At 45.0% G+C, this 131,553-nt stretch overlaps 4 protein-coding genes and 1 non-coding gene across 8 annotated transcripts; 1 reads left to right on the forward strand and 4 right to left on the reverse strand.

The window, feature by feature from the left end:
* Positions 1 to 26,969: 26,969 nt before the first annotated feature.
* LOC120018345 (sodium-dependent serotonin transporter-like) lies at positions 26,970 to 45,991 on the reverse strand. Its single transcript, XM_038961488.1, has 14 exons — positions 45,833 to 45,991; positions 41,459 to 42,090; positions 39,969 to 40,103; positions 36,945 to 37,167; positions 35,189 to 35,327; positions 34,801 to 34,935; positions 33,486 to 33,589; positions 33,160 to 33,287; positions 32,193 to 32,305; positions 31,499 to 31,630; positions 30,808 to 30,907; positions 30,466 to 30,566; positions 30,210 to 30,377; positions 26,970 to 29,208 (listed from the first exon to the last, which is right to left on the reverse strand). The coding sequence occupies exons 2-14, from the start codon at positions 41,841 to 41,843 to the stop codon at positions 29,137 to 29,139; spliced, it is 1,935 nt and encodes a 644-aa protein (XP_038817416.1). The 5' UTR covers positions 41,844 to 42,090; positions 45,833 to 45,991; the 3' UTR covers positions 26,970 to 29,136.
* Positions 45,992 to 54,754: 8,763 nt separating this feature from the next.
* LOC120018346 (bleomycin hydrolase-like) lies at positions 54,755 to 78,120 on the reverse strand. 2 transcript variants are annotated; one of them, XM_038961490.1, is made up of 12 exons: positions 78,011 to 78,120; positions 72,793 to 72,990; positions 71,743 to 71,852; positions 71,337 to 71,478; positions 68,547 to 68,635; positions 68,167 to 68,259; positions 61,017 to 61,172; positions 60,626 to 60,784; positions 60,440 to 60,507; positions 59,955 to 60,072; positions 59,386 to 59,455; positions 54,755 to 56,245 (listed from the first exon to the last, which is right to left on the reverse strand). In XM_038961490.1, the coding sequence occupies exons 1-12, from the start codon at positions 78,018 to 78,020 to the stop codon at positions 56,094 to 56,096; spliced, it is 1,365 nt and encodes a 454-aa protein (XP_038817418.1). In that variant the 5' UTR covers positions 78,021 to 78,120; the 3' UTR covers positions 54,755 to 56,093. The 2 variants fall into 2 exon arrangements, with proteins under 2 accessions (XP_038817418.1, XP_038817417.1); XM_038961489.1 differs by having other exon boundaries at positions 59,386 to 59,458.
* trnap-ugg lies at positions 68,774 to 68,848 on the reverse strand. The gene has a single exon. It is a non-coding gene; the product is annotated as a tRNA-Pro (tRNA).
* Positions 78,121 to 79,511: 1,391 nt separating the features above from the next.
* On the forward strand, positions 79,512 to 83,171 carry LOC120018349. The gene is made up of 5 exons (XM_038961494.1): positions 79,512 to 79,842; positions 80,193 to 80,531; positions 80,711 to 80,908; positions 81,127 to 81,155; positions 81,253 to 83,171. The coding sequence occupies exons 1-5, from the start codon at positions 79,794 to 79,796 to the stop codon at positions 81,355 to 81,357; spliced, it is 720 nt and encodes a 239-aa protein (XP_038817422.1). The 5' UTR covers positions 79,512 to 79,793; the 3' UTR covers positions 81,358 to 83,171.
* A 1,278-nt stretch (positions 83,172 to 84,449) lies between these two features.
* rap1gap2a (RAP1 GTPase activating protein 2a) lies at positions 84,450 to 118,950 on the reverse strand. 3 transcript variants are annotated; one of them, XM_038961491.1, is made up of 21 exons: positions 118,727 to 118,950; positions 112,871 to 112,906; positions 107,171 to 107,203; positions 106,205 to 106,423; positions 105,548 to 105,651; positions 100,760 to 100,838; positions 100,295 to 100,348; positions 98,456 to 98,539; positions 98,179 to 98,279; positions 95,871 to 96,000; positions 95,503 to 95,658; positions 95,056 to 95,127; positions 92,041 to 92,127; positions 91,696 to 91,836; positions 89,508 to 89,654; positions 88,788 to 88,900; positions 88,480 to 88,578; positions 88,166 to 88,286; positions 87,095 to 87,203; positions 86,685 to 86,755; positions 84,450 to 85,126 (listed from the first exon to the last, which is right to left on the reverse strand). In XM_038961491.1, the coding sequence occupies exons 2-21, from the start codon at positions 112,886 to 112,888 to the stop codon at positions 85,118 to 85,120; spliced, it is 1,947 nt and encodes a 648-aa protein (XP_038817419.1). In that variant the 5' UTR covers positions 112,889 to 112,906; positions 118,727 to 118,950; the 3' UTR covers positions 84,450 to 85,117. The 3 variants fall into 3 exon arrangements, with proteins under 3 accessions (XP_038817419.1, XP_038817420.1, XP_038817421.1); XM_038961492.1 differs by lacking the exon at positions 118,727 to 118,950 and adding an exon at positions 115,235 to 115,363; XM_038961493.1 differs by lacking the exons at positions 84,450 to 85,126; positions 86,685 to 86,755; positions 87,095 to 87,203; ... (2 more) ...; positions 88,788 to 88,900; positions 89,508 to 89,654 and adding an exon at positions 90,963 to 91,157.
* Positions 118,951 to 131,553: the final 12,603 nt, after the last annotated feature.

Raw genomic sequence — 131,553 nt, forward strand, 5'->3', positions numbered from 1 at the left:
CTTAGTCAAAACTTTGAAGAAGCACCTTTGGCGGAGATTACAGATTTGAATTGTCTTGGGTATGTCTGTATCAGTGATGAAATAAATAAAAGCTGAAATAAATCATTCTCTCTTCTATTATTCTGACATTTCACATTCTTCAAATAAAGTGGTGATCCTAACTGGCATAAAACAGGGAATTTTTACTAGGATTAAATGCCAGGAATTGTGAAAAACTGAGTTTAAATGTATTTGGCTAAGGTGTATGTAAACTTCCAACTTCAACTGTATATATATATATATGACATTACATTTCTACTACTTGGACATCTCAGCTTCTCCCTTCTGCAAACACTTGAAACATGTCCAAAAGCTTTAACGTGATTGGTCTTGGGATAAATGCTCTGACTCTGTAGTTTATATACCCCAACCGCACTTGAGTAGGGAGACTCCATATCAAAACTAAAGAACAGACTTTTTCTTTATTCACCACACGAGTCATCCGACGTGCATCAATCACTCCAGGAACATTTTTAATCTCTGTAAACATCGAACTTCCCACGAGACGCCAGATATTACCCCCTTGATGGCTGCCTTGTTCCCGAAGACACACACGTCAAACTTTCGGGTGAGACGCAACACACTTTCCTTCTGATCCTCAGAAGTACAACAAGATCTAAACAAACCCGCCTCTCTTAATCCTCACAGCTTTCACTTTACCCAGCACTCTCTCCACCAGTTTGGATATCTAAAATGGATTCTTCAAGATTGGTAATCCGATCAGCTGCTCCTCATGAATAAACCGTAATCCTACAAGAAAAGAAAAGACATTCTCAGTACTGTATGCTACTTTCCTCCGTTTTACAATCTTTTGGACAATATTCCAATTCTCCTTGACTCAACCACCATTAGGTTCCAGATCAGCTTCCATCATCTTTTCCTCCAAAACTCCCACCTCTGACATGCACTGTCAGCTGTGAGACCTTATATAGAGAGGTGTGGTTCATTCAAAATCATGTCCAAATAATTGAATTGGCCACAGGTGGACTCCAATCAAGTTGTAGAGATGTCTCAAGGATGATCAAAGGAAATTGGATGCACCTGAGCTCAATTGTGTCATAGCAAGGGGGTGTGAATACTTGTTTTCACTTTGTTATTATGGGGTATTGTGTGCAGATGGGTGAGAAAACAAAAATCTATCCCATTGAATTCAGGCTGTAACACAACAAAACGTGGATGAATACTTTTCTGAAGGCACTGTAGCTCTTTCAGAAGGATTTTTAAAGAGAGCTTTTCAGGGAGCTTTTATGCAGAGAGAGTTTCAGGTCATTTTAAAGAATGTTGGTTTGAAAAGGAAATGTGACTTCTGTCACGTACCACATACCATGCTCTAGCCTGCACTTCCTCTTGTACGCAACCGAGGGGAAGAAATGGGAAAAGGAAACACAAGAACATAAAGGCGTCAATGTATTTTCCAAGTAGACTCCATTGTAGACTCTATTGTGAAAAGGCCTCCCAATTAACTGTCAAAATAAAAGGGAGGGAACCTATCATATGAAACACACACTGCTCTGCAGTGAAGCTGAGCTGAGCGATGAGGTCATGTTTCAGTGGCCCCTCCCTCCCTTTGCGTCCTCTCATTTACAACAAGATCTGATCTTTCTCCTTCCCTTAGTGACCATCAAACAGAGACCTGTGCCTTGCAACCAGCAGACGCCACCCCTACACACACTGGGGAGGGTGTTGTTGGTTACAGGGGTAGATCGAGATTTGAGGTGCAGAGATTCATTTCCACAGGGCTGTTTATTGACTGCCTGCATTGCTGCCATCCTTTGGGAATTGTACTCAAGGGGATAGAAAGGGGAGGATTGGAATGTTGTCAATCCGTTTCGCACAGAAGTAGAACGGGAAAAGGTAAACAAGGAGTCTGATACAGAAGGCAAAGGAAAAAGATAACTAACAGAAAACATGAATACACTTTAGTCTTGGTCAGGGGGTTATTTGTGTGTTTTCCATATATTAATCATATTTCTTAGGGTAGTTTATTATGCATAATTTAATCTTTTGACATAATTTTCAGTTTTTTTGTTGAATATGAATATTGTATTGCACATACATATCTGTAACAATCTAAAAAAACGTAAATACCTATCTTAAATACCTTGTCTCAGAGAAAATGAATATGAGTGCAAAATTGCCTACAAGGCAAAGATACCCACCAATCAGATCAGTTGCCCTAGTTTTCTCCTCATTTTGACATTTTACAGCAGACTTTATCCTCTCTCTATCTGGGGAGGGAAAGGAGAGATACAAATGAAAGGGTCTCAGGAGGACAGAGAGGGGTGGGAGAGCATTCTGGAGAGACAGATCACCAGCCGAGGGTCAGAGCTGGGACGCAGACTGGACTCCCACAGGGAGTGTGTCCGCAAAGTTCAACTGACCCAAGGGGCGTGGACCTTGACTGACCCTCTTACCCAGTACTGGCTCAGTCAGGATGGAGAACAATCCATGGATTCTAGGTTAGAACATTCACCTCCCCATTCCCCAATCTAATGTAGATCATTTAGCAAGAAAATGAGCTCTACCATGTATTATTCATGAATGTGTGCTCTGCTCTGTCTTTGCAGGATTTACCTGCTGGAGAAGGTCTTACCGTCTCTGGTTCCATGTGTTGGGCAGCTCCTTAGAGAGGCAGAGCGGAGGGGAGAGACTGAGGGAGAGGGAGAAGAAGGGGAAAGGAGGAGGGGTGAGGTTGAAGTGGGTTCATCTCCATTCAGTCCCCTGCTTTATCTGGGCCATTGCTTGAAAAGGTCCTCCTCCTCCTCCCCCTCTCTTCATCCCCCTCTCAATTCCATCCCCCTCCTTTCTGACCGAGAAGAGGCAGAGGCAGCCCAGTACCGCCTGGGGCTGGAGCTCACCCTGCAACTGCTACATGCACCAGGCAGCCGGTGGGATATATTCATCACCCCTGAGAGAGAGAGAGAGGGAGCGAGAGAGAGAGAGTACAGATACCCCCAAAAAACGACTTAAGTAGTATTTAAAAGTATTTTTACTTAAGTACTTTACACCACTGATGAAGGCTGTATCCTACTGTATCCTCCGTCAACAAGAAACCAAAACAAAATATACAGTATGTCATCAGTTCTATCAGGGGCAGAGCAATAGGTCACACTTTATTTGGATAGTCCGGATAGTCCATCTGTAGATGCTCTACAAATGGTCATACTATCAACAAACTATCTGTTGATAAGCAACTGCTTGCTAAGGTTACAGTTAGGGTTAGGTTTAGAATAAAGGTAAGGGTTAAGGTTAGGTTTAGGGTTAGGATAATGGTTAAGGTCAGGACTAGGGTTAGTAGATAGTTAGTTGAAATGTTACTGGTTGTCTGTAGAGCATCTACAGATGGACTATCCAAACAAATTGTTACCGAGCAATATTGTAGGAATTTAATGGATATCTATCTGTTCAATGTCCAGGGAAAAGCACACCATTCTGCAAACGTCCTTATTTAACCCATGGTTAACCATTCCCATTTGTCCTATATTGTCCCAGCTTGTCTGAGCTGAAGAGGCAGGTGGGGCAGTACAGGGTGGAGCTGCAGAGGGGAGAGGAGATCCAGAGGCGTACCGTGGAGAGACGGAGGGAGTGTCTGGCACTACACTTCACTGACTGGAGGCTCCAAGCAGACCACACCCTCTCTCTGTACCTGGTAGGGACAGACCGCACCCTCTTTCTGTACCTGGTAGGGACAGACCGCACCCTCTCTCTGTACCTGGTAGGAACAGGCCACACCCTCTCTCTCTACCTGGTAGGACAGGCCACACCCTCTCTCTGTACCTGGTAGGACAGGCCGCACCCTCTCTCTGTACCTGGTAGGACAGACCGCACCCTCTCTCTGTACCTATTAGGAACAGACCGCACCCTCTCTCTGTACCTGGTAGGGACAGACCGCCCTCTCTCTGTACCTGGTAGGAACAGACCACACCCTCTCTCTGTACCTGGTAGGGACAGGCCACACCCTCTCTCTGTACCTGGTAGGGACAGGCCACACCCTCTCTCTGTACCTGGTAGGGACAGGCCACACCCTCTCTCTGTACCTGGTAGGGACAGACCACACCCTCTCTCTGTACCTGGTAGGGACAGACCACACCCTCTCTCTGTACCTGGTAGGGACAGGCCACACCCTCTCTCTGTACCTGGTAGGGACAGGCCACACCCTCTCTCTGTACCTGGTAGGGACAGGCCACACCCTCTCTCTGTACCTGGTAGGGACAGGCCACACCCTCTCTCTGTACCTGGTAGGGACAGGCCACACCCTCTCTCTGTACCTGGTAGGGACAGGCCACACCCTCTCTCTGTACCTGGTAGGGACAGACCACACCCTCTCTCTGTACCTGGTAGGGACAGACCACACCCTCTCTCTCTACCTGGTAGGGACAGGCCACCCCCTCTCTCTGTACCTGGTAGGACAGGCCACACCCTCTCGCTGTACCTGGTAGGAACAGACCACACCCTCTCTCTGTACCTGGTAGGGACAGACCACACCCTCTCTCTGTACCTGGTAGGGACAGACCACACCCTCTCTCTGTACCTGGTAGGGACAGACCACACCCTCTCTCTGTACCTGGTAGGAACAGACCACACCCTCTCTCTGTACCTGGTAGGAACAGACCACACTTATAAAGCGAGGAGGGGTTGACATATGAGGAATACAAAGAGCCTCAAGGTAGGGTGTTGTATGATGAGGTCCAGGAGTTTTTCCTGACCATATAGGGTCCAGAGTTTAACGTAGTCAGGAAGACCTTCTGGCCCTATTCATTGTGTATATCAGACCAGTACAGTACAGACTTGTACATTACACCTCAGTATGGATTAGTGGATTGGAGAGAGTAAGAGAAAATGGGATTTCGGATTAATGGTGGGGATTAAAGCTTTGAGGGTTTAACATCAAGACAGACAATAAGACTACAGAGAAAACAGCTTTTATTTAAAGCTGTCCTGTGTTTGGATCAGTGACAGGGACTGGGAGCAGGGCGGAACTCAAAAATATACTGTACAAAAGGGAACAGAGGAGACAAACAATATTTCTCTGTGTTTTAATCCAATTCACTCAACTAACATCAAACAGTACGAAAAATAGAAGTAAATCCATGTAATGTATATTTTTGAGGAAAGGTCCCATAGGAGAACCCTTGTTGGTTCCAAGTAGAACCATTTTGGGTTCCATGTAGAACCCTCCGTGTAAAGGGTTCTACATGGAACCCAAAAAGGTTCTACCTGGAACCAACAAGGGTTCTTCAAAGGGTGCTCCTATAGGGACAGCCGAAGAACCCTTTTAGGTTCTAGATCGCACTGTTTTTTCTAAGAGTGTATTTGACGTCTGTAAGCCCACTAACACATGGCTATGTTGCAGGTGCAGAATGCTCTACTCAGCTTCAAGGAACTCCTTCATTTCAAAAGTTCAGGTATGTTCTGGTCATGATGCAGTTTGAAGAAGTTCAGGCATTAGATCCAGTGTACAGGTGTAGGATCTTAACCTTTTACTGCAGTGGGCTAAATCAGGGCAGTCTTAATCAAATCTACTTTGAAACAAAAGTACACACCTCACACACTTGGTTATGGGCTTAGAAAAAAGAAGACACCTTTACCGTGTCAGATATAAAAGTGTTTGAAAAAGACACACAGGATTTCCGTCAACAAAATACAAATGTTATTAATGATAAAATGATAAAAAATATGAATAACATTCCACTCATGAGGCCAAAGAGGGCGCTTTTGGTCATTGACTGCAAGAATGGGCTACTTTGACCACTACTGTTGCAGCGATATACATTCCTGCAGAAACAGGACTTTAACATTTAGTCCATAATGTTGCTTGATCAGTGGTTAGGCTATTAGCTAGCTAAAATTACACTACATGAAAAGTGCAATACTGTTAATCTAACTGTGTGTTTATGAGGGTTTTCAGGGAATTTATGTAAATCACGAAGCTCATCTGCATATTCTCAGCAACAAAAGAGTGATAACATTAAGATCCTGCATCTGTATTTAAGAGGGATTCTTTTTCAGATGATCAGTTGGCCTGGGACCTGAACACCAATGATTCCGGCACACCTGACTCACTACAGCAAGACCAATTTGTCCATGTGAGAAATGCTTTTTTTAAATTTTTATCTTCCCCCTCGTTTGTGATTTGTATAGGCGGAGCAGTGCTCAGTATTTCTCCTCTGTTATTTTAATGTCTGTCTCTGTGTGTCTCTGTGTGTCTCTGTGTGTCTCTGTGTGTGTGTCCCAGTATGTGTGTCAGTATGTCTCAGGGCTCTCCGAGGAGCAGTTCCAGCTGTTTCTGGAACATCTCTCCCTGTGTAGCCGGGAACACGGCTGTGCTGAGAATTTGAGGCTCTGGACAGAGACGCTCTCTCAGGCCTTCTCCCACTGTGACTGTGCTAAGGTGACTGACTGCTCATCTATCACTCCAGTGTTAATTGGATAAATTGTAATTACTTTACTACTATGGCCTATTTATTGCCTTACCTCCTCACGCCATTTGCACACATTGTATATATACTTTCTTTTTTTTCTATTGTGTTATTGACTGTACTTGTTTATTCCATGTGTAACTCTGTGTTGTTGTTTGTGTCGCACTGCTTTGCTTTATCTTGGCCAGGTCACAGTTGTAAATGAGAACTTGTTCTCAACTAGCCTACCTGGTTAAATAAAGATGAAATAAATAAATAAAAAATGTAAAACTGACTGAACCGTGCTTAACCACCGCCATTAACACACTGCGGTAAATACCATTGATTCACTGTTTTTAATAGAACACCATTCCCCATTAGCTCGTCACATCTTTCTACTGCGTAACGGATTGTAGCTTGTGGTGAAATTATGGCAGAGAATCCCATCAGGATTGATGGAAGAAGTCATTTAACATAATAAAAGTGCTTTGAGATGAAAGTATCTATTTGTTGGTTTAGACTGGGTGTCTGGACAGACAGAGAGTGTTGCTCCTTCTGCTGCGTTTCTACCATGATCAGAATGAGAGCACACAGGAGTCCATGCATGATCCTAACCACTGTGAGTAAACACACACACACGTACGCACGCAAGTACACATGCTAGAATGCATTCATACACACACACACACACAATTATGGTCACATAAGGCCCGGAGATAAACAATCACGAGTTAATGGTTCTGAATATCTACAAAACTCACCTGATATACTACAATGTAATGACGTCATCCCAATATGTCCATGTAGCTCTAGTCCGTCTAGTGGACAAGTTGTGGTATTACTGACGTACTGCCTTCACGTTGAACGGCGTATGCTTACTGACAGAGAGGACATAGACATGTCATTGTTACCGTACTTCAGCTTGAATGTTCAAATTTAAGCTAGGGAAACAAGACTCATTGGAGAATCAGTAGTCAACAACAACAATAACAACCACAATTGCTCTACAGGGCCATTACAAGGACACAACCACATGACTTGTGGTCTCCTTGGAAGCCCTGTAGCCATGGACACAGAGAAGACCTGTACGCAATGTGACACTGGACAGGGGGACATGCCGCATCCTTGCCATGAGATAAAGGGGGGAGAAGAGAGGAAGGGAGAGGGGAACAGGGTTACCCCCACAGAGAGCCTGGAGCTGGGGCACCAAACTGCCATAAACAGCCCAGAACCTCCAGAGGACCGAGGGAACATAGAAGAGGTCATGAAGGGGTCAGGGTCAGACACCCCAGCGCTGAACATAGAGGAGCTATGTGTTGTCATGGAGTCTGGTCCCCTACCTGAAGGTGAGTGTGTTGAATTCCTTGGTTGTTTACATTTGCATTTGAACTAACACATAATGTGATAACTTAGAGGAAAGAGAAACCTGCACATTGCTCTTGCTCGTATCACTTTAGTCAGAGCAAGAGGCTTACCCGTAAGCTTGAATAAATAACGTGATACGAGCAAGAGCAGTGTTCGGGCTTCTCTTTGTTTGAGGTGTACATTTGGCAAGACACAGAGCATAAGACTACAATGAAGACTTTTGATACAGTTTGAGAAACAAAAAGCTCTGAAATAATGTCCTAGACGTCATTTGTTCGATCACCATCTACTCTCCACAGAAGCAGAGGATCCTGGGTCACCCTGGACCATGTGTGCCTATGACAGTCAGACGGTGAGCCGAGGGCAGTTCCTGCAGCTTGTGCTCAGTTTCCTGGGCAGAGCATCCAGTGGTGCTATGGTGGACAGCCTGGCTGAACACATCAAAGCTGGCTACAGAGAGAAAGGGAGTGAGAGACTGCGCCAGCTGCAGCAGGTGATAAGAGATTTAAGAGAGACGAGAGGAGACGGTGAAGGAGCTGTCTGTGGCCCATAGAAATGGAATGACTAGTGTACTGTACTGTGCTGTACAAAAGCCGTGGTCTGAAGGTATTTTCCCGGCCTTCTATTTCTATCCCGTAAACTGTGCCCAACTGTGTACTTAGGCCTTATGGGCCGTGTAGAATTATAATAATGAAGGCTACTATGTTGTCTTTAGTGTAACCGGCAGAAAGAAGAAGACAGGAGGTCAAAGGAGGTGTCGTCTCTTTTCTTCTCCTGGGACAGCAAGGGCAGAGGAGCTGTGGACAGAGAGGAGGTGGAGAGAGAGCTAAGTCTGTACAAGGATGGAGCAGAGGAAGGGGCCTTACAGAGAGGTCAGAGGTCACAGGGACTTGGCTGTGGGGGCTAACCAACATAGTAGACCCCCCGCAAGCAAAACTGGCTGAAATGACGTCATTACAACCACATTACAATGAGAACCACCGGTAATCTGGTTGTAATGTAATCTGCTGTCCCCACAACTAGTCTCTCTTAAAGTAGCTGCTGTGCTATGGGTGATGAATAAGTCCACCACCTGTGTGTGCTGTGAAGACATTATCTGTCCATTTCATACAACCTTAACCACACAACCTCTCTTATGCCCCCCCCCCCCCCCCCCCGCCCTGTTCAAGCCTGGCAGCATGGTGAGCCACCTCTCTCCAGCTGCTCTGTCCTCTCTCTGGGACAATTCCAGGCCTTACTGAGGGCTTTCCTGGTGGAGCTGCCTCCAGAGGAGGGCTCAGGGGTCTGGGCCTTCCAGGAGCTCCTGGTCTACCTGCAGGAGCGGGCAACCCTGCGAGGGGGCAAGGACAGGGGCAGAGGGGCTACCAGGCAGGCCTGGCTGCAGGAGATTGGGAGAGCAGCCCAAAGAGGTGCAGCCCAGATGGAGCCTGTTTATGGGTCTGTGTTTAGCGCCGTGCTCAGAGTGAGTCTGACACTTGTAGAATAGTGTACCAACACCTTACATTTCAGACGTGACATTACCGTAGTTTCACTTTAACCAGATGGTTGGTCAGTAGCATACAGAAGCATAAAACAATAGTCAACAGTCTGAAATAGGTGCTATTGAATAATATGTATAACTTTTCAAATAAGTTGCTTAGGTGATCTGTGGTTCTATAGAGATCATTTTTGATCCTTTTGGTCATAAGCGTTCCGTTGAACCCTTTTTGGTTCTATATTGCTTAATTTCTTCTTAGACTCTTATGGTGAATGTGGATTTGTTGAAGACAGTTTGTGTAGTTTGTCCAGCTGATCACAGTATAGCACTTAGTTACTGTAAAGCATTTTGTGACAAGTGCTGACCTAAAAATAGGCTTTATGAAATCAAAGTGATTTGAAGCCACGCGTGTCTGTGTGTGGCAGGATGCGGAGGTGAATGCAGAGGGGAAGCTGTTGAGTGTCTCTGTAGCCCTGCTGGAGGAAGAGGGCTCTAGGCTGCGTTACGTGGCCTGTACTACTGAAGATGCCCGTCTGGTTCTCAACAAGATGCTCCAGCCACACCAGGCCCCTGTCAGGTCAGTGTCAGGAGATAGCTCTGCCCTTGTTAGCGACACGTCAATCAATCAATCACACAATCAGTCGATCAATTTAGTCTTTAGTATAACCATCTTACCCATAGCAACATGTCAGCTTCAGCTTGCGTCTATGTTATTTGTTGATCTAGTCGTTTTGGCCTTTAAACCATCCCCTCTAACCCTGTAGTCCCGCTATGCTCTCACTCACTCCCTCGCTAACACCATTTCAGTTTCAACTATGGGCGGATCTGAAGTGCTACAGTTTCTTATGGTTTTTGGCAGCACGGGAAATTCTTTCAGAGCCTTGTTACCCGTTATTGTAGCTATCTTCTCTCTCTCTCATTATAAGATCTCTGACTGTCTCTTTTACTGTTGCTCCCCGCTGTAGTTTCTCGGCAATAGAGAGCTGTAGTCCAGTGCACGTGCCCAGAGTGGGCGCTCACGGAGGGGTGTACCTTTTCGACGAGTCTCGAGCCTCTTCACAGTGTTATGGCTCGTTTATCGCCATTCCCATATTGGACCCCCGAGAGCAGGGACGAGCTATTGGGGTGCTGGGTCTCGACACACTCCGAGATTCAAACGACACACACCTGTTCTCACGCCATGAGATAGACTTCTACCAGGTGAGAGGAATGGCTGCTCCCAGATCTGTTTGTGCTGTCTTACCAACTTACCAACATTTGGCTGACAATGACCATAGGAGTTAGCAAGATAGCCCAAACAGATCTGGGACCTGGCTAGAATGGCTGTATTGTGCAGTGTAAAACCCAGGGCGATATTTCTATAACGCTCAAGGAGTATTCAAAAAAGTAAATATCCTAAAAACACCATTCATTTGGTGCTTTGACTCAGTAATAATATCCTATTTTTGCCCAGGGCGTGAGCAGTGAATTCAGCAGAGCTCTCCAGCACGTGGTGACTCGCTGCAGCATACTGCACATTGTGGAGAGCGCCTCACTCTGGCTACACAGCAGAGTCTCTGCCATTCACAGTATCACCACCTATCTGATGGAGCCTTCAGATGGACAGGTAACTGAAGAGAAGACAGTGACATCAATCCACTATAGGCCACTTTCTATACACAGCACTCATACACGAAATAAACCATTTAAACAGATATCTCAACCCAGCATTAGCTTAACCACACACTCTAACCATTCCAATTCAGGTGCACAGAAGTTTCCAAATAAGATATCAAACCAACTTTAAGTAGGCTAATAAGCACCATTTGCAGGGCAGTGACTACTCTCTGAGGAAGATGATGGTGATGGAGGGAGGTTCTAGTCGCTCCCATTGGCTCTCCCCTCCTCCTTCCTTACGGCGCTCAGATCACTTCTCCAGGTAAATAATTGGACCTGTTTTAGTCTGTAATGTATGGCTTTGCTAGTACTGCAATACAATGCCAAACCACTCTAATGACACATTGATCTACCAGCCTATGACTGTCTATGGAACTACTGTGATATTTATCATCCAGAGTCCACATGAGGTTCTAGCCTGATACTAGATCTGTTTCTGCTGCATATACCAAACAAGACAATGACCATAGGAGTTGGCAAGACAGCCTAAGCAGATCTGGGACCAGGCTAATGTAGATCCACCCTCTATTCCAGAGACTACCTGTTCCAGTGCTGTGACACCTCCCAGGTTGGGCACTATGTCGTGTTTGGGGCGTACAGACTGGTGCTCCCTGTGAGGGACTCAGCTGGGTGGGCCCTGGGGGTGGTGGACATGGAGTTAGAAACCCTCTCATTGGGCCACCAGAGGGGGCTGCAGCCCCACGAGCGCCGGGACCTGTCTGCTGCAGGGAAGGCACTGCAGGCTGCCTGTGTTCAGCTGCACAGAGAAAGCACTGAGCCGAGCAGGCAACACACACTGCTGGGTGAGAGGCATGGTGTTAGGGAACGGGGAAAGCTAAGAGGCCAAACCAGCGTATAATAGGACCATACTGATTATTATTGGTTATAAGCCATACATACAGTGCATATTACATACAGTCCTGCAGTTTTTCATGTAACCAATAGCCATACACAAAATCCACAAAAGTTTAATTACCAAGACTTGCCAAGAAATTGGCATATTAAGTCAGTGCTAATCTAAGACAATATTTATCTTCTACAGAGGCGAAGGGCCTAGGAGGGGAGCGGCGGGTGTCCATCTTGTTCCTATGTTTCATGCTGGAGCACCTGCGCGTTCGCTGTGTGTCCGGATTGGACCAATCAATTGTAGCGGCGCTCCAGAGCTCCCAGGATTCATCTCACCACTTCCATGTCAGTCAAGTCGTGAAGGCGGTGCTTCTACTGCTGTACCCTGAAAGGGAGGGTACTATCCATACAGACGATTGGGACCAAATGAAGATGGTGAGAATTTCACTAGGTTTGAATGCAAGCTTGTCTCTATTTGCATAATGGAAGACAATGGCCCTATTCCGAGAGCATACATTTTGCTTAATCGCAGATCACCAACTGAGCAGACTGATCGAAAAATAATAATGAGTAGTTATTTATCATGCAAGGGGATTTGGAGATCAGTCAGTTTGCAGTAGCCGACTGCAATGTAATTGAGCTCAAACATGACCAATGTGTTTTTAGTAGGTCTACTTGAAAGATCATGAGGATATATATATAAATATCTCTTTTGACTTCCAATTACCTTTGACCTTTCACATCAGATGGTGAGCACTGATCTGGGCTACAGGCTGGCCAGGTTTGAACCCTTAGCCAGGGCAGTGAGAGTGGACAGGGAGCTGGTCCACAGCTGCATAGCAGGTATGCCTATGGAAATGAATCAACCTCTTACAGACACACTCCGGGGTGAAGTTTCCCATAGATACAAATCTAGGATCAGCTTCCCCTTCCCCGATACTAGCCTTAACCATCACTGGGGGAAATTCAAAACTGACCCCAGATCAGCATCTAGAGGCAACTTCACCGGTTCACCCTACACCTGCAGCCTGGTCTCATAGACCAGACATAACATAGTAAATGAAAATCCGGGACACTCAAATTATTTTGATATGTTACTTTTGGTATGGTTACATAAGAGGGTGATCGGTCAGGGTTGCTTGTTCACATCTCATCACGGACAACTTTAGCAACTTTGCAACTACTCACTACTTTTTAACTACTTTCCATCTACTTAGCATGTTAGCCAACCCTTCCCCTAACTCCTAACCTTAACCCCTAACCCAAAGCCTAGCTAATGTTAGCATTAGCCACTTAGCCAACCTAGCTAACGTTAGCCACAACAATTGCAATTGCAATTGATATCATATGAATTGTAATTTGTAACATATCATACGAAATGGATGACGGACATCTCCAAATGAATATATACCATACGCAACATATCATAATAATTTGAGTATCCCGGATTTTCATTTACCATGTTATGTCTACCCCTGAGTCCAGGTTGACACCTGAAAGACCTGTAACATAAACAAAACCAGCTTCAGATTTGATCATGAATAAGCTAAATGAAGCATTCAGTATCGTTTTGCAAATTCATTCAGATTTATCACAGGGAATGTATCTGTTTTCATCCATTGTATCCACAAAGTGGAGGGCTTTTAAGTGATATTTAAAGCTGGTTCTTCTTCGGTTTCAGGAGTTGAAAGGAGGGAGTTGGGGCAACATGGATCATTACCACTGGAGGACCTGTATGACTGGGTATCCATCTGTTTGTCTATCTGTTCCTACTAGATTCAAGTTTATTCACTACGTACACAGGATACAACAGGCATAAAACAGTACAGTGAAATTCTTACCTTGAGAGGTCTTTCCCAACAATGCAGAGATAATAAAAATAATATAGATAACAATAGAACATGAAAAAATGTAATTTAATTAAAAACCACACAAGAACAGCGATGTGAGTTAGAAACATGAGAATGCAAGTATATACAGGTCAGTGCTAGTACCTTATTCGATTTGCAGGGGTACTGGAGTGGTTGAGTTGGGTTTCTACATAAAAAAAGTGACAGGTTGTAGGATATACAGTTGAAGTCGGAAGTTTACATACAACTTAGCCAAATACATTTAAACTCAGTTTTTCACAATTCCTGACATTTAATCCCAGTAAAAATTCCCTGAGCTGGTGTAACTCAGTCAGGTTTGTAGGCCTCCTTGCTTGCACACACTTTTCAGTTCTGGCCTCACATTTTCTATAGGATTGAGGTCAGGGCTTTGTGATGGCCACTCCAATACCTTGACTTTGTTGTCCTTAAGCCATTTTTACCACAACTTTGGAAGTATGCTTGGGGTCATTATCCATTTGGAAGACCCATTTGCGACCAAGCTTTAACTTCCTGACTGATGTCTTGAGATGTTGCTTCAATATATCCACATAATTTTCCTCCCTCATGATGCCATCTATTTTGTGAAGTGCACCAGTCCCTCCTGCAGCAAAGCACCCCCACAATATGATGCTGCCACCCCCGTGCTTCACGGTTGGGATGGTGTTCTTCGGCTTGCAAGCCTCCCCCTTTTTCCTCCAAACATAACAATGGTCATTATGGCCAAACAGTTCTATTTGTGTTTCATCAGACCAGAGGACATTTCTCCAAAAAGTACGATCTTTGTCCCAATGTGCAGTTGCAAACCGTTGTCTGGCTTTTTTTTTATGGCAGTTTTTGAGCAGTGGCTTTTTCCTTGCTGAGCGGCCTTTCAGGTTATGTCGATATAGGACTCGTTTTACTGTGGATATAGATACTTTTGTACCTGTTTCCTCCAGCATCTTCAGAAGGTCCTTTGCTGTTGTTCTGGGATTGATTTGCACTTTGCACCAAAGTACATTCATCTCTAGGAGACAGAATGCGTTTCCGTCCTGAGCGGTATGACGGCTGTGTGGTTCCATGGTGTTTATACTTGCATACTATTGTTTGTACAGACAAACGTGTTACCTTCAGGCATTTGGAAATTGCTCCCAAGGATGAACCAAACTTGTGGAGGTCTACAATTCTTTTTCTGAAGTCTTGGCAGATTTCTTTTGATTTTCCCATGATGTCAAGCAAAGAGGCACTGAGTTTTAAGGTAGGCCTTGAAATACATCCACGGGTACACCTCCAATTGACTCAAATGATGTCAATTAGCCTATCAGAAGCTTCTAAAGTTATGACATCATTTTCTGGAATTTTCCAAGCTGTTTAAAGGCACAGTCAACTTAGTGTGTGTAAACTTCTGACCCACTGGAATTGTGAAACTGAATTATAAGTGAAATGATCTGTATGTATACAATTGTTGGAAAAATTACTTATGTCATGCACAAAGTAGATGTCCTAACCGACTTGTCAAAACTATAGTGTTAACAAGAAATTTGTGGAGTGGTTAGGTACATACCTAAGTGTATGTAAACTTCCGACTTCAACTGTACATGTAAACAGTGCTGAAAAGTGACTGGAAGCAGGAATATATAAATACTTACGGTAATACACTAATGGTAATATATGCATGCAAACAGGAGTAATAGTGACCAGTTGCAGGATAAATAGATACAGTACTTCCAGAAAGTATTCACACCCCTTGACTTTTTCCACATAAATTCAAAATTGATTAAATTTAGATTTTTTTGTCACTGGCCTAAACACACTAACCCATAATGTCAACGTGTATAGACGCATAATGTCAAAGTCAAAATGTTTACAAATTAATATAAAATGAAATGCTGGAATTAATGTCTTGAGTCAATAAGTATTCAACCCCATTATTATGGCAAGTCTAAATAAGTTCAGGATTAAAAATGTCCTTAAACAAGTCAAATAATATGTTGCAAGGACTCACTGTGTGGAATAATAGTGTTTAACATGCTTTTTTAATGAGTACCTTATCTCGGTACCCCACATATTCAATTAGATGTAAGGTCCCTCAGTCAAGCAGTTAATTTCAAACACAGATTCAACCACAAAGGCCAGAGAGGTTTTTCAATACGTCTCAAATAAGGGAACCTATTGGTAGATGGGTAAAAAAAAAAGAAGCAGACATTGAATATCCCTTTGAGCATGGTGAAGTTATTAATAACACTTTGGATGGTGTATCAATGTACCCAGTCACTATAAAGATACAGGCGTCCTTCCCAACTCAGTTGCCGGAGAGGAAGGAAACCGCTCAGTGATTTCCCAATGAGGCCAATGGTGAACGGGTGTACAGTTACAGTTTAATGGCTGCGATAGGAGAAAACTGAGGATGGATCAACAACATTGTAGTTACTCAACAATACTAACCTAATTGACAGAGTGAAAAGAAGGAAGCCTGTACAGAATAAAAATATTACAAAACATGCATCCTGTTTGCAACAAGGCACTAAAGTAATACTGCAAAAAATGTGGCAAAGCAATTACATTTTTGGCCTGAATACAAAGTGTTATGTTTGGGGCAAATCCAATACAACAAATTCCAGGGTTGGGGAGTAACAGATTACATGTCATCCGTTACATGTAAGGGATTACAAAAAATAGTAACTGTAATCCGTTATATTACTAGCAAAAATAGTGTAATCAGATTAGAGATACTTTTGAAAAACTAGGTGATTACTTAGAGGATTACTTTTAAATTCAGAAAGGATGTTTGCAAAAAAAATCTTTGACACTTGTTTTCTCAATGACATTCAAATCAGCATTGAAAAAAGGCGCAAGTTTAAGTTTGTTCCACCTGAGCGAGTCTGACCACAAGTCAGAGACCACTATGATGACACATCAGATGTGATTGATGGATCGTGGGAAAAGAGCAGGAATTGGCTTTTGTAGGCTACAGTCCAAACTATGTCTTCCAATGGTGCAACTGCTGTCGGCATCCAAAGATTACCCAACTTGAATAAACACTTGGACGTAAGGATGAGAGCAGTGTTCGGGCAAAAAACGGTAACTGTAATCCGTTACGGATATCACTTATTATTGATATCTACATCTGCTCGCTTTCATTTAGCTATTTACGGATTGTGGTTGTTGTGTATGGCTGTTTCCCAAATCTAAATGTGTATTTGAACCCAATAAGGGTTGAATTCAAGAAGTTTAAGCTACCTATCAATCATTATTTTTTAAACCAGTGGACAGCCAGTGAAAAATGTGCTCTTGTAACAGCTGCATAGCGCAGATCCCAGCCTATGGAATAAAAGTGGGGCTTTTATTGCTCAATCTAATTCATGCTGATAAAAAATGGACATGCTCAAACTCGTACACTTTTGATAGACTTAAAAGGGGCAATCTCTAGTTGCTACATCCATTTTTGGACTTATAAATGGTATATATACAGTACCAGACAAAAGTTTGGACACACATACTCATTCCAGGGTTCTTCTTTATTTTGACTATTTTCTACATTGTAGAATAATAGTGAATACATCAAAACTATTAAAATAACACATATGGAATCATGTAGTAACCAAAGAAAGTGTTAAACAAATCAACATATATTTTATATTTGAGATTCTTCAAAGTAGCCATCCTTTGCCTTGATGACAGCTTTGCACACTCTTGGCATTCTCTCAACCAGCTTCGTGAGGTAGTCACCTGGAATGCATTTAAATTAACAGCTGTGCCTTCTTAAAAGTTAATTTGTGGAATTTCTGTCCTTCTTAATGCGTTTGAGCCAATCAGTTGTGTTGTGACAAGGCAGGGGTGGTATACAGAAGATAGCCCTATTTGGTAAAAGACCAAGTCCATAATATGGCAAGAACAGCTCACATAACCAAAGAGAAAGGTCCATCATTACTTTAAGACATGAAAGTCAGTCAATTTGGAAAATTTCAAGAACTTTTAAAGTTTCTTTCAGTGCAGTCACAAAAACCATCAATCGCTATGATGAAACTTGCTCTCATGAGGACCGCCACAGGAAAGGAAGACCCAGAGTTACCTCTGCTGCAGAGGATATGTTCATTAGAGATTGCAGCCCAACTAATAAGTGCTTCACAGAGTTCAAGTAACAGACACATCTAAATATCAACTGTTCAATGGAGACTGTGTGAATCAGGCCTTCATGGTCGAATTGCTGCAAAGAAACCACTACTAAAAGGACACCAATAAGAAGACACTTTTAAATTTTGTATTACTTTTTTTAAGGGGTGGATCAGCTTAATATTGCAGAAAGATTGTTGCTTCCATCAATGTAATTGTCTGCATCATTTCCAATCCCCCATATCTTTTTTAGTAAATATATATATCCATATACATACACGTATGCATACATATGCACATATACATACCCATATAGATATACATACTTTTTAAAGAATATATCTTAATTATTCCCCGCAAACCCTACCACCCTTCCCCCAATGATCCACCTCTACGCAGACGACACCATTCTGTATACTTCTGGACCTTCTTTGGACACTGTGTTAACAACCATCCAGACGAGCTTCAATGCCATACAACTCTCCTTCCGTGGCCTCCAATTGCTCTAAAATACAAGTAAAACTAAATGCATGCTCTTCAACCGATCACTGCCTGCACCTGCCCGCCCGTCCAACATCACTACTCTGGACGGTTCTGACTTAGAATATGTGGACAACTACAAATACCTAGGTGTCTGGTTAGACTGTAAACTCTCCTTCCAGACTCACATCAAACATCTCCAATCCAAAGTTAAAACTAGAATTGGCTTCCTATTTCGCAACAAAGCATCCTTCACTCATGCTGCCAAACATACCCTTGTAAAACTGACCATCCTACCGATCCTCGACTTCGGCGATGTCATTTACAAAATAGCGTCCAATACCCTACTCAATAAATTGGATGCAGTCTATCACAGTGCCATCCGTTTTGTCACCAAAGCCCCATATAATACCCACCACTGCGACCTGTACACTCTCGTTGGCTGGCCCTCACTTCATACTCCTCACCAAACCCACTGGCTCCAGGTCATCTACAAGACCCTGCTAGGTAAAGTCCCCCCTTATCTCAGCTCGCTGGTCACCATAGCAGCACCCACCTGTAGCACGCGCTCCAGCAGGTATATCTCTCTGGTCACCCCCAAAACCAATTCTTCCTTCCTCTCCTTCCAGTTCTCTGCTGCCAATGACTGGAATGAGCTACAAAAATCTCTGAAACTGGAAACACTTATCTCCCTCACTAGCTTTAAACACCAGCTGTCAGAGCAGCTCACAGATTACTGCACCTGTACATAGCCCATCTATAATTTAGCCCAAACAACTACCTCTCCCCCTACTGTATTTATTTATTTTGCTCCTTTGCACCCCATTATTTCTCTACTTTGCACATTCTTCCACTGCAAATCTACCAGTTTTACTTGCTATATTGTATTTACTTCGCCACCATGGCCTTTTTTTTGCCTTTACCTCCCTTATCTCACCTCATTTGCTCACATTGTATATAGACTTATTTTTCTACTGTATTATTGACTGTATGTTTGTTTTACTCCATGTGAAACTCTGTGTTGTTGTGTGTGTCAAACTGCTTAGCTTTTTCTTGGCCAGGACGCAATTGTAAATGAGAACTTGTTCTCAACTTGCCTACTTGGTTAAATAAAGGTGAAATAAATACAAATTAAACACATTTTTTGGAGTAAACTAATAAACACTTAGGCTTCTACCTTCAGTTTATACATCTTATACACATTTTACAGATACAATCTATTTTACAATAATTATATTTTGTTTGTTTTTAGTCCTTCCTCTATTTCTGATGTCCATCCAGTTTGATTTCTATTTGTAACTGTGCCATTTCACAAAATTTCTGAACCTATAAGAAGACACTTGCTTGGGCCAAGAAACACAAGCAATGGACATTAGACCGGTGGAAATATGTCCTTTGGTCTGATGAGTCCAAATTTGAGATTTTTGGTTCCAACCGCCGTGTCTTTGTGAAACGCAGAGTAGGTGAACGGATGATCTCTGCGTGTGTGGTTCCCATTGTGAAGCATGAAGGAGGAGGTGTGATGTTGTGGTGGTGCTTTGCTGGTGACACTGTCGGTAATTTATTTAGAATTCAAGGCACACTTAGCTGCATGGCTACCACAGCATTTTGCAGCGATACGCTTAGTAGGACTATCATTTATTTTTCAACAGGACAATGACCCAACACACCTCCAGGCTGTGTAAGGGCTATTTGACCAAGGAGAGTGATGCATTGTGTCCCGCCTTTTCCACGTGTAAATACTGGAGCACTTTTCAGTAGTTTTTAAAGCATGCCATTCTATGAGCGCAGCATTTATTTTTCAACTGGAATCAATGAGCCCAATCAGTCCTCCATGACAACAAAATCATAAACAACAGAGTAGGGCTGGCTAATAAGTCTGGGGTGTTACACTCAGGTACAACAATTTGGCTAATCTATACTTCCATATTTCCAAGTCCTGTTCTTGAAGATCAAGGGGTATAACATTTATTGGAATGACTGGAATTCTGATAGACTTTGGTTTTTAATGTAAAGATATAATTTAATCGTATTATTATATGTAGTAGAAAGCGATGGGTTGGAAGAAGCCTACATAACCAACCCATAAAGTAAAATGTAACATCCATATATGGCCAGCTATGTAAACTTTAACATTGATTTATCCTGCAAAAGATGTCATTCAATTGGTAACATACATTTTTGTCTTCTTCTAGTGCCTCTTAAATGGAAAGTAATCTAAAAGGAACTGAATGTAATCAGATTACGTTACTGAGTTTGGGTAATCTAAAAGTTACGTTAATGATTACAATTTTGGACAGGTAACTAGTAACTGTAACGGATTACATTTAGAAAGTAACCCACAACCCTGCACATCAATGAGTACCACTCTCCATATTTTCAAGCGTAGTGGTGGCTGCATCATGTTATGGGTATGCTTGTAATCGTTAAGGACTGGGGAGTTTTTCAGGATAAAAAATAAACAGAATGGAGCTAAGCACAGGCAAAGTCCTAGAGGAAATTGTGGTTCAGTCTGCTTTCCAACAGACACTGTGATATGAATTCCCTTTCAGCAGGACAATAACCTAAAATTCAAGGCCAAATCTACACTGGTGTTGCTTAACAAAAAGACAGGGAATGTTCCTGACTGGCCGAGTTACATTTTTGACTTAAATCTACTTAAAAATCTATGGCAAGACTTGAAAATTGTTGTCTAGCAATGATCAACAACCGATTTGACAGAGCTTCAAGAATTCTTAAAAGAATAATTTTGAATTCAGGCTATAACATAACAGAATGTGGAATAAGTCAAGGAGTATGAATACTTTCTGAAAGGCACTGTAAATACTAATGGCAATAAATAATCAGCAGGTAGCCTAGCAGCAGGTAGCCTAGCGGTTAAGTGCATTAGGCCAGTATCGAAAGGTTGCTGGCTCGAATCCCTGAGCCGACTAGGTATAACATCTGTTCATGTGCCCTTGAGCAAGGCACTTAACCCTAGTCGCTCTGGATAAGAGTGCCTGGTAAATGACAAAAATGTACTCAATGGGTAGCAGTTAAATGTATTAATACATCTGATAAATTATCATTTTAGCAGCAACGTAGGTTGTGTCTGAGTGGGTAGAGACCTGTGGATGGGCATAGAGTCAGTGTGGATAGTCTGTGGGAGAGGGAGAGCAGTTGTTAGCCATTTAACAGTCTTATGGCCAGGGGACAGAAGCTGTTTAAGAGTCTGTTGGTCTGAGCACCGGTACCGCCTACCAGACGGGGGCATGGAGAACAGTCCATGTCTCAGGTGGCCTTTCTCAGTCACTGCCTGGCATGTACGTCCTGGATGGCTAGGAGCTCGCCCCCAGTGATGCGCTGGGCCATCCGCACCACCCTCTGTAGGGCCTTCCGTTGACACAACCAGTCAGGATGCTCTCAATGGAGCAGCTGTAAAAGTTCCTGAGGATCTGATGGGCCATGCCAAATCGTTTCATCCTCCTGAGGGAGAAGAGGCGTTGCCGTGCCTTCTTCACGGCTGTCCTTGTGGTACTAAAGAGAGTGGCCATGTTAGTGAAGGTAAAATAGACTAAAGCATTCGACACATACTGTACATGTAGATGATCAACTTTCTCTCTCTCTCCCTCTTCCTTTCTTTGCTTGAGAAACTTCAGAGCTGAGACCTCTTGCAAACGAGCAGCATTGTATTGGCAGAAACAGTGACTTTACCACAGTGCCAGTATTTGAACAAGCTCCCTTGTGATGTTCTCCCAATCAAAAGAAAGAGTTTTGATCAGAGTTTATTGCAGATTGCCAATGTTACATGAAACTTACAATAACAAAAATATACGTACTGTAAGAATGTATGATTTGACATTACACTTTGAGAATATTTTTGGCCTGAACATTTTAATCATGAGACGTTCTGTTTGCTTTTCTGTTATCATTTAATTGATGTGCTTACAACCCCCAGGTTATATGTGTAGGAGTAATAACCTGGTAACAGGTCCGGCTATAATTAACAAACGACAAGGTAGTTAATTGTAGATATAAATACAAATCTCTCCCAAGTAATGAGAAATGATTGGCTTTAATCAAGCTACTGTTTTAGAGACATAGACTGCCTCAAGTCATAAAACCCAATGCCACGTACGGCATCTCACTCCTGCGCTCTCTCTCTCTCTCTCTTTCTCTCTCTCTCTCCCCTTCTCTCTCTCTCTCTCCCTCTACATATCTCTTTCTCTCCCTCCCCCTCTCCCTCCCTCCCTCACTCCCTCCCTCCCTCACTCCCTCCCTCCCTTAATGAAAAAGCAGATAGGGGGAAGTTCTTGGCATTCTGGAAACAGTAATATGACCTGTGTATGGAGGATTGAGGAGGCAGCAGCAGAAGAGGAGAGGAGAGGGGGACGTGTGTGGAGATAAGATGGTATTCTCAGTGTGCTAAAATTAGTTCATTAGGTAAGTGGTGGGTCTGAGAACCAAGCCGTGGCCTGATAAAGGGAACGGCGGTGAGGGAAAAAAGGTTTAATTTCCTGCCTTCACAGCTCCGACATATCAGGGAGGATCTAGAGGAGCCAGGGCTGGGTATAGTCGCACCAGAGGAGAGAAACCAGGAGCCAGAAGAGAGAGGGACGGAGAGAGAAAAATACAGGAAGACAGAGAGAGAGAGAACTAGAGAGAGAGAAAGATACCAGGATTCACAAACCAATCAAATAGAACAAAATGAAAAGAAGATAACTCATTGGAAAGGGAGCGAGGAGAACTCATGTCAAACAAGCCTATCATTCTAGTCTTTTAGTGAGAACGAGGGCTATCGTGTCAAGTACTGCCAAGAGGGGGCTGTCAAATGAACATATGTAAAAACAGCAGGAGAGTCTCTGGCAGCCTTGTTCACAATTCAAGGTAAGAGGTTTTAAAAGAAGACAGTGATATGGTGAAGAAAACATCACATTGAAAAGGTTCAAATACAGAAAAAGAGAATATGAGAGGATATAGATAGAGGGACAGATGCAGAGATGGCAGGTAGGTAGAGTGGTAGGGAGGTGGTATGGTGTTTAATATAGATCCAGTTTGATAACGCCAGACATAGAAACAGGAAGTTTCCATCACTCAGGGGATTGGAGCCCAGAGGAAATTGCCTCAATAAAATACACAGAGAGGAGACCAGGAGTTTCTCTTTCTCTCTCTGGGTGTGTGTGCGTGCGTGCGTGCGTGCGTGTTTGCACACGCTACTGTGTCCTGTCCATCTCATTTTGCAAACAGGTTGGTCTGTATCAACTGAAATGTATAGCAATGGGGTGTAGACAGGACATGACTGTGAGTGTCCCTAAGAGTACATGTACTGTACCTCTGTGGTACAGGGATCAGGAGACACAATCGTGAACTAAAGCCAAACTAGCAATCCGGGTCATATTCATTAGGCACCCAAATTATCCAAAACCTATTGAAACAGGAAGGGACAACCTGAACTTGTCCAATAAGAAACCCTTGTTTAAGTGTTCCATTGCAAAGTGTTTTGCTACGGTGTGCCCTGACTAATAAGAAACCTGCACCTCAGATCATATGCTTGCTCACTAAGTAGGTGCTCATGCAGCTCGAAACTCAACACTGTGTGTATCAGTGTGTTGTTGACTAAGTGTGTGAACATCACGGAGCGTTTGCTGAAGCTAACGGCTGCAGGATTAAGCCTTGATGACAGAGACCCCGCCCGGGCCTGCAGGCTGCAGCCATCACACCTGGCCAGCCCCAGGTCAGGTGGCTCCACAATTAGATGATGTTACCGCAATGGTTCCTCTTTCAACATCATGCTTTGTGACGGACAGACGTTGTATGTGCTGTATGGCCTGTACACTGCAATAGATGATTGACCTTTGCTGCCGAGTAAAGCCACAATCCTTGATTCGTCATTATTCTTCATCAGTCAATGGATATATATCATTTCAAATCAAATCAAAGTTTATTCGTCACATGTGCCGAATACATCAGGTGTAGACCTTACAGTGAAATGCTTACTTACAGGCTCTAACCAATAGTGCAAAAAAGGTATTAGGTGAACAATAGGTAGGTAAAGAAATAAAACAACAGTAAAAAGACAGGCTATATACAGTAGCGAGGCTATAAAAGTAGTGAGGCTACATACAGACACCGGTTAGTCAGGCTGATTGAGGTGAGTTTGTTAAATAGGCAGTAAGTATTGCAGATTGCACCTTTAGATTGTATTCTGTAGCTTTTCTCTTGTTCTCTACACTGTGGTATTGAGCTGGTCCCATTCAGGACAACAGTACAGGGTCTGAGAATAATCAAGCATGATCTTCAAAAGACAAAGCGGAGTATACAAACACTCGGTCATATACAAACAAACCTCAATCATGTAGTGTGAGCCCTGGAATAGAGGGGAGACAACCGTGAACAAAAGGCTACAAAAAGGGTGGTGGTGTTTTTACTTCAGAATTCATCTCAGAAAGCCAGGACTAAAATCTTGCGTAATTGCTTCAGATTCTTAATCTGTTCTTGGGGAGATATGTACTGCATCGTTCATAAGTGGGTATGTGGTAGTTACCAAATACGACTGGGGAAAATCCACTTGGGCTTCGCTTCAACTGGTAATTACTAGTGGGTAACTATCATCCCCGAGCTCCGACTTCTCCCACATGCTGACCTCTGATGTCACACCTACTAAGGAAATGACTTTGATCATTTATAATTTGTTTACACACATGATAGCTGGGGGCGTAGTCATTATGCCGATTTGTTGCAAAACGAAAGCGAACGAAACAAGGAGGGGCCTACCTGAATTTGTCCAATAGAAACTCTTGTTTTCTTTGCAAAATGCAACCGTTTGCAACTATTTGGACTAACTAATACTTTTATGGTTGACGCAGCTTGTTGGCCATAAGCCAATCAATTTGGTCAACAAAAAAATGGTATTGCTCATTTGCTACGTGAAGCTTATTTGATCAAATAGAAGTTTTGTGATGGTTAGGTTGTAACGAATGCACTGAATTAAGTGGACGTGGGGTAACTTGTGTGTGCTTTATATGCGCTATAGTCAATTATGATGGCATGTCTACTTATATTAAATATCTAATTATTAACATACGCCTACTGTATGATAGCTAGCAGATTAATTAGCTAATTAACGTTACCCTGCCTAGCTGGAACTTCTGAAGGGAAATGTCTTATTTCTACAATTTCCAAAAGATAACCAAACAAAAACGTATTACATTTTTACACAGTAGCAACATTTTTTACTTATTTGCATTCGTTTTTACTTACACTTGTATGTTGACCTCTCCATTGATGTTGTTTTTAAGTTTTCGCAGACTTTTCTTAGCGGATGTATACTCGTCGCGAATTGAATTATGGGGAGTTTCAGGCCCGGAGTGAACATAATTGTACACTCGCAAAGCCGACTAAAAACAAGGGCTGAGGGGCTTACGTTGCAAACTTCCCTTGCTTGGCTAATCATTTGGACCACCCGCCAAGATGGCGAAAATGATTCCCTCAAGGGCATAAGGCGAGGGTAAGTGGACGAGGGTGTGTCTTTTAAGTGTTTGCACCGCTGCCTTTATCAGAGTTGTGCCTGTTGTTCACACGCTTATGTGCCCTCTCATTGGCTAGAATTGTACTACCTGATCTCGCTTCCTCCCGCCTGCCTTTCATCTTTGAGGACATGTATTTCCATTGCTAGAGCGGTCCCTCGACTATTCTATTCAATTCAAGGGGCTTTATTGGCATGGGAAACATATGTTAACATTGCCAAAGCAAGTGAAGTAGATAATATACAAAAGTGAAATAAACAATAAAAATTAACATTACACATTAAACATTACACTCACAGAAGTTCCAAAAGAATAAAGACATTATAAATGTAATATTATGTATATATACAGTGTTGTAACGATGTGCAAATTGTTAAAGTACAAAAGGGAAAATAAATAAGCATAAATATGGGTTGTATTTACAATGGTGTTTGTTCATTGGTTACCCTTTTCTTGTGGCAACAGGTCACAAATCTTGCTGCTGTGATGGCACACTGGTATTTCACCCAGAAGATATGGGAGTTTATCAAAATCGGGTTTGTCTTCTCATTCTTTGTGGATCTGTGTAATCTGAGGGAAATATGTGTCTCTAATATGGTCATACATTTAGCAGGAGGTAAGGAAGTGCAGCTCAGTTTCCACCTCATTTTGTGGGCAGTGTGCACATAGCCTGTCTTCTCTTGAGAGCCAGGTCTGCTCTTTATCAATAGCAAGGCTACGCTCACTGAGTCTGTACATAGTCAAAGCTTTCCTTAATAAGTTTGGGTTAGTCACAGTGGTCAGGTGTTCTGCTGGTGTATACTCTCTGTTTAGGGCCAAATAGCATTCTAGTTTGCTCTGGTTTTTTGTAAATTCCTTCCAATGTGTCAAGTGATTATCTTTTTGTTTTCTCATGATTTGGTTGGGTCTAATTGTGTTGCTGTCTATCTTGTCAATATAAGAAAAAATCTTTGACCCACCTCCCAATAACTAATTACCCGCCAATCACCCACACCTTTGAGCAATCACTTATCAAGCCTTGCAGGTGCTTCAAGCACCTGGCCCTAGTTAATGTCCTTAGTGTTGGAATATGTATAGCGGAAAATGGACTGTCTAACTGTGCCCTCAGCACTAAACTACCTCATTCATAAAAGAATCTCAGAAATGAACCCAATTCAAGTGTTACAATGTTACAAAACATACAAAACAGTGTTACAAAAGCATTGTGGGGAAAAAATGCAAGAGGCATAGCTACTCATTTACATCTTAACTTTATTTATCTATTAATTCATATATATGTATATCTTTCTTCTATACAGGTTTATTTCTCAATACAATCTTTTACAGACATACATAGATCATACATTATATAGGCTCGAGAGGTACGAGGGAGTGGTTTTATCATCTTCATTGGATATTTTGGAGAAGAACAAGACAAGAGAAGGTCACTTCACAGATGCAAGCTGAAGCACAGGTTACACACACTGGCATGCACACACAGGTTACACACACTGGCATGCACACACAGGTTACACACACTGGCATACACACACTGACAAAGTTGACAGAGTCTGACACTGCTACTTCAGTTCATAACGTACACACACATGCACGCTGACACACACACGTGTATACACACACACTCATGTATGCACGCTTGCAAGGTATGCACGCTTACACACACATACACCAATCCCCAGTTGAAATACTATTTGAAATCGTTTCAAATACTTCAGATTTGATTGAGCTTGCCTGGTTCAATGGAACCAATAGAACAGTCGCAATCCTGCAAACCCCGCCCATCTGGCACGAGGCAGGCTAAAACAAACCCCGTCCATCAGGCACGAGGCAGGCTAAAACAAACCCCGCCTATCTGGCACGAGGCAGGCTAAAACAAACCCACCTATCTGGCACGAGGCAGGCAAAAGAAAACACAAAGTATTTGAAAGATTCCCTATAGTATTTGCACCCTGGTCTGATGCACACACAAACATAACCCGTTCAAGAGAGTAGACAAGTATTCACAGAACAAAGAGACACACACCAATACCAAGACTCACTTAATACACACGTACATGTCATACTATTACTCCCATTCCAACACACAACAGATTATTTGGTCGAAAGTAAAGACAGATACCTGTTTTTAGACACATCCTTGAAGACTGAGCGATGGAGATGAACGTAGTTGTGTTCAATACTGGATTCCCAATGTAGGCAGTTAGCACGGAAATGGTGTTTTACATATTAAGAAACTAAATCAAACTAAATCAGCATGTCAGTTTATAGTAAATGAGATAAACAAATACATGAAAGTATAGATTTGACAGCAATAATAATTATTTCAAATAAATATACATCTTATATTGCGATAATATAACCCACTCCTTCTGATCTGCACAGGGTAGCTTCTCCCCACGTTCCTTCCATTTCTGTCTAACGCACGCACGCACGCACGCACGCACGCACGCACGCACGCACGCACGCACGCACGCACGCACGCACGCACGCACGCACGCACACCCACACACACACACACACACACACACCAGAGCCTTCCATACTGCCCTGTTTTCTCTTCTGAACTTGTCTCTATGTTCCCCAACAACTTGGATATGCTTACAGAGCAGAATCAGTACTGCAGTGCGTCATACAACAGCAACATACAGCGCTTCACAGTGTGCAGACGCTCTGACACTCTTCAAGGCCCTTTATAGGTTCAGCCATCTCATTCAGAAACACTGACAAGCTCCCACCAAGTCATCCTAAAGCATGACAACAGCTCACATCTGGAAAAAGCTGTAGAAATATCCATGGAACATTTGGTTTCATAGAGAAACTTGAAAAGATACCTGCATTTTGCAATCAATGTCCAGCTAAATATCTGAATGCAGAACTCATGAAACAAGGATATAACGTCAAACGAAGCCGTGAGATGAGATGTTTGCTTGTGATATAAACATTGTTTAGTGGACCTGACAGAGCAGAGACAAGGAAGTGTGTATGTTTATGCCTCATACTGTGTGGATGGATTCCAATTATAATGGACAGGTATAGACTTTAAAGGCAACATTACGCTTCAATAACAGTACACATGCCATTGTGCTGTGGCATCTAAAACCCTCTGTCTGGTGGTTGAAATGCTCTGACCAGCGTGGCCCAGTATGAAACCAGTGACGACATTAGCTGCTAACAGAATGAGCCAGGAGGGAGACGACGGAGGGGTGTGAGATGCTGCAGACAGTGTGTCCCAGCGCCCCCACCTCAGCCCTGGGTTCAGTGGGATAAACAGGGTGCCTCTGTGCTTCTGAAGTCTGCTGTGGGGGTTCTGGAGGAGAAGTGGGGGAGGCGTGAAACCTCCCCGTCCTGCAGTTGTGCTCTATGTCCAGCAGAGGGTGGTGTAGTCCACCCGGCCTGGTCAGACCACTGGGTCAGACAGCGTGGGTGATGATAATGTCACTGTGAGGCCCACTGGGTACAGGGGTGATGCCATTCAGGAGACGCTGAGGGATAAGGAAGGGAGGAAGGGTGGGACAGAAAAGAGAGGGGTAGGAGGGGACACCAGAGTTATTTCATCCAAGCCACTGTCATTGAGTGTTGGGTTCACCTTGTAACAGTCCGGTTATACTAGAAGTTTTCGTGTGGAATCTTCCAAACAACATGCAAATGGGCACGTTGGCTGTTAGCCTATCCAGCACAGTGTCAAAGCTATCTAGCGAGACCCTCCTTTCCTCGGATTGGTTATTGCACAGTCGCTCCACTCATAAGGACTTTCCCACGTCTGCTTCCATTGAAAGTGACAGATTTCTGGTAGTCTGAGCGTAAGAAGTGGTGCCTGGTAAAACTGTGGCGTAACCCGACAGATCGTTGTTATTGTCACACAGACTTTATGTCATCCTGACCTCGCTCTGATCCGTCTGTCTACACTCACTGGCCGCAGCGGCAGGTTAGGCATACAACATTCACACACGTAACACACACACACACACTAACACAGATGTACGACCAGAACACCACACGTAACACACACACACTAACACAGATGTACGACCAGAACACCACACGTAACACACACACCCCTCTGCTGACACTGTCTGTCAGTCCCATTGTGCGGTGAGGCACTGGGGCAAACACTGGGCTTATTGGATGACAGGTTCATCAAAGGCAGGGAGAGGAGGGAGGGAGGCGCTGTGTGTACAAGGCTGTTTGATGTCGGTTTGTCTTCTCAAACAAGGAGCTGTTTTCTGGCTTGGCAACGTGACAGTGTGCAGGTGCCGCGGTGTCTGTCGCTTGTCTATGTTAGCATGTGTGTGTTTGTGTGTGTTTTGTGCTTGCACGCGCGAGTGTCTGAACCGTAAGGTCTGGAACCCGTCGTAGCTTGTATTCCTACTCTCTGCATCTCTCCCTTTGATTGTGTCCTATGTTAGTAACCTGGTGATGGCAGGGGGACGGAAGGGGGACTGGAGGGGGAGAGGCCCTCCCCAAGCCCCCTGGAGGCTCTTACCTGTTTAAAGGTCCCTTTGGCAGTGAGCAGGTGGTACACCATGTAGGCTGGTACACAGATGAAGGAGGACACTCCGATGCAGTAGCCCAGAACAGTGGTCCAGGGTGGGTAGACGTAGTCAAACAACTTGACCTCCGGGGGGAACGCCAGGAAACTGACAATGATGAACTGAGGAGAGATGAGACAGAGGTGGTTGTGTTTTGAACAGGAATATAGTGCCGGTGTGTGTGTGGGGGGGGGGGGGGGGGGGGCTCACCAGTAGGAATATGGGGCAGATGGCTACCCAGCACACCCTCCAGAATAGTCCAGGGGAGAAGCCCAGCATCATATTGACATCAGCACAGAAACGACTGGTGCCTGAAAATGGAAACAGACACACAATGAAACACATGGACTTTAGTCTCAATATGGAATAGAAATCACTCAATCAATCAATCGATGTATCAATCCATCCAGTGTCTTCATTGTCCCAAATTAGAAATGTCTAGTGCAGACAGGTTACAAACCAATCACAAACACACAGCCATTACATCAACAACAAACAAAAAAAGCTGAATCCAAAGAATGTCAGACTATGTGAGCCTTGTCAGCCTTTTACCGTAGAACCAGGAAACAGCGATGACTTCTAGGAAGACCACAGTGATGACAGCAGGTCCTGTGGCGTACTCCTCAAACAGTTTCACCACAAACGCACCTCCCTAAAACAGATTTCCAGAGAAACACATGGGTGTTGGGAAACAAGCCATAGAGACTAAAGCTATAGAGACATGTATACAGTATATACTGCTGATGTTCCACTGGAGCTTATTTTCGACTTGTTTCCTGAGTGGGAGTGGGACCGAGGCTGCGTGGGAGTGGGGCCCGAGGCTGCGTGGGAGTGGGGCCGAGGCTGCGTGGGAGTAGGACCGAGGCTGCGTGGGAGTGGGACCGAGGCTGCGTGGGAGTGGGACCGAGGCTGCGTGGGAGTGGAACCGAGGCTGCGTGGGAGTGGGACCGAGGCTGAGTGGGAGTGGGACCGAGGCTGAGTGGGAGTGGGACCGAGGCTGCGTGGGAGTTGGACCGAGGCTGAGTGTGAGTGGGACCGAGGCTGAGTGGGAGTGGGACCGAGGCTGGGTGGGAGTGGGACTGAGGCTGCGTGGGAGTTGGACCGAGGATAGGTGGGAGTTGGACCGAGGCTGCGTGGGAGTGGGACCGAGGCTGGGTGGGAGTGGGACCGAGGCTGGGTGGGAGTTGGACCGAGGCTAGGTGGGAGTTGGACCGAGGCTAGGTAGAGTGGAGAGGAGACTCACGTAGGTGAGGGTGGAGAGCGCTCCCAGGTAGCAGACACACACCAGGCCCAGGACAAACCACTCCCTCCTCCTAGACAACAACTGGGGGAACTCATCCAGCATGGCTGTGATCACCCCCTCCAGACCGGCAAACTACACAGGAAGACAAGAAGGGAGAGACATTAAATTGAAATTTGAATTGAGAGGGAGAGAGAAGGAGCCAGTAGAGGAGTAACTCAGAGGAGAGAGAGAAAAGGAGAGACAGATGAGAGTGATGAGTGAGAGAGAGATGCGTACGAGAGAGAGAGAAAAAAATCACAGCGCAGCTATAGAAAATCTCTATAAACAGGCAATCCCAGACAGAAAGACACAAACTGTCCCTTCTACATAACAATAAGTTCTGTTGACAGTACACCCCCCCCCCCCCCCCCACACACACACACACACACACACACACACACACACACTCAGAGCCTGTCTGAATACACACTCAACACAACCAATAAATTAGTACACATAATAGAAGTACATTTATGTAAGAAAGAAGAACTGATGAAAACCAGTCTAATAATTCAGTGAATACTGTGTGTGTGTGTGTGTGTGTGTGTGTGTGTGTGTGTGTGTGTGTGTGTGTGTGTGTGTGTGTGTGTGTGTGTGTGTGTGTGTGTGTGTGTGTGTGTGTGTGTGTGTGTGTGCGTGTGTGTGTGCCACTGACCGTGCTGTCCAGCCCCAGCATGATGATCATGAGGAAGAAGATAATGGCGAAGAAGGTGGCAGCGGGCATGTTGGCGATGGCTTCAGCATAGATGATGAACAGTAGACTGGGACCTGGCAGAAGAGAGACAATCAACACGTTAGGAAAGGGAACACACACACGGTGGAAATGTGCCATCTTAACTGTTCTCTTTCATGTTTGAAACCACTGAAGGCATCGTAATTATTTCCATACGGGTCCCTGAGGATTTTATATATGGTGTTGGGCCTTGATCAAAAAGGAATAGTGAGCACTTAGTCCTGTCTTGATGTAGGCGAGCGTAACTAGAACCGTAGCAGAGGATTTGTTATGCTCTTTCTTTGAACTCTCTTTCTTACCTTAAGACTCTCCACGGTCTGGTCTGTACTCACTTGCCAGATGTCTGACCTCAGATAACCTCTCAACTATCTGGGCCTGTATTCCCAAAGCATCTCAGAGTAGGAGTGCTGATCTAGGATCAGGTCACCCACTCCTACTTTCTAGCAAAGAGCAATTTCTCAAGCAAGAATTTAGCAAGGACTGTCTGGGAGTGGTCTGAGTGGGGGGGAAACTGAAAACTAGCTGTTATTGGTAGAGAGGTTTGGTGCTCTTTCTTATTGGTCAATACAAATTTAGCGCCTGGTGATGTCACCATGGAAGGCCGAACCTCCATCCCAGCAGAACAGGCTGACATTTCAGGAGGTCTTTTCAAACAGCTCCTACACTAAAAGGGCATTATCATCCTTTTCACTATTTCACAGTATTATTCCAACCTCATAGTGTGGAACTATATATTAAACACAGCAAAATCTCGTTTTTGACTGCACTGGGCCTTTAAGATCATATTGAATACAATTACAAGCGAAGGGAGAGGAGACCTGATCCTAGATCAGCACTCCTACTCTGAGACTCTTATGAATATGGACCCTGATGTAAAAAATGTATTTACCAGCATCCTTGGCTACGGTCTCCACGCCTATTTTGCGCATCTCAGCCATGTAGCCGAGCACGGTAAAGATGACAAACCCAGAGAGGAAACTGGTCAGGCAGTTCACCGAGCTGGTCACCAACGCATCCCTGAGAGGGACAGAGAGAGAGACAGGGGGATAACGGGATGGTGAGAGGGGGGAGAGAAAAAGAGGGAGGTAGAGAGAGAGGGAGAAAGAGGGTGATAGGAGAAGAGAGAGGATTACAACAAGTCACCGCTAAATAAATACATTTCACATGGCAGGTTCATAAACAGATTGTACTGTATCAAGAGAAATGGAGTCTGACTTGTAGCAGTTGTTGTGAAAGGGGTTGTAGCTGGCAAAGGCCAGGAGTACCCCAAAACCTGGCCCCAGAGAGAAGAAGATCTGAGCTGCTGCATCAATCCATACCTGTACAGAGAGAGAGGGGGGAGGGGGGAGGGAGAGAGAGAGGGGGGGGGGGAGAGGGAGAGAGAAAGAGAGAGAGGGGGGGAGAGGGAGAGAGAAAGAGAGAGGGAGAGACATGGGGGAGAGAAAGAGAGAGGGAGAGACATGGGGGGAGAGAGAGGGGGGGAGAAAGAGAAGGAGAAAGGGGGAGAGAGAGAGGGAGATAGAGAAGGAGAGAGGGGGGAGAAAGAGGGGAGAGAGAGAGATTAGAGAGTGGGAGAGAGAAAGGGAGGGGGAGAGAGAAAGAGAGAGAGGGGGAGAGAGAGGGGGGAGAAAGAGAAGGAGAAAGGGGGAGAGAGAGAGGGAGAGGGAAAGAGAAAGGGGCAGAGAGGGAGAGAAAGAGAGAGAGAGAGGGGGAGAGAAAGAGGGAGAGGGGGAGGGGGGTAGCGAGAGGGAGAGAGAAGGAGAGAGAGAGGGGTAGGGGGACAGAGGGGGTGAGAGAGGGAGAGAGAGAGAGGGGGGAAGAGAGGGAGAGGGGGAGAGAGGGAAAGAGAGAGAGAGAGAGGGACAGAGTGAAGGAGAGAGGGGGGTAGAGAGAGGGAGAGAGGGGGAGCGAGAGGGAGAGAGAGAGGGGGGAGGAGAAGAGGGGAGAGAGAGAAGGAGATGGGGGTAGAGAGAGAGCGAGGGGGAGAGAGAGGGGAATAGAGAGAGAGAGGTGGGGAGAGAGAGAGAGGGGAGAGAGGGAGCGAGAGAGCGAGGGAGAGTTGGAGAGAGAAAAGGAGGGGGAGAGAAGGACAGAGAGGGTGGAGAGAAGAGATGCAGAGAGAGGGAGAGGGAGGGAGAAAGGGGGGAGAGGGAGGGGGGAGAGAGGGGAGAAAGGGGGAGAGAGAGAAGAGAGTGAGAGATAGGGGGAGAGGGAGGGGGGAGAGAGGGGAGAAAGGGGGAGAGAGAGAAGAGAGTGAGAGATAGGGGGAGAGGGAGAGGGAGAGAGGGAGGGAGAAAGAGAGAGAGGGGGAGAGAAGAGAGGGAGAGAGAGAGAAGGGGAGAGAGAGGGGGGATGCAGGAGATAGAGAAGGAGAGAGGGGGAGAGAAGAGAAGGAGAGAGGGGGAGAGAGACAGAGGGTGAGATACAAACTAGGGATTAGGAAGACATCAGGCAGTAAGATTCGGTGTCAGCATGTTGTATGATGACACAAGATTGGCTGGAAACCTACACCAATAGTTGGCTAACTCACTGTGGTGCTGAGCAGTTTCCCCCAATCAGGTTTGAGGTAGAAGACCACGCCCCTCCAGGCCCCGGGCAGAGTGGCCCCACGAACGAGCAGCACCAGCAAGACAAGGTAGGGGAAGGTGGCTGTCACCCACACAACCTGAGAGAGAAGGGTGGGGGAGGGAGAGAGAGAGAGAGAGAGAGAGAGAGGGACAGAGAGAGAGAGAGAGAGAGGTGGGGGAGAGAGAGACAGAGAGACAGAGAGAGAGAGGGGAGAGGGAAAGAGAGAGAGAGAGAGAGAGAGAGAGAGGGAAAGAGAGAGAGAGAGATGGGCAAGTATGAATAAAAGACATCAGTGAGAAACAGATTTCACAGTATTTACCTACTATCATCTACTGTTTCTCTCTGCTCACCTTGCCAGAGGTCTTGACTCCCTTCCAGATGCTGAAGTAGACGATGGTGAAGATGAACAGGAGGCAGAGAGCCAGCTGCCAACTCACACTGCCAAGCTGGTGCAGACCTGGAGACATGTGCACCTGCAGTACCTGACGCCTATACGGAACAGAGAGGGATGAGCAAAATGGATGAGGAGAGGGATGAGCAAAATGGATGAGGAGAGAGGGGGGTGAGGAGAGGAGAGGGATGAGAGGTTACAGAGGGATCAGGAGAGAGGGATGAGGAGAGGGGAGGGATGAGAGGTTACAGAGGGATCAGGAGAGAGGGATGAGGAGAGGGATTGTCAGGAAGAGAGGAATCAGCGAGAAGAGAGAGATGAGCGGGAAAAAGAAGGTTGAGAAGAGGGGGATGAGACAGAAAAACAGAGAAAGGAGCCATTGACATGGAAAAGGCGTGATCAAGAGAGAATAGGAAAAGCAGTCGTACATCTGAGGTTGCCAGGTTGCTTGTAGCAGATACGTACGATATGAGCATCATTTGAATGGTATTTTGAACGTTTATTTAGCTTCGGTACGCTAAATAAACGCACTGTGCACGTTTGTATGTGATTTCCAGGGTCATAAAGGAAGAACGTGAAGGGAGTAGGCAAGAGATAGATAAAATGAAAAGGACAAAGCTAGAAATTGAATAACCATATTGTAGATACGTGATGCTGATACAACTGACGTGCCTAGTTTAAAAAAACGTTCAATTAACAAAATAAAACTGAAGAATAATATAAGTTAACTTGGCTGAAAGAACTCTCTGTCTCGGTCTCTCTCAAAAAGGCTGTGGAACAAGTTACACACACAGTGGTTTTGACATACCATTTTTTCAACTTACATGTTGGACAGAAGCTATAGGAGGACGGGCTCACTGTAATGGCTGGAGTGGAACGGTATCAAACACATGAAACATATGGAAACCACATTTGACTCTGTTCCATTCCAGCCTTTACAATGAGCCCGTCCTCCTATAGCTCCTCCCACCAGCCTCCAGTCTTCCTGCTAGGCCACCATGTCTGTGTCAATGACTGATTTCACCTGTATCGTATCAGCTCTGTTAAAAGTAGTGATTAAGTCAGGAGTCCCATAGGGCGGCGCTCAATTGGCCCAGCGTCGTCCGGGTTGGCGCTCGTCGCGCTCTAGCAACTCCTTGTGGCGGGCCGGGGGCCTGCAGGCTGACCTCAGTCGTCACTTGAACGGTGTTTCTTCCGGCACTTTGGTGCAGCTGGTTTCCGGGTTAAGCGGGCGGGTGTTAAGAAGCGCGGTTTGGCGGGTCATCATTTTATGTTGACCGAATTTTCGCCTAAGTTTTCTCAAGTTGGAGCTAAGTTTGGGTCAACTTAACCTTTCAAGTTCAGGTAACACTTTAACTGAAAAGTGGTGGAACCAGTTAATACTAATTAGTTTAAACAACTAGAATTGTTTTAAAGTGTAGCCTATCTACCGGCTGTATACCCTATAGGAAACATCCCTCCTCAATGTTTTACCCACTGCCTCCTCCATCAATCCCTCTCTTTGTACCTCCAGTCAATCCGCCACATCCTATCTCCCTCCACTTATCCATCTTCCATACCTGCCTTTCATCCACCCATCCAGTCACTCTGCCCTGTCTCTACTCCCTCTTCTCTATCGAGCCCATCATGCCGGCTACCCCTCTCTCCTCCGCTGTCGCTGGGATCTCTGTGCTCGTCCCTCCGTCCTGCCTTGCACTTACATGGTCTTGACTTACGTATAGAACTCCTCGGCGGGCGAGGTGGACGTGTTGGTCCAGGTGACGTTGCTGTCGGTGGACAGGTAGCGGAGACAGTTGACCGTGTTCCAGGGGTTGGAGCACGTGGTCCAGGGCAGGGTGGGCCGGAACGACGCCAGCAGGTAGTACAGGGCCCACGCCATGATGGTGTTGTAGTAGAACGCAATGTACAGCGCTATGATGCAGATGGCGAAGCCCACACCTAGAGAGAGAGAGAGAGAGAGAGAGAGAGAGAGAACGAGGGAGGGAGGGAGGGAGGGAGGGAGAGGAAGGAAGGAAGGGAGGGAGAGGAAGGAAGGGAGGGAGAGGAAGGAAGGGAGGGAGAGAGAGGAAGGGAGGGAGGGAGAGAGAGAGGGAGGGAGGGGGGGAGGGAGGGAGGGATAGAGAGGAAGGAAGGGAGGGAGAGAGAGAGAGAGGGGGGGGGAGAGGGAGGGAGGGAGGGAGAGAGAGAGAGAGAGGGAGGGGGCAAGGGAGGGAGGGAGGGAGAGAGGGAGGGGGGAGAGAGAGCAGGAGGGAGGGTGCGAGGGAGGGAGGGAGAGCGCGAGGGAGGGAGGGATGGAGAGACAGAGCGAGAGAGAGGGAGGGAGAGAGGGAGGAAAGTTTGACATGATGCTGTACAGCACTATGATGCAGATGGCGAAGCCGATAGCAGAAAGAAAAATAACACTTGACTTAACGACTGTATAGGTATAATGCATTACAATGCAGTTATTATAATGCATCGTCAGACTGTCATGAACCTGTACAGCCCCTTTATAATGTCCTATAATCATCTATAGATGGTGAAGATAATAACTGGTGGAACGAGAGAGAAGAGAGTTTGTGATGGAGAGAGGAGAGTTTGTGATGGAGAGAGGAGAGTTTGTGATGGAGAGGAGAGAGTTTGTGATGGAGAGAGGAGAGTTTGTGATGGAGAGATGAGAGTTTGTGATGAGAGGAGAAAGTTTGTGATGGAGAGGAGAGAGTTGGTGATGGAGAGGAGAGAGTTTGTGATGGAGAGGAGAGTTTGTGATGGAGAGGAGAGAGTTTGTGATGGAGAGGAGAGAGTTGGTGATGGAGAGGAGAGAGTTTGTGATGGAGAGGAGAGAGTTTGTGATGGAGAGGAGAGTTTGTGATGGAGAGGAGAGAGTTTGTGATGGAGAGGAGAGAGTTTGTGATGGAGAGGAGAGAGTTTGTGATGGAGAGGAGAGAGTTTGTGATGGAGAGTTTGTTTTTACGTTAGGATAAACACAGGTATGAATGAGAGAGGAGGCAGAGAGTGGGGTAGAGAGAGCGATGAGGCAAGTGGTGGACCCGGGCATTGGACGGATTACACTACCACTATGACCAGACTCCGACCAGATGAGAAGAAAGATTGAGATGAAGGTGTGTTCTGTGTTGTGGCGTTGGTCGGTGCTCACTCGCTCTGTCTATTTTCAAGCTAACTCAAGTTCAACTCAAAACGAAGATGACATTTGGAAACAACGGAGATTTACATAACATCACGTTTCTAAGCATGCTGGCATTTCTGTGGGAAATGTGACAATTTCCATAACAGAGAGCTGGACATCATCACAACAAGGGGATGCAGAGACTTTCATGAGGAACGTGCTGAAGGGGTTGGAGAGTTCATATTATCTGTCTCTCTGGATATGCCACTCCATTCCTCTCCCGACTCCTCTCCTCCCCCGACTTCTCTCTTGACTCCTCTCCTCCCCGACTTCTCTCCTCCCCCGACTTCTCTCTTGACTCCTCTCCTCCCCCGACTTCTCTCCTCCCCCGACTTCTCTCTTGTCTCCTCTCCTCCCCGACTTCTCTCTTGACTCCTCTCCTCCCCCGACTCCACTCCTCTCCTCCCCCACTCCACTCCTCTCCTCCCCCACTCCTCTCTCTAGACTTCTCTTCTCTCTAGACTTCTCTCCCCTCCCGACTCCTCCCCCCTCCCGACGCCTCTCCTCCCCCGACGCCTCTCCTCCCCCGACTCCTTTCCCCTCCCGACGCCTCTCCTCCCCCGACGCCTCTCCTCCCCCGACGCCTCTCCTCCCCCGACTCCTCTCCTCCCCCGACTCCTCTCCTCCCCCGACTCCTTTCCCCTCCCGACTCCTCTTCTCCCCCGACTCCTTTCCCCTCCCGACTCCTCTTCTCCCCCGACTCCTCTTCTCCCCCGACTCCTTTCCCATCCCGACTCCTTTCCCCTCCCGACTCCTCTTCTCCCCGACTCCTCTCCTCCCCCGACTCCTCTCCTCCCCCGACTCCTCTCCTCCCCCGACTCCTTTCCCCTCCCGACTCCTTTCCCCTCCCGACTCCTCTTCTCCCCCGACTCCTCTTCTCCCCCGACTCCTCTCCTCCCCCGACTCCTCTCCTCTCCCCTCCCGACTCCTTTCCCCTCCCGACTCCTCTCCTCCCCCGACTCCTCTTCTCCCCCGACTCCTCTTCTCCCCCGACTCCTCTTCTCCCCTGACTCCTCTTCTCCCCCGACTCCTTTCCTATCCCGACTCCTCTCCTCCCCCGACTCCTCTTCTCCCCCGACTCCTCTTCTCCCCCGACTCCTCTTCTCCCCCGACTCCTTTCCCCTCCCGACTCCTCTTCTCCCCCGACTCCTCTTCTCCCCCGACTCCTCTTCTCCCCCGACTCCTCTCCTCCCCCGACTCCTCTCCTCCCCCGACTCCTCTCCTCCCCCGACTCCTCTTCTCCCCCGACTCCTCTTCTCCCCCGACTCCTCTCCTCCCCCGACTCCTCTTCTCCCCTGACTCCTTTCCCCTCCCGACTCCTCTCCTCCCCCGACTCCTCTCCTCCCCCGACTCCTCTTCTCCCCCGACTCCTCTTCTCCCCTGACTCCTTTCCCCTCCCGACTCCTCTTCTCCCCCGACTCCTCTTCTCCCCCGACTCCTCTTCTCCCCCGACTCCTCTTCTCCCCCGACTCCTCTCTTCTCCATAACACTTATAAAAATAGTTTTGCCAAGCGTCATTGTGTTAACTAAATTTGTCAAATCCACCCCCTCCCCTCCCCTGCTCTCTACATACCCTTGAAGATGGGGCAGATGTGTTTCCAGATGGAGATGCAGCCGCTGCGGTGGAACTGCCCCAGTGCCAGCTCCATGTAGAACAGAGGCACGCCGCCGAATATCGCCATCAACATGTAGGGCAGCAGGAAAGCACCTGGGACAGCAGGTAAAAGACAGAGGGGAGAAGGGGAGTGTGGGGAGAGAGAGGGATGGGGAGATAGACAGAGGGGGGTAGATAAAGGGGTAGGGGGAGAGAGGGAGAGAGCGAGAGAAAAAAAGAGGGGGTTGGCGTATATTGAGTAAAAATCCTTTCATTCATGAGTCAAAAATATAAACTCCACATGTTTCATAGCTGCACTCTTTGCCGGATTCCTACACACCTCATCTAACAACTGACAACAACAACTGGAACATTCAACACTGACCTGTACCTGACCCTAAAGGCCAAGGGGAGTGAGGGGAGGAATTGGAAATGTCAGAGAGAGAAAAAAGACATGCAGAACCCTGGAGAGTACCAGGGAGATAGGCTCCAGTCCAGACAAGCCCTGTCTCTTTCTGTATTTGATTAGGAATGTACATCTGTGTGGTTGACATGAAAGCAAAGATAACTGTTGATTGAGTAGCTGGGACTAAGAGACAGGTTATTAAGCAATGAAAGAGAGAGAGAGAGAGTCAGAGAGAGAGAGAGAGAGAGAGAGCGGGAGAGAGAGATAGAGAGAGAAAAATAGAGAGAGTCAGAGCAGGAGAGAGTCAGAGAGAGAGTCAGAGAGAGAGAGAGAGAGAAAAAAAGAGAAATAGAAAGACAAAGAAAAACAATTAATAGTGTTGCTTCTATCAAGTGTCCCCCTGTCTCCATCTCTCTTCCTCTTTCCCTCGTAACAGAGAAACAGGATATTGCAAAGATTTTATTATTGCAAATTCAATAAAATGGAATCGGAGGCCCGTATTTGATGTGAGGGGGAGAGTTGTAGAAAAGCAGGGAGGACAACAGAGTTCCCTTGTAAACATCTGGGAACATTAGAGGAACATTTATTTATTGTTGTTTTCATTACAGAAGACATAAGGTTTAACGTGCATATATTTACCCAGTGCTATTTCTTTCCAAGATGTAAATGTTAATTTGATCCACGTTTTGGTTGGTTTGAATGGTCTGTGTTTTCCAGACGCCGTGTCCGATTTATCCATCTTGTTTTATGGCTCTTTATCTAGCTATATGATTAAGTGTGGAAAGACGTTGGGTGAAAAACTATATTCAATCTGCATTAATGTTTATTGTCACCAGTATACTGTAGATGGTTTAGTTTTATCTGTCAATTTCCTCAACCTCCCTTTCCCCAGCTACAGATTCTTTCCTTTCCAGTGTTACTTTTCACCTCAACCTGGGTCGTGTTCATTAGGCACCAAACGGAAGAAAACAGCCTGAAAGAAGGAGGGAGTACCTAGAATTGTCCAATAAGAAATGCTTATTTTAGCTTTTTGCAACAGCGTGCTCAAATGAACAGGTCTCACCTCCACCGTTTTGATAGCAGATGTAGGGGAAGCGCCACACATTTCCCAGGTCCACGGCGTAGCCAATCACAGACAACAGAAAGTCCATCTTCTTGCTCCAGGTCTCCCGGGGCCGGTCCAGACTGGTCTGCTGGACCACTAGAGTCCTGGGGGCCCCTGCGGGTACACCCCCCGCTCCCTCCTTTGGGCTCTGCGCTGTGGACGTGGGGTACCCGTTGGACACCCCTCCTGACCCCCCACCAGAGTTCACTTTGGGGTCCCCCTTCTCTGCCACCCTTCCGTCAGCCAGCATGATTCTGCCGTTCTCCTGCGATGACTCCTCCCCTTTCTCTTTCTCTCCTCCTTCGCTCTCTCTGTCCATCACCATTGACTGTGTCATCTCCATGGCGATGGCTGGTGGTTAGGGATGTGCTGTGGTTGTTAGCAGAGACGGTGGACTTTTGGCACGGTGTGATGAGGTGGCCATCAGGGGGTGAGGGGTAGCATAGAGAGAGAGAGAGAGAGAGAGAGAGAGAGAGGGAGAGAGAGAGAGAGAGAGAGAGAGAGAGAGAGAGAGAGAGCCAGGTGGGACGCTTTGACTGTCTCCACCGCCTTTTATGACAAACGCCAGTGGGGACACAACCGGTACCAGACTGCAACACAAACACAACATCACTTGTGTTATTTACCATTGTGAATGACTTGTGTATTTTATTCCCTCTAATGGTTTGTGGTCTTTTTGTTTTCGGCTTCTCTGGAATATCCTGAGTGGTTAGTTAGCACAGGGAAAGATGGAGACAAATGGGGGAAGTCACTGAGACTGACTGGTAATACGTCACTATGGGGTTAAAAGTGTGAAACACTGGGGGGAATGTGAAATCTGAAAATCCCTGCCAAAGAAGGCCTGAGGGGATTCTGCTAGAACACGTTTGTTTATTTTCTTTCTTGACATTGTTGTAACTGCCCGAAGCTACAATCACATCTGATTTCTTGGGTCTCTATACATTTGGAGATAAAATACGAAAGATGAACTTCAGCACATACATTAGATGAAAAGGGGGGGAAAATATACAGGTAGCAACAAGATTTGAAACGAAGAAAAACAGAGATAGAAGAGGTACATGGTTTGACAGATGAAGTCAATGTGCAGTCGGTGTGTTCAGGCAGGGTGGAACAAGTTGGTAGGGGGATATGCATACAAAAAACAACCCACTTCCTCTGATTTTGATTGTAAAAATTGTTACTTGATACCCTGATAACACATATTTTCTAGAAGAAAACATGTATCACCCACATATTCTTCTTGTACAGTACTTGGTCCTCATTTTTCTTTTGACAGTATGAGTATAATCAAGATATCATGTTTTATGAACTTCAAATGACTGGTTAAATCAAACTAAGAATTTTTTTTTTTACAGAATATAAAATGTCTTACTACTTTGGATTTTTAACCCCTTTTTTATCTGTATGTTTAACTACTTTTTAAATATATTTGTATGTTTAACTACTTTTTAAATGTATTTGTATGTTTAACTACTTTTTAAATGTATTTGTATGTTTAACTACTTTTTAAATGTATTTGTATGTTTAACTACTTTTTAAATGTATTTTTATGTTCAACTACTTTTCAGCGTGGTCACAGTAGATATTTACCACAGTTATATGCAAAGTATCCAACAGGAGAATGTCTCCTGTCCATTCTAATGTGTTTCCTGTTTGTTTAAATTTAAATGTTACATTTTACTGTAACTACCCTTCATTCTGGGTCATTTTAATGTCCATTACTGAGCATTATCATTTACATTTCATTTAATCCATATACGTTAGACAGAATATAAGTCTAGCAATAGACTGAAAAAGTAGTGTACTAGTGTCAAGTAATATTGGTGTAATGTACAGCCTCACAATAAAGTAATTTAATAAAGTAGTGTACTAGTGTGAAGTAATATTGCTGTAATGTACAGACTCACAGTAAAGTAATTTAATAAAGTAGTGTACTAGTGTCAAGTAATATTGGTGTAATGTACAGACTCACAATAAAGTAATTTAATAAAGTAGTGTACTAGTGTCAAGTAATATTGGTGTAATGTACAGACTCACAGTAAAGTAATTTAATGAAGTAGTGTACTAGTGTCAAGTAATATTGGTGTAATGTACAGACTCACAATAAAGTAATTTAATAAAGTAGTGTACTAGTGTCAAGTAATATTGGTGTAATGTACAGACTCACAATAAAGTAATTTAATAAAGTAGTGTACTAGTGTCAAGTAATATTGGTGTAATGTACAGACTCACAGTAAAGTAATTTAATAAAGTAGTGTACTAGTGTCAAGTAATATTGGTGTAATGTACAGACTCACAGTAAAGTAATTTAATAAAGTAGTGTACTAGTGTCAAGTAATATTGGTGTAATGTACAGACTCACAGTAAAGTAATTTAATAAAGTAGTGTACTAGTGTCAAGTAATATTGGTGTAATGTACAGACTCACAGTAAAGTAATTTAATAAAGTAGTGTACTTATATAATGGAACATTAGGAGAGGTCCTTGTATGATGATGATGATGATGATGATGATGATGAACTGTCGCTGAAACCACATGCTATCCTTTTATTTACGAGCCTTCCTCTTCCACAATGTATTTATTCACATTATTATGAAGCTATGTTCTTCAAACAGACGTCTCCTGAGAGATGTAGTTCGCGACAGGGCTCTAAATCCTACCACGTTTTCTCTGTTTGAATTTCACACTGAAAGAAAAAGAAAAAGAATTGTGCGTCGTAAAAATTGCAGACTGATCACCTTTGACAGCGATCATAAACATAGTTGTGTCAAGCTAAAAGATTGATTAAATATGCACTATAATACATTGACTCACATTTTTTATTTTGCCGTTTGTTTTATTGACAAACGTTGACCACGTACCCCGCTTAAGAAGTCCCATGATTTGAGTAAGAAATTGGTTAAACTGAAGAAAGGAGAAGAAGAAAAAGGTTTTGGCGCTAATCGGCTTGTTTATGCTCGTTTGCTTCAATTGGAATTTAATGGGAAAGGGAGAGTTAATTCAAATGGAATGCTCTTATCCCAATTAAAAGTAATTGTCCAGCAATTCTCCATGGAATTCCAGTCCGTACCCCTATCAGTCACGCAGCTTGCTCCTATCCAAGCTGCATAGGGCACCTCGACTGACATACAGGACGGTGGAAGCAGTCTTGATGGTTATTCAGAAATGAAGATGAGAAAGCAACAGCTGGAAGAAAGAGTGCAAAGTGTGACACCCAAATAGGTACTTCCTGATAAAGTGCAGCTGAAATACTGGGGGTAACAATTAGTTCAAACTAATCAGATAAATTAAACTTGCTCTAAAGTACTGTATATTTGACTCTCCGGGTTGCCGTATAGCACCTACATTAGCTCGTCACTGAGTAACGTCAAACAACCACTTCATAACCGAAGATATTCCAGCTGAGAATGAAATCATTGAGCAACATATTTGAAATATCATTGCGATCAGATCCCACAAGAATCCGACAAGTTCTGAAAATAGGAGCAATTTGGAGCTATGACGAAAATGCACTTTTATCAAGGTTATCATAGCGTAAGCTTGCAAGAAAGGCATTTCACTGTACTGTACAGTTGACATTAAAAACATGAAATTAAAACACTTTAATATAGCGGGGGGTGGGCTTCCAATGTCCGCCACTGACCACTTTACGTTACATTAACAAAGATTCAACAATTCAGCCATCTCTGAGCATTATTGTTCTGTTACAGAGACAAACAAATGATGTATAGTAGAAATATTGAGTAGCGGACAAGGAATCACCTCAAGTCGATCTGGAAGCAAAAAAAATCATAAATCACAATTGGGGGTTTCTAGAGGGAGTATTTCTTGTTTTCGTGTAAGACAATGAGGAACCCGAACACATAACATGATCTCCCTATCACCACTGTATCTAGTGTCTATGGTGCATGCACTTTGGTCGACATTGCTTCAAATCAGACACGCTTCAAATCAGATAATTCAACTGCAAGTCCACATTACAAGTGAGAATTGCTTCAACTTGCACTCTTCAAGGAGTGTAAAAGTAAAAAAATAAAAATAAATACAGGATGTAACAGAACACACTACCAAATATGATGAGGTAGAAAGAGTGCAACACACGAGGTAAAACCCAATGGAACTTTTTCCATCTAGAACTTATATGATGCTCTACCGTTGCGTAAACACATCCAGACAGACTGTTTGCCCAGTAGAGCACTCAAACCTCACACTATACACACGTTGAAGTTTGGTCGGGCACAAACACATATATGCATAGAACCATTGAGAAACACACGCACAGACACACACACGCACACACACACACACACAATGTCCAGAATGCAGCCCTACCGTGCAGTGGTTCCGTAGTTATGTGGGGGTCTGCGTCAGGGTGGTACTCACCACCGTCCCTCTGAAGAACACGTACAGACACTCCCCCTACACCCCTGCTGGAGTTTCTTACACCCTCTTCCTCCACTCTCTCTCTCTCTGTGTGTCCATCTTCCTCCACTCTCTCTCTCTCTGTGTCCCTCTTCCTCCACTCTCTCTCTCTGTGTGTCCCTCTTCCTCCACTCTCTCTCTCTCTGTGTCCCTCTTCCTCCACTCTCTCTCTCTCTCTCTCTCTCTCTCTGTGTCCCTCTTCCTCCACTCTCTCTCTCTCTCTCTGTCCCTCTTCCTCCACTCTCTCTCTCTCTGTATCCCTCTTCCTCCACTCTCTCTCTCTGTCCCTCTTCCTTCACTCTCTCTCTCTCTGTGTCCCTCTTCCTCCACTCTCTCTCTCTCTCTCTGTGTCCCTCTTCCTCCACTCTCTCTCTCTCTCTCTCTGTGTCCCTCTTCCTCCACTCTCCCTCTCTGTGTCCCTCTTCCTCCACTCTCTCTCTCTCTCTGTCCCTCTTCCTCCACTCTCTCTCTCTCTGTGTCCCTCTTCCTCCACTCTCTCTCTCTGTGTGTCCCTCTTCCTCCACTCTCTCTCTCTGTGTGCCCCTCTTCCTCCACTCTCTCTCTGTGTCCCTCTTCCTCCACTCTCTCTCTCTCTCTCTCTCTCTCTGTGTCCCTCTTCCTCCACTCTCTCTGTGTGTCCCTCTTCCTCCACTCTCTCTCTCTCTCTCTCTCTCTCTCTCTCTCTCTCTCTCTCTCTCTCTCTCTGTCCCTCTTCCTCCACTCTCTCTCTCTCTCTCTCTCTCTCTCTCTCTCTCTCTCTCTCTCTCTCTCTCTCTCTCTCTCTCTCTCTCTCTCTCTCTCTCTCTCTCTCTCTCTCTCTCCCTCTTCCTCCACTCTCTCTCTCTCTGTCCCTCTTCCTTCACTCTCTCTCTCTGTGTCCCTCTTCCTCTACTCTCTCTTTCTCTCTCTGTCCCTCTTCCTCCACTCTCTATCTCTCTGTGTCCCTCTTCCTCCACTCTCTCTCTCTCTCTCTCTCTCTCTCTCTCTCTCTCTCTCTCTCTCTCTCTCTCTCTCTCTCTCTCTCTCTCTCTCTCTCTCTCTCTCTCTCTCTCTCTCTCTCTCTCTCTCTGTCCCTCTTCCTCCACTCTCTCTCTCTCTCTCTCTCTCTCTCTCTCTCTCTCTCTCTCTCTCTCTCTCTCTCTCTCTCTCTCTCTCTCTCTCTCTCTCTCTCTCTCTCTCTCTCTCCCTCTTCCTCCACTCTCTCTCTCTCTGTCCCTCTTCCTTCTCTCTCTCTCTCTGTGTCCCTCTTTCTCCACTCTCTCTCTCTCTGTCCCTCTTCCTTCACTCTCTCTCTCTCTGTGTCCCTCTTCCTCCACTCTCTCTCTCTCTCTCTCTCTCTCTCTCTCTCTCTCTCTCTCTCTCTCTCTCTCTCTCTCTCTCTCTCTCTCTCTCTCTCTCTCTCTCTCTCTCTCTCTCTCTCTCTTTCCTATACACAATCATATTTTCTTACTGCTTACTTCCTTTTTACATCTATGTGGTATTTTGTATTTTTTATGACAACCTAGATAAAGTTCCAGACATCTGTTAGCTGCACCACTATCCGCCTGTCATCGCTGGACTACAAGCTACACTCCTAATCAGTTGTGGAATATTGAAGACAATGAATGGTGGATGATTTACCAAGGCCTTTGTTGGTCTCACCTTACAGAGCCCGTATGTGTTGTTTTAACACAAGCAGTCAAAGCATTCCCTCGTCCCCTTGGCTAGCTGTGACCAAAGCACCGAGAATCCCAGCAGACATCCTTCCCTGACAGACAAGTTCACAGACAGCCTGACGGAAAAACCTCTAGCAGCTCCACAGAGTCTACAGACTGAAATGTCCAACGGTGATCATTTAGCTGTTCTCATCAACTGAATCATTGTAATGGTTGACCCTAAACATTACCAGGTAGGGTCCAGAAACCAGAAATAGAAAGCCAGACTCTGCTGCTAGGGGATAAAAAGTCCTGAGAGAGCATGTTGACAAAACGAAGACTTACCCAGAACTGCAGTGTGTTGACTTGACCAGAGAATTGGGTTTCAAGACAACATAAGAAGACATCTAAGAGTGACATTATGAGTGGTTTGCGGGCTGATATGCTTATCGAGATGTATTTGGCGGTGGTGAAGGGGTTTCTTTGAAGGAGCTGTCACTCTCAACCGGACCGTATCCTCCTTCACCACTGACCTGTTGGCCCCCTCTTCTCCCCATTTGCAATGGTTGTCTCATCCCACCTGGCAAAATGATTGCATGGTTTCGCAAACATCTCCAGCCAAAAAGAGGAGTTGAGCATTTCCTCTCAAAATAACAAAATATTGTAAACAATAAGTGAATAATGTCATGACGTAATGAGGAGAGTTAGTTTGAAGTACTGGATGAGCAGCGTTGCACGTTACACAGCAACGCAGAAGAACAACAAATAACCAGTCCAAATGCATCTTTAATCTCACTCAGCTCTCCGAACTAAAAATAGCAAGCCAATCACCAAGCGGTAGGAAGTAGTCTGCGATAGGAACCCATACACTAGGCATGTTTCCCACTTCCTTGGTAAGGAAGATAAAGAAATAATAAATCCAGATAAAGAAATGTTTGGAAAATGTCAAGTGTGCCATGCCAAGTAGGGGAAGTCCCTCTTCTTGCCTCTTCGTTGGAGATGCTTCCCACCATCTCCCGGTCTGAACTAGGCAGATCAGATACCGAACCTCACCCTACTGGCTAGAAGATAGCATTGCTATCTATCATTTCATATCTAAAAGGTCTACTTAATGGAATTGATCCATTATGATTCCATTCATTTATGGTTACTGGGGCCTCTTGACCTACTGTTGACTTGAGGATAAGCATCTTCACTTATGAACTATTCAAAAGTGTGTTGCAGTTTCCTCTGGCTAAATGTGGTTCCCACATACAACTCAGTCATACTGGGTCTTGAGCAACCCCGTGTAGCTTAGCGACACAGTAATAGCTGTAAAACGTTTAAAAAAAAAAAAGCTCTACACATCTCCATCGTAGAGTAGGAAAGAAGGCTAGGACTCCTAACAGCACGTGAGCAAGTATGTCTCCGTGTGTTCCACGTGAAAAATGTGTTGCGATCAAGGGGAAAATAGAAAGGCAGACCGAGAGAAAGAAGGAAAGCGAGACAGAGGTAGAGAGAGAGGAAGGTAGGGAGGGCGGTAGAGACAGACAGAGAGAGGGAGATGGATAGAGAGAGTAAGATTAGCCAGAAAACACAAGAGGAGCAGGGCAGGGATACTGTAGGGAGGGAGGGAGCCATGGGACCATGTCATCTCTTCAATTACAATCACTGGCAGCTCCCCTCTATCAGCAAGTTAGGATCCTAATCTCCCCCTCATCTCACTCTCTCCCTGCCCTCCTCCCCCTCTCTCCCTGCCCTCCTCCCCCTCTCACTCCCTCTCTGCCCTACCCATTTTACATTTAGCAGAAGTTCTTATCCAGATTGACTTAGTCAGTGTATTCAACAAAGCTAGGTAGAAACGACCACATATCGTTTCTCTCCCTCTCACTGCCCTCCCCAGAGAACGGAAATGTGTATTTTTGCTTACAACCCAACCCAACCCCCTGAGACACTCTCCCTCGCCACAATCGCTCTCTCCACCCTCTACCTCTTCTCTCTCACCCTCCTCTTCTCAGCGCCACAGTCAGCCCTACCAGTCTCTCCTCTCCCTCCAGTCTGTCTAGACAGAGTACTTCTCATCAACACAACAGACTGGGATTGTCCCGGCTGACGCCGGCTCAGGGAGAGAAGAGCTCCCTCTGGTACAGCTCAGAGGAACTGCACTCACTCAGTCTCACCATTGGGTGGGATTAAGGGTTCTGTTCAATTCGGTACAAACATATAGAACGTATTGCGGTCATTATAGCAAGTCATACACTACAATGGTATACGATTCGGAAGAGGATGAATAATAGAATAACTAACAGCAATAATCCCCAGCAGGTGTGAAGGGCTCAAACAAGCACTACCTGGATCCTATCAAACAGGCCTACAGTAATCTCCATTGATTCTCCCTGGTGAGTTTCCCAACACTAAACAGCAAGACCATCCAAGTTTGAGAACCGATGATTTACAGATATGGAACCATTACTTTATGGTTGTTTGAGAGGCTGGGAAAACATATCATGTTGTTGTGTATTCATACAGTATGTAAAACTCAGCAAAAAAAGAAACGTCCTCTCACTGTCAACTGCGTTTATTTTCAGCAAACTTAACATGTGCAATTATTTGTCTGAACATAACAAGATTCAACAACTGAGACATAAACTGAACCAGTTTCACAGACATGTGATTAACAGAAATGGAATAATGTGTCCCTGAACAAAGGGGGGGTCAAAAGTAACAGTCAGTATCTGGTGTGGCCACCAGCTGCATTAAGTACTGCAGTGCATCTCCTCCTCATGGACTGCACCAGATTTGACAGTTCTTGTAGTGAGATGTTACCCCACTCTTCCACCAAGGCACCTGCAAGTTCCCGGACATTTCTGGGGGGAATGGCCCTAGCCATCACCCTCCGATCAAACAGGTTCCAGATGTGAATGGAATTGAGATCCGGGCTCTTCGCTGGCCATGTCAGAACACTGACATTCCTGTCTTGCAGGAAATTACGCACAGAACGAGCAGTATGGCTGGTGGCATTGTCATGCTGGAGGGTCATGTCAGGATGAGCCTGCAGGAAGGGTACCACATGAGAGAGGAGGATGTCTTCCCTGTAACGCACAGCGTTGAGATTGCCTGCAATGACAACAAGCTCAGTCCGATGACGCTATGACACACCGCCCCAGACCATGACAGACCCTCCACCTCCAAATCGATCCCGCTCCAGAGTACAGGCCTCGGTGTAACACTCATTCCTTCGACGATAAACGCAAATCCAACCATCACCCCTGGTGAGACAAAACCATGACTCGTCAGCCAGCAGAGCACTTTTTGCCAGTCCTGTCTGGTCCAGCGATGGTGGGTTTGTGCCCATAGGCAACTTTGTTGCCGGTGATGTCTGGTGAGAACCTGCCTTACAACAGGCCTACAAGCCCTCAGTCCAGCCTCTCTCAGCCTATTGCGGACAGTCTGAGCACTGATGGAGGGATTGTGCGTTCCTGGTGTAACTCGGGCAGTTGTTGTTGCCATCCTGTACCTGTCCCGCAGGTGTGATGTTCGGATGCACTGATCCTATGCAGGTGCTGTTACACGTGGTCTGCCACTGCGATGACGATCAGCTGTCCGTCCTGTCTCCCTGTAGCGCTGTCTTAGGCGTCTCACAGTACGGACATTGCAATTTATTGCCCTGGCCACATCTGCAGTCCTCATGTCTCCTTGCAGCATGCCTAAGGCACGTTCACGCAGATGAGCAGGGACCCTGAGTATCTTTCTTTTGGTGTTTTTCAGCGTCAGTAGAAAGGCCTCTTTAGTGTCCAAAGTTTTCATAACTGTGACCTTAATTGCCTACCGTCTGTAAGCTGTTACTGTCTTAATGACCGTTCCACAGGTGCATGTTCATTAATTGTCTATGGTTCATTGAACAAGCATGGGAAACAGTGTTTAAACCCTTTACAATGAAGATCTGTGAAGTTATTTGGATTTTGACGAATTATCTCTGAAAGACAGTGTCCTGAAAAAGGGCCGTTTCTTTTTTTGTTGAGTTTATTATGTCCAGATAACATTTTCACTCAGTATTTCATTCTATTCCTTGTACACAAACCCATATGAATGTGTGTTAAGATTAAGACTGCTGAAAGTCTGTGGAATTGGAGAAAAAGCAATTCTACAATAGGTCAGTTCCAAGGTGAGGATAGCTGAGAATGGTGGGTGAGAGGGAGAAAGAGAGATGTGTCCTACCTGGGGTGAAGAGGGATGCTGCTGGGACCAGCGACCAGCTCTGCTGTCCATAGACGTCCAGCTCACTCCCAGTCCCGGCTCAGCATCCCGGAGAGGCAGGGCACGGATACACACTGGACAGAGCTGGGCTTACCCAAGGCCACATTCTACTTTGCCTTGATTAGTTACACACACACACAAACACAGCTTTTGCCAGTGCAGGGATCTCTTGCTCCTAAATCCAAGACGCATATTTCTGAAGGGGAAAGAAACTGAGTGGCAGTGGAGCTATCCCTGACTCCTCTTACAACCACCTGCATAAGACTGTCATAAACTGTGTGTCTGTGCAATGAAGCCCCCTTTGTCAGGGTTAAGTCTCTAAGTTAGAGACTTCCAAGTCCAGTCACTAGAGGACCACAGAGAGAGAGTCAGACACAGAACACAACACCAGTGTGGTGGTGCTGCTGCGAGTGCGAGTCACTCCAATCTGTTTCCAAGCTGCAGTAGGTTAATCCCCATCTCTCTCACAAACACACACACGAGAAGAGGCTGAGAAATAAATAAAGCGGAACAATCCGTCCTCTACAAAGGGTTTTAAGTTGCTGTAAAACAAAGGCATTAGGACTTTGAACCCAGATAAATCCTTGGTAGTGATGTAAAGTCTCGGGAGTGGTGACGTCAGGACATCTATCAGTCCATAGGAGCCAGGGAAAGTAGTAGAACTGAAGGGTATAGTATTATAATATATAGTATTATAGTATTCGTCTTGAATAAGAAGGCTATGTATTAAGTGTTTAATGAGATTCACCATCCAGACTCCCATCACGATCAGGTCAGTCATCGACAAAGCCCTGAAAAAAATGAAGTGGAATTTCTTGGAATCGCTCTCTGGGAACGTAGAGGGGCTAAACTACATATTTGCTGCTCAGTGCTGCCAAGGACAAGGTACAGCACCTAAAAAACCCTTAACAGCCTCTCTACTACATCCCAATCCTGGGCCCAGCTGGCCCCAAAGCCCCTCACATGGAAACTAACTCTGTGTGTGTGTATGTAACGCTCAACTCTTAAAGCCACGGGTTCTAGCGGCCTATGTAAAAAAACATTCCATCACCTCCAAACTCAACGGCGCTAAACATACCAAACAAACTCAGCGGAGAGATTAACGTCAACCTCCCCGAGGAATAATGGAACGAGATCTGACAGCTTTACTGTGGTGCTCCTCTATTGTGTTAAGTCATTCAAGCCTCGGAGTAGGTGGCCTGATCTAGGATCAGGTCCCCCGTCTACTGTATACAGTGGCAAGAAAAAGTATGTGAACCCTTTGGAAATATCTGGATTTCTGCATAAATTGGTCATCAAATTTGATCTGATTTTCATCTAGGTCACAACAGACAAACAAACACAGTCTGCTTAAACTAATAACACACAAACAATTATACGTTTATGTCTTTATTGAACACACTGTGTAAACATTCACGGTGCAGGGTGGGAAAAGTATGTGAACCCTTGGATTTAATAACTGGTTGACTCTCCTTTGGCAGCAATAACCTTAACCAAACGTTTTCTGTAGCTGCGGATCAGACCTGCACAACGGTCAGGAGGAAATATGGACCATTCCTCCTTTACATAACTGTTTCAATTCAGCAATATTCTTGGGATGTCTGGTGTGAACCGCTCTCTTGAGGTCATGCTACAGCATTTCAAATCGGGTTGTCAGGACTCTGACTGGACCACTCCACAAGGCGTTTTTTGTTCTGCTAAAGCCATTCTGTTGTTGATGTACTTCTGTGTTTTGGGTTGTTGTCCTGTTGCATCACCCAAGTTCTGTTGAGCTTCAATTGGCGGACAGATAGCCATACATTCTCCAGCAAAATGTCTTGATAAACTTGGGAATTCATTTTTCTGTCGATGATAGCAAGCTGTCCAGGCCCTGAGGCAGCAAAGCAGCCCCAAACCATGATGCTCCCTCCACTATACTTTACAGTTTGGATGAGGTTTTGATGTTGGTGTGCTGTGCCTTTTTTCTCCACACATAGTGTTGTGTGTTCCTTCCAAACAACTCAACTTTAGTTTCATCTCTCCACAGAATATTTTGACAGTAGCGCTGTGGAAAATCCAGGGGCTCTTTTGCGAACTTCAGACGTGCAGCAATGTTTTTTTATGGACAGCAGTGGCTTCTTCCGTGGTGTCCTCCCATGAACACTATTCTTGTTTAGTGTTTTACGTATCGTAGACTCGTCAATAGAGATGTTGGCACGTTCTAGAGATTTCTGTAAGTCTTTAGCTGACACTCTAAGATTCTTCTTAACCCCATTGAGCATTCTGCGCTGTGCTCTTGCAGGCATCTTTGCAGAACGGCCACTCCTAGGAAGAGTAGCAACAGTGTTGAACTTTCTCCATTTAAATACAATTTGTCTTACCGTGGACTGATGAACACCAAGGCTTTTAGAGATACTTTTGTAACCCTTTCCAGCTTTATGTAAGTCAACAATTCTTAATCTTAGATCATCTCTTTTATTCAAGTAACAGTTCACATCAGGCAATGCTTCTTGTGAATAGCAAACTCAGATTTTGTGAGTGTTTTACAAAGGGCAAGACAGCTCTAACCAACATAACCTATCTTGTCTCATTGATTGGACTCCAGGTTAGCGGACTCCTGACTCCAATTAGCTTTAGGAGAAGACATTAGCCTAGGGGTTCTTTTCCCAACCTACACTGTTAATGGTTCAATTATGTATTCAATATAGACAAGAAAAATACATTAATTTGAGTGTTATTAGTTTAAACAGACTGTGTTTGTCTATTGTTGTGACTTAGATGAAGATCAGATCAAATTTGATGACAAATTTATGCAGAACTCCAGGTAATTCCAAACGGGTCACATACTTCTTCTTGCCAGCACTCCTACTCTGAGAGGCTTTATGAATACAGGCCCTGGGTCGGTACTCACAAAGCATCTCAGAATAGGAGTGCTGATCTAGGATCAGGTCCCCAGTCACTATATTCATTTTTGTTTTTTAAATTATGATCTGAAAGCCAAAACTGATCTGAGATCAGCACTCCTCCTCTGAGACGATCCATCGACATGATCCTAAGGTGAGAGGGCTGTCAATATGCACCTGTATGGTCCACTTATGCAGTGCTCCCTACAGACAGGAGAAATCTGCACTGGAACATTCATAGCTATGACAAAGCATCAAGATGGATGCTGCAGATAACAGCGGGCCAAACTAACAAAGCATAGAAAATGAGTCGTCCAAAGGGGATTATCAATAACAAGTCTTATGTGCCAACAGAGACATGGTGAAAAGTGATACTTCAGGGGTTCTTGGAAACTCAATTACAGGCCGTTCCTGTGTTTTGTCATTTCAGGAGATCTCTGGGACTTGTAATGATTTAATAGTGGGGTCGGAGTGGAGGGCTGTGGTAGGCTTCACACGGCCTGGGTTCCAGGGGACTGAGCTGACCCCTCCAGACACCTCACCTTCGAGCTCCAGCCAGCCCGTCTGTCATCCCTCATTCCAGGCAGAGCTCACAGTAAAGCAGGGCAGACGTCGAGTTCATAGGGGGAGCTTGTGCGTAATCACCGATGTCTCTATACACATCAACTGAGTGTGTGTGAGTTGAGATTCCCCTACTGCTTATTCACCAAAACATACTAGTCTGATCACCACCACTAAACTCTGACTGAACCGGTCATAGACGTGCTATTATGCTGCCGTGCTGAACCGGCACGTCCCTTTCTCAGAGAGGGGCTGTCAGTGAACGATAACTCCCCGGATTGGTGACTGGTACGCTTCTTCCTGACACCCCCGCCTAACTCACACACTTCACTCTAGCCTGGCCGCTCTAGGTTGACCTCTGACCTAGGGAAGCTAGCAGAGAGGAAGGGATGGCATTACGCTGGGCCTCAATCATACAGCTAGGACTGATGGTGTGGATGTGTGTGTGTGTGTCTGTCTCCTGGTGAAAGACTGGGATGGACTACTTACGTAGGATGTGACCCTCAACCAGCCCTAACAAAGAGATGGTACATACAGACCTTTTACCAACCCCAGAGCTTTCTACATCCCGCAGAATGTTTAAGAAGCCAGAGAAAAAAAGAAAAAAAAAGAAGATTAATTGCAATAAACTCCACTGGTGCCGGAGAGAAGTACAAGAGGACATGGACAAAACAAAATGGCCGAAAGAAGACGTGTGTTTTTCCAGTAAAAAAAACAAACTTTTATTATTTGTCTAGAGAACAGGCTGTGGTGGGTGGAAGTCTATGGAGGAGGAAAACCAGAGAGATGGGGCGGAGTCAAACAGACCAGGGTTGAGACCGGGCGGGTGAGATGGGGTGGCACCCTCTGTTTCCATAGTTACAAGGCCAAGGCTCCCATTGGGTCCCAGGCAGGAAGGACGATGGGCTCCTTCTGCATTACTTCCAGCACCTCGGGGGCCAGGTACTTCTTGTCCACGACCACTTCGTACACGTATTCAGAGAACCACTCGTCGGTCATGATTAGGTAACCTGCACACACACAGAGATACATTGGGTTAATTCATAAAGTTAAAAAGTTAAAAGACCTGATGAAGGTGTATTGATATTGTTGGTATAAGATCCATTCAATCAGTGGAGCGTCAAGATCACCTGAGCTGCTGGAGTTTATTTTGAATAATCATTAGTCTTGATTAACACCCATCTCTAAGACCAGGCAGTCTGAAATCCATTAGCTAACAGCAGTACCAGTGACTCACTCTGTACTTCAGTGGACTGCCCTATACTGAAAGCAATGAGTGTGAGTGTTCTGAAGTGTGAGTTCTGATAAGAGGGGCGTCCCGTCAGCACCCCTGGACTCAGGCCTATTGTTCCACAGGGAGAGGGAAGGATGGACCCCCACCCTGGACCACCCCACCCTGTCTGTTCCACACAACACCTGGGTTCAAATATTATTTGAAATCTTTCAAATGAATGGGTAGGACTGGTTTGCTTTAGCCTGCATGGAGTGCCAGGTGGGCTGGGTTTGCACTTTTGGGACATTTATATTGGTTCCATTGCACCAGGCAAGCCAAGCTAAAGTATTTGAAATGTCAAATAGTATTTGAACCCAGGTCTGTCCCACACTTCAATTGTCAACTCGCACACCCCAGCCCGATAAATCTCCAGATTGCAAGGGAGGGACTGACCGACACACATCCTTTTATTAATTAACACAGCATTAGGCCACTTTATCCTGCCCCCCCCCCAAAAAACTGCCACTTCCTCCTGCTCTAAAACATTTTCATAACAAGCCCAGAAACACAACCTTCAGTATACATGATCCTAATCACAGACCATGGCCCTGAGAACACGTACACACAGAGGCCACGGCCTCTCTCTCACAGACAGGGTGACAGAGAGTACATCAAATCAGAAAGAACAGCATATAAAACACTTGATATGAAGAGATTAGACCGGCGAGAGAAGGATTTTTAATGACAAGAAAAGGCATTCCTCATACATTGTTCTAATTTATCTACAAGGGCAATAGGCCTGTCTGAACAAACTAACAACCCAGAGTATAGACAGACAGGAACAGATGCAATCTGTCCACATGGCGATAGGAGGAGACTTGGGATTTGAGCAGGCACGGGCGGGTTCATTTTGGCACGCAGCAGAAAACATATATTTTTTTAAACAAACTTTTCTTATTGGACAAGTCCAGGCAGTCCCTCCCCGTTTCAGACTGTTTTCCTCCGTTTGGCGCCTAATGAACAGGGCTGGGCACTAGACCAGGTTGTGACTGTTGTTTGACTTTCCTCTCATCTCTGGACCCATGCAGAGCATTCAGAGATTCACTGCCCCGCTGAAAAGTTGAGTTATCGATGACGTCACGGGGACCACGTAAAAACGTGCCTGAGCTCAAAACAACACCCCTGGTTCTGTGTGTGTTCAATCTGCGTCTTCTTCCTTTCCAGGAAAGACGTGTGTGTGTGTCGGGTGGTGGTTTCATATAGCGTCATTATTTGTCTTACTGGGTACTGCAGATGTGTCCTACGCCGTCTTACAGGGAGAGCTGTGGATGGAGTTTATTCAGATGAGCTGTCCTGCCTAAGATAGAATAGTACAGCTGAAATGTCGTCAACAACACAGGCCAGCACGTGCCGTTTCCATCGTCTCCTTAGTTCACGAGAATGAGACAATTATTTTCCAAACCTATCTGCGATGACATCACCATCCTACATGTAATAGCAGATTGTAATAGCAGATAGAAAGAGTATGTTAACAAGGGAATCGCAATAGCCAGGACAAATGTTGTTTCTCACTACACCGAAGTAGCTGTAAAAGGGGTCGTGTAGAATCCGAGAGGTGCGTTGAAGAGGGCATCTCTAGCCTATAAACAGTCTGCCACAAGGGAATATCACGTCAGATTGGCCCACATTTCCCATATTTGTATAATACCGCGTAAAAATACAAATAGTGCACTCTAAGGCCATAATTTATCTTGAGAAAAGCCCTGGTGTTTGAAGGGGTTGGGCAGTTTGCACCAGGCACCACGGTGTTAACCTAATTAGGCGGGATCCTCTTGAGGGAAACAAAATATTACAGGCAATTGGAGAGATGTTAACCCTCGAAACCTTACAAACACACATTTTCTCCGTCCGTCGTGGCGTTGACAAGTCATCCCCCCCAGTCTCCAGCTGTCAAACAAACAGTGCTCTCCACCGCCGCCCTCCATATCGTTTGTTTTCAATAACTTTATTAATACATCCGAGGGAAACGAGAGCGGATATGAAGGCTTTCTTCCATCTGCGTGGATGTTTATGGAATGGGATATGCGTGAAGTACAGTTGATTTGAAGAGGCTTTGGTGGTAGGACTTTTTTATAGTCTCAATATGCAGATGACATGAAGTCGTTGACCCGAATGTTGGACTACATAACAGAAACCCAAATAATCTGCACTGGAATGTAGAGGGATGGAGACAGAGAAGAGAGAGTGGGGGAGGAGGGAGAGAGAGAGGGGGGGTGGGAATGGCAGATAATTACATATTTTGATTAAAAAGCCATGCAGTCCCAACGTAAGGTGGGTTCAGTATTTGTTTCCTTTCAAATGTTTTAGCGGCGCTTGATGGAAGAATATTACTATTTGAACCCAGGCCTGTGGTTTGACAGTGTCGGAGTCTTCCACACAGAGGAAGTCTGGAGGCTGAAACAAAATGGCGTACTGCTGTGTTGTGAGAGGGACAAAGGGCTGTTGTCTGTGAGGGGGAAAAGGCCCCGTTGATGTGCTTTCTCTCCCTCCTGGGTTCATAGCCTTAACAGACAAAGCTACGGTAGGGGCCCAGACATGAGGATGCCGCAAAACTAACCCCAAACCAAAACCAGCCCTGCACACCAGAAGTCAATTATAAATTCATAACAACGCCAGGCGGGTGGGGAGGGAGCATTTTTTCCCTAATCCTACTTCAAATTCAATCGACCTGACAGGAAATTCAACTGTCCCTGTGATTGTACACTAAGCCCTGTGGTGTGAGAGAGGGAAGAGAGACGAGGGGTCTGGGCTTTCACATAGCTCGGCTTAGGCGGACCTAGAGGGGCTCTCGTGGTGAGAGAGGCAAACAGACGTCACAAGGCTGTGTGAGAACGGGCCCTCTCCTCCTCTGACCTCTGACCGACTCAGCGCTCTCACCTTTATTCCCACGGTCGTCCCCCCAGGAGTTCTCCACCCTCCACTTCTCATAACCTCCATCCTTTTCATCCTGCTAGAGAGAGGGATGAAGAGAGAGAGAGAGAGGGATGAAGAGAGAGACAGAAGAGAGAAATCAAAAGGTGTACGATTTTGTACTACCCGATAAGGAGGCGGATGCACCAAACAAATGGAGAAGTCCAAACAAGTCTGTGTTTTCTGCTTTACGCCTGTCATTCATGGAGTACATGGTACATGATGATATATACAGCAGATTATACAATATGTTCATCAGGAAGAGAGGAGTGCAGGATTCCCAGTGGGGTGCAGGACAGGACTGGTAACTCCTATGTTGTGTAGCCTAGGGCCCAAATACTGTCCAGCTGTTCTGAGGGGAAGGAGGAGACAGCTGGGGTCACTTACGGGGGGGGGGGGGGGGGGGGGGGATTGACAGCCATTTTAAATCCTGCAACCGATTCATACGACTGTAAACACACACTGGATGCCTTTGGTGCAGAGTCACTGGGAAACACTCAAATGCGGTGCGTGTGTACAGTGTGTGTGTGTGCTACCTTGTCGGTGACAGCGGTGAGAATCATGGCGTGTGTCATGAGGGAGTCTCCGAAGATCAGTCTCTCTGCCTTGGACAGGTTCTTTACGGACACCCCGAACACCAACTCATGGTTGAACCTGAGAGACGGGGAACACAGGGAGAGACAGGATGAGATCTCACACACACACACACATCTGATTGATAGTGAGTTATACATGTGATGTTGCTGCATGTATGCTGCCCTACCAAGCAAAAAGGCAGTAGCTGCTCATAGCGTGGAACTGAGAAAAATGGCTTTTATTTACCTTGGTTTCATAGTAACCAGTGCAGTTACTGCTAATATGACTCCCATTTTCTCAAAAACACAATACGAGGCAGGATTTGTCCACATAATTAAGCATGTATTTAAACGTAGCAAAAATGACAACTCATTTTTTGACCAAATGAGTAGTTACTGCCTTTTTTGCTTGGTAGGGCAGTACGCTTCTCTCTCATAATACTCACACATTCATGTCATTGATGCCCAGTTTGCCATGGAAATGCTTGCCCACGTCACAACCGAACCACACAGCCTACGAGAGAGAGAGAAACAGACGTCATAGGCAGTCTCCCTGCATACTCACTCAGCTCTCAAACACAGCCTTTGTCTAACTTCCCAGACACGTTCACACACACACACACACAGAGTACCTCTCCCTCTTTGATGGAGTCCGCGGCGGCCTTTTTGAGTAGCTGGATGGGCTGGTTGTTGTACAGGGTGTTGTGTCCTCCCACCATGTTGCCCAGGAACTCAACGCTATACAGCTTCTCATAGGGGTTCTGAGGCCGCGGGTCATTCACCAGACAGACCTGTGGTGGCGGGGGAGTGAGACCAGGGGTCAGACTCAGCTCATCAAGTAACACAGGGAGAGAGGGTATGATTGTAGAGAGGTTGTTATTCCTGGTCTAATATAGGGCGCCGTGCTTTTCCTGAGTCGCAAAATTCACAAAACTTCTCGGAATAATGAATTATGATCAACTCCGGTCTGCATGACACAAAGCCTATACTGATATTCTATTAAAATCAATCAATAAAGCTGGCCTTGTCCTGGATGTTGTAGAGAGGCTTGACCAGTTCCTTGTAGAACTGCTGAGGGGACAGGGGGCCCATGCGGTGGAAGTTCTTGTCCTTGTCTCTGTACTCCCAACAAACGGAGTCAGGAGGGCTGCCTAGACACACACTCGCCACCCGGAAGACCTGTACGCAGCACACACACACGAGAAAAAACAGAAAAACAGGCCAGATTTTTGATTTTTTTTAATACGTAGGTTAGTCACGCATTACTACTTACTATAAGACACAGACAACACATTGATATCCATCACATAGTCTTAAAAAGCACCATTGTAAAACTCAAACTCGGGGACCAAAAAGAGCTCAACAGTAGTGTGAGGAGGATATCCGCCCTGCCAAAGCCCATTCCCTCTTACTCTGCCTGGCTGTAGCGCTCGTTCTTCCTGTCGTTGTGGCTTCTGACTGTGTTCCCCTGGTGTTCCTCTGGCCTCCATCAGTCTGTTTTGACAGGGTTCTCAGAATAAGCCTTCCTTAAACTGATACAGCAATCTCAGGAATGTCCCTCTAAACTTACACATACCCGTCCTATGAAAGTCTATTATCTAACCGGGTGTTCTGGTGGTTTGAGAACTCCCTGCATTTTCTGTCTTTGATAATGCTGCGGCGGGCTGCCGATCACAAACAGGCTTAAAAATAGCACGCTACCTCCCAAACTGGCACGTAGGAAGTCCAACCGCTAGTATACGAGCCCACATACGCAATACACACAGACACATACTTCTATATATTTACGAGGACTTCCCATTGACTCCCACTATTTTCATTTATTTTCAGCAAAAGAAAGTCCAGACAAACTAAACTCCTCATAGGGTGAAAATAGAGATGGGGAATTATTTTTGGCCCCGGAGCCATTCACCAAAGCATAGACACTCAGGGGCTGTTGCTGCTGCACTTTTCCACTGTGTCAACTACATTAACTACTAATAGCATTCCTGTGTTCAGGGTGATCGTAGTCAACTATTCCCACACAGGCCCTTGTTGTAAATGAAGAATGTGATATTTGACTGACTCAACTGGTTAAATAAAGGTTAAATAAATACAAATATTTTCAACAAGACAGCACACCCAGTCACATTCCCACCTTCCCAGACCCTCACCTTTCCCAACACACAGACAAGACAGAGCCTTGAAGACTTCAGGTTTGTTTTCACTGTCCCGTTGCCCCACGGCGCAGACTAAATGCCAGCGGTGCCCATCCCTGCCCTGAATTTAACCAGCACGGGGCCCAGATGCCCCGAACACAGAAACAGGCCCCTTCACCCCCGTGCCCTCGGCCCCTGTCCCACCTCACATCCCTCTCTCCTCGGCAGGTTAAATAAACGCCTATCCCGTCCAAACACAACAGAGCACCCATGTAGACCCGGTGAAACGAGGCTATGCTCTTCACAAAACAATGAGCCAGAACCCCACTGACGTCAGCAGGCCTCAGCAGCACAGCCCTCAGTGAGTCAATATTGAATCACCTGCCTCAAACGGATGTAGAGACAGACGAAGATGAGCACGAGACACTGGGTGGGCTGGGCACGTCTCCATTAGAATCATGTATATAGCACTACCGCCAAGACTCTGGGTACTGTCTCTTCTGTCCTGTACCTGCTAAAATGTTGATTATTAGTGGACCTTTTCCATTGTATTCCTTCACTGTGTTCAACCACGGTTAATTTCTCAGCACTAGTACAGTCCTCCTCACTACTAGGCTACCAAATCTCTTATAGATATCCAACCAATCCTGTTGACTCCCTCCCGCTCCTCCTCTCAGGACACAGAGAGCCATCCATCAGCATGGACAAGCAGAGGCTGACAGGGCCATGTGTGGGGAGCAGGCAGGCAGGCAGGCGGCCCACCCTCCCTTCCTGCCGCCACCCTACCCTGGCCCTTCCACCGAGGACAGACACACTGCGTTTAGGATGGAAGGGGGAGAGGGGGCGATTTACGACTGCTGGACCATGTTAGACCAGTTTCTTTAGAGACTGCTTGCCTTCTTTTTAATGTCTGTGTCACTGTCTGTATATCTTCTGACGTACACTACGTAGCTCCTCTCCCTCCCACTCCAAAACACTGCTTCAGTGGGTGGAGCGGGTGAACGAACGCAAAACACTGCTTCAGTGGGTGGGTGGAGCTGGTGAACGAACGCAAAACACAACAGAAAGAATCCCACGACTGCAGTCTGTCGGGGACTGGTTGCTGTGGGTTTGTAAGCCGTTTGGTTTCTGAGCGCAGACGGGCGTCTTCAAGGCCACCTGGCTTCTGATTTTCTGCTCGGCCAGGGTTGAATTAGGGCCTTATCTGAGATGGCGGCTGGGATCCCCTGTTATTGACAGGAAGCCGGAGTGACCAGTGTTTGTAGCGGGAAATTGCATCGCCTGCACCAGAGAACATTAATAGCCTGGGATAAACATTAAAACACACTTTGTAATAAGAAAGTGTCCGTCTTCATGAAGGCCGAACCAGACAGTAACACGGGACTGATTAACAGTAGTCTAAGACCTGGCTCGTTTCTTATTAGACAAGTTTAAGGTAGAAGATATTCCACTTCCTGCCTGTTTTTATCCGTTTGGTGCCTAATGAACAAGGCCCTGTACTTATAATCTACAGAAAAGCCCTGCAAACCCAATTAATTTGAACAGTCTCAGCAATTAATAGATTAAGGAAGCTCTTCTAGATCCACAGCCAGCCCCCCCCAGCAACCTGTGGGACAACGCAGATCATATTCTTGTGTCATGTGACATGGACGAAGCCCAGGTGTGGGTAATAAGGCCTTGTAAATGGCCGAGGCATCCGGCGAGGCTGCGTGTCTCAGCGGATCAGTACCTACATAGCATGTGTTTGCATGCTTGGCAGTAAACACTGGAGCACCTGCAGCACGACAGCCAGTTAGCATCAATGCTAAAGCAACACACACGCTCCATCCTTTCCTCCTCGGCTCACGCATGCCTGTTTGCTTGTTGATTTACCTCCCATTGCCCAAACAGAGAGAAATCAGCTCGTTAGGAGAGAAATAAACAAACAAAACAACAGCACGCCACACTAAAACACCTTGTGCTGGTAACTGTGAAGGGCGGAACCTGCCAAGGCCAGTACTCACACAAAGGGTCTCAGAGCAGGAGTGCTGATCTAGGATCAGTGTTTTTCATTTTGAATCACAATGAATAAAAAGGATGGACCTGATCCTGGATCAGCCCTCCAACTCACACACGCTTTGCGACTACGGGCCTGCTGCTTTCGAGTCAAAGCCCTGGGACACAGAGCCTAGATGAAACTGTAATGCAAGTGACCCGTTCGAGAGAGCAGCTGGGGTAGAAGAAACGGACTGGGGTTGATTGAGACTTTCTGGCCTTGTAAACAGAAAACACATGGGGTCATTACAGATTGTAACAATGTTGTTAAATTAAGAAATATGAGTTTATGAAGTGTGGCAGGCAGCTTTTCAGCGCTGGCAAACGAGCCCACACAAAAACAAACCCACCCACAGCGACCTGCTGCTTCAGCCAGCGCTGAGCCAACACACTTGGCTATGTCCCAAATGGGAACCTATTCCCTTTATAGTGCACTACTTCTGACCAGAGCCCTCTGTGTCCTGGTCAACAGTAGTGCACTATATAGGGAATAGGTTCACATTTGGGACGTAGCCACTCTAAAACGTATCATGTCACTCAACTCACTGTCCAATCAAATACTCCTTACAATCTACAAACACAGCGTTATACTGAACACAATCACATGTGCCTGAAGGAGAATTTCTATTCAGAATGTCCGACGCCCAGATAGCCACGTTCTATACAGTAGAAGCAGCATAGGACTGTTTACGATTCAGTCTGCATGACGCAATGCAACATGTACCGGACCGAATGAGCAGAGGACGTGAGGAACGTGTGTGTGTGTGTAACACAGTACGTGTGGTCGTGTGCTAGCAGTCGGAGGTGGTTTACATGTATACGTGTGTGTGTGTAACACAGTACGTGTGGTCGTGTGCTAGCAGTCAGAGGTGGTTTACATGTATACGTGTGTGTGTGTAACACAGTACGTATGGTCGTGTGCTAGCAGTCGGAGGTGTTTTACATGTATACGTGTGTGTGTGTAACACAGTACGTATGGTCGTGTGCTAGCAGTCGGAGGTGGTTTACATGTATACATGTGTGTGTGTAACACAGTACGTGTGGTCGTGTGCTAGCAGTCGGAGGTGGTTTACATGTATACGTGTGTGTGTGTGTAACACAGTACGTGTGGTCGTGTGCTAGCAGTCGGAGATGGTTTACATGTATACATGTGTGTGTGTAACACAGTACGTGTGGTCGTGTGCTAGCAGTCAGAGGTGGTTTACATGTATACGTGTGTGTGTGTAACACAGTACGTGTGGTCGTGTGCTAGCAGTCAGAGGTGGTTTACATGTATACGTGTGTGTGTGTAACACAGTACGTGTGGTCGTGTGCTAGCAGTCGGAGGTGGTTTACATGTATACGTGTGTGTGTGTGTGTGTGTAACACAGTACGTGTGGTCGTGTGCTAGCAGTCGGAGGTGGTTTACATGTATACATGTGTGTGTGTAACACAGTACGTGTGGTCGTGTGCTAGCAGTCGGAGGTGGTTTACATGTATACATGTGTGTGTGTAACACAGTACGTGTGGTCGTGTGCTAGCAGTCGGAGATGGTTTACATGTATACGTGTGTGTGTGTGTAACACAGTACGTGTGGTCGTGTGCTAGCAGTCGGAGGTGGTTTACATGTATACGTGTGTGTGTGTAACACAGTACGTGTGGTCGTGTGCCAGCAGTCGGAGGTGGTTTACATGTATACGTGTGTGTGAACTTGTAACCGTCTCCCTGTGTTGTGCTCTCCTGCACGCCTGTGACAGTGTACATGTCTGTGCTTCTGCAGAGAACAGGACATTAAAAGGGAGGCCCCAGGTCTTTGAAGCTGGTGTGTAGCATGGTGGTGCAGCCTGGCCTCTCTGGCCTGTCATGTGGAGCCTGGACGGGAGAGAGTGATGGTCTACAGCCCACCGTCACACTCCTCACACAGGGAGCGTGCACAATCTCAGACCCTCCCCACCTAAAGTAGGCCTGACATCCCCTGGCTTAATGAGGGCCGGGTCTGGGGGCTTTGATCAGCTCTCACACACACACACTAACCCTAAATGTAACCGCAGACACACGCACCACTTCGAAGCATACATAGAAACACACACATGTGCAAGTACACACCACAACCTCTCATACTTGGTGTTTACATGGTTTGTGTGTGCAGTCGTATGAACCCAGAACACTGCAATGAGTGACAGTTCTATAGAAGACACATGCAACACTCCGAAAAGGACTACAATACGCTATAATTGAACATGACATGTTTTAAATGACCTGGGCCGCGTCCCAAATGACACCCTCTTACCTAAATCGTGCACTATGAAGAGAATAGGGAGCTATTTGGGACGTAAGCCTACTGTGTCAACACAACATGTTGAGGGACGAGCGCACAGAGAAGTTAATTAATGAAAAAGGACCCGACTAACTGATCACATCTGACAGAGTGTATTCCAGCCTAATTAATTATGGCTAATTTGTTGGCTCGCTAGCTAGTATCTAAATCATGACAGTGATGTTTCACTTGTCGCAAAAGATGCCAAGCATAAATAGAAGCCCGGAAGCGCAGTCAACGCGCCCTTCTCCGTACGGACGCCCACGGGACGAGAGGAAAGGCACTGGTTACAACCCCCTCCTCACCCTCCCGGGTCAACATCCCCCCTTTCTCTCTCTCCCTCTTCACACTCCCCCTGGCTGCCAGAGCTGCGTTACTCTAAACAAACTACTACCAGGTAGACAAACACTAACTTAAAAAAAACATATCTTGGTCATAGAAGAGGTGCAACGATGGAGAGCTGGAAATGTTGCACAATCAGAACGTACTGTAGCTAGCGTACTGTAGCTAGCGAACTGTAGCTAGCGTAGGGCATCCAGAGCGGTAAGGGTAGTAGACACAGAATCTACTTAAAGAAGCAGTCAGGGGCATGCAAACAAAACCACACAAAAGCTACATCCTTTATGTAATGTTCTCTCTTTGGCTGTGTGATATTGACTGACTGGCCTCGCGCTCGCATGCACACGCTCGCTCACACACACGCTCCTCTGTCTTAAGTGGTGCTGGGAATGTTGAGACATTATGGCTTCCTCTCACAGTGAAATTGCCTTACGCCATTTAATGTCAGGAGCGTTGTGATAAAGATCTTGTTTACGGAACATTCTGCCATCAGGTCCGTGAGGCGTGTGTGAGTGCACGTGGACACACACGCACGTGGGCACACACACACACTCTCTCTCTCTTTGCTGCCAGAAGTATAGAATCACAAGCCGTCACCAGTGGATTATAAACAATACAGACCCTATCACTACAGCCATTGTTGCTAAATGTGTAAGAGTTGGGTTACGCAATGTTATCCAGCGCTGGGAGAGGCTTGTGATTATTGTCCTAATTCATTACTACCGATAAAGCAGTTTAACAAAAGAAACAGTCACCGCTATTTGGACATTTATAGCAGTTCCTTTTCTAAGCCTACTTATGTCATCCTGATTTGAGGTAGAAAACTAATTAGGGGAAATATAGCTACAGCCAATTCCAACAGCGGTGGTATGTAGCTATCAGGCCTAGATATCAATCTGAACAGAGGAGGGTCGACCCAACTGTCTGACAGTTACACTTTAGACTTGATCGAGGAATCAGTGGTGTGCTGAAAGTCAATACAATATCAAGTCAACGGTATTAGATTGGGTAGTGTACTATTTACACACACAACTTTCGAATCAACCTGTAGCCTTCGGTGTGCTGCTACAACAGGCAATAGATTTTAATTGAATGGCCAATATCTAAATCTGAAAACAAATATTGCCTAATAATAACGGGAGCCGTAATGGTTATTGTCCTTGCCTACCCAGTACCTGCCATGTTAAATACATACAGGCGTGTTACAGCATGTGACCTATTTCCTCCCTGGATGGAGCACAGATCTATGTGCTGTTATACAGCCCCCTCTGGAGAAAATGTTGCAGTCCTACAACATTATTGAAGTACTGAGGAAAACAGTGTGTGTGTCGTGGCCCGTGTCTCTCTTTCCCGAACATGCGCTTACCTCCTCAATCATGGTGTCCATGGCGTCAGACAGCTCGGCTTTAGTGGAATCACTGGCCACCATGTTCCGCAGTCTTAGACAGTATTCTCTCAGCTGAAAGCCAGGGAACATTGGCATGACATACTACACAGCTAACTTTATTACCTCGTGACATTGCGGAGCATGTTGGGTTAGGGTTAGTTATCTGGGTCTTCTACAAGAAAACAGACGACGCCTAAATAAAAGGTGGATTCTACGCTCTTTCCGTGGTGTTTCAGTAGAGTGTATATGCTTGTACTGCCTTGTCTTGGTATGAAACAGGAGGACTAGGTTTTGGTGTTGTATTTCTACACAAGACATCATTATGAATCAGAATGTTGTAAAAATGTGAGTAAACCTACCTTGTGATTGAGGATGTCATTCATTCTCCGTGAGGCCTCGGAGCTGTGAGACTCTGGGAAGCATTTCTTTGGGATAACTCCGTACTTTTCTGATGATCGGGGAAAGGTAATAATAAACATAAATATATATATATATACACACACACACACACACACACACACCATTTAGCAGACGTGTTTATCCAAAAGCGACTTACAGTCATGCGTATATACATTTTACATATGGGAGGCCCCAGCGGGAATCGAACCCACAACCCTGGCGTTCCAAGCGCCATGCTCTACCAACTGAGCCACAGAGGACCACAACGTTAAGGCTTTGCCCATTGGCTCTGGTCAAAAGTAATGCACTATATAGGGAATAGGATGCTAGCTGGGACGCAGATTTGATCTGAACCACAAACCTGACTCATTAAAACAGTGGAAGGGGAAGAGCAAGCAGATTACGTAAAGTGTCACATATACCATGCAGTTACACGGAACGTCTAATTACAAAGAATTACACAGTTACACGGAACGTCTAATTACAAAGAATTACACAGTTACACGGAACGTCTAATTACAAAGAATTACACAGTTACACGGAACGTCTAAATACAAAGAATTACAGAGTAACACGGAACGTCTAAATACAAAGAATTACAGTTACACGGAACGTCTAATTACAAAGAACGAAACAGTTACACAGAACGTCTAATTACACAGTTACATAGAACGTCTAATTACACAGAACGTCTAATTACAAAGAATTACAGTTACATAGAACGTCTAATTACACAGTTACACGGAACGTCTAATTACACAGTTACACGGAACGTCTAATAACACAGTTACACGGAACGTCTAATAACGTCTAATAACACAGTTACACGGAACGTCTAATAACGTCTAATTACACAGTTACACGGAACGTCTAATAACGTCTAATTACACAGTTACACGGAACGTCTAATAACGTCTAACGACACAGTTATACGGAACGCCTAATTACAAATAACGAAACAGTTACATGGAACGCCTAATTACAAATAACGAAACAGTTACATGGAACGCCTAATTACAAAGAACGACACAGTTACATAGAACGCCTAATTACAAAGAACGACACAGTTACATAGAACGCCTAATTACAAAGAACGACACAGTTACATAGAACGCCTAATTACAAAGAACGACACAGTTACATAGAACGCCTAATTACAAAGAACGACACAGTTACATAGAACGTCTAATTACAAAGAACGACACAGTTACATAGAACGTCTAATTACAAAGAACGACACAGTTACATAGAACGTCTAATTACAAAGAACGACACAGTTACATAGAACGTCTAATTACAAAGAACGACACAGTTACATAGAACGTCTAATTACAAAGAACGACACAGTTACATAGAACGTCTAATTACAAAGAACGACACAGTTACATAGAACGTCTAATTACAAAGAACGACACAGTTACATAGAACGTCTAATTACAAAGAACGACACAGTTACATAGAACGTCTAATTACAAAGAACTACACAGTTACATAGAACGTCTAATTACAAAGAACTACACAGTTACATAGAACGTCTAATTACAAAGAACGACACAGTTACATAGAACGTCTAATTACAAAGAACGACACAGTTACATAGAACGTCTAATTACAAAGAACGACACAGTTACATAGAACGTCTAATTACAAAGAACGACACAGTTACATAGAACGTCTAATTACAAAGAACGACACAGTTACATAGAACGTCTAATTACAAAGAACGACACAGTTACATAGAACGTCTAATTACAAAGAACGACACAGTTACATAGAACGTCTAATTACAAAGAACGACACAGTTACATAGAACGTCTAATTACAAAGAACGACACAGTTACATAGAACGTCTAATTACAAAGAACGACACAGTTACATAGAACGTCTAATTACAAAGAACGACACAGTTACATAGAACGTCTAATTACAAAGAACGACACAGTTACATAGAACGTCTAATTACAAAGAACGACACAGTTACATAGAACGTCTAATTACAAAGAACTACACAGTTACATAGAACGTCTAATTACAAAGAACTACACAGTTACATAGAACGTCTAATTACAAAGAACTACACAGTTACATAGAACGTCTAATTACAAAGAACTACACAGTTACATAGAACGTCTAATTACAAAGAACTACACAGTTACATAGAACGTCTAATTACAAAGAACTACACAGTTACATAGAACGTCTAATTACAAAGAACGACACAGTTACATAGAACGTCTAATTACAAAGAACGACACAGTTACATAGAACGTCTAATTACAAAGAACGACACAGTTACATAGAACGTCTAATTACAAAGAACGACACAGTTACATAGAACGTCTAATTACAAAGAACGACACAGTTACATAGAACGTCTAATTACAAAGAACTACACAGTTACATAGAACGTCTAATTACAAATAATTACACAGTTACATAGAATGTCTAATTACAAAGAATTACACAGCAACTACAACATTAGTAACTCACTTGAAACAGAATCTAGACAGTTCCAGTATAAATGGTGCTTATTTTCTGCAGTAAAACAGCCACCGCCGAGTAGTTGCAGTCTAGTTACACTGTGAATCCTAAATGGCACCCTATTCCCTACATATGGCCCCTGGTCAGACGTAGTACCTGATATAGGGAATAAGGTGCCATTCAGGACTCAGCCATGACATAATGACATAGCATAATGCAAGCGTTGCAGCAACACTCCCCCGATCGGGCAATAACAGGTGTGAACTGACCAATGAGGTTGACCAGCATATCCCACTGGCCGCCGTCGTTGGTGGGATTGGAGAGCAGGAACTGGACCAGTCTGCCGTCCACAGGCTCTTTCCTCTGGGCTGTCTCCACACAGGCCTGCAGGAAGTAGTAGCACCGCTCCACCTGAAGGGAGGGGAGAAAAGGGAAATGATTGGGGGGGGTCACGGTGACGTCCAATCGGTACAATATTGTCCAGTGTACAGAGCGCCACACACAAAGGGGGTTTAAGGCAGACAATGAGTCTAATAGTACTAGAAATACACACTGACAAACACACCAACACCGTTTACACCCTACCGCTGAAATGTATATATTCCAGCGGCTGTTGCTAAAAGTTGCTCAAATTAATACATGTGATTTTAATAAGACGAACAAACGTGGTCTTACCTTGTCCCAGAAGAAGAGGTAGGACTGACTGAACTCAAACTCTTCGATGTTGAACTTTTTCATGAAGGGAAGGCGCATGACGTTGAGGCACGAGAAGATCCAACATCTCCCTGAAACACACAAATCAGCACAGATGACTATGGAACCGTGTATATGGGCGCAACTGTTAAGACATACGTGTGCTTCAATGGTTGCTTGCTAGATGGCTCCCTATCCCTTATACATAAACACATAGTTAGGCCTCTGTGTGGCTTTGTCATTACAGAAAACCATTTAAAATGATGCATCAACAACAACAACAAAAAACGCAGCAATGAGAGCAGTGTGTTTGGGGACGGCCGGGTTGTCAGTCAGAAAAGTTGGGGAGGTAGGCTAATCAACTTTTGATACAATGTATCCATCTTCAACCATTCGAAAAAGGAAGAACGATGCTTCGCCGACCTCCTGTCTACCCACTCCATGGTTGAGTTCCAAATGGCACCTTATTCCCTATATGGTGCACTACCCTATATAGTGGCGTCAGGCTAATGGGGATCCTAATGATTCAACCATTTTTACTAGCGCCGATAGGGCTGGTCAAACGTAGTGCACCATGTAGGAACTAGACTGCCACATCTTTTCTCAGGTGCCGAGGCCTATTCAGTTCATTTCAGTTTGGAAGCAGCATCTAACACTACTGTGCAGACTTTGTACATGGCCAGGCCTCTGAAGTAGTTGCAGATGCTGGGTGTCAAATATATTGGCACCCTTTAATTCAATTTCTTCAACCAAAAAAATTGGGAAATCGAAAAACGTTGTGTTTATACGTGTATTTGTTTGATTTACAGCTGCAAAAGGACTTTTTATTTTATTTATTCTAAACTGAAATTGAGATTTTTCACTTCAATTTCAAAAATGGCCTGTACTAAATAATCTGTAAATTAGGTGGCTACAGAGGGGGGGGGGGGGGGGAAGCAAAAAAAAGCCATTCAACCAGTTTGAAAAGAAAAAACAGAACATTCTGTTTCATTGCAAGGGTGCCAATATATTTGACCGTATCTGTAAGTGTACCTGAGTTTTTCTGGTTGGTGATAGGCTTGCCCTCTGTGGGGATGGAGTGCTGGAATATGTGCACGGTGTCCTGGACCGTCTGCCTGTGCAGACACACCTCCAGCGGGTCGATGCATGTGGACACATTCTGGGCCAGCAGGTACCTGGGCTCTGCCCGCAAACGCTTCACAAAGGAGGCAATCTTCTCCTGACTCAGACCTGAGGAGGACAAGCGAGAGGTCGTAATTTTTAAGGAGACAGGGTTAGCCCGATTACCGGTCTGTTTATGCTCTCTTGCCAACTTCAGAATGGAATTCTCATGCCAGACATTGTTTGACGTGACAAGGAGTTGGCAAGAGAGCAGAAACAGATCTGGGACCAGGCTAGGACAGGGTTTATTAGAAATGGAAACAGTCTGGAAGAAACAAAGTGGTAAAGAGCTGTAATATAGGGAGGATGTTATTTGTGTTTGACCTGGCAAAGAGACAATGGGTTCCTAATTGTAGCGGGACAGGACTAATAAAGTTGTGCTGTATTACTGTATTGAATTGTCAACAAAGTGGCAAAAGGATCTTTCAACTGCCTTGCCCCGCCCTCGTCCACTCCACACAAGGTGGTACAAAACAGTTCGGTATCAAATTCAAATATGCCCGAGCTCACAAAAGTGTTCTCATCCTATTTTCACAGGAATTATCCATATACAGTGCCTTCAGAAAGTATTCATACCCCTTGACTTATTCCACATTTTGTTGTGTTACGGTCTGATTTCAAAATGGATTAGATAAATGTTTTTACTCACCCATCTACACACAAAACATCATGATGACAAAGTAAAAACATATTTTTAGAAATGTTTGCATATGTATTGAAAATGAAATAAGTACTCACACCGCTGAGTCAATACTTAGTAGAAGCACCTTTGGCAGCAATTATAGTTGAGTGTCTTTCTGGGTAAGTCTCTAAGAGCTTTCTAGACGTGGATTGTACAACATTTGCCCAGAATTGTTTTCAAACTTCTTCCAAATTGGTTGTTGATCTTTGCTTGACAAGATCTGAAGATGATTGTCTTAGATTTTCAAGTAGATGTCAGAACTGTAACTCGGCCACTCAGGAACATTCAATGTGTTTGGGCTGACCCCATTTAGTCGACTGATCAATTGTTTGGTCGACCGAGATTTCTTTAGTCGAGCAGTAGCAACAACAAAAAAAATCCTAGTGTACCTGTCTGATTCGCACCTGTCTGAGTGTACTGAACCATTGGGGAGGCCGTGGGGATGACAAAGTCCATCACTCTAAGACATGTGCTACTGAAATTGTATATGGTAATATTACGTAAGAACAATTGTGCAACACTAATAAAAAAGTATATTATTTTATAACAAAATGTGCTTTCTCCCGCGATGGATAGCGGTCGCTGTCCTCGGTTCTGAAACATCAGTGAGCTGTTGAATTGGCTTCTTTTCCCAGACCATGTTGCCATGTGCATAATAGCAAAGTTAACCAGCATATTAGTGTTGAGAACAATGCGGCAAAGGCAACAGCGGAGTCAGGAGGCGAGAAAACAGCACTTGCCTTAAATGTCTAAGAAAAGTGAGGAGAGAAGAAACCCAAAGTGAATTGTCTATAATCAATAGCCTAACTTTTAAATGTGTCTGGCTTAATAAATCATCTATAAATAAAGTATATGGGAAAATACACGTGTTACAATTTCGACCAACAATTGGTCGAAAGAACAGACGACTCTAGGTCGACCAAGCCCTACTGTGTTCTTGGTAAACAATTCCAGTGTAGATTTGGCCATGTGTTTTAGGTTACTGTCCTTCTGAAAGTTAAATTCATCTCCCAGTGTCTAGTGGAAAGCAGACTGAACCAGGTTTTCCTCTAGGAGTTTGCCTGTGCTTAGGTCTATTCCATTTATTTTTTAATCCTGAAAATCTACCCACTCCTTAACAATTACAAGCATACCCATAACATGATGCAGCCACTGTCATGCCTGAAAATATGGAGAGTGGTACTCAGTAATATGTTGTATTGGATTTACCCCAAACATAACATACTGTATTCAGGAAAAAAAGTTAATCGCTTTGTCACATTTTTTGCAGTATTCCTTTAGTGCCTTGTTACAAACAGGATGCATGTTCTGGAATATTTTTATTCTATGCAGGCTTCCTTCTTTTCACTCAATTAGGTTAGTATTGTGGAGTAACTACAATGTTGTTAATCCATCCTCAGTTTACTCCTATCACAGCCATTAAACTCTGTAACTGTTTTAAAGTCACCATTGGCCGTATGGTGAAATCCCTGAACGGTTTCCTTCCTTTCCGGCAACTGAATTGGGAAGGACACCTGTATCTTTGGATTGACTGGGTGTATTGATATACCATCCAAAGTGTAATTAATAACTTTACCATGCTCAAAGGGGATATTCAATGTCTGTTTTTTTTACCCATCTACCAATAGGTTCCCTTCTTTGTGAGGCATTGGAAAACCTCACTGGTCTTTGTGGTTGAATCTGTTGATCGGCTGAGCGACTTACAGTTAATTGTATGTGTGTGGTACAGAGATAAGGTAGTCATGAAAAAAAATTAAACACTATTATTGCACATAGAGTGCATGCACCTTATTATGCAACTTTTTTACTCCTGAACTTATTTAGGCTTGCCATAACAAATGTGCTCCGCAAAATAAATATCAGCCTGCGCAGAGAAGCACGAGATTGAACTTCACTCAACTTTCTAGAGTTTTCCCCGTCAGTTAACATTATGAACATTTCCCTTTACTGTTGGAATTGTGATCGAATCAATGCAATATTAGCCACTTTCAATACAACATACAGAAACTAAATGAACTATGCAGGACTTAGTATGCAAAACTAGAGATTTTGTTGTAGGCAGAACACATCTGAGTAGGATTCTATTGTATTGACAAGCACGACTCAGGCCCGCTCTCTACACAGACCGGTGCGCCATAACCAATTCAGAGCTGCAGTAGGCCTATATGCAAATCGGCCATTGCCATATATGGATATATGCCATTCACTTTGAACTGGACTATGTTTACAGCATGAGCTGTCATGAGAAGATGTGCTTGTTGAGATCAAAGTGAGAGCTACATGTAGCCACGTGTGCACATTTGTTCATATCCTTTGCTAGTTTGTGAGTTATTAGCCCAGTTATAGATCATTTTTAGTCAGCAATGGGGGAGTGATTGTTTCCTACAAGAGCACAAAACACGTGCAATTCTAGCCACCTTTGAAAAGTGAGTCAAGAGCTTTTTTTGTCTTAAAGGGGCAGTGTTGTATTTTGAGATATGCTTGAATAAGCTAAGAAGCCAATAGGCAGAGGGTAGCATAATTTGCCTGATAGCCCACTTGACCACTGTTACCATTGTAACTTAAAGCAGGTACAGCCTCTGTGTTCACAGTAAACACGTGCAGGAAGTTGCACCAAATTTTCACAATGTTCAAGTTTGCACTCAGCAGGCCTGAAATTTGCTCAGTGCCTAAAAATGTAGGGAACATTGGTGTAGGCTAGTGACAAAATAATAATCTATTTAACCCACTTTAAATTCAGACTAACAACAAAATGTGGAAAAAGTCAAGGGGTGTGAATACTTTTTGAAGGCACTGTACTATATATGTGAAACTAGAACTCTGTAGTAGTGCTACACTGATAAAATAATACTGGTGTGTCATTCCATCAAATATTGAACAGCAATTAAAAACGGAGAAGACCATTGCTTAATCATGCATACTGCCTGCCTCAAGCCCTATTGCTTCTGGTCCTTTAGGCTATTTTCCATGACAAAAAAATGTAAATATACTGGCCATTCCTGGGGTGTATTCACTAGTACACACCGTAGTAAAGGATAGCAAACATTGTGCAACAGAAAATATTTTGGAACAAAACGTGTGTTATTATTTTTGACAAATTGAGGTAGATCCCTCCCTGTTTCCTACAGGGATTGACAAATTCACATGCCTCAATTCTCCATCTTTACCACTTCTCCAAGTTGGAGAAGTCATACCTTATTCCCTGCTGTCAGCTTGCTACAGTAAATGGATAATAGAGACCCTATTATGAAGACACTGATTTAATCAGTGTACATAACCAAGTGTCGCCATACAAACGCAGGAATAGGCTGAGAGCCCATTCCAACGCAGCCTCCACAGAATGGAAAAGCTTGAATGGGAATGACTGTCAGTGTCACTTTAGTTTTGCATGGAAAGGTGCCAAACTGGTGTATAGCGTGACTTGCAACTTTACATAGGAGTTGTTATATAGCTTTTATGACTGACGTAGCAACTTTTCTAGTCTTTGGGTGCAAGTCTTTCAGAGATCAAAAAGGTACCAAATCACACCATAAGATCAAAGTCTATCACTATAAACCCGTTGTCATATAGTGTCAAACATCCTTCCCAATCTGGTAGCCTAATGTTTTTTGGTGCCAGGGAGGGCATATCCTGACAGCTTTGCACAAATCAAAGTATTGAGTTGGTCGTGCACTGCCTGCTTGTTGACAAACACTGCTTCCCACTTTATTAAAGGGAAGGCAGGAAAGCTAGCCCTTAAAAGCTTAAGGTCGCTGGTTCGAATCCCGAGCCGGCAAGGTGGAAAAGCTTCCGTTATGCCCTTGAGCAAGGCAGTTTAGCCCCAACAACAACTGGTCCCCGGGCGCCGATGACGTGGACGTCGATTAAGGCAGCTCCCCGCACCTCTCTGATTCAGAGGGTTTGGGTTAAATCCACTGGATAATGCTCACCTAAAAAGTTGGTTAGAAAGAAGGCAGCTCAACTTGCTTGCTATGTTAACTGACTGACTGGCTAGCTAACACAGTTAGCTGCCAAGCCGATAGTTGGCTAACGTTACATAGTTAGCGAACGTTAGCTAGCTAGCTAGTTACTAGTAACCATAAACTTTTCTGGCATTGATAGCTGGGAAGACGTTGGGTGGCTGTGCTGATGTTGGTCGGCTAACGTTAGCAAGCTAGCTAACAATATCTGTCATGTCATTAGCAAAGTGAAAATACACATAAGCAACTGGCTGGTTAGCTAAGCTATGTTACCTAACTTAGCTAACTGGCTAGCTAATGGTCTATCTGAAAAGTGATATAAAGCTAGCTAGCTAGTCGGCTAACGTTAGCTAGCTTGCTAGACACTAGCCGGGAACGCAAATTAACCTCACATGCTGGCTATACAAGTGACAATGAATGAAATAAGAGAAAGTAACACATTACATACCAGTCTCCATGTTTACGAAGAGGGTTAGCAAGAGTTTCTAAATGTCTTTAAAAGTCACCGGCTCTTTGTTTATCTCATTCGCCGACAGTCAGTCCGATCAGAGTTCCGACCGGAAACAGGAAACATAATTGTTACAATGTAACCCCGTGTCCCACCCGTGTCTGTCCTAGCTGTGGAGTTACATCATATACCAATTGAATGTATTATTTTGATAGGTTTATAATCCTGATTTTAAAGGAGTTATTCATTAAATGAAATGAAATTGAGTTTCAGTCAGAACTGTTTAGGATTTGATTAATATTAACAGACAATGGCAATTGAATGGACTGGTTAGTTTTGGCACTAATTGTTCCTCTAAAATAGAAATAAACACCCTTGGCATAATAGTTTCAACAGCTTACTGTACCTGTACACAGCCAATCTGTAAATAGCACACCCAACTACCTCATCCCCATATTGTTACTTATCCTCTTGCTTTTTTGCACCCCAGTATCTCACATCATCATCTGCACATCTATCACTCCAGTGTTAATGCTAAATTGTAATTATTTCGCCTCCATGGCCTATTTATTGCCTTTACCTCCCTACTCTTCTACATTTGCACACACTGTACATAGATTTTTCTATTGTGTTATTGACTGTATGTTTGTTTATGTGTAACTCTGTGTTGTTGTTTTGTTGTGCTGCTTTGCTTTATCTTGGCCAGGTCGCAGTTGTAAATTAGAACTTGATCTCAACTGGCCTACCTGGTTAAATAAAGGTGAAATATTTTTTTTAAATAAAAAACATGCCCCTTGGCATTTAAGAGTATGCCCGAGACTGGTGAGGACATAGGACCTCATACTAGATGAGTCATCAGAGTCAGTACAGTTGAAGCTCTATACCAAGTTATTCAGTTGAAATGTGACAATCATTGTGGAATGTATGTATACCGTTCTTATTGTTCCGTAATAACTAATTTTGTTTCTCTCATTTTACATTTTGAACTACCTTGCGGTTGGCCTGAATTGGTTCGAAATATAGCCTAGGGTGGATAGAAGCAACAAGGAGATTTACTATACAACATGGTCCATGCCATTACATAATCTTCCTTTGAAATAGAAAAAATTAGATTCAATGTACAGACACAATCAAAAACATACACATTCAACACACTCTCTTCTTGGTTTCCATGGAAATGTATTCTTTAGTAAATGTAATGCTGAATGTATTTTCTATGTAAGGAGTTAATAATTGTGCCCAGCCCACAGATTTCGGGGTTCAGCCTGAGGAAGGATGTGATTTGTCTTTTGGAGTTGGAGAGAGAGAGCGTGTGTGTGTGTGTGTGTGTGTGTGTGTGTGTGTGTGTGTGTGTGTGTGTGTGTGTGTGTGTGTGCGTGCGTGCGTGCGTGCGTGCATGCGTGCGTGCGTGCGTGCGTGCGTGCGTGCGTGCTTGCGTGCGTGCGTGCGTGCGTGCGTGCGTGCGTGCGCGAACTTCCTTCCTTACTTCCAACTCGACTGAGGCAGCTGGTGGAAACCATTTCGCAATTGCGGAGAGTACACTCCCAATGAGGGGGGAAAATGTAATGAGAAAGTGAGAGAACAATTGAAAAACGAAGAACAATTTGTATACGCCTGGTAAAAACACAGTAGTTATTGCGCTGATAAGGTTCAGTCCAGCTTCCTGAGGCACCAGGACATGTCTTGGGGCTGCTCTATGGAACCCGTCATGAGCTCATACAGAGGAAAGTAACTAGAAGGGGAACGCTGAAGAAAAACATACTATTCTAAGGGAAAGAAAGACATGTACAACTGTCTGTTTCTCTCATTGACCTGTCTATGCATTCTCTCGGGTAAGTCCAACTACTTTTGTTTAGGATTCCTGACAGTTGTGGATATAACCTTGGTTTTAAAACCAGAAGTAGGATGACCAACAAACACCTGAAACAGCTATCTAGGATGTCACTTAAGAAAAGGAAGGACAAGTAATCAATCAAACAATCTAATCTAAATTGATGTACCATCTGCTTTCCTATAAAAGAGGTATCATGAGAAATAACTACTCTCAATTAGTTCTCTCTCATTACTATAAATGTAGATTGCTATTAGGATATTCATTGCTGTAGATGCTGCTCCTCTATTGTCTAGTGAATTGTTTATATCATATTTATGTGTTCACTTTTTTCAACTTTTGTTCCCTCAGGTTATGATGCAGAGGAGTGTGTGACTTCTATCTTGGCAAAGAGAAGTTCTGTTAACGTACCAAAGGGGGGCACTCTTTCCCTATCCTGTGTTGTTCAGCATTGTGGAGATGATGGCTGGACAGGAGGATGGGGTCTGTCAACAGAGGGACAGTTCCTTCTCTTTAGTCCCACTCCAAGGCATCATCTCTCCAACGTCACGTTGACAACCAATAGAACCCGTCTGCTCATGGACATCCTCAAAGTCAACCAATCAGATTATGGAATGTACCAATGCCAGATCACCTGGGTTGAGGGATACACCAGTGTTGGACATATGACGCATGTGAACATTACTGCAGGTACATATGGCCCTTCTATTGTTAATACATTTCATGCAAGTAATGTACAGTATGTATTTTTTTTTTTTACCCCCAAAATAAGAAACAATCACAGAAAATGACCACTCCACATTCCGAGATGAAAAGTAGACTGGTATGTGCTCTGACATCAATGATTTTGCTGCACCCTTTCTCTGTAGCCATACCACCCACATCCGTGTGGAAGGTCTATTCCAGGGTGGTGGTGTATTTAAGTACCTGTTTGGTAATCACCCTGGTTTTGGTTCTGGGTCTGGGTCTGGCTTGCCATATAAGGTCAAAGGTCCCATCTCAGCCCCCACCAATACCACCGCCGAACCCCCCACCACGCTCCCGAAGCGCACGCAAGGACAAGCCCCGTAAGACATCTCTTTCTTTATCGATACAATTTCATAACATCTTGCTGCAGTATGTTGACATGCACATTTCTACCACAGCACTGTACATGAACTTGATATCCAATTGTACAGTTGATCATGTCTACTGCTTATTTAAAGGCCAAGTCTAATGCTAATTTGTGAAGTGCCCAATTAGGTGTGCATTAATTCTGCTTTTGACTCGTATCTTTTCTTTGCAGCCACACCCAAGCCTAAACCAAAGATAGAGGTGCGTGTTCTTTGAATAATGGCTTCTGAATGCCCTTATCCTTAACCTTTTTCTAGAATGCTTCCTCGGGCTAACTTGAGTGTCTGTTTTCTTGCAGTTGGTCTATGCAGCTCTTTCAAAGCGCTGCCTTGAACAGCCGAATCCTAATCCTCAACGAGAAGCTGCACAGCCCACAGTCTACTCCTCTCTCCACTTCTCCTGACTCAGTCAGACTTTTATATTGTAGAGACCTCAACCCAACACCTCAACCCAACTCCTACCTAGCACACACTGGTTGAGTCAACGTTGTTTCCACGTAATTTCAATGAAAGTACGTGGAACCAACGTGGAATAAGGGAAAGTGAAAGGGGGATACCTAGTCAGTTGTACAACTGAATGCATTCAACTGAAATGTGTCTTCCGCATTTAACCCAACCCCTCTGAATCAGAATAGACGTTGAATTGACGTCTGTGGCCAGGAGGTAGTGACCTCTTCAAATGGTTGGATCTCTTGGTGCTTAGGCTTAGGCGTTGGGTTGACAGTCGCTGGACCCGGGTTCGAGTCCTGACCAAGGCTATCCCCTGAATTCACTACAATATTCACCTCCGCATGTAACAGACTGTTTCGACCAAGTGGTCTCATTTCAGAGCTCTGGATTGAATGATTTCAGATGTGTTCTGATTTTGTATGCGTCATGCAGTAACTGCTATCCACGCACTCAGCTAGATCATGATGTCATGTGAAAATCATCTGAGAATATAATCTATGTTCAATGTTCTAAATAATGATTTATGCAACTGTCTTTTATTTGTTAACACTAATTATTATGTAATTTGTGGAAACTACTTTCTCTGCCATGTGTTTAAATAAACAAACTAGAACTGATGTTCCATACCAAAATATTGCCACTGCTAAGCAAAGTAGAGCGACTTGTATTAAATGTTTCCCCCTCTAAACAATGTTCCATGTAAAGCAGACCTGGGTTCAGATACTATTAGACATATTTCAAATAGTTTGAGTGTTTGCTCTAGCCTGCCTGGAGGACCAGAGGGGTGAGGTTTGCAGACTTTGGACTATCCCATTGGTCCATTAAGCCAGGCAAGCTCAATCAGGCACCTATATACATTATTTAAGATGATTTCAAATAGTATTTGAACCCAGGTCTAAAGCATGCTATGTCCCTTTTATAATTAATTAACAGACAAGAATGTTTAGATATGCCTCTGTTCCTTCCTGTGAGGTCACTGAATTAAGCAACACAACACAAATTGACACAAAATACAACATTTTATTTTATAATAAATTCTTAATGGCACATTACATAACGAAATATACATATACATTTGTAGGCTTTTTAAATTAAAATGTATTTTCATTTGACCTATTTCATTAATTTAATCTGCAATTACATTTTTTTTTTTTACATAACATCAATAGCAAAAGATAAAATCAATAAATTATGGCCCTATTAACAGAGAGTAGGCTGAGGGGCACTTGTGGATGCCCTCTACGAACTAAAAGACGAGTTCCTATTTAACTTTCTGCCCTGCTCAACTTTCTGAGTTTTTGTGTACCACATAACAGAACTCCAGTCACAAACACTCCAGGGATAAGAATGAACCTCTATACAGCTATAGTGCATGGATATTCTCCCAAACTCAAATATAGCTGACTGATTTGGTCACATCAATGGAGACCTTGCCATTTCGATGCGTTCCTGGGTGAAGACATTCACACATGATTCGTTTATAATCATATAGCTTACAACAAGGTAAAGTTGTATTATAATATATTTTGGAACTACAATGCGCTAACATTGTTTTTTGTTTTTTTAACATCAATTGTTTTTTCCTGTTTGCTTTTACTTAAGACTGAAAAATTAACCATCATAATCACAAAGCGTTCAATCACACTTCCAAAATATGTAAGATCCCTTTAAAATATTCTCTGCCCAATTATTTATTTTTGGAGAAATGTTAGTGAGAGAAAAAAAACATTGTGAAATGACTTGAACTACTAAAAATGATTTGCACGGAGCAGTTTGTGTGTTTCTCAGCTATGCATCCTTTATAGGCATACATGTTTTCAATTAACATTGATTAACTGGGTGAAATACAACTGGATGTTTGTATAAGGACATGTGAAAAGCAGACCTGGGTTCAAATACTATATTAAACCATTTCAAATCCATGATCTGTGCTTGATTAACTTGCCTGTCCCAAAACTGCAAACCAGGCAGGCTAGAGCACACACACTCAAAGTATTTGAAAGATTTCAAATAGTATTTGAACGCAGGTCTGGATTCATCAGACACCCACAGCTAAACGTAAACCAAATAAACCTTATCCAAACTCTCTGCTCAACCTCTCACACAGTGAGAAGCACATGGAAGGTGAAAGGGTTTCAGATAGATTGTAAGGCGCGACTTTGGCTAAATGAAGCTTGTGACAGAGCGCAATGGCATTTTTCTTCTCATGTGAGCAAATCTCCACAAATAGAGCACTCGGTTTATGAGGATCAAGTCCCTTCCTTCTGCTGCTTTAAGACAAACTTGAATACTTCAAAACTGTTTGATGAGGATTGAGCCATAGAGATAAATACTGTATCTATCAATTCCATGTCAATTCAGGAAGTTAACTAAAATTCCAATTCCAATTGTCCTCAATATATTCATATGAGATAAAAAAACAAAAAAAGGAACGGAAATGGAATTGACCCCAACCCTAGCAACCCTAGTATCTATACAGTACATAAATACTGTATCTATCTCTATTGTGGATTGATCCATTCTATTGACCTGCGTTGACTGTGCAGCAGACACATACTGTACGTGAGGCCAAGGAGGTAGACGACCAGCATTACAACAGGTGACTCAAAAAGCAGCTAAACTACAGCAGCAAGAACTCCTTGTTAGGCAATAGAGGAACTGTCCCCAAACAGACATACTGGGGCAAAGGCAAGAGAGACAGTCCCCCAGGTTAACAACAACATCCCTTTCTGAAGGATAGTACAACAACTTACACCAACCTGGACCCAGATATGGAGATCAGAACAGAAGAGGACAACAATAAACAATCGCTGTAATCTGAGAGATGAGTGCAGCGGAAAAGTGACCTATCACCACAGTTTCATGAATCAATGACGATGAATGTTGTGAAGTTAAAGGCCCAGTGCAGTCAAAAATGAGATTTTGCTGTGTTTAATATATAGTTCCACACTATGAGGTTGGAATAATACTGTGAAATAGTGAAAAGGATGATAATGCCCTTTTAGTGTAGGAGCTGTTTGAAAAGACCTCCTGAAATGTCAGCCTGTTTTGCTGGGATGGAGGTTCGGCCTTCCATGGTGACATCACCATGCGGTAAATTTGTATTGACCAATAAAAAAGAGAGTTCCAAACCTCTCTGCCAATAATAGCTCATTTTCAGTTTTCCCTCCCACAGGCCTAGCAAAATTCTTGTTTGAGAAATTGCCTTTTGCTAAAAAGCTATTTTAGTTTCTTTTTGACAATTTTAATTGAAAAAAAGAAACAGTAAGGTACTTAATTGTTACCCCGAAATGATTAGATATTGAGATAAACATGCCTGCATTGGACCTTTAAACCTTGCCATGTCTAGTTGTATCAGGTTAATGTTACAGATGAGTATTTTAATCAGACCAGCGGCCAATGAAGATGTGGTGTGATGTCAGCAACACATGGCACCTCTCACTGTGAGCTATTTCTGTACCAGACATGTCGAGAGAAAGATACTGAGAATAATCTTTTTTCCACCACTTCTTAGTTCAGACTCACAGGATTCTTCCTCCTTTCCAGCTCAGTATCTGTCTGCGTGTGTGCTCTTACACACTAGCTAGTCCACTTCATTCCCTTAAGTCATGAAGTTAAGTACATTTTGGGATTCCATTGTGATGCGTTGGTGATGTTGGGGATGTTTTTTGCTCCAACAGCCAGTGTTGTCCCTTTTTTGGAATATTCAGATTTCTACTCGGACTGCAATAGAAAATGACAGAAATGTTCCATTACAACATCATCATCATCATCATCATCATCATCATCATCATCATCATCATCATCATCATCATCATCATCATCATTCGAATGAGAGGTCAAGCTGACAGGATAATGCAGGATCTCTAGCTAGATAGTGTACTAAAGATAAGAGATGAGGTATGCAGAGCAGACAGTGCAGTGAAGGGACTCTGATACAGAACCTAGCTCAGAGCAGACAGTGTAGTGAAGGGACTGTGATACAGAACCTAGCTCAGAGCAGACAGTGTAGTGAAGGGACTGTGATACAGAACCTAGCTGAGAGCAGACAGTGTAGTGAAGGGACTCTGATACAGAACCTAGCTCAGAGCAGACAGTGTAGTGAAGGGACTGTGATACAGAACCTAGCTGAGAGCAGACAGTGTAGTGAAGGGACTGTGATACAGAACCTAGCTCAGAGCAGACAGTGTAGTGAAGGGACTGTGATACAGAACCTAGCTCAGAGCAGACAGTGTAGTGAAGGGACTGTGATACAGAACCTAGCTCAGAGCAGACAGTGTAGTGAATGGACTGTCATACAGAACCTAGCTCAGAGCAGACAGTGTAGTGAAGGGACTGTGATACAGAACCTAGCTCAGAGCAGACAGTGTAGTGAAGGGACTGTGATACAGAACTTAGCTGAGAGCAGACAGTGTAGTGAAGGGACTGTGATACAGAACCTAGCTGAGAGCAGACAGTGTAGTGAAGGGACTGTGATACAGAACCTAGCTCAGAGCAGACAGTGTAGTGAAGGGACTGTGATACAGAACCTAGCTCAGAGCAGACAGTGTAGTGAAGGGACTGTGATACAGAACCTAGCTGAGAGCAGACAGTGTAGTGAAGGGACTGTGATACAGTTTTGCTACTGTTCCTGATGCTGTATCATACCCTAATGACTCTGGAGGAGAACAGTGGGTCACTTCAAGACTGCATTAACTGAGCAGTGTGTTTGTCACACATGCAGCATGGTAGAGTAGAGTAGAGTACAGTACAGTGTATAGTAAAGTATATAGTATATTTTAAACTGGGTGGTTGGAGCCCTGAATGCTGATTGGCTGACAGCCGTCGTATATCAGACTGTATACCACAGGTATGACAAAACATTTATTTAAACTGCTCTAATTACTTAGGTAAACAGTTTCTAAAAGCAATAAGGCAACTCGGGGGTTGGTGGTATATATACCACGGCTAAGGGCTGTATCCAGTCACTCAGTGTTGCGTTGTGCATAAGAACGGATGTTAGCCGTGGTATGTTGACCATATACCACACCCCCCGTGCCTTATTGCTTAAGTATAGTACAGTGCAGTATAGTATAATACAGTACAGTATAGTATATTACAGTATAGTACAGTACAGTATAGTATATTACAGTATAGTACAGTACAGTATATTACAGTATAGTATAGTACAGTATAGTATATTACAGTATAGTATAGTACAGTATAGTACAGTACAGTACAGTATAGTACATTACAGTATAGTATATTACAGTATAGTATAGTACAGTGAGACATCACTTACTGTTGTGGAGTGGCTCATCTTGTCAAAGCGGAACTTCAAGTTTGACCTAGGAGACATCTTACTCTTCACATCTGGAGGGAGAATAAGACAAAGCCTCCGTTAACAGAGGAATACATAGCCTATTATCACGTGTCAATCACACATTGAGGATGAGGAAACATACTCGCAAACAATCACGTAAGTAACGTGTGCTTCCTGATAGTAAAGAATGTAAACAAACCCACTACTGTACTCTACAGTGTAACGAATGGATACAGAGGGCATAGAGACCTACAGTATATAACAGAGATGGTCTGGACTTGCAGAATGCCTAGACTTTAGCCCAGAGGGCTAACACGGTCTTGTGGTGCGCAGGAGATCCAGGTTTGGATCCCGGTCAGTCACACCTAGGTGTCGTGTATCAGTGTTACCTGTTGGACTGCGACACATGATGAGGGGGGTGGCCGAGCCTTGGCTCTCCACGCTGAGGGACGGGAAGGGGCTGAACACGGACGACGAGGCTATGGATGGGTGGATTCCCTGGGAGAGGAAGAGGAGGAGGAGGATGACGATGAGGAAAAAGAGGAAGAGGGAAGGACGACGAGGAGGGAGAAAAGGAGGAGGAAGAGGAAGGAGAAGAGGAAGATGAGGATGAGCTGTCAGGGTGAGGGTAGTCATCCATTTGTATCCTTCTACTGTCACACACACTACAGACTACACACTCCAGACTAGGGCTACTAACTCAAGGCCGACAGACTTTAGCTGGAATTACTACAGTTGGTCGGTTTTCAGCACTGTGCTGCCGTCGTGCTCTCCAAAACTGCTCCAGAGGGACACACAAATTCCAGCCTTAGGTTCAACAGCAAAACTACAAACTGAGCTATAAACTCTGGAACAACAGTTTTGTGTGTGTAAACACTGATCCGTTTGTGTAATGTGTGCATGATACAATAATAATATGACATTCTCATCCTTTGCCAAGCGTGCGTGATTGACATCCAACACAATATGATCCAGAGAGAGTGACAGGAACCATAATTGACTTAATCACCAGCTGTCATGAGGTTGCATCCCCTCTATTTCTTCTCTCAGTGCTGCCAGATCCTCTCACATCATTCCAACTGTGCAATTTGTTGATGCCTTCATGCAGTTAATGATAAAACAAACATGGTCCTTACACAATTCATCATTTTGGATCCCACCACTTCTGAGCACCACAGGCCTATGACCTGCCCAATTATGTGCCAGAAGCACCATGCCAGTCCTGATCCAAATGCTATGGCTCACCCAAGCCCACCTCAACACACCTCACTCCCCTACCCCTCTGCTCTACAGCCACCTGTCGCCCTGTCTCCCGGCCCACCGCCTCATTGTCCCCCTGCCTCCCTACTCCCTATCCCCCAACCCTCTGTCCATCCTCCATACGCCCCCAGCACAATGCCTCAAAGGCCTCCCCCTCCCCAGCCCCCTGCCTCTCCAGTGGCGTGGCTGCGGGCCCTCACAGTATCAAGCTCCTCCAGGGCCTCTCCCTCTCCGGTGGTGCTGCTGAAGCTGCTGGTGCTGGAGGAGGAGCGAGAGATGTTGGGTCTGCTGATGCTGCAGTCCTTCAACTTGAGGAACGGCCTGGTGACAGGAGGTAGAGGAACAGCATTAGAGGAGAGGAGAGATGAGGAGAGGGGATGGGAGGAGAGGAGACGAGAGGAAAAGAGAGGGAAGGAGAGGGGATGGGAGTAGAGGAGAGGTTTACAAAGCATATGCACACCTCATGCACACCTTGTGTGTTCATGTTCAGTGTTTTGTTGGTGGTTCATCTCACCTCTCCTTGTTGGGGCAGATCTCTGGCGAGCTGGGGTTGGATGACGTCTCTGATCTCCCTTCCTGTCCGAGGGGGCAGATGTCTGGGGTCTTTTGGTCACTGCAAAAAAATACAGACCAAGTTAGCAGATAGAACAAGTACACAATGACATAACAAAGCTTCAGTATTAGTGATAAATACACAAATCAAAAGTTGACCTGAATGCAAAGCCTGGTCCCAGATCTGTTTGTGATGTCTTGCCAACTCCTATGGTCATTAACAAAACAGCCCAAACAGATCTGGGACCAGGCTATGGAAAGCCTGCTTACCTGCGTGTGTGTCTGTCCGAGGGGCTCTCTGTGCTGGAGTGGAGGCGGGGGAAGAGGCCTGAACGACGCTTCACTGGACTCTTTAGGGGAGACTTGGCTGACAGCATTGGTGGCTGGAGAGAGAGACACAGCATTAACAAGCAGGCAATATACAGCTTTAAGAGGCTGATAGAGCTCAATTAAGGCAGATTTGGGCTACATTGTGATGGACCACTACCCTTCACATATAAAACAGTTGAAACTACATCAGCACACCGAAAATATGATTATGTTACATGGATGGGACTGTTTGCAAAAGTACATGTTGATATCATAAGACTAATTGGAGCAAATATTTGCAAAACGTGCATTTTACCACGATTATGTGTATGTCCAGTTTCATTTGTGTGTAAATATGACTTTATGACCTCAAGCACTCCTCCCCCTCCACCCTCTCCCCCCTGCTCACCGAGAAGGTACTCTTTGTGCACTCGGTGCTCTGCGGCAGCCCCCCTCCACCCTCTCCCCCCTGCTCACCGAGAAGGTACTCTTTGTGCACTCGGTGCTCTGCGGCAGCCCCCCTCCACTCTCTCCCCCCTGCTCACCGAGAAGGTACTCTTTGTGCACTCGGTGCTCTGCGGCAGCCCCCCTCCACCCTCTCCCCCCTGCTCACCGAGAAGGTACTCTTTGTGCACTCGGTGCTCTGCGGCAGCCCCCCTCCACCCTCTCCCCCCTGCTCACCGAGAAGGTACTCTTTGTGCACTCGGTGCTCTGCGGCAGCCCCCCTCCACTCAAGCTGGCCGGGACCCCCCCTCCCACCCCTGGACTCCGGTGACGGTGGGACCCCACCATGGTCTCCATGGAGTGACTCCGGACGCGCATCGCACGCTAGGGGACAGGGACAGAGACAGGGACAGAGACGGGGGCGGTGATGGCGTGAGAGAGAAAAGAGGACAGAGGAAGAGAAGGGAAATGAGTACAGTCATTATCTCAGCACACAGTTGAGACAAGCACAGTACCCCTGGATGGAGAACATGTTCTGGGGTAAAGGAGCCTTGCTTAAGGGCCCAACCAAAGGGGGAACATCTTTAGGATGTGAACCCAGCAGCCCTCCAGTTGCCAGATCAATTCACCCTCTTTTTTTCCAGCGCCTGGCCCGGGATTCAAACTGGTCCAACTACCTACTGCATCCTGCAACTAAACTCAATCTGTGTACTCATCAATTTCCAAAGCTCTTTGACTGTGGTGTGTATTAAACTCTCATGGACAGACTACGTAAACATCGAGCATATGACCAAATTACGCAAGATTAGGTGTGTATTATAGATTATTTTTATGTATTCTATTGATAATGTGGTTGGGTAAAATGAATGTATCTGATATTGATCAAATCAGATTTATGTTCATGGGAAAGATCAAACCTGCTATTACAGTATACTGTCAGCAGAGAGCACACTTCTCCTACACAGAGGAATAAGGAGTGCAATGCAGTGCATGGATAGTGAGAGATATGACTGTAATGTTACCAGTGTTGGGGAGTATTGAACTACATGTAGTTCAACTAGTAATTTAACTACATTTAGCAGCAGCTTGATGGTATTTTAATTAAATTATAATCTAGGTAACGTTTCAGTAGTGTTTTACTAGTGGAACTACACGCTACTTTTCTTCTAAAATAACATAAAATATGGATAAACAAGAATTTCCTTTCTTTTTTGGCATCAGACCTGCCTAATTCTCAGTTGAAACGTGTTTAACAGGCTAAATTACACATTGTGTTCGCATCTGACTCCAGAATGATCCGTTTTTTTTTTGCAATTTGTAGTCTACGACATTTCAGATTTAGCTATGATAATGTATCACAAAGTAGTTGGGGTGTAGTGAACTACTTTTTCAAAGTAGCTTTCGTTAAGCAAACTATATTGGTCTTAAAGGTAGCTTTAGTGTACCTTAACTTCTTCCAGTGTGAAGTAATTGGTAGCTCCGTAAACTATATTTTCAAGTAGCTTCCCCAACACTGAATATGACTGATAATGATGTTATGTGTACTAGGCTACTATCTGAGTTCACTGAAATCGTGAAGGAAATCCTCACAAGCCTTATGATAACGTGTCATCACTAGTAGGTCAGACTAAGGGAAATAGGGGCGCTGGGTTTCAATGTTAGTCTCCAGGGCATAAAACACAACAAACAAAACCACCGGAACAGTCTTTATTGAGTGTTTCAATGTTTGGAGATGATTTCAATATGTGATATGCTTTGTTCCGATTCTCAATCAGTATGGTACAGTATCTGCGACGACAGGTAATAGACAATGACTGCTGTTGTAGAGATGAGCACAGCACCCCCAGTGGTTGAATGAGTGGCATGCAACACACACCTCCACACTGCCTGTGAACACAGTGAGACACCATATGGTCAGACGGGGGGAGGGAGGGAGAGAGGGAGGGAGGGAGGGAGGGAGGGAGGGAGGGAGGGAGGGAGGGAGGGAGGGAGGGAGGGAGGGAGGGAGGGAGGGAGGGAGGGAGAGCGACGGGTACGGTGGTACGATGACTAACATCCCGTAATCTCAACCAACAGCAGCGTGGCGGGAGACAGAGAGAGAGGGAGAGAGGGAGAGAAATAGAGAGGGGGTCCGTGTGTGTGCGTGTGAGTGAGAGAGACAGAGAGAGAGGGAGAGATAGACAGAGAGAGAGAGAGGTAGACAGAGAGAGAGGGAGAGAGAGACAGTGAGAGAGAGGTAGACAGAGAGAGAGGGAGAGAGAGACAGTGAGAGAGAGGTAGACAGAGAGAGAGCGAGAGAAAGAGAGAAAGCGAGAGAGAACATCAGTAGAGAACTAGATAGGTGAAAAAGAGGGTGTGGGACAGGTTCAGACAGGTTCAGACATGGCGTCAGATGACGAGGTAAAGAACTGTGTTAAAGAGTCACCTTGAAGGACTCCAGCAGTCCCCCATGGCCCCCGTTCTCCAGCTTGTCCTCCTCCCCAGCCTGGCCAAGCCCCAGAGTAGCCTGGGTCTGTCTGTGGAGCTCATCGTGAAGGTTATCCAGCAAGGCAGCTCGCGTCCGCCCCTGGAACACACACACGCACAGACACATGTACACACACACGCATAGAGACACACAGACACACACAGACGCACAGATGCAAGCAAACACACACACCGAAACAACACCACCACGTATCATTTAAGAAGCAGTGGTAGATGTGATTGAGATAGATGAAAGAGATTGAGCAACACATCCAGGGTGTCTTGAGTCATCTGCCCCTCTCACCTCTAGCTTGGCAAACTTGTCAGACTTGTAGCAGGCGTTCTCTGCATTGATCAGCTTTGTCAGCAGGAAGTCGCGGAACTCAGGACCCTGGGGAGAGAGGAGAGGGGGAGGGGGGGGGGAGAGGTGACTTTCATCAGCACCATACTCATCATCATTTGGTCGTCTGGAGTCGACGGGACGAAAATGACTGATACAGCGCCAGAATGTGTTACAGTTTGAATTTAAAATGTATTAAATTGAGATTTTGTATCACTGGTCTATACACAAAATACCCCATAATGTCAAAGTGGAATTCTGTTTTTAGATAAAAATTATTTCTAAATGAAAAGCTCAAATGTTTTGAGTCGATAAATATTCATAGTCTTTGTTATGACAAGCCTAAATAAGTTCAGGAGTAAAAATGTGCTTAACAAGTCACATAATAAGTTGCATGGACTCTGTGTACAATAATAGTGTTAAACATGATTGTTGAATAACTACCTCATCTCTGTACCCCACACATACAATTATCTGTAAGGTCCCTCAGCCGAGCAGTGAATTTCAAACACAGATTCAACCACAAAGACCACGGAGGTTTTCCAATTCCTGGCAAAGAAGGGCACCTAGGGTATAAATATTTTTTCCAAAACTTGCATCCTGTATGCAACAAGGCACTAAAGTAATACTGCAAAAAATGAGGAGAAGCAATTCCCTTTTCGTCCTCTATACAAACTTTTATGTTTGGGACGTATCCAACACAACACATCACTGAGTACCACTCTTCATATTTTCAAGCATGGTGGTGGCTGCATCATGTTATGGGTTTGCTTTTTTAGGATAAAAAATAAATGGAATAGAGCGAAGCACAGACAGAATCCTAGAGGAAAACCTGGTTCAGTCTGCTTTCCAACAGACACTGGAAAACAAATTCACCTTTCAGCAGGACAATAACCTAAAACACAAGGCCAAATATACACTGGAGTTGCTTACCAAGACGACGTTGAATGTTCCTGAGTGGCCTAGTTACAGTTTTGACTTAAATCGACGTGAAAATGTATGGCAAGACTTGAAAATGGCTGTCTAGCAATGATCAACAACCAACTTAACAGAGCTTGAAGAAGAATAATGTGCAAATATTGTACAATCCAGATGTGCAAAGCTCTTAGAGACTTACCCAGAAAGATTCACAGCTGTAATCACTGCCAAATGTGATTCTAACATGTAATCACTCGTGGGTGTGAATAGTTATGTAAATTAGATATTTCTGTATTTCATTTTCAAAACATTTTCAAAAATGTCTAAAAACATGTTTTCACTTTGTAATGGGGTATTGTGTGTAGATAGATGGGTGTGAAAAAATATAATTTTATCAATTTTGAATTCAGGCTGTTACACAACAATATGAGGAATAAGTCAAGGAGTATGAATACTTTCTGAATAAACTGTATATGATGGCAGGTTTCTCATAAAATTTTCACTGTAAATAACAATGGGAAACTTTAACTCCATCTCTCTCTCTCTCTCTCTATGTATATATATATATATATATCTTTATCCCTCTCCTTCAATCTCTCTCTCTCTGTATCTTTCTCTCTCTCTCCTTCAATCTCTGTATATTTCTCTCTCTCTCTCCTTCAATCTCTGTATCTCTCCCTCTCTCTCCCTCTCTCTCTCTCTCTCCTTCAATCTCTGTATCTCTCTCTCCTTCAATCTCTGTATCTCTCTCTCCTTCAATCTCTGTATCTCTCTCTCCTTCAATCTCTCTCTCTCTCTCCTTCAATCTCTCTCTCTCTCTCCTTCAATCTCTCTCTCTCTCTCCTTCAATCTCTCTCTCTCTCTCCTTCAATCTCTCTCTCTCTCTCCTTCAATCTCTCTCTCTCTCTCCTTCAATCTCTCTCTCTCTCTCCTTCAATCTCTGTATCTCTCTCTCTCTCTCCTTCAATCTCTGTATCTCTCTCTCTCTCTCCTTCAATCTCTGTATCTCTCTCTCTCTCTCCTTCAATCTCTGTATCTCTCTCTCTCTCTCCTTCAATCTCTGTATCTCTCTCTCTCTCTCCTTCAATCTCTGTATCTCTCTCTCTCTCTCCTTCAATCTCTGTATCTCTCTCTCTCCTTCAATCTCTGTATCTCTCTCTCTCCTTCAATCTCTGTACCTCTCTCTCCTTCAATCTCTGTACCTCTCTCTCCTTCAATCTCTGTACCTCTCTCTCCTTCAATCTCTGTACCTCTCTCTCCTTCAATCTCTGTATCTCTCTCTCCTTCAATCTCTGTATCTCTCTCTCCTTCAATCTCTGTATCTCTCTCTCCTTCAATCTCTGTATCTCTCTCTCTCTCTCCTTCAATCTCTCTCTCTCTCTCTCTCTCCTTCAATCTCTGTATCTCTCTCTCTCTCTCCTTCAATCTCTGTATCTCTCTCTCTCTCTCCTTCAATCTCTGTATCTCTCTCTCTCTCTCCTTCAATCTCTGTATCTCTCTCTCCTTCAATCTCTGTATCTCTCTCTCCTTCAATCTCTGTATCTCTCTCTCTCTCTCCTTCAATCTCTGTATCTCTCTCTCTCTCTCCTTCAATCACTGTATCTCTCTCTCTCTCTCCTTCAATCTCTGTATCTCTCTCTCTCTCTCCTTCAATCTCTGTATCTCTCTCTCTCTCTCCTTCAATCCCTGTACCTCTCTCTCCTTCAATCTCTGTACCTCTCTCTCCTTCAATCTCTGTACCTCTCTCTCCTTCAATCTCTGTACCTCTCTCTCCTTCAATCTCTGTACCTCTCTCTCCTTCAATCTCTGTACCTCTCTCTCCTTCAATCTCTGTACCTCTCTCTCCTTCAATCTCTGTACCTCTCTCTCTCTCTCTCTCTCTCTCTCTCTCTCTCTCTCTCTCTCTCTCTCTCTCTCTCTCTCTCTCTCTCTCTCTCTCTCTCTCTCTCTCTCTCTCTCTCTCTCTCTCTCTCTCTCTCTCTCTCTCTCTCTCTCTCTCTCTCTCTCTCTCTCTCTCAGTATCTCACGGTATCTTTTTCTCTAATTCGCTCTCTTGCTTACCTTCTTGAAGACCGCTGGATTGGGGAGAGGTGGGCCAAATGGAGGTACATCTTCCCTCGCTGTAACAGACACCTGCAGACACAAAGCAATTAATGTCACACATCTTCTGTATAGAGAGTCTGGCTTAGGTAACTGCAACAGTGTAGCTTCCGTCCCTCTCCCTGTCTGTTACAGACAGAGACCCTTTTAACACATCGACAACAGTCACTCTCGACGCATCGTCACCTATCACTCCACAAAAGCCGCGGCCCATGCAGAGCAAGGCGAACAACTACTTCAAGGTCTCAGTGCGAGTCACCGATTGAAACGCTACTACCTCGCACCACTAACTAGCTAGCCATTTCACACCGGTTACATAATATCCATGCCTTAAAGGCCCACTCCGTAATATTTTTGCAAATATCACATAGTGAGCCTGTAAGGCTCATAGTACGATATAGTACTGACCTTGTATGTAGTGTGTTCAGTACCAGGGTTCTCCACCTGCACCAGCACATACGCATGGAGGAAGTTGGAGGCGATCATGTCAGGCACAAAGGGGGTGGCGTCTTCCTGGAAGACCGCCGCCACGATGTCATTTCCTATGTGCCTCTTCCTCTGGAGCTGAGGGACAAGAGCATAGTGTTCTGTAAACAACTTAGGACTGTTTGACTGTATGTGCTACAGTATAATTAGTCACAAGTATTAGAGAAAGGTGTGAGGTGAGAGGGAAGAGGAAACAGAGGGTGTTTATGAGTGACACACACGCACGCACACACAAAACACCTACTGTAACCACGGTTACTATGCTGTGTGTGGTGTAGCGTGTTCAGTACCTGTTGTACGTCTCCCTCGGTGAAGGGTAGTTTAGTGGAGACGTGGAACATCATCTCTCTCTGTCTGAAGACGGTGTAGACGGACTCAGAGCCTGTCTGACCGTGAGATACGTCCAGACCACCACGGAACCTAGGAGCACAGCGACAACACTATATGATTAGCATTACCATGGTGTTCAATTATTGGGTAGTGCCAGGAGCATTTCCTAATCACGTGACAGGGAAAACTCCTGGCCCTACTCATGATGAATGGTAGCAAGGTAGCAGTATATATCCTTCCTTCCCTCCCTCCATTCTCCCTCTCTCTCTGCATGAACTCTCTCTCTCAGTAGTACCTACATGACTTAGATAAATAAAGGTTAAATAAAAAATAAAAATAAAACTCTCTGTCCCTCTCAGTATTGGAGTAGTAGTAGAGTTGTCTCTGTGTCTCTCTCTCTCTTTCCCTTTCTCCCCCTCTCTCCCCCTCCCTCTCAAAAGTAGAGCAGAAATAGTAGAGTTGTATATACAGTACCAGTTAAACGTTTGGACACTTACTCATTCATTGGTTTTTATTTATTTTTACTATTTTCTACGTTGTAGAATGATAGTGAAGACATCAAAACTACGAAATAACACATATAGAATCATGTAGTAACCAAAAAAGTGTTACACAAATCAAAATATATTTTATATTTGAGATTCTTCAAAGTATAATCCTTTGCCTTGATGACAGCTTTGCACACTCTTGGCATTCTCTCAACCAGCTTCACTTGGAAAGCTTTTCCAATGGTCTTGAAGGAGTTTCCACATAATGCTGAGCACTTGTTGGCTGCTTTTCCTTCACTCTGCTGTCTAACTCATCCCAAACCATCTTATTTGGGTTGAGGTTGGGTGATTTTGGAGGCCAGGTCATCTGATGCAGCGCTCCATCACTCTCTTTCTAGGTCAACTAGCCCTTACACAGCATGGAGGTGTGTTGGGTCATTGTCCTGTTGGAAAACGCCATTCCAAACCAGATGGGATGGCGTATTGCTGCAGAATGCTGTGGTAGCCATGCTGGTTAAATGTGCCTTGAATTCTAAATAAATCACTGACAGATTCACCAGCAAAGCACCCCCACACCATACCACCTCCTCCTCCATGCTTCACGGTGGGAACCACACATTCGGAGATCATCCATTCAGCTACTCTGCGTCTCACAAAGACACGGCGGAAACTCGTCAGACAGACCAAAGGAAAGACTTCCACCGATCTAATGTCCATTTCTCATGTTTCGTGGCCCAAGCAAGTCTCTTCTTATTATTGGTGTCCTTTAGTAGTGGTTTCTTTGCAGCAATTCGACCGTGAAGGCCCAATTCACTCAGTCTCATCTGAACAGTTGATGTTAAGATGTGTCTGTTACTTGAACTCTGTGAAGCATTTATTTGGGCTGCAATCTGAGGTGCAGTTAACTCTAATGGGAATGGGGAATACCTAGTCAGTTGTACAACTGAATGCCTTCAATTGAAATGTGTCTTCCGCATTTAACCCAACCCCTCTGAATGAGAGAAGTGCGGGGGGCTGCCATAATCAACATCCCCGTCTTTGGCGCCCGGGGAACAGTGGGTTAACTGCCATGCTCAAGGGCAGAATGACAGATGTGTATCTTGTCAGCTCAGGGATTCGATCCAGCAACCTTTCGGTTACTGGCCCAACGGTCTAAGCACTAGGCTTACTGTCGCCCCGTAATGAACTTATCCTCTGCAGCAGAGGTAACTCTGGGTCTTCCTTTCCTGTGGCGCTCCTCATGAGAGCCAGTTTCATCATAGCGCTTGATGGTTTTTGCGACTGCACTTGAAGAAACTTTCAAAGTTCTTGAAATTTTCCGGATTGACTGACCTTCATGTCTTAAAGTAATGATGGACTGTTGTTTCTCTTTGCTTATTTGAGCTGTTCTTGCCATACTATGCACTTAGTCCAAATAGGGCTATCTTCTGTATACCACTCCTACCTTGTCACAACACAACTGATTGGCTCAAACGCATTAAGAAGGAAAGAAATTCCACAAGTGTACTTTTAACAAGGCTGTTAATTGAAATGCATTCCAGGTTATGAAGATGGTTGAGAGAATGCAAAGCTGTCATCAAGGCAATGGGTGGCTACTTTGAAGAATCTCAAATATAAAATATATTTTGATTGGTTTAACACGTTACCACGTGATTTCATGTGTTATTTCATAGTTTTGATGTCTTCACTTTCATTCTACAATGCAGAAAATAGTAAAAAACAAAAACCCTGGAATGAGTAGGTGTGTTCACATTTTTTACTGGTACTGTATGCCTCTCACCCCTTAAAGTCATTCAGCTCTATGTTGTCTCCCAGAACACTGAGGAACTCTCGGAAGGCTGGCGTCTCCTCGTTGTTCCCAAACAACTCCTCCTCTGACGTCTGGGATGGAGCGATGAGAGGAGAGAGGAATGAGGGGAGAAGATTAAATGGGAGAGTTGTTTACGTATGGGGTTCCATGCACAATGCAGGTTACAGGGCAAAAATAAATAGCATGGGATTGATAAGGAATAAACTGAAACATCAATTGGCAATAAAAACCTGCATTTCACACTCACCTGACCAAACTTCTGGTAGATGACACCAAACTTAAAGGTATTGTTCACTTCATGTTCGTCATAACCTACTATCAACTGAGAGCCCTGAAACCAAAAACAACAACATTTATAAGGATGTGCATGTACATATAATATCCAGTTATGTGATAAAGTCCCTCCATGACTCGGGCAGACATTTACACTATATATACAAAAGTATGTGGACACCCCTTCAAATTAGTTGACTTGGCTATTTCAGCCACACCCATTGCTGACAGGTGTATAAAATCGAGCACACAGCCATGCAATCTCCATCGACAAACATTGGCAGTAGAATGGCCTTACTGAAGAGCTCAGTGACTTTCACCGTCATAGGACCCCACCTTTCCAACAAGTCAGTCTGTCAAATTCCTTCCCTGCTAGAGCTGCCCCAGTCAACTCTAAGTGCTGTTATTGTGAAGTGGAAAAGTCTAGGAGCAACAACGGCTCGTCCGCAAAGTGGTAGGCCACACAAGCTCACAGAATGGAACTGCTGAGTGCTGAAGCTGAAGTGCATAAAAAATCATCGGTCCTCGGTTGCAACACTGACTACCGACTTCCAAACTGCCTCTGGAAGACACCTCAGCAAAATAACTGTTCGACAGGGAGCTTCATGAAATGGGTTTCCATGGCCGAACAGCCACACACAAGCCTAAGATCACCATGAGCAAAGCCAAGCGTCAGCTGGCGTGGTGTAAAGCTCGACACACTTGGACTCTGGATCAGTGGAAACATGTTCTCTTGAGTGATGAATCACACTTCACCATCTGGCAGTCCGATGGACAACTCTGAGTTTGGCCGGATGCCAGATGAAAGCTACCTGCCTAGTGCATAGTGCCAACTGTAAAGTTTGGTGGAGGAGGAATAATGGTCTGGGGCAAGTTTTTCATGGTTCAGGCTCCTCAATTCCAGTGAAGGGAAATATTAAGGTTACAGCGTACAATGACATTCTAGATGATTCTGTGCTTCCAACTTTGGCAACAGTTTGGCAAAGGCCCTTTCCTGTTCAGCATGAAAATGCCCGCATGCACAAAGCGAGGTCCGTACAGAAAGGGTTTGTCGAGATCGGTGTGGACGAACTTGACTGGCCTGCACATAGCCCTAACCTCAACCCCATCGAACACCTTTGGAATGAATTGGAATGCTGACTGCGAGCCAGGCATAATCGCCAAACATCAGTCCCCGACCTCACTAATGCTCTTGTGGCTGAATGGAACCAAGTCCTCGCAGCAATGTTCCAACATCTAGTGGAAAGCCTTGTTAGAAGAGTGGAGGTTGTTAAAGCAGCAGAGGGGGAACCAACTCAATATTAATGCCCATGATTTTGGAATGAGATGTGAAACATACTTTTGGTCATGTAGTGTATGCCTATCACGTCTGGGGAGGTCAGGGTTGTATTCAATAGGCACCAAACGGAAATAAACCGACTAAAACAGGGCGGGACTACTTGGACTTGTCCAATAAAAGTGCTAATTTCCATTTTACAGCTGTAAAAATTTTACGTTGCATGCTCTAATGAACATGACCCAGGACGACTGTGGGTTGATTGTGGCCATTTTGAAAGGCAGTCAGCTGAGACTAGTAAGGGACGGGAGTGGAGGAGAGGGGGAGCAGTCTGGGCAGACTGTCATAATAACAGATGAGTTCTACAGGACCCGGAGTAGAGGCACAACAAGCAGCTTCATCATCCAAATGACCTCTGAAGTGATGAACAGCTCCTGGATCAGATCTGTCTTTAGCACTGCCGACACCACATCAGTAAGAGAGAACAGAAGGGTCAGGCTGTATAGCTAACCAGAGGAAACTGTGGAGCAGACTCACTCTGGGGTACAGGACTGGGTTGAACTTCAGGCCAGTCACATCGTCGCAGAGAAGCTGAAACACAGACAAACATACAGATACAGATTCATTTGAAACCATAGTGACCATTTTAGGTTAAAGGGGCAATCTGGGATTGGTACATGCCTTTTTGGACTGTTCAATTAATTCTAATATATATAATGTATAAATGAATCATGAGCTTACTTCAACTGTCTTAACGCATCAGAACCCAAAAGCTTGTTTTACTTCATTGTTTGTAAACAATGTAATTGTGAACTAACATTGCATAGTTTCAACACATGGTTAAAACTATCATTTTGATCTCATTACATTTCTTCAGCCCCATCCCTCAGCTGTTTACCCACACTGTGGCGGGCTGGCCACATTGTTGATGCTTGAAACCCAGATCGCCACTTTACATTGAGTGCATGTTGCATTGGTGGTGCTTAGGTCAACACTCCTCACCTTGGCTATCTGGGGTACACTGGGAAGCTGGTTGAGGCCTGCCAGAGAGATCCTGTCATGGTGTGTCTTTGTCCTCGACCTGGGTGATGATTGCACAAAACCAGTATCAATAACCGCATCTTAAAGAAGGTAGGTTGTGTGCACATCGCAAATACATAATTCCTATTTCTACAGTGAAAGTTCTGGCTAGTGTAAAATAACTTCTATTTGGAAATAAATGTTCACATGGTACTGTAGGGTTAGTGTGACTATAACTATGGGTCCAGACCATGGCCCTACTGTATGTTATTATATGACTGAAGCTATCTGAACATGATGGAGGACCTCCTGGCCCTACTGTATTTACCTGAACATGATGGATGAACTCCTGGCCCTACTGTATTTACCTAAACATGATGGATGAACTCCTGGCCCTACTGTAGTTACCTGAACATGATGGAGGAACTCCTGGCCCTACTGTATTTACCTAAACATGATGGATGAACTCCTGGCCCTACTGTAGTTACCTGAACATGATGGAGGAACTCCTGGCCCTACTGTAGTTACCTGAACATGATGGAGGAACTCCTGGCCCTACTGTAGTTACCTGAACATGATGGAGGAACTCCTGGCCCTACTGTAGTTACCTGAACATGATGGAGGAACTCCTGGCCCTACTGTAGTTACCTAAACATGATGGATGAACTCCTGGCCCTACTGTATTTACCTGAACATGATGGAGGAACTCCTGGCCCTACTGTATTTACCTGAACATGATGGAGGAACTCCTGGCCCTACTGTAGTTACCTGAACATGATGGAGGAACTCCTGGCCCTACTGTATTTACCTGAACATGATGTATGAACTCCTGGCCCTACTGTATTTACCTGAACATGATGGATTAACCCCTGGCCCTACTGTAGTGACCTGAACATGATGGAGGAACCCCTGGCCCTACTGTATTTACCTGAACATGATGAAAGAACTCCTGGCCCTACTGTAGTTACCTGAACATGATGGAGGAACCCCTAGCCCTACTGTATTTACCTGAACATGATGGAGGAACTCCTGGCCCTACTGTAGTTACCTGAACATGATGGATGAACCCCTGGCCCTACTGTAGTTACCTGAACATGATGGATGAACTCCTGTCCCTACTGTAGTTACCTGAACATGATGGAGGAACTCCTGGCCCTACTGTAGTTACCTGAACATGATGGAGGAACTCCTGGCCCTACTGTAGTTACCTGAACATGATGGATGAACTTCTGGCCCTACTGTAGTTACCCGAGCATGATGGATGAACTTCTGGCCCTACTATAGTTACCTGAGCATGATGGATGAACTCCTGGCCCTATAGTAGTTACCTGAACATGATGGATGAACTTCTGGCCCTACAGTAGTTACCTGAGCATAATGGGTGAACTTATGGCACTACTGTAGTTACCTGAACATGATGGAGGAACTCCTGGCCCTACTGTAGTTACCTGAACATGATGGATGAACCCCTGGCCCTACTGTAGTTACCTGAACATGATGGATGAACCCCTGGCCCTACTGTAGTTACCTGAACATGATGGATGAACTCCTGGCCCTACTGTAGTGACCTGAACATGATGGATGAACTCCTGGCCCTACTGTAGTTACCTGAACATGATGGAGGAACTCCTGGCCCTACTGTAGTTACCTGAACATGATGGAGGAACTCCTGGCCCTACTGTAGTTACCTGAACATGATGGATGAACTTCTGGCCCTACTGTAGTTACCCGAGCATGATGGATGAACTTCTGGCCCTACTATAGTTACCTGAGCATGATGGAGGAACTCCTGGCCCTACTGTAGTTACCTGAACATGATGGATGAACCCCTGGCCCTACTGTAGTTACCTGAACATGATGGATGAACCCCTGGCCCTACTGTAGTTACCTGAACATGATGGATGAACTCCTGGCCCTACTGTAGTGACCTGAACATGATGGATGAACTCCTGGCCCTACTGTAGTTACCTGAACATGATGGAGGAACTCCTGGCCCTACTGTAGTTACCTGAACATGATGGAGGAACTCCTGGCCCTACTGTAGTTACCTGAACATGATGGATGAACTTCTGGCCCTACTGTAGTTACCCGAGCATGATGGATGAACTTCTGGCCCTACTATAGTTACCTGAGCATGATGGATGAACTCCTGGCCCTATAGTAGTTACCTGAACATAATGGGTGAACTTATGGCACTACTGTAGTTACCTGAACATGATGGATGAACTTCTGGCCCTACTGTAGTTACCTGTGCATGATGGATGAACTTCTGGCTATACTGTAGTTACCTGAACATGATGGATGAACTTCTGGCCCTACTGTAGTTACCTGAGCATGATGGATGAACTTATGGCCCTACTGTAGTTACCTGAACATGATGGAGGAACTTCTGGCCCTACTGTAATTACCTGAACATGATGGAGGAACTCCTGGCCCTACTGTAGTTACCTGAACATGATGGAGGAACTTCTGGCCCTACTGTAGTTACCTGAGCATGATGGATGAACTTCTGGCCCTACTGTAATTACCTGAACATGATGGATGAACTTCTGGCCCTATTGTATTTACCTGAACATGATGGAGGAACTCCTGGCCCTACTGTATTTACCTGAACATGATGGAGGAACTCCTGGCCCTACTATAGTTACCTGAACATGATGGAGGAACTTCTGGCCCTACTGTAGTTACCTGAACATGATGGATGAACTTCTGGCCCTACTATAGTTACCTGAGCATGATGGAGGAACTCCTGGCCCTATAGTAGTTACCTGAACATGATGGATGAACTCCTGGCCCTACTGTAGTTACCTGAACATGATGGAGGAACTTCTGGCCCTACTGTATTTACCTGAACATGATGGAGGAACTTCTGGCCCTACTGTAGTTACCTGAACATGATGGAGGAACTCCTGGCCCTACTGTAGTTACCTGAACATGATGGAGGAACTCCTGGCCCTACTGTAGTTACCTGAACATGATGGAGGAACTCCTGGCCCTACTGTAGTTACCTAAACATGATGGATGAACTCCTGGCCCTACTGTATTTACCTGAACATGATGGAGGAACTCCTGGCCCTACTGTATTTACCTGAACATGATGGAGGAACTCCTGGCCCTACTGTAGTTACCTGAACATGATGGAGGAACTCCTGGCCCTACTGTATTTACCTGAACATGATGTATGAACTCCTGGCCCTACTGTATTTACCTGAACATGATGGATTAACCCCTGGCCCTACTGTATTTACCTGAACATGATGGATGAACCCCTGCCCCTACTGTAGTGACCTGAACATGATGGAGGAACCCCTGGCCCTACTGTATTTACCTGAACATGATGAAAGAACTCCTGGCCCTACTGTAGTTACCTGAACATGATGGAGGAACCCCTAGCCCTACTGTATTTACCTGAACATGATGGAGGAACTCCTGGCCCTACTGTAGTTACCTGAACATGATGGATGAACCCCTGGCCCTACTGTAGTTACCTGAACATGATGGATGAACCCCTGGCCCTACTGTAGTTACCTGAACATGATGGAGGAACTCCTGGCCCTACTGTAGTGACCTGAACATGATGGATGAACTCCTGGCCCTACTGTAGTTACCTGAACATGATGGATGAACTCCTGGCCCTATAGTAGTTACCTGAACATGATGGATGAACTTCTGGCCCTACAGTAGTTACCTGAGCATAATGGGTGAACTTATGGCACTACTGTAGTTACCTGAACATGATGGAGGAACTTCTGGCACTACTGTAGTTACCTGAACATGATGGAGGAACTCCTGGCCCTACTGTAGTTACCTGAACATGATGGATGAACCCCTGGCCCTACTGTAGTTACCTGAACATGATGGATGAACCCCTGGCCCTACTGTAGTTACCTGAACATGATGGAGGAACTCCTGGCCCTACTGTAGTGACCTGAACATGATGGATGAACTCCTGGCCCTACTGTAGTTACCTGAACATGATGGAGGAACTCCTGGCCCTACTGTAGTTACCTGAACATGATGGAGGAACTCCTGGCCCTACTGTAGTTACCCGAGCATGATGGATGAACTTCTGGCCCTACTATAGTTACCTGAGCATGATGGATGAACTCCTGGCCCTATAGTAGTTACCTGAACATGATGGATGAACTTCTGGCCCTACAGTAGTTACCTGAGCATAATGGGTGAACTTCTGGCACTACTGTAGTTACCTGAACATGATGGATGAACTTCTGGCCCTACTGTAGTTACCTGAGCATGATGGATGAACTTCTGGCTATACTGTAGTTACCTGAGCATGATGGATGAACTTCTGGCCCTACTGTAATTACCTGAACATGATGGATGAACTTCTGGCCCTATTGTATTTACCTGAACATGATGGATGAACTTCTGGCCCTACTATAGTTACCTGAGCATGATGGAGGAACTCCTGGCCCCACTGTAGTTACCTGAACATGATGGATGAACTCCTGGCCCTACTGTAGTTACCTGAACATGATGGAGGAACTTCTGGCCCTACTGTATTTACCTGAACATGATGGAGGAACTTCTGGCCCTACTGTAGTTACCTGAGCATGATGGATGAACTTATGGCCCTACTGTAGTTACCTGAACATGATGGAGGAACTTCTGGCCCTACTGTAGTTACCTGAACATTATGGAGGAATTTCTGACCATACTGTAGTTACCTGAACATGATGGAGGAACTTCTAGCCCTACTGTAGTTACCTGAACATGATTCGGAGGAACTCCAGGCCCTAGTGTAGTTACCTGAGCATGATGCGGAGGAACTCCTGGCCCTCTGCCTCCTCGTGCTTCAGTGACATAATGAGGTTCCCCAGACTGCTGCCTGTGCAGTAGTAGTTCATATGCTCCTGAAGAAGAGAGAGAGAGAGGCAGAGTGATAGAAAGATATAGGGAGGGAGGGAGGGAGGGAGGGAGGGAGGGAGGGCGGGAGGGAGGGCGGGAGGGAGGGAGGGCGGGAGGGAGGGAGGGAGTGCAAGAGAGTCAGAGAGACAGCGAATCACTACACAGTATGATGAGACAGCTTAAAGAAGTTACACACCCTCAAATAAGGTTTTACACTCAATATTTCACAGATCTCCACATAATTTAAGTCAATTACACGTTCCTTTTCCAAACGACTGATTCTTAATTTGTTTGAGTCCTGAACTATTGAATATGCATATATATTTAAAACATGCTTAGTCATAATCCCAGAGCAGAATTAAGCCTGAAATAGGAAAAACACTGAATGGAGAAAGACTTAAAGAGAGATACACACCCTTACAGAGAACACACACACACACACACATCAACATAAACACACACACAGACACACAACACACACATGCAGGCGCAGACCCCCCTTCCTCCCCCACTCACACACTCACATTATTACTACAAGTCAAATAGGCCTTGACTCACCCTGCCCAGGAAGTGTTTGCGGTAGGCCCTGGCAGTGCTGTTACACTCCAGCCTGAAGCCGAACCCTCCCGCAGGGCTCATACTCCCTCCGTCATCCTCCTCACAGAAGCTGCTCTCCGAAGAGGTGGGGGTGCCTACAGGCGCCTCGGCATCCTCAATCCAGTAACCCCCAAACTGGGGCAGGATCACCTGCGGGTATGGGCTACCCTTCTCCAGAATCTAAGCCACACAGCCAAGGGGCAAGGGGTTTATGTACCAAAATATCACCATCCACAAGAATAGGGCCATATAAATAAATATTTGTTATTTTACCCCCCTTTTTCTCCCCAATTTTGTCATATCCAATTACGGTCTTGTCTCATCGCTGCATCGCCCCAAAGCGCTCGGGAGATGTGAAGGTCGAGTCATGCGTCCTCCGAAACATGACCCGCCAAACCACGTTCCTTAACACCTGTCCGCCTATCCCGGAAGCCAGCTGCAACAATGTGTCGGAGGAAACAGCGTTCAATTTACAACCGAAGTCAGCCTGCAGGCGCCCCCCCTGGCCAAACCCTCCCTTAACCCGGACGACACTGGGCCAATTGTGCGCCGACCTATGGGACTCCTGGTCACGGCTGGTTGTGACACAGCCTGGAATTGAACCCGGGTCTGTAGTGACGCCTCAAGCACCGCGATGCAGCACCTTAGAACACTGCCTAGAGCTTGGAACTTTGATCATAAATGTGCCTGTAAAAGTTCTTTGAGCCTTGTTTTACATTGACCAGCAGTATGTGCATGCGTGTGTGTGTGTGCATGCGTGCGTGCGTGCGTGCGTGCGTGCGTGCGTGCGTGCGTGCGTGCGTGCGTGCGTGCGTGCGTGCGTGTGCGCATACTGTATGCGTGCTTATGTGGGTTTGTGTTGTTCGTGCTTGTTTGTGCATAGTGTTTTGATCCAATTGATATGATCGTATCAGAGCGCTGACTCACGTCCTCTATCCGCGGGTATGGGATGTAGTCATCCTGTCAGACAGAGAGAGGAGAGACACACACAGATCATTAACCTTACAGGCTGGAATAACTACAGCCCTGTTCAAATACTTCAGAGAACGCCTATTTCCTTCCTCCCTTCCGTAAAGAAATCCCTGATCTGACAAGGTTGGGTAGGTGAATGCTATGAAATAGAACTATTGCTCACACCTATCAATTTGTGTAAGATCAGTGATTGCTTCAAGGAAGGGAGAAAGGCAGGTTGTGTTTGTAAAGAACTCAAACAGGGGCCTTGAACTACATTACAATGAGGTCAACATAGGCGGTCCGTCACTATAGCAAGCTTGAACACAGAAACTCAGGGTGAACATATATACAGTGACTTATTCCACAGAAGCAACTGATGTTCCAATGAGTGATGCAACACAATGAAACAAATGAATCAAACAGGCAAATGGAGGAGTCTAAACCTTCCGACAATCTCAGGGATACGAGTCTCAGGGTTGACTCTATGAGCCCCTGGGTTCATCATTAAGTCACTGGGGCTGGTTAGCAGTCAGCTGGTGTATGACCTTTAAACCTGCTGTGATGTGATGTTCACAGGGACGGACTGGGACTAGAAATAGACCTGTGTATTTCTATCACACTGCCCCATTTTGTCCCTCGAGGCCCATTTTTTTTTAAACTTGAGGCACCCATTATTATTATTACTTTAATTTTGCACAATTTTTTTTTTTTAGACAGATGGACTAAAGATGGACCAGCCCATCTAGCATTTGCCAGAATTGCCCTTTGGCCAGTCCATCCCTAGACGTTCACCATCGACTCCAATCGATCTCCATGCCTTTGTTTTTACACTGTATATAGTCCCAGGAGATTGAGGGGAATCACATTCATTATGCACAGCTCTTTGTTATTTTAAGTTAGCCTACGTTTTTTCCTGGTTGAGGGGACCTTAAGAGAGTGTTACAAGTCATTTAGAGAGTGGTGAAACCACTGCAGTGGCTGACAGGCTTAGCACGGAGGATGACCACCATCGCAATCAACTAAAGAAGGGATGGGAAAAAAACAAATAAAGGAATACATGAATGAAGGAATGGACAGAGGCGAGGTCAACGCATCATGACAGAGAAGCATGCCCAGCGGTGAGGTCCACAGACACTGATGTGTGTGTGTGTGTGTTTCTCAGACCTTGCTTCTCTGCGAGTGGGGCTTCATCTCCTCAGATTTAGGGACCTGGACAGGGTCACGCATGTGGACGGAGGGTCACAAGGGTAAAAAATATCATTCCTGGACTTACACAACTCCCAAATCCGTTACTGTACGTATAATACTGGACTGTACATTCTCTGAGTAAACATTTGATAGGTGGAACCCAGGGAAAATATTTGCTTGGTAAAAAGAAGTGTTTGCGTAATATATGCAGAGCCAAGCCGACATGACTAGTTGACACATCCTGAATTGCACAATTACCAATCTCCTGGAAAGACCTGTTGAGAAAGACTTCTGTGCATGTGGGAAGGCTCTGAAGCCTGAATCCTTACCACACACACAGATTCTCTCAAGTCTTTTACCAGACTTAATCATATCTCAATCATCCTTATCCCTACGTTTCATTATTGATTTCATTGGTAGACAAACACACTACTCTGTATATTGTACTATGTTTGTGGGAAGGCCATTAAGACCTGCCACACACACAGAATCTCACAAGTCATTTACTAGAATTAAACTGCATCCTTATCCCTACCTTCCATTATTGATTTCAGTGTTCAACGTACAGACTGGTCTGTCTATCTAAGCAGTGGTCAACGCACAGACTGGTCTGTCTATCTAAGCAGTGGTCAACGTACAGACTGGTCTGTCTATCTAAGCAGTGGTCAATGCACAGACTGGTCTGTCTATCTAAGCAGTGGTCAACGTACAGACTGGTCTGTCTATCTAAGCAGTGGTCAACGTACAGACTGGTCTGTCTATCTAAGCAGTGTTCAACGCACAGACTGGTCTGTCTATCTAAGCAGTGGTCAACGCACAGACTGGTCTGTCTATCTAAGCAGTGGTCAACGTACAGACTGGTCTGTCTATCTAAGCAGTGTTCAACGCACAGACTGGTCTGTCTATCTAAGCAGTGGTCAACGTACAGACTGGTCTGTCTATCTAAGCAGTGGTCAACGTACAGACTGGTCTGTCTATCTAAGCAGTGTTCAACGTACAGACTGGTCTGTCTATCTAAGCAGTGGTCAACGTACAGACTGGTCTGTCTATCTAAGCAGTGTTCAACGTACAGACTGGTCTGTCTATCTAAGCAGTGTTCAACGTACAGACTGGTCTGTCTATCTAAGCAGTGGTCAACGTACAGACTGGTCTGTCTATCTAAGCAGTGTTCAACGTACAGACTGGTCTGTCTATCTAAGCAGTGTTCAACGTACAGACTGGTCTGTCTATCTAAGCAGTGGTCAACGTACAGACTGGTCTGTCTATCTAAGCAGTGTTCAACGTACAGACTGGTCTGTCTATCTAAGCAGTGGTCAACGTACAGACTGGTCTGTCTATCTAAGCAGTGGTCAACGCACAGACTGGTCTGTCTATCTAAGCAGTGGTCAACGTACAGACTGGTCTGTCTATCTAAGCAGTGGTCAACGTACAGACTGGTCTGTCTATCTAAGCAGTGGTCAACGTACAGACTGGTCTGTCTATCTAAGCAGTGTTCAACGTACAGACTGGTCTGTCTACCTAAGCAGTGGTCAAAGTACAGACTGGTCTGTCTATCTAAGCAGTGTTCAACGTACAGACTGGTCTGTCTATCTAAGCAGTGGTCAACGTACAGACTGGTCTGTCTATCTAAGCAGTGGTCAACGTACAGACTGGTCTGTCTATCTAAGCAGTGTTCAACGTACAGACTGGTCTGTCTATCTAAGCAGTGGTCAACGTACAGACTGGTCTGTCTATCTAAGCAGTGGTCAACGTACAGACTGGTCTGTCTATCTAAGCAGTGGTCAACGTACAGACTGGTCTGTCTATCTAAGCAGTGTTCAACGTACAGACTGGTCTGTCTATCTAAGCAGTGGTCAACGTACAGACTGGTCTGTCTATCTAAGCAGTGGTCAACGTACAGACTGGTCTGTCTATCTAAGCAGTGGTCAACGTACAGACTGGTCTGTCTATCTAAGCAGTGGTCAACGTACAGACTGGTCTGTCTATCTAAGCAGTGGTCAACGTACAGACTGGTCTGTCTATCTAAGCAGTGGTCAACGTACAGACTGGTCTGTCTATCTAAGCAGTGGTCAACGCACAGACTGGTCTGTCTATCTAAGCAGTGGTCAACGTACAGACTGGTCTGTCTATCTAAGCAGTGGTCAACGTACAGACTGGTCTGTCTATCTAAGCAGTGGTCAACGTACAGACTGGTCTGTCTATCTAAGCAGTGGTCAACGTACAGACTGGTCTGTCTATCTAAGCAGTGGTCAACGCACAGACTGGTCTGTCTATCTAAGCAGTGGTCAACGTACAGACTGGTCTGTCTATCTAAGCAGTGGTCAACGTACAGACTGGTCTGTCTATCTAAGCAGTGGTCAACGTACAGACTGGTCTGTCTATCTAAGCAGTGGTCAACGCACAGACTGGTCTGTCTATCTAAGCAGTGGTCAACGCACAGACTGGTCTGTCTATCTAAGCAGTGGTCAACGTACAGACTGGTCTGTCTATCTAAGCAGTGGTCAACGTACAGACTGGTCTGTCTATCTAAGCAGTGGTCAACGTACAGACTGGTCTGTCTATCTAAGCAGTGGTCAACGTACAGACTGGTCTGTCTATCTAAGCAGTGGTCAACGTACAGACTGGTCTGTCTATCTAAGCAGTGGTCAACGTACAGACTGGTCTGTCTATCTAAGCAGTGGTCAACGTACAGACTGGTCTGTCTATCTAAGCAGTGGTCAACGTACAGACTGGTCTGTCTATCTAAGCAGTGTTCAACGTACAGACTGGTCTGTCTATCTAAGCAGTGGTCAACGTACAGACTGGTCTGTCTATCTAAGCAGTGGTCAACGCACAGACTGGTCTGTCTACCTAAGCAGTGGTCAACGTACAGACTGGTCTGTCTATCTAAGCAGTGTTCAACGCACAGACTGGTCTGTCTATCTAAGCAGTGGTCAACGTACAGACTGGTCTGTCTATCTAAGCAGTGTTCAACGTACAGACTGGTCTGTCTATCTAAGCAGTGGTCAACGCACAGACTGGTCTGTCTACCTAAGCAGTGGTCAACGTACAGACTGGTCTGTCTATCTAAGCAGTGGTCAACGCACAGACTGGTCTGTCTATCTAAGCAGTGGTCAACGCACAGACTGGTCTGTCTATCTAAGCAGTGGTCAACGCACAGACTGGTCTGTCTATCTAAGCAGTGGTCAACGCACAGACTGGTCTGTCTATCTAAGCAGTGGTCAACGCACAGACTGGTCTGTCTATCTAAGCAGTGGTCAACGCACAGACTGGTCTGTCTATCTAAGCAGTGGTCAACGCACAGACTGGTCTGTCTATCTATCTAAGCCAGGGCTGCCCAACACTCTTCCTGGAGATCTACTGTCCTGTAGGTTTTCAGTCCAACCCTAATTTAACATATCTGATTCAGCTGGTTAAGGTCTTGTTGAGCAGCTAATAAGTAGAACCCGGGGTGTTAAATTAGGGTTGGACTGAAAAGTCATAGAGCAGTAGATCTCCAGGAAGAGGGTTGGGCAGCCCTGATCTAAGCACTCCCTGCATGTGTTTGAATGGTCCTCATCCTCCAGTGATGCTTGCTGCCTGGTCCCAGATCTGTTTGTGCTGTATTGACAATGACCATAGGAGTTGGCAATACAGCAATAACAGATCAGGGACCAGGCTAGCTCAGAGAGACAGACAGTGGAGGGGATGGGGGAACCGCTATAGCTCAGTGGGGGACTACTTGTCAACACCGCTGGGTTAGATCAAAGCTAGGGGTCTGTCTTAATACATCCATCTTCGATCCCTCTGAGACGGGCTTTGTGATCAACCATTCCAGATAGAGGCCTTTCAACTGTTCGGCCATCGATTACTCTAGTCTAGTTAGTAGTGCAGGTCGATGTGGCGCTGTGGGGACAGAGAGGGGTCTGGTAAGGACTGGCTCAGAGGTGGCAGCGGGCCTGTGTGGCCTCTGTCCTCATTCCTCCTCGCCCACTTGTTATCATGCGCTATCGATCTCCTGTCCTCCTCCGCTCACTCTATCTCTTTCTTTCAAAAGCTCCCCCACTGTCCCCAAATTGGCGTGGCAGAGCTGCCACCACCACCCACCCTCTTCCTGCCCCCATCCTGCCTAAAACCCCAATCCCACAGAAGATCCCAGAACCCCATAGACACAGTGCAGCAGAACAGGTCAGAGAAATCAATGTTTTTTTAGAGGGTGCTCGTTAACTTGGTCTGGTTTGGCTCATTACTCAATCAGGACCAGAGATTGGACCCGGTGTTCTCGGCTCCTCAAATTAAGGGCGGCCCGCGTTCCCCCTCCAAACTCCCGTGGCTTAATAACGGACCCTTCTGCTCGTTAGGGGAGGACCCTTGATTAAAATCTCAGAAAGTGATGAACGTGTAGTGCTTTCATCACCACGTCCATGCCAGCAGCAGTGGGAACTTAGAGAGAAGAGAAGGAAGCAGAGAAGGAAGAGAAAGAGGAAGGAGAAGGAGGAGTCTTACCTGCATCCTTTCCAGCATGTCAAAGAACTCGGCAGACTGAAACAAACAGAGAAACAGAGTTGATTATTTTACTACAATGTCATACAGTTAGAATGAATGCAGTTCTAGCGTATCAAATTGTCCTGGACCAATGTGATCACTAGAAGTAGAGTGCACTGCATTTCCTAAATAAGCACTAAATTAATTAATGGAGGATATTTTCAATTAGGGTTTATTTGGTATAGGTTGAGGTATGGCTTTGTGATGTCCACAAAGCATAACACCAGTGTGAGATGGTTTAACCTCTACAGGATCGGTGGGTCTCCCGTAGGACGGTTGAGCTAACGTAGGCTTATGCGATTAGCATGAGGTTGTAAGTAACAAGAACATTTCCCAGGACATAGACATATCTGATATTGGCAGAAAGCTTAAATTATTGTTAATCTAACTGCACTGTCCAATTTACAGTAGCTATTACAGTGAAAGAATACCATGCTATTGTTTGAGGAGAGTGCACAGTTATGAACTTGAAAAGTGATTAATAAACCAATTAGGCACATTTGGGCAGTCTTGATACAAACTTTTGAACAGATATACAATGGTTAATTGGATCAGTCTAAAACTTTGCACATACACTGTTGCCATCTAGTGGCCAAAATCTAAATTGCGCCTAGATTCCTAAGTCATATATTGGCCTTTCTCTTGCATTTCAAAGATGGTACCAAAAAAACAAAAACAAACGTATGTTTTTTTCTTTGCATTATCTTTTACCAGATCTAATGTGTTATATTCTCCTACATTAATTTAACATTTCCACAAACTTCAAAGTGTTTCCGTTCAAGAATATAACAGAATATGCAAATCCTTGCTTCAGGTCCTGAGCTACAGGCAGTTAGATTTGGGTATGTCATTTAGGCGAAAATGGAAAAAAAGGGTCTGATCCTTTTTTAAGTGTGACCAAGGTTTTTTGGGGGGTATTTCTATGGACATGGAGAGAGGTCTGGTCACCGAGGCTACGTTCCAGGCTGACTACATTGAGAGGTACACGAGCTAAACACGTCATGTGATATAGAAATCTGATGCCTGACTGGGCAGTCTGCAATGTAGCCTTGAACGTGACCTGAAACTACTCAAACCCAGTAACTACAATTATCACACCGCGATCATCTCCAGCGAGCAGCATTTCCACCCTGGTTCCCAATAAGAGCTCATTGAACTGAGGCAGAACACATAAGGAAGGACAGTCCTACACCCTCTCACACCCATATGTACAGTATGTTATACAAACACAGATAACCAAGCCTACTCCACTTCCTCAAAACAGTCACTCCAGAAAAATAATGGGCTGCTGTTGGGCCTTCTTATTGACAGGATGATGGTAAAAAATGTAAAGAATGAAAGTACAGACAACTAAATATTGGTAATAAATGTAGTGCATTATCATTATTGTAATAATCATCAAACATTTCAAATAACTCATGTCAATATAGGGACCACTCTGAGCTCAATGAGAGTGGAGATCAGGAAGTAAAGTTGTAATAAACACATGATCCCATTATACTTAAAGTAGCTGTCTAAGATTTCTACGGAATATGACCTACTACTATGAAAATAGATTCCCTTCCCAAAAAGTGTTATTAAGTAGGCCCTATGTTAATAAGCAGCTTTTCTGTGTGACCCTGCTTTCCAAATTCACAAACAACACAATGGTCTGGGCAAATACCAGTCATTATAAATATTATAAATAAGCAAAGGAGGAGTCAAAAACATTATTTAGATAGAATATGAGATTTAAAAAAATGATTTAATAGGTGATGGAAAGAAAAACTCTACAGAGAAACAAAAAGGCCTTGAGAGTTGTTGATCGGAAGAAGATCCATCTTGCATTGAAACATTGTTTTATACAGTGTTGTCCTGGCCTTTTCGTGTCTTTATAATGAAGGACAGTCAATCAACAAACACATAGCTCTCTATGTGACAGTCAAAAGGCATACTCAGGAAATATGCTAAAAGCACAACGGATGAGGAACACAATCAACTACATTGTTTGAATCACAGGTTTCAAGGTTGGCAAGTAGAGAATGCAGACAAAGGCAGTCAAAACAAAATGCCCCTTTTCATACAGTGAGCCTAATGGCAGTTAAATGTACTTTTTATGTAATATTTTATGCAAACACTAATGACAAAGCTGAACTCAAATGCTTTGAAAGGTGTGGGCTTCAATGGATCACTGAAATGACTGATTCCCTATCTACACAAGTACTGATAACTCCATATCAACGCAGCCATTAAACCCACGGGATTACAGCAACATGTTATATCATAGTCGAGCACCGCCAGCAATACCACTAAAACCCACCAAGACCTGGAAAACCCATGTCTTACCTTGAGACATACAACCTAGTACTCTGAAAACCAGGAAAACCAGGGAAATTTTCCATTTCACAGCAGTAAAAACATCTCTTTACTTTAGCACCGGGATATCCAATCCACCTGAGCTCAGGTGAACATGCTAATCCCACAGCTGTCAGTGCAGTGGGAGTTATCATTTAGTTATACATTAACCTGCCACAGAGTCCTAAACCCACACAGCTAGTCCCACAGAGTCAACACAATGAGCCAGGCTCACACAGCCCTACAGATGGGCACTGTAACCTTGGTGATTCATCGTCGTCCCCCGTCTAAGGTGAGAGAACTACTGGGGGCCGTGGGGGGAGTCCTAGGGGTCAGATGGAGATCTATCAATCGGACACCAATCAGAGAGGAACCGTGTCGTGAGCGGAGCCTGGACCGGCTGAGAACCAAGAGATCGGGTCTGTCTGTCATCTACTGCCTCCAGAGTCTAGATGTAAAATACCCATCCATCTGTCTGTCTATCCTGCTCGCTCTCTCTCTCTCTGCTCTCTCTCTTTTCTCTCTCTCTTCTCTCTCTCTCTATATATATATATACAGTGCCTTTGGAAAGTATTCAGATCCCTTGCCTTTTTCACATTTTGTTACGTTAAAGCCTTATTCTAAAATGGATTAAATACATGTTTGTACTCATCAATCTACACACAATACCTCATAATGACAATGTTTTGTAAATGTATTAAACATAAGAAACAGAAATACCTTATTCACAGAAGTATTCAGACCCTTTGCTATGAGACTCGAAATTGAGGTCAGGTGCATCCTGTTTCCATTGATCATCCTTGAGATGTTTCTACAACTTGATTCGATTCCAATTGTGGTAAATTCAATTGATTGGACATGATTTAGAAAGGTCCCACAGTTGACAGTGTATGGCAGAGCAAAAATCAAACCATGAGGTCGAGGGAATAGAGCTCCGAGACCGGATTGTGTTGAGGCACAGATCTGGGGAAGGGTACCAAAAAATAAATTCTGCAGCATTGAAGGTCCCCAAGAACACAGTGGCCTCCATCATTCTTAAATGGAAGACGTTTGGAACCACCAAGACTCTTCCTAGAGTTGGCCACCCGGCCAAACTGAGCAATCGGGGGAGAAGGGCCTTGGTCAGTGAGGTGACCAATAACCCAATGGACACTCTGACAGAGCTCTAGAGTTCCTCTGTGGAGATGGGAGAACCTTCCAGAAGGACAACCATCTCTGCAGCACTCCACCAATCAGGCCTTTATGGTAGTGGCCAGATGGAAGCCACTCCTTAGTAAAACGCACATGACAGCCCGCTTGGAGTTTGCCAAAAGGCACCTAAAGACTCTCAGATCATGAGAAACAAGATTTTCTGGTCTGATGAAACCAAGATTGAACTCTTTGGCCTGATGTGCAAGTGTCACGTCTGGAGGAAACCTGGCACCATCCCTACGGTGAAGTATGGTGGTGGCAGCACCATGCTGTGGGGATGTTTTTCAGCTGCAGGGACTGGGAGACTAGTCAGGATCGAGGCAAAGATGAACGGAGCAAAGTAAAGAGAGATCCTTGATGAAAACCTGCTCCAGAGCGCTCAGGACTTCAGACTGAGGCGAAGGTTCACCTTCCAACAGGACAACGACCCTAAGCACACAGCCAAGTCAATGCAGGAGTGGTATCGGGACAAGTCTCTGAAGGTCCTTGAGTGGCCCAGCCAGAACCCAAACTTGAACCAGATCGAACATGTCTGGAGAGACCTGAAAATTGTTGTGCAGCAACGCTCCCCATCCAACCTGACATAGCTTTAGAGGATCTGCAGAGAATTGAAGAAACTCCCCAAATACAGGTGTACCAGGCTTGTAGCATCATACCCAAGAAGACTCAAGGCTGCAATCGCTGCCAAAGGTGCTTCAACAAAGTACTGAGTAAAGGGTCTGAATACTTATGTAAATGTGATATCATTTTTTTTTATATATCTGTAAACATTTCTAAAAACCTGTTTTTGCTTTGTCATTGTGACGTATTGTGTGTAGATTGACGAGAGGGAAAAAACAATTTAATACATTTTAGAAAAAGGCTGTAACGTAACAAAATGTGGAAAAAGTTAAGGGGTCTGAATACTTTCCCCAATGCACTATATATATATATATCTTCCCCTCTGTCTTGCTCTCTCTCTTTCTCTCTCTGCCCTTTACTGCCTGGCCCTCCACAGAGACTAAGCGGAGCTCAGCAACATCTCTCTCTCACTCTCTCTCTTATCTCCCGGGGAAACCTGCTGCGCCCTGCGCTGTCCACACCAAGATTAGAGGGAAGGACTGGCGCTGGGAGGATTCTAACACCACGGTCTCCAGGCGCTCAGCACGTAACCAATATTCACCCAGAGGCCACAGCACTATTGTTGCCTTTTGACTGTAACACCAGTGTTGCACTAGTGTATAATATATACCCTTATGTTATACTAGGGAAATTGGGTTTTCATAGCTAGGGCTGACAGTGAAGACTGGTGAAAAGCAGAATCACAACCTCTGCATCATCAAAACAGTTGCTTGGTGAGAAGGTGAGAAGTCCACAGATAGTCATTGTTATGTAAACACCAGCTGAAAGTACCAGCGGCCTGGCTTTGTCCCCAAGTGAGAGCAGGTCCACCAGAGCCATGGCCCAGTGAGACATGGGTTCGGGCCCGCGTAGTTGGAAACAGAAAAGTCTGAGCCTTTTGGGTAAAACACTGGGGTAAATCTTGAATGTACATGCGCCATTGACGTACCATTGAATACACTTGAAAGTAAAACCTGTCATACTAGCTCTTATTATCTGGTGGTAATTCAACTCTTATCGCATATAAGAAATATCGGCATTACTAAATCTCCTGCAGAGGCAATGTGTAACTCAACTACTAAACTATTGGAATTAACTGGACAGACAGTAAGCCATAATGTACAATAAAGTATGAGAGCTCTTCCTAATGATCCCTGATAACAGCTACAGTAAGTCATCATTAGCATTCTGTTAGCATTCCGCTAGCCTGGGTGGAGATAGAACCAGAACCACCGAGCTCCAGAGAGGCCAGTCTCCACTGCTCTCCTGCCTGCACAGCTGACTCCAACTCTGGGCACTGGGAGAAAAGCAGCAGGGGGCGGGTGGGGGTGGCGTGTTGTGGGCCTCTGACAGGGGTTCTCAGACTGTGTGTGTGTGTGTGTGTCAAATCCAATCAAATTGGATTGGTCGTGTACACAAATAGGCCGATATTATCGCAGGTGCAGCGAAGTGTTTACGTTTCTAGTTCCAACAGTGCAGTGTATATGCGTGCGTGCGTGCGTGGTGTGTGTCTTTTACCCTCAACAGCATAGACACACTTTCCCCCATTGCAAACACTCTTTCAATCACACTTTCTCTCAACCAAATGTACCAGTTGTCACCTCTTAACAAATGAAGCAGTTACACAGTACTAGAGTGCGCTGTCATCAAGGCTTCCTGTACCACAACACAACACTGCAATATTCACTTAACTCTTCTGGCTCCTCAGTCGGACTAGAACAAAAACTTCCACTGTTAATTCAACAAAAACAGCTCTCGCTCTCGCTTCCTTTTCTTTCACAACCTGGTCTTCAACGCCTTCATTTCCTTTATTTCTGCCTCCAACAACCCTTTCTTCAAACAAAACCTCCCTCGTCCTTCATTTTCTCCTCGGAGAATGTGAGAAATGAGTGCTCTCTGCTATGTTCAGCTTCCTCTTATGGCATTCAAAGCCACAAACAGGAAAGTCCTGTTGTTCATTGACTAAGTGGAACAGGTCCTGCCTGTGTGTTTACTCACATTTCATTTCATCCTCTTTCAACTCTTTTCATTTGAATCCTCTGGTTCAGGAAAAGGAACATTAACATTTTCAATAGGCTGTTTACACACTTTCTTTTTGTCTTAGAATAAGGAAGACTTGAGACTCGGAAGTGGTTCCTTACAAAATGACTCATTACATTATGAAATGTCTGTGTGTGTGCACACACGCACACAAACACACGTGTGAAGTACTCTATCAGAGAAGTTTCAGCCTGGCCACTTCACTATACTACTAGAGATGTCTGGAACAACAGCAAACAAGCTATGCCATACCAGCTACTAGCAGTGAGTAGCACAACTCCAGCGGGCTGAATTGGGTGCAAATGATGTCCTTACAACCAGATGATGTCATTGTATCGGTAAGCATAGAAATAGTGCACATAGAATAGATCCACAGCTCTATAATTCACATTGTATGTGTCACACCCTGATCTGTTTCACCTGACCTTGTGATTGTCTCCACCCCCTCCAGGTGTCGCTTATTTTCCCCAGTGTATTTATCATTTATTATTTATGCCTGCCCTGACCTCGAGCCTGCCTGCCCGCCCTTTGGTACCTACTGGACTCTGAACTGGTTTTGACCTTTTGCCTGTACACAACCATTCTCTTGCCTACCCCTTTTTGGATTAATAAACATCTAAGACTCTAAGACCATCTGCATCTGGGTCTCGCCTTGTGCCCTCATAGTATGTGAATTTGTCGGGTCAGCCCACAAAGCTACGTACCGGACCTTTAAAGAGCGTCTGAACGCAGAGATTCTTTGTTTCTCTACTGCTCATTAAGAAAAACTAGACTTCAGTCTTGAGGGTGTGGTTCGATGTGGCAGTTACTGATGTTTGTCCCCCATGAGACACCATAGGAACAATTATTACCTCCTCAAAGTAGTCAGAATTCATTTAAGATTTTCAAAAATATTTATTGTGTAATTTTACATCCGGCTAAGTTGTTTGGTGCACTATTTCTCAAGTAAAAAAATGCACAAGGTGTTGTCTTGTGTAAACAAAGTCAGATCTGCTGCTCTGATGGGCAGGTCTGTCTCACTGTAGCGTGTGTGTGATCTGCGGTAGGATTGGATAGAGCGTAATCACCGCAGATGTCTATCTCGTGTCAATGGTCAAATGAGCATCGTTGAAATCAAAACCCAACCCTCAAGTAAGTCATGCTGAACTCAATTACAAAACTCAGGTTTGGACGAGACTGACTTGAAAAACCAAATGATCCTATTTACACTTTTTAGTCCATTTTGAAACTAGAAAAAAATGTTTCCGACTAGCATGGATGCTGCATAGGCCGTTTGCTATGAGAGAAGTTGTTGATTGCCTTTAAAAACCCAGTCAGTATCATCACACTATGTTAATGACTGATCAAGGGATTGACTATGAATAATCCCAAATCAAATCAAATCGTATTTGTTATGTACACAATTGACAGCAGGTATAAAAGGTGCAGCAAAATGCTTGTGTACTGGGTCCCTCAACAGTGCAGTACATTAATCAATAGAAGAGGTACTATGCATAGTAATAGCCTCATCATGTATGTACACTATAGGATACAGTATAGATAATGATTTAACTCCCCATCTCTGTGTCATACTGATTCCCCCTCCCCTACTTCACTCTTTACTTATTTCTCTCTTTCTATTTCTCTGTATGCTACACTTTCTATTCCTTAACTCCCTCTTTCCTCTTCTCTCCCACTTCCGTGTTTATCTCTCGCCCTTCTCCTTGCAGACTAGAGAAGGGGGGCCAGCCTGCTTCAAGGTGACGCAACAAAAATCGAATGAACTTATCCTCTGCAGCAGAGGTAACTCTGGGTCTACCTTTCCTGTGGCGATCCTCATGAGAGCCAGTTTCATCATAACGCTTAATGGTGTTTGCGACTGCACTTGAAGAAACTTTCAAAGTTCTTGGACATTTACGGATTGACTGACCTTACCACCCCTACCTTGTCACAACACAACTAATTGGCTCAAACGCATTAAGAAGGAAAGAAATTCCACAAATGTACTTTTAACAAGCTACACCTGTTAATTGAAATGCATTCCAGGTGACTACCTCGTGAAGCTGGTTGAGAGAATGCAAAGCTGTCAAAGGGTGGCTACTTTGAAGAATCTCAAATATAAAATATATTTTGATTTGATTAACACTTTATTGGTTACTACATGATTCCATATGTGTTATTTCATAGTTTTGACGTCTTCAATTTTATTCTATAATGTAGAAAATAGCACAAATAAAGAAAAACTCTGGAATGAGTAGGTGTGTCAAAACTTTTGACTGGTACTGTCTATATTTATACATATATATACATATATATATATATATATATAAATAACGGCCCTACATTAAAATAGTCCACAGAAAGACAAGTGTTAGATCTTATTGAATCTGGCAGCTCCCTCTGCCTCTCTCTAGTCTCTACTATGACCTCTAAAGAGTTACCCTCTATGAACAGTGAATGAAGCCCACCCAGGCCTCATAGAGCTGACTCACTATGCGTCATCAACACTATTCCTTTTACAGTGCACTGACACCATTTTCAGTTTTTCACACTATTGCACAGAGCCAAACAATACCGTGCTCACTTGGGTATTTACTTACCACACTGTCCTTTCCAGCACGGTTCCAGCAACTATGGTGGATGGGTAACCATGCCAGCCTGGCTCGGTTCAACTCTGCTCTGTAGTGTGAAAATGGTGTAAATGAGACGGGCATGAGGTGGTACGTGTCCTACCTTCATGGTGGGCGGGGCTGTGCGGGGGGGCGATGGGGGGCAATCTCCCAAGGGTACGTTGGAGATGGTCAGCAGTTCCTGCTTCCTGGAACACATCAAACACAACAGAAGATATCATAATAAGGCATCATGATGTCGCATGCAGAGGATGCAGAAGCACAATGATAGTACCGAGGACGGATGCTGCATCACATATCACCCTACTTCACTACGTACACTAGGGTGGGAGGTAGATGTGAGAAATATCATTTCCTTAGACTGTGCAGCAGCTGGTAGGGTCAAGCCTAGTTATAGTCATTTTACATTTACATTTAAGTCATTTAGCAGACGCTCTTATCCAGAGCGACTTACAAGTACATACATTCATACTTTTTTTGTACTGCTTTTTTTGTACTATAGTCCATGTATATAACGTGAGCCCAGAGTTACTGATGCATTCATGTGGTCAGGAAAAAGCCCAAACCCTACTCAAACTCCTAGAAGGAAAGAGAGGCTGTCTGGCTCATAGACTAAAGACTAGGTCTTCAACATATCAAATCAAATGTATTTATATAGCCCTTCTTACATCAGCTGATATCTCAAAGTGCTGTACAGAAACCCAGCCTAAAACCCCAAACAGCAAGCAATGCAGGTGTAGAAGCCAACTGAAGTAGTGGGTATCCAGTGAGTTTGCGGGGCTTGTAACGGAGATCTATCAATCAGACGCCAAGGAACCGTGACTGGCTGAAAACCAAGACCCCTCTGCCTGTGTGTCTGTCTCTGTCTGTCCTCTACTGCCTCCAAGGCTGGCCCACCACAGAGCCTAGATGTAAAATCTCTCTCTCTCTCTCTCTCTCTCTCTCTCTCTCTCTCTCTCTCTCTCTCTCTCTCTCTCTCTCTCTCTCTCTCTCTCTCTCTCTCTCTCTCTCTCTCTCTCTCTCTCTCTCTCTCTCTCTCTCTCTCTCTCTCTCTCTCTCTCTCGTTGTCTCTCTCAACATGGTTGTTGAGAGGCCCCCAGGGGCCTCCAGGGGGCCGGGGTCTCCTTCCAGGAGAATGATCACACGTTAAGAGGTTCATTTATCAGGAGGGCCAGAGTGGGGATTCAGAGGTGGACGTGAGAGGCGAGACACACAGTGCAACAGGTTGCCAATTAGTCACATTCTCTTGACAGAGTTATTTAGTCAGTTATCGAACACAGGATTTCATTCCCAGCCTCTTTCTTTCATCCATAGTTTTTTCCCCCTCTCGTGTGTCAAGTCAGTGTGGCCCAGCTGTGGACTGTGGACTGGAGAGACCACACTCATTTAGTTTATTGCCGTCGGTTATATTCCAACTGTTTATAGTTAAATTAAATCAAATCAAATTGTATTTCTCACATGCGCCGAATACAACAGACCTTACTGTGAAATGCTTACTTACAAGCCCTTACTAACCAACAATACAGTTTTAAGAAAAATAAGAGTTTAGAAAATATTTACTAAACAAACTAATAACACAATAAAATAACAATAACGAGGCAATATATACAGGGGGTACAGGTTAGTCAAGGTAATTTAGGTAATATGTACATGTAGGTAGGGGTAAAGTGACTATGCATAGATAATAAACAGCGAGTAGCAGCAGTGTAAAAAAAGGGGGGGTCAATGCAAATAGTCAGTGAAGCCGTTTGATTAGCTGTTCAGCAGTGTTATGCCTTGGGGGTAGAAGCTGCTTAGAAGCCTCTTGGACCTAGACTTGGTGCTCCAGTACCGCTTGCTGTGTGGTAGCAGAGAGAACAGTCTATGACTAGGGTGACTGGAGTCTTTGGCTGACACCGCCTGGTATAGAGGTCCTGGATGGCAGGAAGCTTGGCCCCAGTGATGTAGTAGTGCCTTGTGGTCAGATGCCGAGCAGTTGCCATACCAGGAATTGATGCAACCTGTCAGGATGCTCTCGATGGTGCAGCTGTAGAACTTTTTAAGGATCTGAGGACCCATGCCAAATCTTCTCAGTCTCCTGAGGGGGAATAGGCATTGTCATGCCCTCTTCACGACTGTCTTGGTGTGTTTGGACTATGATAGTTTGTTGGTGATGTGGACACTAATGAACTTGAAACTCTCAACCTGCTACAATACAGCCCTATCGATGAGAATGAGAATGGGCGCATGCTCGACCCTCCTTTTCCTGTAGTCCATGATCATCTCCTTTGTCTTGTTTACGTTGAGGGAGACGTTGTTGTCTTGGTACCACACTGACCGGTCTCTGACCTCCTCCCTATAGGCTCTTCTCATCATTGTTGGTGATCAGGCCTACCCCCGTCGTGTCGTTGACAAACTTAAGGATGGTGTTGGAATAGTGCTTGGCCACGCAGTTGTGGGTGAACAGTGAGTACAGAAGGGGATTAAGCACACACCCCTGAGGGGCCCCCATGTTCAGGATCAGCATTGCAGATGTGTTGTTGCCTACCCTTACAACCTGGGGGCAGCCCGTCAGGAAGTCCAGGATCCAGTTGTAGAGAGAGGCATTTAGACCCAGGGTCCTTAGCTCAGTGATGAACTTTGAGGGCACTATGGTGTTGAACGCTGAGCTGTAGTCAATGAACAGCATTTTCGCGTAGGTGTTCCTTTTGTCCAAGTGGGAAAGGGCAGTGTGGAGTGCAATAGAGATTGCGTCATCTGTGGATCTGTTGGGGCGGTATGCGAATTGGAGTAGGTTTCTGGGATGACTGTGTTGATGTGAGCCATGACCAGCCTTTCAAAGCACTTCATAGCTACCGACGTGAGTGCTACAGATCGGTAGTCATTTAAGCAAGTTACCTTGGTGTTCTTGGGCACATGGCCTATGGTGGTCTGCTTGAAACATGTAGGTATTACAGACTCGGTCAGGGACAGGTTGAAAATGTCAGTGAAGACACTTGCCAATTGGTCAGCGCATGCTCTGAGTACACGTCCTGGTAATCCGTCTGGCCCTGCGGCCTTGTGAATGTTGACCTGGTCTTACTCACATTGGCTACGGAGAGCGTGATCACACAATAGTCTGGAACAGCTGATTCTCTAATGCATGCTTCAGTGTTGCTTGCCTCGAAGCGCGCACAGAAGTAGTTTAGCTCGGCTGGTAGGCTCGTGTCACTGGGCAGCTTGCGGCTGGGCTTCCCTTTATAGTCCGTAATAGTTTGCAAGCCCTGCCACATCCAATGAGCGTCAGAGCGGTGTAGTAGGATTCAATCTTATCCCTGTATTGACGCTTTGGGAGGCCGCCCATGTCCATCTTCAGCGCGCCGTACTGCGCCAGAAAGTTGGCGCAGACCGTCACCGCGGTGCGAACACCGGGGTCTGGCTCTCGACCCGAAATCTGCCCCTCCGCCTGCCCTGTCGGAAGCTGGGTCCGCGGTTTGTGGGGCCATTTAAAGTCCTGAGGAGAGTGAACGAGGTATGTTACAGGTTACAGCTTCCCCCCGATTACCGCATTAACCCCTCGTTCCATGTGTCTCTCCTCAGGCCGGTGGTGGCTGGCCCGCTCCAGGAGTCTGAGGTGCGGGAGGTTCCTCCGCCCCCTCTGGACATCGAGGGGGCCCCGGCGTACTCTGTTCGTTCCATACTGGATTCGAGACGTCGGGCGAGGGGCCTTCAGTACCTCGTGGACTGGGAGGGGTATGGTCCGGAGGAGAGATGCTGGATTCCGGTGGAGGACGTGTTGGATCCTTCTATGCTGCGAGATTTCCACCGTCTCCATCCGGGTCGCCCTGCGCCTCACCCCCTGGGTCGTCCCCGAGGTCGGTGGCGACGCGCTGCTGGAGCCGCGCATCAGGGGGGGGTACTGTCACGACTTCCGCCGAAGTCGGTCCCTCTCCTTGTTCGGGTGGTGTTCGGCGGTCGACATCACCGACCTTCTAGCCATCACTGATCCATTTTTCATTTTCCATTGGTTTTGTCTTGTCTTCCTTCACACCTGGTTTCAATCCCATCAATTACATGTTGTGTATTTAACCCTCTGTTTCCCCTCATGTCCTTGTCGGAGATTGTTATATTGTATGTGATTGTGCTAGTATGTGTTGGTGTGCAACGTGTTCTGTACACACTTTTGTTATTTTATATATTTTGGTTTTGGAGTTTGGTCAGCACTTATTAAATGAAGTTCGATCTCCTGTGCCTGACTTCCCTGCCACTGTAACAGTATAACTTTAAACCGTCCCCTCGCCCCGACACGGGCGCGAACCAGGGACCCTCTGCACACATCAACAACAGTCACCCACGAAGCGTCGTTACCCATCGCTCCACAAAAGCTGCAGCCCTTGCAGAGCAAGGGGAACCACTACTTCTAGGTTTCAGAGCAAGTGACGTAACCGACTGAAAGGCTGCTAGCTCGCACCACCGCTAACTGGCTAGCCATTTCACATCCGTTACACTCACCCCCCTTTCGACCTCCTCTTTTTCCGCAGCAACCAGTGATCCGGGTCAACAGCATCAATGTAACAGTATAACTTTACGGCGTCCCCTCGCCCCGACCCAGGCGCGAACCAGGGACCCTCTGCACACATCAACAACGGTCGCCCACGAAGCATCGTTACCCATCGCTCCACAAAGGCCGCGGCCCTTGCAGAGCAAGGGGAACCACTACTTCTAGGTTTCAGAGCAAGTGACGTAACCGACTGAAAGGCTGCTAGCTCGCACCACCGCTAACTGGCTAGCCATTTCACATCCGTTACACCACCAACACGCACCCATTACAAGAGTCCAGTGGTTTTCCAAATTGATGGCAAGGGAGAGCTTTGTACGCATCTCTGTGTGTGGAGTAAAGGTGGTCTAGAGTTTTTTTACTCTGGTTGCACATGTGACATGCTGGTAGAAATGATGTAAAACAGATTTAAGTTTTTCTACATTAAAGTCCCCGGCCACTAGGAGCGCCGCCTCTGGATGAGTATTTTCTTGTTTGCGTATGGCCTTATACAGCTCGTTGAGTGCGGTCTTAGCACCAGCATCGGTTTGTGGTGGCAAAAAGACAGCTTATAAAAAATATAGATGAAAACTCTCCTGGAAATGGTGTGGTCTACAACTTATCATGAGATACTCTACCTCAGGCGAGAAAAATCTTTAGACTTCTTTAATATTAGACACTCGCACACCAGCTGTTGTTGACTAATAGACACAGACCACTACCCCTCGTCTTATCGGAGGTAGCTATTCTGTCTTGTGATGTGCAGAAAACCCAGCCAACTGTATGTTATCCATGTTGTCATTCAGCCATGACTCGGTGAAACATAAGATATTACAGTTTTTAATGTTCCGTTGGTAAGATAATCTCGAACGGAGCTCATCCAGTTTATTCTCCAGTGATTGCACATGGGCCAATAGGACGGATGGTAGAGGCAGGTTACCCACTCGCCGACAAATTCTCACAAGGCACCCGGATCTGCGTCCCCTGTATAGGCGTCTCTTCTTCATGCGAATGACAGGGATTTGGGCCTGGTCCTGTATCAGCAGTAAATCCTTCGCATCCGACTCGTTAAAGAAAAAATCTTCGTCCAGTACGAGGTGAGTAATTGCTGCTCTGATATCCAGAAGCTCTTTTAGGTCATAAGAGACTGTGGCAGAAACATTATGTACAAAATAAGTTACAAACAACGCGAAAAAACACACAAAATAGCACAATTGGTTAGGGGACCGTAAAACGGCAGACATCCCCTCTGGCGCCATTCCTTAGCTAACAGCTAAAATAAATGGTCAAAAATAATATAGAATTAAGATAACAACACATGCAAAAGGTTTGCAGGACATTCTTCCCTAATATCAACAATCAATATCAATACCAGAAGAAACTTGATCAGAAGAAAAACCTCAAAAGCACAATGACAACATCATCAAAAGGCTAAAGGATTGCAGGAGGAAATTCTACCTAATATCAATAATGGATATCAATATCAGAGAGATACTTAACACGCAGTACTGTAACTCCATCTGCTTCACAGTAAGTGGAACAAGGAGACCAACATGCAACTTCTTTCTCTGATATTTGGGGACTAACGCAGCCGTCTCTCCATTGGATAATGTAATAGCTTCCGTGTGTGAAAGTAGCATGCTCACGTCACAGTGTTCAAAGGAAACAAGAGAACACTTGACTGCCTTTGACTGCTGATCTTTCCATTCTGAAAGAGAAACATGCTGCAAAGAACAGCTCCGGCTCCTTCTCTCTTTCTCTCGACCCTTCGTTCTTTGAGTTGTTAGTATAAGCACATGGCCTGGCTTGCAGAGTGCTGGAAACAAGTGGTCATGCCCCAGACTTCCCCTTCCATTGACAGCCCAGCCACCCCAGGCTTCTCCAATACTTTCCATAGGGCCAGCACTAAGTACCAACACAATGTAGCACTGTCTCTAGCTGTCGCTCGCGGTTAACACTGAGCCAATGGTGGACACAAACTAAACAGAGTACAAGTACAAGCAGGAGAAGTTGGCTTCCTTCCCCCATTTACGCAGTTGATGGAGATACACAGATTGTACATAGCAACTGCTACAGCTCCAGAGAAACTTATTATTAGAAAATGTCCATTCCCAGACTCTACGTGTTTGTAGCTCAGAGCTGACCTGAGTGGAAAACTTTGTTCAGACCCTTGCCCCTGGTGCTGGCCACTGCTGTCTGGGCTTAGCTTTAATAACAGCCAAGTCTCAACACACACATACAGTACATACACAGACACACATACACACACACACACACACACACACACACACACACACACACACACACAGATGCATATAGAATACACACACACACACACACACACACACACACACACACACACACACACACACACACACACACACAAACACAAACACACACACAAACACAAACACACAAACAAACAGGTGTTGGTCCCAGACAGAGACAGTCTGTGTGTGAGACAGTCTGTGTGTGAGACAGTCTGTGTGTGAGACAGTCTGTGTGAGAGACAGTCTGTGTGTGAGACAGTCTGTGTGTGAGACAGTCTGTGTGTGAGACAGTCTGTGTGTGAGACAGTCTGTGTGTGAGAGACAGTGGTGGCGTAGTCTATCCTTGCTGCCTGTCTAATGAAACAGCTCCTGCGTCACCGTGAATGGCTCTCTCTCCGGGAGGGGTGGATCGAAGGAGGGAGACGCAGCATGACAAAGGAAAACAGAGGGAAAAGAGAGAGGGAAAAAAGAGAGAGAGATGAAACATAGAACAAGGGGGGAGCAACAGAGTGGAAAGGGGACAATAGGCCGGATAGTGAATGGGAAGGTTAAAGCTAGAGGTTGATATGAGCTGTAACGCTTTGACAACCACACACACACACAAACAAACGAACGCACACACACACACACACACACACACAAACCAGTCAAACCAAATTAATGAATAAAAGTGTGTGGACTCAAAGTAATATATTCAATAGTGAATGGAGATAATGACATGACCTATATGATATGTCTCCTATCTTGTATTTCACAATAAAAACCCTTCATTGTCTAGCCTAACTCTCCTATGTTTCACAATCACCACCCAACTCCTTCTTTAGTTTTTTTAATTGGACCTGATTCAATACTAATTACATCTGCACCGCAATCATGTTTACCTAATGTCACGCCAATATGCCTCCATGTTTCACATATTGATTACACCCTGGAGAGATGACAGGCACTGCACACAGTGTACTGTACCTGCCTCAGCTAGTATCAACACATAAACAGGAGAGGGAGGGGGAGGGAGAGAGAGAGAGGGGGGTAGAGAGAGAGAGAGAGAGGGCACACAGGGGAAAGAGACATGGCCCAGGAGGGAGGGAGGGAGGGAGGGAGGGAGGGAGGGAGGGAGGACAACAGTCCCTCGCTGCCAATTACCCCCCTAATTGTGACGTTCTCTTTCCAGCCCGATACAGATATTTTTTACGAAACTCAATAATGAAGTTGATGATGTTCCAGACCTACCATTGCAGAAGCCTAATCGTTCCTCTAATGAACTTAATATTTAATGGCCTATTAGACAGCGAAAAACAAAGACAAGGAAATACATGAATCTGCCAGCAGGACATCAGGGCTGAGAGGAATCAGGTGCAGCCCGTCCATCAGAGCAGCTTTTCCTAACCCTCTCTTCGGGCCCCTCCAGACATTTCACATTTTTTTGTTTAAACCCTAAACTGGCACACCTAATCCAATTAGTCAAAGGCTTGACGATTAGTGGCAGACATAGCTGGCATACAGAGCCGCATCAATCAGGACCATGGCAGAGTATGTGTGAATGATGTGTCAATGATGTGTCAATGATGTGTCAATGATGCACCGTCACATCTGACAACAGCGCTGAATCAATTGCAGACCTGCCCTGTGTAAAAATAGCAGAGAGGATAGATGTGCTTGTTCCTCCCATGCTAGCAGATCAGACCAGCGCCACGGACAGTCAGACACAGACCAATGGCGTAATGCAATGAACGTCAGAGTGTGAGGTGTTGAAAGGGCTGCGTTCTATGGCTCATGGCTCCCAGTGTGTGGCTAATATAACAAGTGAAGTGGCCCATTGAAGGACCCCTTACCTCAGCACTGGCCACAGGGGAGTCAGTAGCTAATCATAGACCTCTAAAATGTTAGTGGTGGCAGTAGCCAATCAGGACCCTTTATTTCATCAGTTATAGGGGAGCAATGGCCTAACAAGGATTAGTGGCCTCCACAAAGGGTTAATGGGAGCCAATAAGCCCAGTGGCACATTGAAGGCCCCTTACCTATTCACTGGGGGGCCAGTAGCCTACAAGGAGCCATATACTGTTTGCACATAGGGGACAAGTAGCCTGGGGGGACCAGTAGCCAGGCAAGCTACTGGGGGGGCCAATTGCTCATAAGCCATATTGAATCCCATAGACACCCAGGTAACTTCCTGTTTCCTGCTGGGACTCACTCCCCACTGGGCACAGATGTCAGATCAACGTCTAGTTTTGATTTACATTTGGTTGACAACTAACGTGAATTCAACCCGAAATAAACCAAAAACGTCACCCTGTCATTGGACTTAGGTTAAAAGTTGGGTGAAAAAAAGACTAAATTCCCTGATGTGGATGACTTTTTTGCAAATCCAATTAGTTTTCCACGTTGATTCAACATCATCACATTGAATTTCTTGCTTGAAATAATGTAGAAACAACATTGATTCAACCAGTTTTTGCCCAGTGGGTTTGATGGGTATACAGGCTATTTATAGATACAGGGGTCAAAGGAGAGTGGAGCCCAGCCAGTCAACGGAATGGCTGAGGAACACACGTACACACACACACACCTTCCTGGCAGAGTTCTAGAGAGTGGGGGGTATACTGCGAGGGATTGATTTGTTCTCCCAAATGAAACCTGAATGAAGCTGGGAAAATAATTACTGCCGCAGCAACAACATCAGAGCCACCAAATTGAAAGAGGAAGAAATCAATTGTAGAACACTGTGTAAACACTTTGATTGGCCAAACCTTGATAATGGTAATGACCTCTTAGAGAGACACTTTCTCTCAGTACGGAATCCCAAACTCAATAAGAAGAGCAGTGCTGTGGACTCCAGGGGCTTGTATTCATAAAGCGTCTCAGATAAGGATTGCTGATCTAGGATCAGGTCCCCCCCGTCCATGTCTTATTATTCACTAAGATTAAAAAAAGCAAAACTCCTGATCCTAGATCAGCACTCCTACTCTGAGATGCGAAATGAATGTGGGCCCAGATCTCAAAGGAAAGAAGCAGACCGCTGCCACCGCCGATGGCATTCTGGGTAGTCTAGCAGTCAGCATTTCTATACAGGACACACACACACACACACACACACACACACACACA

The sequence above is a fragment of the Salvelinus namaycush genome, chromosome 23 (assembly GCF_016432855.1).
Source record: "Salvelinus namaycush isolate Seneca chromosome 23, SaNama_1.0, whole genome shotgun sequence".
NCBI lineage: Eukaryota > Metazoa > Chordata > Actinopteri > Salmoniformes > Salmonidae > Salvelinus > Salvelinus namaycush.

Excerpts from the sequence above, each read along its gene's own strand:
- LOC120018349 (XM_038961494.1), top strand. The coding sequence starts at position 79,794 with ATGTACAACTGTCTGTTTCTCTCATTGACCTGTCTATGCATTCTCTCG. Across the intron at positions 80,909-81,126 it reads CGCACGCAAGGACAAGCCCC|CCACACCCAAGCCTAAACCA; the intron begins GTAAGACATCTC and ends TTTTCTTTGCAG. Across the intron at positions 81,156-81,252 it reads AGCCTAAACCAAAGATAGAG|TTGGTCTATGCAGCTCTTTC; the intron begins GTGCGTGTTCTT and ends GTTTTCTTGCAG.
- LOC120018345 (XM_038961488.1), bottom strand. The coding sequence starts at position 41,843 with ATGGAGATGACACAGTCAATGGTGATGGACAGAGAGAGCGAAGGAGGA. Across the intron at positions 34,936-35,188 it reads GAGTCAAGACCTCTGGCAAG|GTTGTGTGGGTGACAGCCAC; the intron begins GTGAGCAGAGAG and ends CTTCTCTCTCAG. Across the intron at positions 33,590-34,800 it reads GGAAACTGCTCAGCACCACA|GTATGGATTGATGCAGCAGC; the intron begins GTGAGTTAGCCA and ends CTCTCTGTACAG.
- rap1gap2a (XM_038961491.1), bottom strand. Across the intron at positions 89,655-91,695 it reads GACTGCTGGAGTCCTTCAAG|CGTGCGATGCGCGTCCGGAG; the intron begins GTGACTCTTTAA and ends CCTGTCCCCTAG. Across the intron at positions 88,901-89,507 it reads GCACAAAGAGTACCTTCTCG|CCACCAATGCTGTCAGCCAA; the intron begins GTGAGCAGGGGG and ends CTCTCTCTCCAG.
- LOC120018346 (XM_038961489.1), bottom strand. Across the intron at positions 71,479-71,742 it reads ACCTCTTCTTCTGGGACAAG|GTGGAGCGGTGCTACTACTT; the intron begins GTAAGACCACGT and ends CCCTCCCTTCAG. Across the intron at positions 60,508-60,625 it reads ACTCCATCAAAGAGGGAGAG|GCTGTGTGGTTCGGTTGTGA; the intron begins GTACTCTGTGTG and ends TCTCTCTCGTAG.